At 42.9% G+C, this 144,179-nt stretch overlaps 1 protein-coding gene and 1 non-coding gene across 2 annotated transcripts; both read right to left on the bottom strand.

The window, feature by feature from the left end:
- Positions 1–53,067: 53,067 nt before the first annotated feature.
- Positions 53,068–124,804, bottom strand: LOC149276711 (progestin and adipoQ receptor family member 3-like). Its single transcript, XM_089503365.1, has 7 exons — positions 124,620–124,804; positions 106,441–106,603; positions 98,677–98,687; positions 87,636–87,786; positions 85,790–85,987; positions 70,982–71,072; positions 53,068–53,210 (listed from the first exon to the last, which is right to left on the bottom strand). Exons 1-7 carry the CDS (start codon positions 124,802–124,804, stop codon positions 53,068–53,070), a joined length of 942 nt encoding a protein of 313 aa, XP_089359491.1.
- On the bottom strand, positions 68,205–68,334 carry LOC149276712 (small nucleolar RNA SNORA35). Its single transcript, XR_016279327.1, has one exon. It is a non-coding gene; the product is annotated as a small nucleolar RNA SNORA35 (small nucleolar RNA).
- Positions 124,805–144,179: the final 19,375 nt, after the last annotated feature.

Raw genomic sequence — 144,179 nt, 5'->3', positions numbered from 1 at the left:
GTATACAGTAAGTTTATTTTTATGAGCAAGTCTAAAATTATGGCTATATCTTAACAAACATTCTTGCATGGAAAGAGTTAAAATACTGACATGTGAAATGCCCATGGAGTGTCTAGTTTAAAAAATATTAAGGATATATGACCATTGTGACAGAACCCTCCATAACTGGGGCCCCTGGAGAGGCCTGAGAGCCAGCCTCCTCCCTATTGACTATGGGCCAAGGCCTTGTAGAGACTTCTGTGTGTGGATACAGGGGTTCAGTTTCTGCTGTTGTTCCCCAGGTTTTAGCACTCAGTCTCAAAACTGTAACGTCAGCTGGACATCCTGTGGTAGGAAGAAGGCTGATTGTCTTTGCATTGTTGATTGTATAGGTGTGAAGTGTTTCCTCTGTTATTGTGTGAGTTAGCCCTTGTCTTAAGACAAGTAGGTATGACTAGGTGTCACTCCTGCATACCTTATTATCAATTACATAACAGGTAGCTGTTAATCCTGTGAGCTCCTGTTATCCCTGTGTCCTGGCCATTGTCTGTCTCAAGCCAATTATATGTCTATCATCATTCCCCGTCTACGTCCCCAATTAATGTAATTATTTATGTCTCATGTCATTCTGTCCTTCCCCCGGATATTGCGTTGCAGGATTTGATCTAATTACTTCCTTCCTGACATGGTAATTAGATCATGTGATATTTGTCTTGCCCCTTTTCGTCTGTATATATAGCTCTGTCTTTGGTTTTAATAAAGGAGCCCTGTTTTCACCTCAACATGAGTGTTGCCTGATGTTTGGGGTGGGCTGTAGCCATGCTGTGTAGCTAAGCTTCGGATAGACACAGAGCCAATGCAGCTTGGGTGCAGCAACGTCCCCCCTTCGATCTACAACGCTGGTTCTGCCTAGCGCTGAAGGGGTTAATTGTTGGTGTCCCGGCAGGAGGAAGCAACGTTTGACGGGAGTACCCAGTCAGGGTACAGGTCGGTCCCGTCACAGCCATCTTCAAAAATGTCCCAAAAATAGGACAAGAGCACAGACTGACCAGATGTCCAAATTCCAAAAAATAGTATAGTATACTATAGTAGGTTGAAAAAAATACTTCAGTCCATCAAGTTCAACCTTTCACACATACCTAGTTCTAAAGTTGATCCAAAAGAAGGCAAATAAAAGATAGTGAGAAGGGAGGGAGAGGGGGGTAGATAGTGAGAAGGGAGGGAGAGGGGGATAGATAGTGAGAAGGGAGGGAGAGGGGGATAGATAGTGAGAAGGGAGGGAGAGGGGGGTAGATAGTGAGAAGGGATGGAGAGGGGATAGATAGTGAGAAGGGATGGAGAGGGGGGTAGATAGTGAGAAGGGAGGGAGAGGGGGGTAGATAGTGAGAAGGGAGGGAGAGGGGGGTAGATAGTGAGAAGGGAGGGCAAGGGGGGTAGATAGTGAGAAGGGAGGGAGAGGGGGTAGATAGTGAGAAGGGAGGGCGGGGTACATAGTGAGAAGGGGGAGAGAGGCAGAATTGTCCGAATGAGGGAGATAATAAATTGTGTGAATTAATTATGAGAATGAAAGTGTGAATTAGTGAGTGACTGTAAAAGTGTTTGTGTGTATCATAGATGTTTAATTGATTTATGGAAAGTGTGAAGAACCATGTCTGATCTTCACTGTTATTATTATTATATTTATTTGATCTCTGGTTCTATAATCTGGTTGGGGCTCTTAAGCAGCCAGCACAGCCCTGTCTGCCCAGACGGCACCCGCACTACAGGGGGGATAACACCTCCCTTAATCCCATTGTATCCCTTAATCCCCTCACCTGATACATCCCCTTTATACTGATGGGATTTGTGAGGGGATGTGGCTGATGGGATTTGTGATGGGATGCGGCTGATGGGATTGGGGGTTGGGTTCTGTGCACAGTGAATGGAGATTGTATATAAATTCTGTGTGTTTGTAATAAAGAGAGTTCTGTTTTAACCTCAAAAGCATGAAGTCCTGTCTCATGATTGAGGGAAGTGCTGGTCTGTGACTGCTTTCTTCGGACAGCCACAGCGTGTCCGCTTACTGGGAGAGGGAAGGAGCTGACGGGCAGATGTGTCTGGGGAACGGGACGATCCGTCACAGAAAGGTAAAGATGGCACAAGCAGGATGTTTGAGCCTTGGGGACCAAGATGACACAGTCAGGGTGTTTATGGGACAAATATGGCACAGGCCGGGCTGTTTGGGGACAAAGTTGACTCATGCTGGGCTGTTTGGGGGACAAAGATGGTAAGTCCTATGTGTGTAATTTGGGTGCTGGTCAGGTTCTATGTGGGCAGTGTGTCCGCCAGGGCTGTCATCTATGCCTGTAAGTTAGGGGGTTTTATCTAGACTTGGGCACCAGGGGGCTCTTCGTGTTCGTCTTCGTGCTCGTCTTCGGGGGGGAAAAAACCTTCGTATTCCGCGAATATTCGCCCGTTCCTGTCTTCTCTTCGGGCGAATATTCGCGGACATTCTTCGTGCTCGTTTAATCTTCGTTTCCTTCCCGGTTGCCTTGCAGGGGTTAATACGGGGTTAACAACACATCGGAGCAGCAGCAGCTGCCGTGAAGGAACGTGTGTGCAACTCTATTGGTCGTTTCGGCAGGGGGCTGGTCTGGCATCAACTAGTGAATTGCATAACGCACTTCATTCGTTGATGGCAGGCCAGCACCCTGCCGAAACGACCAATAGAGTTGCACACACGTACTGAGGTGTACTGTACACAAAATGACCTAGAGACAAATGCTCCAAGGAACTTGGCCTCCGTTTATCATACACAATCACACATCCATAGATGTTTAATAAAAGAATAGGGATTATTTTACATTTTTAAATTGATTTTGGACCACTTGTAATACATGCCTAACATTTGCTACCTATTTACAATGGCATACTTTGCAACAACCCAACTTTTACTGGACAGGACTGGAAAAAAGCAGGACTGTCCACCAAAATCTTGGGTGTGTTGGCAGGTATGCGTATGGAAAAATGTTGGACAAGAACTAAAAAATAGCTTAGGGTTAATGTACGGTTATGTTTAAGATTAGTAGCAGTGCACTGCTTTGGTTAAAGATGTATTATGTCTAAATAATAATTTAATTTTAATGTGTTTTAAAAAAAAATTAGGGGTTTATTTAAATGTATTTTAAAGTTAGATTTATTATTTAGTACTTTATTATATTTATTTAATGTTTATACTAGTGCTACCTACCGAGCTATAACTACCAACGTGTATTTGCATACCTAGTTTAGCTAAATTAGATGGGACAGGACTGGAAAAAAGCAGGACTGTCCCTGAAAAAGTTGGGTCTGTTGGCAGGTATGTGGATGGAAAAATTTTATAGTATGAAGTGTGAGTTATAGCGTTAATGCTAGTGAGTGTAGAAATGAAGGCCAGGACAAATAACAAGAGGAAAGGTCCTTGTGATTTTTGCATTGTACGTGTATGTGTTATGTGTGTTATGTGTGTTGTCACTTGTCACTGTGTTATATGTGTTATGTGTGTTATGTGTTATGTCACTGTGTTATTTGTGTTATTGTGTGTGTTATGTTTGGTTGGTTGTGTATCAGAAGGAAAATAATGAAATAGAAATGGAAAAGGAAATGGGAAAGGCGAATGAGTGGGCAATTGGCGACCCACTCACCTGTTTCACCCCAGAGCAAAGCATCCAAACACTGTCAGTCCTAGACGTTTGGCAGCGGACTTCCAGAGCTCAGACACAAGGCCCTAGCGTAAGCTGGCCACTCCGGCGGAGGTAGCAGGCGTTGCCACACCGCAAACAGACGCAGCCAGGGGAGAGAAACTGCCCTTACCATTAGGGACATTTGAGGCATGACACTAGCCAGGAAGCGAACTGGCATCGAAGAGACGCTGGCACCACCACCAGCAGCAGCAGCAGAATTGGGAAAGGCGAATGAGTGGGCAATTGGCGACCCACTCACCTGTTTCACCCCAGGGCAAAGCACCCAAACACTGTCAGTCCTAGACGTTTGGCAGCGGACTTCCAGAGCTCAGACACAAGGCCCTAGCGTAAGCTGGCTACATTGGCGGAGGTAGCAGGCGTTGCCACACCGCAGCAAGTGCAACCAGGGGGGGAGAAACTACCCTCTCCATTAGGGACATTTAAGGCATGACACTAGCCAGGAAGCGAACTGGCAGAGAAGAGGCGCTGGCACCACCACCAGCAGCAGCAGCAGCATTGGAAAAGGCGAATGAGTGGGCAATTGACGACCCGCTCACCTGTTTCACCCCAGGGCAAAGCATGCAAAAACTGTCAGTCCTTGGCGTTTGGGAGCGGACTTCCAGAGCTCAGACACAACGCCCTAGCGTAAGCTGGCTACATTGGCGGAGGTAGCAGGCGTTGCCACACCGCAGCAAGTGCAACCAGGGGGGGAGAAACTACCCTTTCCATTAGGGACATTTAAGGCATGACACTAGCCAGAAAGCGAACTGGCAGAGAAGAGACGCTGGCACCACCAGCAGCAGCAGCAGCAGCATTGGAAAAGGCGAATGAGTGGGCAATTGACGACCCGCTCACCTGTTTCACCCCAGGGCAAAGCATCCAAAGACTGTCAGTCCTTGGCGTTTGGGAGCAGACTTCCAGAACTCAGACACTAGGCCCTAGCGTAAATTGGCTACACCGGCGGAGGTAGCAGGCATTGCCACACCGCAGCAAGTGCAACCAGGGGGAGAAACTACCCTCTCCATTAGGGACATTTGAGGCATGATTTCAGCCAGGAAGCGAACTGGCAAAAGATGCTGGCACCACCACCAGCAGCACCGTTGGAAAAGGAAAAAGGTGAATGAGTGGGCAATTGACGACCCGCTCACCTGTTTCACCCCAGGGCAAAGCATGAAAGTCTGTCAGTCCATGGCGCTTGGGAGCGGACTTCCAGAACTCAGACACTAGGCCCTAGCGTAAATTGGCTACACCGGCGGAGGTAGCAGACGTTGCCACACCGCAAACACGTGCAACCAGGGGGAGAAACTACCTTAAACATTACAGATAAAAAAAATTAACTTTCCAAGCTAAGAGCTGGGTAACCCAACTTGGGCAGATTGAATTTAAGGAAGGCAATCTGCTCCATCAGATGAGGTGCCATGCGTGAGCGCTGTGGACTCAGTATGTTTCCAGTCATAGAAAACACGCGCTCACTTTGAACAGTGGTTGGCGGACATGATAGTAGCTGCTGCGCAACCCATGAGAGTGCAGGCCACACACTCTTCTTTTCATCCCAGTAGCTAAGAGGATCAACATTAGGCGCAGAAGGAACTTCACAGAGGTAAAGTTTGACCATTTCAGCAGCACTACTCTCCTTTCTGCTGCTAGCTCTGTCAGATGGTCCAACTATACTCCCAAGTGCCTCTTCCCAAAACGCAGCTGCTCCACTCAGCTGTGTTGTGCTGCTTGTGGCACTGCTGCTGATGCTGCTGCTAGGAGTAGCAGACCACATCATCTCTTCCTCCTCCTGCACCTCTCCCTCCTCGGACAGCATTCCCATTTTACGCTGCCAGTCACGCACCTTGTTGACCAATTGCTCCCGGTAGCTACTGAAAACATTAAATTTCAAAGCTAGCTTTCCCTTAATTCTTGGATCGCAAAGGCACGCTAGCATCATTTCGGGACTCTCTTCCATTCGTTTGCGAAGGTGTACTTTTAGCAGATCCTTCAGCTTCCTGACTATGGCTGCTATGTCAGGATGTAGAGTGCCACCTTGAACAGCCTCACGGTTTCCAAGGAACACATCCATCTTGCTGCCTAGATGGGAGAACACTGGGATTACCTGGGCCAGACTGGCAGTGTTTGAGCTTAAATTTTCTGTGGCATCCCTGAATGGTTTAAGGACTGCCACTAGCTGGGTGATCACTGTCCAATCCTCCCTATTCAATGGAGAGGTAATCCCAATATTGTGCTCTGAGGCAAGATTATGGATTGCCCTCTGCTGCTCCAAAATCCTCTCGAGCATGTCTAACGTGGAGTTCCACCGTGTACTGACATCCTGACGTAGGCAGTGTACGGGAAGACCTGACCTCTCTTGCTCTTCCCTCAAAAGTTGGCTAGCCTTAACACTATGGTGAAAGTGCCCAGCGATCTTTCTGCAGCGGGACAGAACTACTGCTGCCACATTAGTTCCTTCTGACATTGCTGCCTTCACTACAAGATGGATGATGTGGGCTGCACAGCGCACACCAACAATATGACCATCTCGCAGCGCTTTCACCATATTGGCACCTCCGTCAGTTACCACAAAACCAACTTCAACATTGGTGCCCGCCTCTGCTCCCACCCAAAGGCTAAACATTTTCCTCATCGCATGCAGAATGTTTTGGGAAGTGTGCTTCCATCCATCACTTCTGCATGGAGAAGGAAAGATCGGTAGCCTGCTGCAGCAGCTTCCTTAGACACACCGGGCTGCCACCAGTGTGCTGTCAAAGAAAGAAAGGCATGCTGGCCGCTAGGTGCACTCCAAAAATCTGTAGTGAAATGAACAGACTGACCAGCAGCCTTGGAAAGCTCCTCTTTCACTGCTGCAACACAGGACCGATACAATGAGGGGACAATGTTCCTGCTGAAAGTGGAACGTGACGGAACTGTATATTGTGGAGCCACAGCCGCCATCAATTGTTTGAAAGGCTCCCCTTCGATCATAGAGAAGGATGCCCCTCCAACAGCAATGAACTGACCAATCAGTCGCGTTACTTTATTGGCCTGCTGTTTGGGCATTGACCTTTTGGATTGGAATGCCACAAATTGTTCCAGGGTGGGCTGGACATGCAGTGCTCCAACCTGCCTTGGTCTCTGGCTGCCAGCACTAGCTGCTGCTGCTGCTGCTGCTGCTATTGGCTCAGAAGAAGAAGCTGTTGGGGTTTTTCCACGGCCACCAGCTATGCTGCCTGCACTAAGTTTTCCCTCTGCATCTTTCCCCAATAGCACAGCGTTGTGTTGAGTGCTGAGGTGATGCTTCATGCTAGCACTGGTAAAATGGCCAGACACTTTCCCTCTGCTTATAAGCTTCCCACAATGTTTGCACTTTCCATAGCGCCCTTCTTCAACATTTTCAAAGTGCTCCCAAATTGGGGCGCGCATAGCCTTGGAGTGTGCCTTGGGTGCTGCTCCTACTGCTCGGGGTGGATGAACAGAGGCAGAACTAGTGGTGGTGGGACTGGTGGTAACAGTATTGGCCATAGTGGGACTGCTAATTGCTTTAGATTTGCTAGGTTTTGCTGCTGCTGCTGGTGGTGGTGGTGGTGGTGATGATCGTAGCGGAGAAGGTGGAGGCTCAGGGGAAAATTGTGCACTAGTCATTTGGACACTGCTCCCTGAGGAATCTGATTCCTGACCACTCATCTCCTCTACTTCCTCTGGCTCATAGTCTAGCTCTTCATGAGCCAGATCGAATGGAATTCCTGCTAGGCTGGAGCTAAGACTGATATCGTCGTGAGACTCGTGACTAGTAGTAGTGCGAGCAGGAAGAATAGACTCTGCACTTGGCCTCTCAGTCTCAGGCTCCTCTGCTACCTCGCTAGGTGGAGTTCCACTATGTGTAGCCCTCTCTCTAACTGTCTTTACAAAAATTTTGTAAGGACTTGGTGGCTTGCTAGAGGTACTAGGAGGACATGGCGTGGCGGTACCAGTGGGAACAGTAGGCGCAGCACTAGTGGTGGTAGAGGCGGTAGAGGTTGGGGGTGGTGGTGGTGGTGGTTTTCCCTACAAAGGAATGAGATCGCTTTGGTTTGGGACCCCTCTGAGTCTTGCTGCTAATTTGGCTCTGCTTGGTACCTTGCATGCTGCTGGTGGATGGGGAAGATGCTGCTTGGGGCAAAAGGCACTTCTTTTTAGTCACTGGGCTGGTACTACTTGTGCTACCCTTTAACTTTGAACGTGCTTCTGGTGCTTTAGGCTTTCCGTAAAAAACCATAGAGCTTGTGGGCCTAGCCGCACTACTACTGCCTGCTTTTGGTGCCTTTCCTTTACTTGATGATCCTTCAAGCAATGCTTCCCCAAATGATAAGCGAGAGCTTGGCCTACTTGGCCGACTAGACTGACGCAAAGGCTGCATCTTAGAACTGGTGGTGGTGCTGGTGGTGGTGCTGGTGGTGGCGGTGGTAGATGGAGCTTGTCCCTCCTTAGTCCCAAAAGGAGGATCCATTTCAAATTTTGTGTTGTGTGTGTAGTGTAGTGTAGTGTTTAAAAAACTATAAAAAAAAATAAAAAAAAAGGAAAAACGAATTAAAGACAAAAAATTAGAGGAAGTTCTCTTCAGTGCTACTGCTTAAAAAGTAAAACTATGCACTACTGCACTGTGCTGTGTGCAATCTGCCAAAGTGCTAAAGTTATTTAAATTATTAACTCAAGATTAACTATTTAATAACTAGCAGTATTTTATTTTTAATTTGAATTTACACGGGCCTAAGAGCTTAGCCTACTACTATGCTAGCCTAAAGCTATATTTCCTTACTATAAGTCTACCTCTAGGCAGACGCTCTCAAACCCACTAAGCTAAAGTGAGGTTAAATCAGATTCAGTATATGATTTATTAATTAATATTAAGTTATATAATATTAATAGATTAGAAATAATTTACTTATATATTATGTATTATAGATAGAAGAATATAGATTATGAATTAGAATTTAGAATTAGAATTACTTATATTATAGATTATGAATTAGAATTTATATTGTTATATATTATTTATAATATATTATAGATTAAGATTAAAGAAGATTAGAATTATTTTAGTACTACAGCTAGTAGCTTGAAGCTTTGCTTAGTACAGCTCGTCACAGTCAATTTTTCTTGAAAAGAATTAGAAATAAAATAAAATGTCACAGCAAAACAGTTAGCTTCACTGCTGGCTGCACTCACTAGCCCAACAAGTTCACTTCACTGATGGACTGAGGTGAGCAAAACACTAAGGGTACTAAAAATGAAATAAAATGTAAAATAAATGAGAAAATCTTTGCAAAAAACAGTTAACGTCACTGCTTGCTGATCAAAAAAAAACACAGCACTTATGCGGCTGCACTCACTAGCCCAACAAGTTCACTTCACTGATGGACTGAGGTGAGCAAAACAAATGAAATAAAATTAAAGATTAATTAAGAAAAATTGACTTGGTCTCTTGCTGTTGCTAAAACAAAGCACAAACTATAGAGCTGCAGCACCAGTACTAATAAGATTAGCTGAACTATACGCTAGTAGTAATTATTTAATATTATTACTTTTATTTATAGCTAATTTAATTAACTATTAAGACAATAAAGAATTATAGAATTATTGATATTACTGATTTTAGATTAGACACTAGTAGATGTCTTGAATGTCTACAGTACACTCTACACTAGTATACTATTACTAACTATAACTGACAAATATATATATAATTTTATAATGAATTCAATTAATTAAATTAATATTACTGATTTTAAATTAGACACTAGTAGATGAATGTCTACAGTACACTCTACACTAGTATACTATAGAATATATATATATATATGACTGACAAATATATATATATATAATAATGAACTATTAAATTATAGATTCTATTAAATTATTATTTATAAATTCTATTTAATTTATTTAAGCAGGACAGGCAATAGGCACTAGTGCCAGCCCAGGGCAAGGGCACCCCAGTGCCACTGAGGCACTGGGTGCACTGTCAACTCAACAGCACTTACACTACAGTTGATGACAAATTAAATAAAAAAAATTAAATTAATCAAATTATTATTATTAATTATATTAAGTAGCACTGAAGTGAGGATGAAGTACACTGTGAGAAATGGCAGGCTAAGGCTTACCAGTCTCACACAGAACAGAACAATCTCTCTCTGTAACGCTCGGATGCAGCACAGCAGTGTTGCCAAAGCAGTCACAGCGAAAAATGAATGGATCTCTCAGGCAAACTCTGGTCTTATAAAGGCGCCTTCAGAATTCAAAAAACAGCAGCACAGGCATTGGACGAGACCCTTAGCGTGACGTCACAAGAGTGAGCTGATTGGACAGATGAGATCAGCTCACTCCTGTTTGAAATTTTGGCGGCTGCGCGGCAAAAACGAAGACGATCACGAAGAATCTTCGATTCTTCGTGGTTGTGAGTCTTCGTCTTCTCCTACGTTTTGCCGGCACTGTATTCTCTTCGGCGTGTCTTCGGAACGAACAAAAAAACGGCCTCTTCGTGCTCGTTTTCATGTTCGCCCGAAGACGAATGCGCAAGTCTAGTTTTATCTATACCTTCATTGCTGAGTTTTTATGTGATTTCCAGTTGATCTATACCTGCAATGCTATGTTTCCATACATTATTATTGTATACCTGCAAATATGGGATTTGTATGTCTGAGTCTATGCATTCAGTGCTGATTTCACATGTGAATAATAATAATAATATATATATATTATTGCTAACAGCAATCACACTCCTATCATGGCCAGGCAACCAGTAAATGCCTACACCACATATTTGGCTTAGTATGTAGTGATAGGGATTATGCTGCACTATTGTCAATGTCTGACTCAATGTATAGTGATAGGGATTACGCTGTACCACCGTCAATGTCTGCCTCAGTGTATAGTGATAACAGTAATGCTGTACCACCTTCAATGTCTGCGCCAGTATATAACGATAGAAGCTATGCAGTTTTAGAGTGTGTGTGGGGATGCCACATACAGGATCCGCCCCAGGTGCCAAATACTCTAGGTACGCCCCTGTACTGACCTAGTATGTATTTGTACATTTGTACTCCAGCGCTATAATATCCTTCTTTAAAACTGGTGCCCAAAATTGCACCGTTTTTATAACTGCGATGGGCACACCTCGTACCCTGGCTGGGTATGCCCATCAGTTCTGCGATGCTTCCTGCCGGGATCAAAAGTGTTAAACTGCTGCCAGCGCTAGACAATACTAGTGAGGCAGCGTTCAGGAACTGGCCCGGTGTCCCTCCAATCGTAGCCCCACAGCTCGCCGAAGTGCAGCTACAGGCAGTGCAGAGATTATGGACAATAGGTGATATAGCGGGTCCCTGCACTGCGCGCCTCGGTGAGCTGCGGGGCTACGATCGGAGAGAAACCGGGCCAGTTCCTGAATGCTGCCTCGCTAGTATCGTCTAGTGCTAGCAGCAGTTTAACCCTTTCGGTCCCTGCAGGAAGCATTGCAGAACCGGCGGGCATACCCAGCGAGGGTAGAAGGCCCGTCACATCTGGTGGCAGTGGTGGGATGCTTCGTCAGTACTGGGACATCCAAACCACTACCGGGACTAACAGGTTTTCTGACCGCGGAGGGGCGACAACATCAGCAGCCGCTATGAAATGAGCCGGTGTCAGGAACGGGTAGCGAAGAAGTTCCACAACAGACTACAGAGGAGGATGGCAATCTACGGAGCCACTCGGAGTCGACGGATCCCATAGTCCCAGCGGAAGCCCTGTTGCTGGCCTCTGCCCAGCACCTGCAAGAGGGATCCAGGGAGATGCGGCAGCCGGCCCATCTCCCCAGCTGCAGATCCCAATTGAGGGAGCTGAGGGTATCGTCCCTTCTCCCCAGCGACTGACAGATGACCTAGGAAATGGCGCAGCCGGCCCATCTCCCCAGAGGCAGCAGGAGCACCAAGGAGGGTGTGCAGGCGACAACCCTCCCCAGCGGCTGCGTGAGTACCCGGGAGATGCGGTGGCCGGCCCGTCTCCCCAGCAGCAGAGGATTTTGTCCTCCTTCCCCAGCGGCAGACGAGAGCAGGGGAAGCCGTCCTCCCTCCACAGCAGCAGGCCAGACCCGAAGATCCCTTAGCCCCCGCTGAAGCACTGGCAACAGGGCAGAGCACTGCTGGCCTCTGCCCAGCACCTGTCAAGGCTGCAGAGATCTAGGGAACCACGGCAGATGGCCTTTTTCCCCAGCAGCTGAATACACTCCAGGGAAAAGTTGGCACTTCTCTCCACTGGATGGTATGCTCATCGGGAGAGGCAGAGTTTGGCCGGGTGAGCGCTACCCTTGTAGAGGCAATTGAGCTACGGGACTGTCACGGAAGCCTCCGTGCCATGGAGGGCCAGTCTCCTGCCTACATACTATGGGTGACAGACCCTGGTGCAGAGTGCCACGCTGCCCACATTATAAGAAACTCCAAAGACTGTGGAGCGGACACAACCTGATTCCCACCTAACTTTCCCAGACAGCACCCGGCTGACCTGTTGAGGATTTAGCAGGGTCTTCCGGACTATGGGTCAGGGGGGGTTTGATGGCCCTGGGTTAATCGGTGCCGTCTGTAGTAGTTATTATGACCATCTGGGGTTAATAAGTGCCGCTTATATCCCTTAATATTTGATTTGTGTATTTCCTTTATATTTGTGGTGTGTATTGTCTGTGCTTTGTTCTCCCTCCTGTCCTACCCTATCCATGTGCATCATGCCTTGCCCACCCACTTTAACCCCTCGTAGCCCGGACACCACCAACCCGACCACAGCGCTCAGATGAGAAGAAAGTCAAAGTAGTATAATATGTGGGTGGCACCGTGTGGTAAAAAGCTAATGGGTACTCACATTTTTCGGGGACTTTAACAGCAGTCCTGTGTCGTTCTTTCGTCAGTAAAAAAAGGTCAGTAAAAATATAAAATTGACCTTTTAATGGTTTTTAACCAGAAAGCTGAAAATAAATAAGTTTTTTTAACAGAGGAGGCCCCTGCCAGTGACCAATAGACTTACTTGCATGGCCCTTTAAAGGGTTGTGCAAGCGACTCTATTGGTCGCCTGCAGGGGCCTCCTCTGGCATCAACCAATTGGTTGATGCCAGAGGAGGCCTCTGCAGGTGACCAATAGACTCACTCGCACGGCCCTTTAACTCCTGAGGGCGCAACTTGGCCCGGGGATACCATGGGCTCCCCACTCCAAGAGTTAAAGGTGTGTACGAGCAACTCTATTGGTCGTTCGTATGGACCTTTAACTCTTGGTCCCAAGTTGCGGCACCATGATTTTAAAAGTCTGTATGAGCGGCTCTATTGGTCACCGGCAGGGGGCTTGTCTGCCATCAACCAATGGCAGAGGAGCTCCCTGCCGGCGACCAATAGAGTCGCTCGGACAGACCTTTAACTCTTGGAGCGGGGAGACCAATGGTCTCTCCAAGCCAAGTTCCGTGTCAGGAGTTAAAGGGCCATGCGACCAACCCTATTGGTCACCAATTTGTTGATGCCACAGGAGGCTCCTGCTGCAGGCGACCAACAGTGTCGCCCCGCTTCAAGAGTTAGAGGTCCGTAGAAGGGACTCTTTTATCATTTATTGTTTTATATAGAACCATCATACTCCATACCGCGGTATAATAGGTAGATCGATAATTTGACTCAGAATCGACAGGTGCGGAGGGCCCTGCTCAAACTAGTTTACAATCTAGAGAGTTATAGTGCAATAAGTACAAGAAGAGTCAGGGTCGGCCCAAGACATAGTGCCGTCTGGGGCAAAGTTTGAAATACCACCGCCGACGCCACTGCTCATTATCTACCCTTCCTCTCCCTACCATCTCATTATCTACCCTATCTCTCCTCCCTTTCTCCCTGCTCTGCCGCAGTGTGCTGCTTCACTGCTGAGCGCCGCAAATTACGTTATATTCCAATGCTCAGCATTAGAAGCCGGCACCGAGACCGAGCTAGGGGGCTCGCAGAGGAGAGAGAGGGGTGCCAAGCAGGTACTGAAAACTTGATAAGCGAAAACCACTCGGCGCCCCTCTCTCTCCTCCGCTTCAAAAAAAAAAATAAAAAAGGCGCTTCTTCAGCCCTGAGTAGAGTTTTACTATTTCAAAAAACATTTTTTACAAACCCTGTAATCCTACCCCATGCCCTATTTGGGACATACACTATATGAGCCCAGCCAGTCCAAGTTATCCTGTCAAACTATATATGTTTGAAAACTAGATACCCCACGGTATTACAAATGCTGATATTTTAATGCTTTCCATGCACTAATTCTACTACTTTTTTAGTCACTGCCAAACAACACCCCAATATGTGTTCAGCAACATCTCCTGAGTACAGTACCCATGCATAGGTTTGTCTGGTTGCTTTAGGCTAAAAGGCCACATTTGTGATGTGCACAATTTTTATTTGGTTGCATTTTGACATCTGGTGAGTCAGTCTTTGAACCCAACCAATTAAATTTACCCCCATCAAATCATACAGATTAAGCACTTGTTCATAAAAATAAAACATAATTCTTTTAAAAATATTTTTGGATTTTTTAACATTTGTGTTTGAACTGGATGCTGGCCTGATGGTGACATTACTGGAGAATTTTTTTTCATGTTACCACATTTTTATTTTATTTTTTTAACTATATTTTTCTTTTTTTCATGAATTTCAATAATCACATTGTGACTAGTAAGCTGGACTCAATTGACTTACATGTTTGAATGCAGACACTCTTGTTTATTTTTTAGTGGGTACCATCTTTGAGAGGCAACATCTCTTGCTATGTTGCTTGTGGTCACTCTCTGGAGCAATCACAGTGCCTCATGGGGCGGGTTTCTGCTGTCACTGAATGTTTCAGCAATAGCGTTTGAGCTTGCAAGAACAGATTTCCTTGCTTTATCCCAGCATTTGTCCTTCCTTTCTGCACCTCCGAGACTTGGTCACTTAATAATGTGTCCAAGTCCTGATCTACTGGGGAGCTTTCATGAGGGGACGCACAATGACACTCTCCAGAGTCCAGCTAGCTAGCAGTGCACTTAAAGGGCAGCATGTTACCCAGGACGATCAGCACTTGCCTCTCTGCAGTGTCAACACAGACTTACCACACAGACTGAGCTCAGAGCTCTGCAGCTAATGCAGAGATCTATGAGTCTGCAAATAAGCGGCAGGACTGGAGGTATCTAGTCTGGAGATCAAGGGTGGAACTAGAAACCACAGGGCCCACTGCAAAAGCTGACACGGGGTCCTCACTTCACCAAGCAACATGTCCCACAGTGTCAGCTTTGTCCCCAAACAGCTTATGAGTGCCACCCTTGCTCCGAAAATTTCATAAGTATCCATTCCTCCTTGCTGGGTGAAGACTAATCCAGCATGCAGAAAGTGTAAGTACACCCTTACTACTTCCACAGGAATTAAGATGCTAAGGAGCATAAATGTGCTGGTTATTAAATGCCCTTAAACAATTGATCATCAGCAAGTGTGACTACTTCTATAAAAGCCAAAGTTTTAGCAGTTTGCTGGTCTGGAGCATTCAAGTGTGTGTTAACACAATAAATAAAGAGTAACATAGTAACATAGTTCATAAGGTTGAAAAAAAGACCGAAGTCCATCAAGTTCAACCTATATACCTATTGTGTGCCTACTGTGTTGATCCAGAGGAAGGCAAAAAACCCTTATGAAGCAGATGCCAATTGCCCCATACCAGGGGGAAAATTTCTTCCCGACTCCAAATATGGCAATCAGAATAAATCCCTGGATCAACGTTCTGTCCCTATTAATCTAATATCCATAGCTTGTATCACTGAGCCAGTTACTTACCCACATACACACATTCTCCTCCAGCCCAAGCATTCTCATTTTATGTACCTGTGCCTGTGGCACCGTATCCCGTATCAAATGCTTTGGAAAAATCAAGATATACGACATCCAGCGATTCACCCCGATCCAGTCTTGAGCTCACCTCCTCATGAAAGCTGATCAGGTTAGTTTGACAGGACCGATCCCTTGGAAACCCATGCTGGTATGGAGTCATATATTCATTTTCATTGAGATACTCCAAAATAGCATCTCTTAGGAAACCCTCAAACAGTTTACACACAACAGAAGTTAAACTAACAGGCCTATAATTCCCCGGGAGGTCCTTGCCTTAAGCTTGCTACCTAAGTCCCTGAAATCATTTTTAAGGACACTCCGCCTATGCCAATGTGCACCATGACTGCTGGGTCTTCTCCAGCCCCTCCCAGTAATCTGTCAACCCGATCCGCGATGTGCCGAACTCGAGTGTCAGGCAGAAAACACACTGTTCTGCGATCCCGGTCTTTGTGACAGATCGCCCTGTCTGTCCCCCTAATAATTGAGTCCCCCACTACCAGCACCTGTCTAACCTGCCCTGCGCTCCTCCTTCCCTCCTTACTGGAGCAGACACCCCTCTGGCGGTCAGAGGCAGTGACTTGCTGCAGTACTGCTAACTCTGAAGTTAGATGTTAGATCCCCCTCATCTGCCAACCGGGCAAACTTGTTGGGGTGTGCTAGATCAGGACTAGCCTCCCTGGCGCTTTTCCCCCTACCCCGCCTTCTAACTGTAACCCAGCTAGCTGCCTGACTGTCCTGTACCTCCATCCCGCTATCCTCCCCCACCTCTACCCGCGAGAGAGCTTGCTCAGTGAGCAGCAGACTCCTCTCCAAGTTGTCAATAGATCTCAGTGTTGCCAGTTGCTTCTCTAGACTCAGGATTTGTGCTTCCAAATGAGCAACCCGCACACATCTCGCACAGCAATATGCACCCTCGAAGCGCTGATCAAGGATTGCATACATTGAGCAAGATGTACACCTGACCACGTTTTCAAACATGGAGGACATCTTGGCAATGGGGATAGCTCAAATATCTGGCAAAAACAGACAGTAAGACGCAATATATATATATATAAATATATTATATGGAATCACAAGGATTTATACTTTACCCTCCTTTTTGCTTATTAACTCCTTCTTTGCTTGTAACTCCTCACTTAGGAGATTCGCCCCAGCTCAGGATTCGCTTGTGTGTCCAAGCTAAATGCAACTGCAAAAGCCAAGCAGAACTCACAGAGAAGGTTACTTAATTAGCAGCACACCTGAAATAGCCCTTACTCCTTTTTTTTTTTTTTAAACAAAACTTTACACTGAACACCACACAAACAAACACAGTGCTCCCCCTTGCAATAGTAATAAATATGCACCCCTTCTTTGCTTGTAACGCCTCACTTAGAGATGTCACTTAGGAGATTCGCCCCAGCTCAGGATTCGCTTGTGTGTCCAAGCTAAGTAGGTGAGCTGTTAGTGGTATATCAATTACAAAAACGTGTAATAACACCCATTTTGATTTGAGTATTGAAAATGTATACTCGTATATGTATATCTGCAAATCTTGTTTCAAGTTGATATGGCCCTTCACATGAAAGAGAAACAAGATACACCGTACATAGCGTAACACATTTGAGTCCATACCCACTGAGGACTGCCAAGACTATGGGAGGGTCAAGGAACGGTTATTGTCCCACTTATGAGTCACCCCGAAGCAGTCGTTGGGAGAGTGGAGCCACCGCATGAGACGGGAAGCTGAAGGCTGTATTTCGAGGTATACTCGGTCGGGGCTGCTGCAGAAGATAACTGAGATCACCATCGACAGGAAGCCTGGGTCAACGGCCAATATGCCCAAGGACTCGGTGACATTGGAGCTACCCTTACGCTGGTAAAACCCAGCCTTGTCCCCTCATCGGCTTATCTACCTAAAGCCATAGCAGTCAGAGTGGCATGTCCTATGCAAGGTATCGGGAGAGAGCTGGGGCTGAGCCAGAGAGACAGGCTGGTGATCGAATCATATGGAGCCATGGGTTAATGTACCGTCTCACAGAGGGCTAGAAAGAGACTAAGGTGCCCAAACGGAAGACGGTTGTACCCCAGAAATATCGGGCTACGCTACTACGAGTAAGCCACGAAATACCCCTGGCTGGCCACCTTGGCAGAGACCACACACTCACCCGCCTGACCCGCAGCTTCTTGTGGCCAGGTCTTACCTTAGATGTGGAGCGCTACCTGCATACCTGTGATGCTTGTCAGCGAGCCGGGAAGTGCAGAGACACCCGCTGCCTATCATTGGGGAGCCCTTCAGTAGGGTAGCGGTAGACATCGTAGGTCCCCTACCCTGACCAAGTGCCTCCGGGAAAAGATACATACTGATGCTAGTAGACTTTGTCACCCGGTACCCTGAAGCCGTTCCCCCAGCTAATGTTACCGCTTGCACAGTGGCCTTCAGCCCTCAAACAGGGGTACCCAGCCTTCGGTAAGGTGACCCTGTTACAGCCACCATTCCCTCTTAGGAGCACCCCTATCCAATTACTTGGGACAGCTGAGCCTCGTTACCCGAGTTTAGCCCTGCCCTTTATATACCTGCTCTGCCCTTCAGTCTAGCCCTTTGCATTTGTTGTTTGGCTTGGGTCCCCGTTAGTCTGCTTGCAGCTAAAGATCCATTTACTTGTTCTAATTTCCTGTGTATGACCTCGGCTACGTTCTCTATCCTGATTTGTGTAACAGACCCCGGCGTGTCCCAGATTTACCTACCTTCCAAGTCGTGTGCCCTGCCTGAGGGCTTTTAAGTCATGTGCCCTGTCCTCACTACAGTTCCCCTGCCCTCGCTACAGTTCCCCTGCCCTCGCTACCTGAGGACTTCCTTCCGTGTGCCCTGGCAGTGGGCTTTCTTCCGTGTGCCCTGCCTGAAGGCTACCAAGCCATGTGCCTTGCCTGAGGACTACCAAGCCATGTGCCCTGCCTGAGGGCTACCAAGCCACGTGTCCTGTCTGAGGGCTACCAAGCCGTGTGCCCTGCCAGTGGGCTTCCTGCCGTGTGCCCTGTCAGTGGGTCTCCAGTTCCAGGATTGTCCGGCAAGACTTTCCAGTCCATGTGTTACGATTAACTGCATCCTGTTTATGCTTTATTCCACTGTATATTCCTGCTTTTCTGTCTGTTGTGTGCCTGTCTGTACCTACCTACCTACCTACCTACTAGTTATGATGCATCAAGGGCCCCTGGTATCGCCTGCAACTGGGCTCCTACCCAACCTGCTCGCCCAAGTCCTGACAACAATGATCCCAAGCACACCAGCAAATCTACAACAGAATGGCTGGAAAAAAAAGAGAAGAATCAAGGTGTTGCAATGCCCCAGTCAAAGTCCAGACCTCAACCCGACTGAAATGCTGTGGCAGGACCTTAAGAGAGCTGTGCATAAACAAATGCCCGCAAACCTCAATTAAATAAAGCAACATTATAAAGAACAGAGGTGAAACAATAGAGGGTGCAGCTGGTACAAGGCCCCGGGGGCCCACATCAAGGGACCAGGTAACGTAAATCGTAGGCTTTCCCTGCACTGGCCCTGCTGGTATAATATTTCAAGGACAAAAACATACTGCAATTCATACACAGTCCCCTGCCTTGCCTAATTTGTTATTAACCCCTTCAGTCCACTATAGACCTACCTGTATGTCCTAAAACGCATTCAATAAAGCTCTTTAGGACGTACAGGTGGCCTCCATATAAGTGGCTATTTAAGAGTTACACTGGACTATCCAGACATCCATCCCTGGTCTTCATGCTTTCATCCATCCTCTGGCAATCACTAATGTCTCCCATATCGCCTTCTCTTATTTCCCTTATTTCATTTGAACCCCTCATCTCCGGCTGTTACCCCTGTTTTCCACCTGGTATGAATATCTCATATTTCATTTGAACCCCTCATCTCCTGCTGTTACCCCTGTTTTCCACCTGGTAATAATATCCCATATTTCATTTGAACCCCTCATTTCCTGCTGTTACCCCTGTTTTCCACCTGGTATGTCTGTATCCTGCCTGTCTCCTTACCCAGCTGCTATCAAAGGCTTAAAGTTGGTGTCCTCTAGTCTAGCTTAATTGCATTTGTTAGCCAAGGTGTGAAACATCTGCCTGCTGTATGCCATCACCTTATCTGACCACTTGTGAGGAAGCCCTATATATTCCTAGACCTCACTTGAAATGTAGCTGCTGTGGCCTCTTCCCCAGTGGCCTCCTTATAAGTGGCTATTTAGGAGTTACACTGGAGTTAAACGGGAGGGAAATGACATACCACGTACCACTTGAGAAAGCGGCTACAACACCATCGGAACCAGATCAACACATCCCCATCCAAGCAATCTTCTGCTATTGTCTCACTTACCCCTCAACCACCGACTAGATTGTAAGCTTGCAATCCATGTTTCTCACTCTTCCCACAAGTGGAAAAAATAAACAAAAAGAAATGTGTTAGTCATTTGTTTAGTTTCCTATTGTCAAGAAGTATCTGCTGACGTGAACCACGGCTCATAAGAATTAAATCTCAGAAGGCCTGCAATCAAATATTCTTGATTTGCAAACTGGGAAGGGTTACAAAGCAATCTCAAATAGTTTACATATTCATCAATCCACAGTTAGACAAATTGTTTTGTAGATGGAGATGGTTTAGTACTGTCGCTACTTTCCTTAGAAGTAGATACCCAGCCCAGACTACAGAGGCACAATGCAGAATGCTCAATGAGGTAAAATAGAACTCCAGAGTAACAGTTAAAGGCATTGGAGCTGGTTAATATCTCTGTTCATATCATGCAAAACATTGGATAGGCATGGAGTCCACGGCAGGACACTACAGAGCAAGCTGCTGCTCTCCAAAAAACTTTGAACCAAAATTTTGCCAAAGAGCACCTGACATTCCTTGAAGCTACTGGGAAAATGTATTGTGGACTGTTGAATTGTTTGGGAAGAACACTCAGAACTTTGTATGGCATAAAGAGGGCACTGCATACTGCATGAAATCATCCCAAAAGTGAAGTATGGTGGAGGGATTTGGGACAGCTTTGCGACCTCGGGGCCTGGACAGCATGCCATCATCAAATTGGCAATGAATTTTCAAATACATCAGAGTATCACACAGTATGATGTCAAGATGGCTGTCCATCAGTTGAAGCTCAGTAGGACAATGACCCTAAACATCAACATAAATCTCCTACAGAATGGGTTAAAAAACAATAAAATCAACCTTTTGGATTGACCCAGTCAGAGCCCAGACCTTAACCCATTATTTAATGGATGTGTTTAATAAGTCTTAATTGAACACATCCATTAAACATTCACAGTGCTGGTGGAAAAAGTAAGTGAACCCTTGGATTTAACGGGTTGAACCTCCTTTAGCAGCAATAACCTCAAACAAGCGCTTTCGGTAGCTGTCAATCAGACTTGCACAACATTAGGAGGCATTTTAGACAATTTCTTCTTATAGAACTGCTTAAGCTCAGCCATATTCTTAGGATGTTTAGTGTGAATAGCTCTCTTGAGATCATAAAAGGTTTGTGTGCTTAGTACATTGTGTTTGTCTGTATTTGACTTAGATCACATCACATTTTATGAAGTAATGCAGAAAACTGTAGTTTATTTCAAAGGAGTAATATACATTTTGTTGCCACTGTAAAGTCTATTGTGCCAATAATCCAAAGTAATTCCAAGTTTATAAAATGAACACCTTGATACCATATGTTTTAACAAAGAGAGGCAGTGGAGGGCTGGCAGCCTATGGCAAGCCAGACCATGTGTATAAGGACTGTCCCAGCAAGCCCCGGCGGTCCTGGGCAGATATGGCTGCTGGACGGCCTGGGAAATTAGATTCAGGTCCAAGTAAGCCCTCCTCTACAGCTGACCCGAAGAAGCCTGTGATGGTGATGCCGCCACTGGATGATCCCGCTGTGCTGGTTGCAGTGGGATCAGTAATGCCAAGGAAGGAACGAAGGAACAGGCTGTTTCGGGTCCAATGGATCCCTCCTCAGTGGTGTATTTAAATCCCTGTATAGGTTCTTTTACCAGCCATGAGTCATATTCCCGTGGGAGACCTTGAGAGCAGTCATGATGACAGAGGTGGAAAGTCCAGCAGTGAGATCTCACCATCAAGTGTTAACTACAGCTGTTGTAGAGGAGACTATCCAATCACTAATCTCCATTAACCCTGCGCATACGATTGCTCTGTGTAAGAAATAATTGTTATACTTTTATTCTGTTCTACACACTTGAGTGCTAGGAACATATGTTCTTAATTATGTGACGTAGCTAGTAGAGGGTCTTCTGTGGAATGCCGGTGCATCCTATGCCTGCTCCAATAGGATTCCTTAAATTCACATATTGCCCATATATAGTAACTTATACCCTTACTGCCTTCAGATTAGTGATTGGATAGTCTCCTCTACAACAGCTGTAGTTAACACTTGATGGTGAGATCTCACTGCTGGACTTTCCACCTCTGTCATCATGACTGCTCTCAAGGTCTCCCACGGGAATATGACTCATGGCTGGTAGAAGAACCTATACAGGCAGGGCGAAGTTTAAAATTATCTACCCGCCCCCCACCGGTACTTACCCTTAAACAGTCCTGCGGCGAGTCTCCCTGTGCTGCCACGGTGCCGGCTTGTAATGCTGAGCGCCGGAAATTCACGTCACTTCCGGCGCTCTGCATTACAAGCCGGCACAGAGACCGAACAGGGAAACTCGCCGCAGAGGAGAGAGAGAGGGGCGCCGAGCGGGTAAGCGAAAACCACTCGGTGCCCCTCTCTCTCTCCTCCGCTTCAAAAAAAACCCCCAAAAAAACGGCTTGGGGCGGCAAAGTTTGCCCCAGTCGGCTCCATTGTAGGGCCGGCCCTGTATACAGGGATTTAAAAACACCACTGAGGAGGGATCCATTGGACCCGAAACAGCCTGTTCCTTCGTTTGCTAGGAGCTAGGAGACCTTCCGGAGTCATCTTTACCTTTAAAGGGGTTTAAATACTCATGTTTACAAGGGCAAGGTCTCTTTCTTTCTACTTCATCTCACCAAGAATACTGAGCCTACAGGACATACGACCACGATCTGTTCATCAATCAGTACTGTATGTATATCTTTTTGTTACTAAATAAACCTACTTAAGAAGACTTAGAAGCTGTGGTCTTGATTGCTGTTTGGTCACTGGAAAAGTTTAGATATTGAAAACAAAAGAATATCCAACACTCTGATGGAAGCGGATGTGGAGTATGCAGCTGGCCCCATGCCTAAGAGGGGGAGGTATGACAGTGAATTCTGTTTGGCACCCCTTCTGCAGGCTAAAGTGGAGGTCCTGGGAGACAACGCGGAGGAGAAATTCTAAGTAGAGTTTTCTGGGAGCCCTGAAGATGACATAGTAGAATCATCAAAGTGGAAGTCAGAGCTAGGAGACCTTCCGGAGTCATCTGTCCAGAAGGTGGATCGAAGCATAAAGAGCTGTGTAGGTGATGCTGAGAGGGGACTTTCTCTATCTGATGATTTTTACAACATGCAGCATATCAGAAGTTTCAGACTCTGAAGGTGAGAGGGAAGCTGATAAAACACCCTCAAGGCTCAAGACTGGATCGGGGTGAATCGCTGGATGTCGTATATCTTGATTTTTCCAAAGCATTTGATACGGTGCCACATTAAAGGCTGGTACATAAAATGAGAATGCTTGGGCTGGGGGAGAATGTATGTATGTGGGTAAGTAACTGGCTCAGTGATAGGAAACAGAGGGTGGTTATTAATGGTACATACTCTGAGTGGGTTACTGTTGCTAGTGGGGTACCACAGGGGTCAGTTTTGGGTCCTATTCTTTTTAATATATTTATTAATGACCTTGTAGAGGGATTGTATAGTAAAGTATCAATCTTTGCAGACGATACTAAGCTCTGTAACGTGGTTAACACAATAGAGGACAGTGCACGATTACAAATGGATCTGCATAGGTTGGAGGCTTGGGCTGGGCAGTGGCGTCTCCAGCTTTCATATTTAGGGGGGGCACATGGGGGGCCAGGAACCAAAGTATGGGGGCCAATTATAAAACGGTACATATACACTATATATATTTATATATATATATATATATATATATATATATATATATATATATACACACACACACACATATATACACACACACGTTAGGCAGTTATTTCTCATTCTTTAATATTAGCCCCTGCTGATGACTATATATAGAAATATTACACCCTGCTTCTGATATATATTAATATTAACCCCTGCTGCGGATATATATTGATATTAGCCCCTGCTGCGGATATATACTTATATTATACCCTGCTGCCGATATACATAAAAATTATACCCTGCTGCCGATATATATTAATATTTGACCCTGCTACCAGTATATATTAATATTAGCCCCTACTGCCAATATATATTATTAGTCCCTGCAGCCAATATATATATAAACTTAGCCCCTGCAGCCAATATATATTAATATTAGCCCCTGCTGCCGATATATATATAAATACTAGACCCTGCTGCCAATATGAATATAAATACTAGACCCTGCTGCCAATTAATATTAATATTAGCCCCTGCTGCCAATATATGTTAATATCTCCCTCTCCCTCCCAAACTATCCTAACTACCCCCTCTCCCTCCCAATCTATCCTAACTACCCCCTCTCCCTCCCAATCTATCCTAACTACCCCCCTCTCCCTCCCAATCTATCCTAACTACCCCCTTTCCCTCCCAATCTATCCTATCTACCCCCTCTCTCCCTCCCAATGTATCCCTATCTACCTCTTCTCACTTCCTATCTACCTCTTTTCACTCTCTAACCCCCTCCTAACTTTCTACCCTCCTCCCCCCCCTTTGAAGTTCACTTACCTTGGGCTTGTAGAAGTCCAGCGGCGGGATCGCGAGGTCTCTGTCTTCCTGGTTCTGCCGCAGTGTGCGCGGCTTCATTGCTGAGCGCCGGATATGACATCATATACCGGCGCTCGGCTTGAAATGCCGGCACTGCGACCAAGGCAGAGGCCTCGCGGTCGCGGAAAAGAGTGAGAGGCGCCGAACGGTCGCTGAGAACTTATTCCTCAGCGACCGCTCGGCGCCTCTCTCTCTCTCCTCCGGATCTATTAAAAAAAAAAAAAAAAAAGACGGCGTTTCAATTGGGGGGGCACACCGGGGGGCACAGCATGATTTAGGGGGGGCCATGGCCCCCTCTGGCCCCCCCTGCCGACGCCACTGGGGCTGGGATGTGGCAGATGAAGTTCAACACCGATAAATGTAAGGTTATGCACATGGGGAAGAAAAATCCAGGCTGGGAATATGTATTAAATGGGAAAACACTGGGGATGACTGACATGGAAAAGGACTTAGGAGTTTTAGTTAACAGTAAATTTACCTGTAGCGACCAGTGTCAGGCAGCTGCTGCTAAGGCAAATAAAATCATGGGGTGCATCAAAAGGGGCATAGATGCCCACGACAAGGAAATAATTCTACCACTGTACAAGTCACTAGTCAGACCACACATGGAATACTGTGTACAGTACTGGGCACCAGTGTACAAGAAACACCAGTGTACAAGAAAGATATAGTGGAGCTGGAGAGGGTTCAAAGACGGGCAACCAGAGTAATAAGGGGAATGGGAGGACTACAGTACCCAGAAAGATTATCAGAATTAGGGTTATTTAGTTTGGAAAAAAGACGGCTTAGGGGGGATTTAATAACTATGTATAAATATATAAGGGGACAGTACAGAGATCACTCCCAGGACCTATTTATACCCAGGACTGTATCTATAACAAGGGGACATCCTCTACGGTTGGAGGAAAGAAGGTTTCTACACCAGCACAGACGGGGGTTCTTTACAGTAAGAGCGGTGAGATTATGGAACTCTCTGCCAGAGGAAGTGGTAATGGTAAACTCAATAAAAGAGTTCAAAAGGAGCCTGGACGTGTTTCTTGAAAGCAATAATATTACAAGTTATGGATATTAGATTAATAGGGACAGAACGTTGATCCAGGGATTTATTCTGATTGCCATATTTGGAGTCGGGAAGGAATTTTCCCCCTGGTATGGGGCAATTGGCATCTGCTTCATAAGGGTTTTTTTTGCCTTCCTCTGGATCAACACAGTAGGGACACAATATGTATATAGGTTGAACTTGATGGACTTTGGTCTTTTTTCAACCTTATGAACTATGTTACTATGTTACCCTAGACCTCTCACACTGGATCTCATTGTTGCCTCGTTTAATGTGAGGAGTCTGAGGAGCACTGTCAGAAGGGGTGCTTTATTTTCCATCTCGGCCACTTAGCTATACACATCCACAGCCTGGCTCTCTGACCCTTGGCTCTGTGGGCCCTATTTTCAAGTGGTCCTCTTTTTAAGTGGCAAGCAGGAGTTAACACCTGGAGTTAGAAACTGGAGGGAGGCACTGCAAACAATAACAGGTAACCCTCACTAATCACATAGATACAATATGTTTACACTGTCTATCTTGCTCCTTCTTTTCTCCTCTCTGCTAAAAGTATTCACCATATCCTATTGCGCCGAGCCCCATAATGATCCCCACACCATCCTTATCTCACCCTCCCTCCTCCCATCACCTATGCTTGCTTCACATGATCTGCTATGTTTCCTTATAAACCTTTTTCCTTTTACTTCTGCTGTTACCAAAACCATCCACTCCTTTAAGTCCTACTCCCACATTCTCTCACTCCTACTACTGCTTGCTGCCGGTGACATCAACCCGAACCCTGGTACCCTAACAGTCCCCACCCTTTCTTGCTCACCTTCCCACAGAAAACACCACAGGTCCCACACTACCAAGTATCTCACTACCATTAAACCACAGCTCTCATCCCCATTCTTTTCCTTTGCCCTCTGGAATGCTCGCTCGGTCTGTAACAAACACATTTTTAAAGATCTTAATGTGTGTTTGCAAACTCTTTTTAAGTTGAATGAGGCTGGTGTAAGCAATACCGACAAACTGATTTTTTAGTTAAAGAAGGAGATTAAAAAGGTTTTAGATTTTAAAGGTAAACAAATTATTTTTAATGCCCGGGTACAGCACCCGCTTCTTTTATAAACAAATAGCCTAGTCCTCCATTGCGGGCATTTTAAAAGTGTCACAAGAGTTTTACCAAAACCTTTCTAATGAGAAAGTTATAGATTGTTCCTTTTTAAAAAATACTATGGGGGCCATAACAAATGTTTTAGGGTCTGATGATCAAGCATGTTTAAACAGAAAGCTATCTTTAACTGAATTGCATGATGCATTGCATTAATTTCCTGATGCTCCCCAGGAGCAGATGGAATCCCTATTGAATTTTATACATGTTTTTGGGAACTTTTATGGGACAATCTTTTTAATATTTTTATAGAAGCTTTTAATGCCCAGGAGTTACCCTCTTCCTGGAGAAGAGACATTATTACGAATGAATGAATATCTGAATGAGTGAATGATTATCTGTGAATTAGTGAATAAATATTTGTGAACGACTGAATGAATATGTGTGTGTGATAGCATGGATGGGTAAGGGGGGGGGAGACGCCACAGGCAGGCTGTTTTGGTGGCAAAGATGCCACAGGCATGCTGTTTTGGTAGCAAAGATGCCACAGGCATGCTGTTTTGGTGGCAAAGTTGCCACAGGCAGGCTGAGTGAAACCCGTCCGTGGAAACCCTCCGGATGCGGGTGTCAGTGTGCCAAACCTGTCCTGGTGTTTGTGATTGGGTGTCAGTGTGACAGAGCCTGTCCTGGTGTGTTTGGGTGTCGGTGTGGCAGAGCCTGTTCTGGTGTGTGTGGGTGTCAGTGTAGCAGAGCCTGTCCTGGTGTGTGTTTGTGTATGGGTGTTTGTGTGCCTGTCCAGAGCCTGTCCTGGTGTGTGTGTCTGGGTGTTGGTGTGGCATAGCCTGTCCTGGTGTGTGTACGAACACTGAAAAGAACCCCAGCACTCCAGCTTCCAATCCTTAGGTTACTTTATACAAAGAAAGCAAAACAAAAAAGCAACGTTTCGGCCAAACAGGGCCTTTGTCAAGCTCAAAAGGCCCTGTTTGGCCGAAACGTTGCTATTTTTGTTATGCTTTCTGTTTTTGTTTTGCCCTTTTTTCCTGCTAGCACCCAGCTTCCTGGGAGTTAAGTGCTGAACCATTTCTTCTTTTTTAACTGTCCTGGTGTGTGTGTTTGGATGTCGGTGTGGCAGAGCCTGTACTGGTGTGTGTTTGGGTGTCGGTGTGGAAAAGCCTGTCCTGGTGTGTGTGTTTGGTTATCTGTTTCCTTAATTTACAGTAGGAACTACCGTATTTGCTCGATTATAAGACGACCCTGATTATAAGACGACCCCCCAAATCTTAATATTAATTTAGGAAAAAAAGAAAAAGCCTGAATATAAGACGACCCTATAGGAAAAAAGTTTTACCAGTAAATGTTAATTCATGTAAATTATTTTTTAAATAAAAGCTATGATTGATAAAAATATTTTGGTTTTATTTCCTTCTATTTTCCAACCTGCCCCCCCAGTTATGCACATCTGCCCCAGAAATGCCTTATACCCCCTATATGCCTTTTAACCCTCTAAATGCCACTGTGCCCCATGATATGCCTTTTAACCCTATATGCCACTGTGCCCCATGATATGCCTTTTAACCCTATATGCCACTCTGGCACTTAGAGGGTTAAAAGGCATATTATGGGGAAGAGTGGCATATAGGGAGGTTTAAGGCATTTCAGGAGGCAGAGTGGTGTATAGAGGGTTAAAAAGGCATTTCTGGAGGCAGAGTGGCATTAAGGGGGTTAAAAGGCATTTCACAGAGCACCCTGCCTCCAGAAATGCCTTATGCCCCCCATTTAACACTCCCCCCCGCCCCACTTACCGGTACTTCTGAGTCCCCTGTCATGTAGCTGGGCCAGCGTGTAGACTCACGCTGCAGCCGGAAGGAGGCGTGGCTAGCAGCGTGGGTTGTCTGCGTGCATCGCGCAGACATTCCCCGGCTGTCAGAGATCAGAGTTCCCGGCGCCACACCGGTGCGGGGAACTCTGATCTTTGACAGCGCGATGCACGCAGACAACCCACGCTGCTAGCCACACCTCCTTCCGGCTGCAGCGGAAGTTGTCTACACGCTGCCCCAGCTGAACACCGGGGACTCTGAAGTACCGGTAAGTGGGGCGGGGGGGTTGAGACAGGAGGATCCAGATCCCCTGCAGCTGCGGGGGATCTGGATCTTAGTCGTCTCATAGTCAGACTTTGAGGTCTGATTATAAGACGACCCCGATTATAAGACGAGGATTTGCTTTGAAAAAAACCTCGTCTTATAATCGAGCAAATACGGTATTTCATTTTTACTTATCCAGAGATAAAACGCCCTCCTGAATTTGTAGTGACTTCAGGGGACAAAACATTCAAGGCCCTGAAATCATTTAGTGGAAAAGATAAGGTATTGTGTTATTTACTCTATAATATTTATTTCAAGGCTTAGTCGCACTAAATTGTGGCTTCAGGCTTCCCATGTTGAATGACCAAGTATTATGTATATGTATGTACATATATGTTTTTTCATAAAAATGGGCTGCTAAGTCTGAAATGCCCGGGCCTATTTTTTGTCCCAGTCCGGGCCTGATCCGGGGTGTCCCAATCCCGGGCAGGGCAGGGGTACAGGTGAAGGCTCTGGGCTACATGGATGATGTTAGTTTATATTGCACAACCCCAGAGTCATTCAAAAGAGCTATTAGAACAACTGAGTATTTTACACGTGCCTCTGGTTTTAAGCTGAATCTTAACAAATGTGACTGTTTTACTATTGGGATGGCAGTCAGACACCTGCTGTCCAGACCCAAGGTGACAGTATTAAAATTCTGGGAGTGGTTTTTGATTAGGCAAATAATGGCGAGAGATCATGGGATATCGTTTTAGAAAAATTAAGCCGTAAAATAGAATTATGGCAAACCCGAAAGCTGACAATGAAAGGAAGAATTTTAATCATCAAGGCAATACTCTTACCAATAATGATATATTTAGGGGTGGTATTTCCCTCTTCTGACTTGTACGCAAAGAAATTTATACGTGTTTGTTTCATGTTTTTCTGGAACTCCAGAAGTGAGAAACTTAAAAGAGAAAGTGTGCAAACAAAACGTGAGTGGTAAGGGGATGCCCGATGTGAAGCATATTTCATATATAATGAAGCCCACGGGGGCCAGAATGGACTAGAGTGGGCCCTGACAGAGTGCTGAGCAGGGCTAGGCTAAGGCAGGAATTGTGGATTTTAGGGGAGGAGTTTTGGTAGGAGGATATTTAAGTTTGGTGATCACAGGGGTAAGGATCCATTTTGTTTAACCTTACCTGGTGGTGTTTGTCCCACCCTCCCTCCCATTATGTGGTTGAGTTTGTGGAGTAGTGTTGCTGCATTAGTCACAGTTGTGGGCGGTAGCTTGCCAGGTATCCATGGGGTTAATGTGGTGGTATGATCCTTGGTGGTCATAACTGGTGGGAGGTTCCTTGCAAGGAGTGGTGCTCGGAACCTCGGGTCCGGGTTGGGGCATCCTGGTATGTCCCTTCCCAAATTGGTGTATGGTATGGTGTTGCTGCATTAGTCACAGTCGTGGGCGGTAGCTTGCCAGGTATCCATGGGGTTAATGTGGTGGTATGATCCTTGGTGGTCATAACCGGTGGGAGGTTCCTTGCAAAGAATGGTGCTTGGAACCTTGGGTCCGGGTTGGGGCATCCTGGTATGTCCCCTCCCAAATTGGTGTGTGGTATGGTGTTGCTGCATTAGTCACAGTCGTGGGCGGTAGCTTGCCAGGTATCCAAGGGGTTAATGTGGTGGTATGATCATTGGTGGTCATAACCGGTGGGAGGTTCCTTGCAAGGAGTGGTGCTCGGAACCTCAGGTCCGGGTTGGGGCATCCTGGTATGTCCCCTCCCAAAATTGGTGTGTGGTATGGTACCTAGATAACTTGGCAAGCTAGGTTGGTTTTGGTTACGTCATTGTCTCTGTTAACGCATCTATGTTTATTATTTCAGGTTTTACAGGACAATGACTGTTAAATAAAACGGCTGTGGCCTTTTCAAACCCATCTTGTGTGTTGGTGTTTTATTTAATTGAGCAAATGAGCCAAGCCTGGCCCGTGAGTCGAAGCTACATCTGTCAAGTTTTTTACTATGTGTTTTAAAAACTTTTACAAAGAATGTACTTTTGCTTACTTTTTACGCTACGTGGCTGGTCATATTTTTAGGAAATAGAACTTTTACTCGCTGTCTCTTTTAAATCCACCAAAGCAGTATGTCGTTTTAGAAAAAACAATGCAATTTTATAACCTCCAAGATTTTAGCATGAATATTTTATCAAATCCTAAGAAGTTGACTGCTGCTATATTGTCAAAGGAACAAACTGAACAAGTGGCACAATATTCTCTAAGAGTCCAGAAGAGTTTGGCAGAATGTATGTTGCCACTTTCTAGCCAATTCTGAGAGATCTTGCATGGCAGGTAGCGCATGAATGTTTGCCAACTAGACAATTTCAGCACAGGAGAGGTCTTGGTGCCACCGCTAAGTGCTTTTATGCACAGTACATATGGAAAAAGGCAGGCACACTTTTAAAATGTATTTGTGGCCTCTGGTTTTTAAGCTATACAGTTGTTTTATATGGCCTTTTTTCCTGTCCCACAGTTGACCAGTCGCGTGTTTTATGGATTATATCATTGTATAAAAATTAATTCATTTTATCATTTTAAGTGTCATCCTTTAACCTGGTTTAAATTATTTATTTATTGTACGGTTGCATATAGTTAATAAAAATGTGAATCTGGCTCCTGAAATCCTTAGATCTAACTTGCACCTACCTGACTAAAAAAACCTGTGTGTCTTTATATGAAATCTTATTGGAACTCCAACTCTGCTTCTTTGATTCTGCTCATCATTATTACACCTGCTACAGATTCCAATACTCCTTATAGCTCCAAAATCTCACTTGGACTTAAGCTATTAACTCTGGGGTAAGAAAACTGTACTAACCTCTGCCTACCTGCTTTCATAAGCTGTTGTTTCTACAACATCTCCAATTGGACTTACTCCTATACTTCACGTTCATGATATTTTGCTTTGCTTTATGAATTATCTGAAACAAGAGATATAACTTCCCTGCCTTGGATTTACTCATCTGTTTCTGGAGTATTGTGTGCCTTCTTTTTTTTTTGTACTCGGTTCTCTTTATGAATAAAGACCTTCAACCTGAATTAACCGTTAACCCTGAGTTGAGCCTCTTTCCTGACCTGGTAAGGTTCATGACAATCACAACTAGAGAATTACAAAGGGTAGTTGCATCTTTAAGAGTCTCCTAAACTACAATACAATGTCACCTACAGTAGTGGCCAAAAAGGTTTGAGAATGACACAAGTATTCGTCTTCACAAAGTTTGCTGCTTCAGTGTTTTTAGATATTTTTGTCAGATGTTACTATGGTCTTTTTTTTTTTTTTTTTTATAACCAACTAAAACTTTTCATTCCCCTTATTAGTTATGTGGCCCTCCTCAACTTTCTCTAGTTCCATAATGTTTGTTTTTTTAAGAAAAGACGCCCGGATTTCAACTACATATTCAAGGTGGGGTCTCACCATAGACCTGAAAATATCTTATTTGCCTTTGCAGCCGCTAGCTGGCACTGTGCACTTCTGCTAGGTCTATTGTCTACAATTACTCCCATTTATCAGCCCAGTTACACAATTTATCCAAATCCTCTTGCAGTAGAGACACATCTAGTCCCTATGACGCAGACAACCCCCGCTTCTAACCGCACCTCCTTCCAGCTGCTGCGGAAGTTGCATATGCGAATCAAGTAGACGTCTACCTGCTGCCCGGACAACACACCGGGGAGTCAGAAGCACTGGTAAGTTGGGGGGGGGGGTGTTAAGTGGGGGGCATAAGGCATTTCTGTAGGCAGAGTGCTCTATCATATGCCTTTTAACCCCCTTAATGCCACTCTGCCTCCAGATATGCGTTTTAACCCCCTTTATGCAACTCGGCCTCCAGAAATGCCCTTTAACCCTCTATACGCCACTCTGCCTCCTGAAATGCCTTATACCTCCCTATATGCCACTCTGCCCCATTATATGCCTTTTAAGCCCCTAAAGGCCAGAGTGGCATATAGGGGTATAAGGCATTTTTGGAGGCAGGGCGGCACATAGGGGGTCAAAAGGCATATCATGGGGCACAGTGGCATGTAGGGGGTATAAGGCATTTCTGGGGCAGAGTGGCAAGCCTGGGGGCAGATGTGCATAACTGGGGGGGCAGGTTTGAAAATAAAAGGAAATAAAAACAAAAAAATATATTTTTCTCAATCATAGCTTTTATTTAAAAAATAGTTTACATACATAGTTTACATGAATTAACATTTACTAGTAAAACTTTTTCCTATAGGGTCATCTTATATTCAGGCTTTTTCTTTTTTTGTCCATCGGCTCTTCCATGGTAAAAACAGAAAAACAAAAAAACCCACAACCTTCTTCAGTTGTCAGACAATACTGGAACTTAAAATCAGATCATGTTCTATAGTCTGGTTAAACCAAAATAGTGCTTTTTGGCAATAAACACTAGAGGTGGGTTTGGTGCAAACAAAGAGGTAGCCATATGGAAATATATATATATCAATACAAAACGATGTGGGTGGGGAAATAAGAGTGTACATGATTATTAAATTATTTAAAAAAATATTTAATCTTAATATAAATTGTATAAGTAGCAAACTACAAGAAAAAAATTAAAAAACATCAAATCCTACTATAAATGTGATATGTGTGAAAGAAAACTGTAAATAAATCAATCGCGATTGGCGTACATGTGATTATAAAAAAATTTAAAATATTGAAAGAGTAAAAAAAAGGATATTATTAAATATTTAACTTATCATTTAGTGCTAATATAGATTAATATAAATTTGTAAATGTTCATGATTCTGAGTGCACTATTTCACTTATCAAAATGTCTGATAATATAACATTATATAAGTATATTAAATTATAAAACCGTGCTTTCTGTCACGCACAGCGTAGAATAGAACCTGTAATCAGGTAGAACAGCATGTGCAAGTCCAATAGACAGATCACAAAAAGTCCAGCACAGAATAGCCAATGAGCAAGCCGAGGTCAGGAAGCCAGAAGTCAGGATCGTTGCAGGATAAGCCGAGGTCAGGAAGCCAGGGTAGTCGTGAGGGTAGCCAGAGTCAAACGCCAGGAATCGGTAACAGGAACAAGCCGGGTCGGTAACGGGGAATCAACAGAAACGCGTACTGAGCAGACACTATACAAGATAGGTACAACCATCAGAAGGCAAGGTTGGGATGTTTCTGAGGCTCTTATATAGGCCGAGGAAGTCCAGGCATCAATTACTGAATTCCCGCCAAAAATTCAAAAGTGCCGTTATGTCACTTCCGGTTAGCGGCCATCTTGGGATTGGCGGATCGTAAAATCCTAAAAGGAGTCGTAGTACCGGCTGGCGCCACTAGGTGGCGTGCAGAGGACCGCGTGCACGCAGCAGGACCGGACCTGGCTCCAGCAGTGGATGGCAGACGTGAGGAGTTGCGAGGTCTTCCCCTTCCTCGCGGCGGCGGAGGCTGTGTCGCAGAGGCGGGAGGTCTCCCTCTCCGTTGCGGCGGCTGCGGTAAGGCGGGGGGTCTCCCTCTTCTCCTCGGCGGCTGAGGCTGCTGTGCCGAGGCGGGAGGTCTCCCTCTTTTCCGCGGCGGTTGCAGCTGCTGCAGTAAGGCGGGGGGTCTCCCTCTTCTCCTCGGCGGCTGCCGGTCCGAGGACCCAGAGGCACCGGCAGCCAGGTATGTGACAGTACCCCCCCTCGAAGGGGCGGCCACCGGACGGCCCTTGGCAAGACCAACACGTCTCCTGGCGAGGAAGACCCGTACCAGACGAGGAGCGTTGAGACGAGCAGCGGGTACCCAGGAACGACTCTCCGGACCAAGTCCTCTCCAGTGGATCAGATACTGCACGCTCCCTTGTTGTCTGCGAGTGGCCAGAATCATCTGAGGACAACGCCGAAGTGGATCTGCACCAGAAGTCCCCGCAGCAGGAGGTCTTGTGGAAGTAAAACGATTGCACACCAAAGGCTTCAGAAGCGAGACGTGAAAGACTCGAGGAATCCGAAGGGTACGAGGTAAGAGAAGTTCGTAGGCTACTGGATTGATCCGGCGAATGATAGGAAAAGGACCAATAAAACGTGGAGCCAATTTCATGGAAGGAACCCTAAGTTTGAGATACCGGGTCGACAACCAGACCCTCCCTCCAGGCAAATACGCAGGAGCACTGGAGCGTCTTTTGTTAGCCTGATGCTCCTGTCGCCTGCCCGCCTGTTGCAATGCCTCTAGTACTGAAGACCACGTGGACCGTATGGTAGCCAATCTTTCCTGTAATTCAGGAACCGCAGAGGCAGGGAACGTTCCGGGAAAGGACTGTGGATGCAGACCATACAGAAGAAAGATGACACTCCAGTTGTTACGAGCAAACTCAGCGAAAGGTAGCAGATTAACCCAATTGTCCTGGTGGTTATTGACAAACAGGCGTAAATACTGCTCCAAGTGTTGATTAGCCCTCTCCGCTGCTCCGTTGGACTGTGGATGATACGCGGACGAGAATGCCAGAGTAATACCCAAGGCCTTAGTGAATTCACGCCAGAAGCGTGCTACGAATTGTGAACCTCGGTCGGAGACAATCTCGGTGGGTAATCCATGGAGACGGACGATCTCACGTATAAAGACTTCGGCCAACATGGCAGCAGAGGGCAATTTTTTCAACGGGATCATATGAGCCATCTTGGAAAAGCGATCAACAACCATAAGGATAACAGTATGACCTCTGGAGTTAGGTAAGTCCACAATAAAGTCCATGGCTATGTGCGTCCACGGAATCGAAGGAAGAGGCAGAGGATGCAACAGGCCAGCAGGTAGTCTCTTGGAAGACTTGTTAGCTGCACACTTGGTACAGGACTGGACGAACAGGACGACGTCCTTGGCCCAATTCGGCCACTAAAAAGTTCTGGGCACGAGCTCCTTAGTGCGTGTAATTCCCGGATGTCCCGCCGTCCTGGAACCATGAGAAAGACGGAGGACTCGAGACCGGAAACGAACAGGAACAAATAACTTGCCAACTGGTAGAGAAACCGGAGCTTGAGTCTGCATACTGGCAATACGATCCAACAGGGGAGTACGACAGGTAAGTCGGATAGCAGCCATGACCTTGGTCGCAGGAACGATCGCCTCGGGTTCGTGACACTCCTCTTCAGGAAACGTGTGCATGCGTGAGAGAGCGTCAGCTTTGATATTCTTGGATCCTGGACGGTAGGTCAAAACAAAGGGGAATCGTGACAGGAACAAGGACCATCTTGCTTGCCGAGGATTGAGACATTTTGTGGTCTCGATGTACTGTAGGTTCTTATGATCTGTTAAGATCAAGGTAGGAACTTGTACCCCCTCCAGCAGATGTCGCCACTCCTCCAGGGAAAGAAAAACTGCCAACAGTTCCTTGTTGCCGATGTCATAATTCTTCTCCGCAGAAGAAAATCTCCTGGAGAAGAAACCACACGGGTGTAGTGGCCCACTATACGAGGCCCTCTGGGATAGGACAGCCCCCACGCCCGTCTCTGATGCATCTACCTCCAGGACAAACGGTAAAAGGGGATCCGGATGTCGCAATACCGGAGCAGTAGTAAACCTCTCCCTCAACTTGTCAAAAGCGGAGATGGCAGCGGGTGGCCATTCGATGGTATTGGCCCCTTTCTTGGTCAGGGCCGTCAGAGGAGCAGCAATCTTAGAATAGTCTCTGATAAAACGTCTGTAGTAGTTGGCAAACCCTAGAAAGCGTTGTAACGGTTTCAGACCCACAGGCTGCGGCCAGTCCTTGATAGCCTGTACCTTGGAAGGGTCCATCTCAAATCCCTCCGGGGAAATGACATACCCCAAAAACAAGACCTTGCGAACCTCGAAATCGCATTTCTCCAGCTTGGCGTAGAGCCCATGTTGCCGTAGTCGGTGTAGTACTTTAGTTACCTGCATGCGATGAGTCGAGAGATCCGAAGAATAAATCAAAATGTCATCCAAATACACCACGACAAACTGTTGCAGGAAGTCTCTGAGACAGTCGTTGATGAACTCCTGAAAAACAGCTGGCGCATTGCATAACCCGAAAGGCATCACTGTATACTCGTAATGTCCCGACCGTGTATTAAAAGCCGTCTTCCACTCATCGTCGGCACGAATTCTAACAAGATTGTAGGCCCCCCGAAGATCCAGCTTGGTATAGATGGTAGCTCCGCGCAAACGGTCAAACAGTTCGGAGATCAATGGAATGGGGTACGTGTTACGTCTTGTAATTCTGTTAAGGCCCCTGTAGTCGATGCATGGGCGCAGCTCTCCATTCTTCTTCTTTACAAAAAAAAATCCTGCTCCTGCGGGCGACGTAGATCGGCGAATAAATCCCTGACGAAGATTCTCCTCAATATACGACTCCATGGCTTTAGTTTCAGGAACAGAGAGCGGATAAACCCGACCTCTGGGTGGCATGGTACCAGGAAGCAGATCGATGGGACAGTCGTATGGTCGGTGCGGAGGTAGTTTCTCCGCCTCCTTCTTGTCGAAAACGTCCGCGAAACACCGATACGGCTCAGGCAGAAGCGAAGTCCCGATGGAATTCAGTGTCACTGACGTAGTCCTCAGGGGTGAAAGGCAATGATCCTTGCAGGAACTGCTCCAAGCCGTAATTTGGTTGGTACACCAGTGACTACGCAGCCAAGGATACCCCAATATAATCGGAACAGACGGGGAATGGATGAGCAACAGCTGCAACGGTTCGCTGTGAACCACTCCCACAGAGAGGGTAAGTGGAGTCGTGTGAAGAGTTATGTGCTCCTGAAGAAGAGGCCTCCCGTCGATAGCCTCCACGGATAACGGATTGGGAAGGGGGAGGGTGGGGACCAGAAACCGGCTACAAAACTCAGAGTTAATAAAGTTGCCGGCCGCGCCGGAATCCAGAAAGGCCATGGTGTTCACGGAACCCCTAGACCAGACTAGTCGAACCGGAACAGTCATGCGGGTGATCTTGGTTTCAGGGGATGGTCTGATCACACCTATAGTAGGTCCCCTCAGCCTACCTAGGTGCGGGCGTTTCCCGGCCTCTTAGAACAGTTCTTGAGAAAATGCCCCGACAGACCACAATACAGGCATAATCCCTCTCTTCTCCTCCTGCTCCTCTCACGCTCAGAGAGTCTAGCTGCCCCCAGCTGCATAGGTTCCTCCGTAGTGTCTGACAAGGTGGATGAGGACGGAATTTGGGAAAAATGACGTACAGTGTCCCTCACTCCCCTCTCCTGTCGTCTCAAGCTCTCACGTTGAGTTTGTCTTTCACGAAGACGCAAGTCCACCTGGGAGACGTACTGTATTACCGCATCCAGGTCCGTAGGAAGGTCTCTAGCCGCGATCTCATCCTTGAGGGATTCAGATAGTTCATTCAGAAATGCGGCGACTAGAGCCTCATTGGTCCAGTTGACCTCTGCCATCAGGGTGCGGCATTCGATGGAATACTCCTGAAGAGAACGGGAACCTTGGCGGATAGAAAACAGGGATGCGGATGCCGTACTCCTCCTTCCAGGAACGTCAAACACCGAACGCAGACTTGAGACAAATTCCGAGTAGGACCGAACTGGAGGAGCATTTCTCTCCCATAGTGGAGAGGCCCAAGCCAGTGCTTTGCCCGTGAGTAACGAAATTACATAGCCCACCTTAGCCCGTTCAGTAGGAAAGGCATAGGGCGAAAGTTCAAAATGTATCTCGCACTGGTTCAGGAACCCTCTGCATGCTGCTGGCTCGCCATCATAACGCTGGGGGGGAGGTAGATGAGCGGGCACAGACTGAATAGGTGCAGGTGGAGGTGGAAGAACCGCAATTGCCGGAGGACCTTGTAGCGCTGGGTCGGTGCGTTGCAACAACGTCTGGAGAGCTTGGGCAAACTGATCCAAACGGTGATCCATTCCATCCAAAAGATCCTCTGTGGAGCTCTGCTGTCCTACCGATGCAGGTCTCATATTGGCCTTCTGATTCTGTCACGCACAGCGTAGAATAGAACCTGTAATCAGGTAGAACAGCGTGTGCAAGTCCAATAGACAGATCACAAAAAGTCCAGCACAGAATAGCCAATGAGCAAGCCGAGGTCAGGAAGCCAGAAGTCAGGATCGTTGCAGGATAAGCCGAGGTCAGGAAGCCAGAAGTCAGGGTAGTCGTGAGGGTAGCCAGAGTCAAACGCCAGGAATCGGTAACAGGAACAAGCCAGGTCGGTAACGGGGAATCAACAGAAACGCGTACTGAGCAGACACTATACAAGATAGGTACAACCATCAGAAGGCAAGGTTGGGATGTTTCTGAGGCTCTTATATAGGCCGAGGAAGTCCAGGCATCAATTACTGAATTCCCGCCAAAAATTCAAAAGTGCCGTTATGTCACTTCCGGTTAGCGGCCATCTTGGGATTGGCGGATCGTAAAATCCTAAAAGGAGTCGTAGTACCGGCTGGCGCCACTAGGTGGCGTGCAGAGGACCGCGTGCACGCAGCAGGACCGGACCTGGCTCCAGCAGTGGATGGCAGACGTGAGGAGTTGCGAGGTCTTCCCCTTCCTCGCGGCGGCGGAGGCTGTGTCGCAGAGGCGGGAGGTCTCCCTCTTTTCCGCGGCGGTTGCAGCTGCTGCAGTAAGGCGGGGGGTCTCCCTCTTCTCCTCGGCGGCTGCCGGTCCAAGGACCCAGAGGCACCGGCAGCCAGGTATGTGACACTTTCTCAAAATAATAAGAAAAAAAAAAGAAAAAAAACACAGCCACAATGCAGACATAATACATTTGTTTATGCTTTTGTAGTTTTCCACCAGTCGTGAGCCTTCTTAATCGAGTCTAACACAGCCATTTGGACTTCAAATGTCACAAAAAAACCGTATATATTATTCTCCTTTAAAGCAGTAGTGATTTCCTTTTAGTGACCTCTCTGTTGGCGAGTACTTTGTGATAAGTCCAGAAAGAAAATTCATTTTTAAAATCTTTCTTCTTCTGTATTGTACGTTCTTGAAGCCACATACATTTTGTGGCGGATCTGGAATGTCAGAAATTGCACGATCACATCTCTATGGGTCTCCCAAGAAATTATTTTTGGTTTAGGGATTCTATATGCTTTTTCTATATTTTTTTCACTTTGTGCTTCCTTGATGCCCATATCTTGAAGCAGACTTAGTAAGGTCTTTCATATTGATTTGTTCTGTTAGACCTCCAATTTTAAGATTTTTTGCGTCGGGCCTTATCCTCCATATCCGCCAGTTTATCTTTCATTAATATTATTTTATTTTCTAATATTTTCTAATTATAGTTTATCTTTAGCATTATTTTGTTCAAACTCCGTCTGCTCAATTTTTTGTTCTACAGTTTTTAGTCATACACATATATATATGTCTGTTTTAATATCAGCAAAATAGTTTTTTAGCTCTTCTATTAATTGCTGATCAGTGCAGGATTAAATACACTGCTGCATTTTTTTCTTGAATAAACGGCTCATCTAGCTTTTTATTTTTTTTTATATTTCTTCTTTTAGGTGAGCAGAGTGAGACCATTTTTTTTCCTTTTTGCTATCCTGGTCAATCTTTCTATCCTTCCTTTTTCCTTCTAAACCTCTTCTTTGTGACATTTTGAACTTTGTTTTACCCTTTAATCACTCTGCTTCCTTCCCTTCCTTCCTCATCTCTCCTTTATATCGTCCTTGTACCAGTATATAATATTGTAATCGATAGTATATTTATGCAGATGAATATTAGCAAAGCTTTTCATTACATGTTATATTGTCTTTGTTTCTTTCCCATCTCTTCGCCTCCCCCTCGTCTCCTCACTTCTCTCTTATGTTAATACATTGCAAGCCGTTATACATTTAGAAAAATCATATAGATAGGGAAGAGAAAAATCACAGCACAGACAGGTAAATTGGGGGAGGACTCACTGCGCAAGGAATTAGCGGCCTTATCTTTCAAGAGGGTTGCAGCTCTTATTTTCATAGACCTGGGTTGGGTCACTCAAGCTGATCTTTCTTTCTCAGCCTCGCTTCCACCTATTTCTTGTTTTCTTCTTACAGTGTGTCAAGTTCCATACGGGTATGAGAGTGCCAAAATCTCTCCAGGATCACTCGTTCAGCTCTCTGAGCAGTACAGACCACGGCGAACAATTGTAACGCCTTGAATTCTTGGCGGCTGCAACTGTGAGTACGATGACCTTCGAAGCACGCCTAACCGCTCTGTGAGTTAACAGATTTCCTTGCTGTATCCCAGCATTTCTCCTGCCTTTCTGCACCTCCAGAACTTGGTCACCTAACCATGTATCCAAGTCCTGATCTACTGGGGTGCATTCATGAGGGGACACACAATGACACTCTCTAGAGTCCGGCTAGCTAGCAGTGTACTTAAAGGGCAGCATGTTACCCAGGACACTCGGCACTTGCCTCTCTGCAGTGTCAACACAGACTTACCACACATCTAATGGGCATTTCTAAACTCAGGACAATTAGTAGAATCTATATAGCAGGGGGGGGGGGGGTTTATTACTTTTTACGGATGGGTAAAAGTAATTTTTTCTCAGTTTTTCACTATAGTTTATACTTGTTATAGTAAATGATATCATACAATCAAAATAAGTGTATCTAAAGAAAGCCCTTCTTGTCCGGAAAAAAACAATATACCGTATTTGCTCGATTATAAGACGACCCCCCAAAATCTGAACATTAATTTACAAAAAAAAAAGAAAAAGCCTGAATATAAGACGACCCTATAGGAAAAAAGTTTTACCAGTAAATGTTAATTCATGTAAACTATCCCTTATGAAAAATTACTGCAGTTTTTCTGAAGTAATACTGCAGTTTTTTCATGTCCAAAAAACTGCAGTATTACTGCACATTTACTGCATTTGTACTTCACTGTACTGCAGTTTTACTGCAGTTATTTTTGTACGGAAGTACAAATGCAATAAAGCTGCAGTACATTGAAGTACAACTGTAGGTTTGCAATATAAAAAAAAAATGCAGTAAATGTTCAGTAAAAGTGCAGTACAGTGAAGTACAAATGCAGTAAATGTGCAGTAATACTGCAGTAAAAGTGCAGTATTGCAGTTTTTTCATGTCCAAAAAACTGCAGTATTACTTCAGAAAAACTGCAGTAATTTTTTCGCAAGGGATGTGAACAATTGTTTGTTAATAAAAGCTATGATTGAGAAAAATATTTTGTTTTTATTTCCTTTTTTTCAACCTGCTCCCCCCCAGTTATGCACATCTGCCCCCAGGCTTGTCACTCTACCCCAGAAATGCCTTATACCCTCTAAATGCCACTGTGCCCCATGATATGCCTTTTGACCCCTTATGTGCCACTCTGACTCCAGAATTGCCTTATACCCCTATATGCCACTCTGGCATTTAGGGGGTTAAAAGGCATATTATGGGGCAGAGTGGCATATAGGGAGGTATAAGGCATTTCAGGAGGCCGAGTGGCGTATAGAGGGTTAAAAGGCATTTCTGGAGGCAGAGTGGCATTAAGGGGGTTAAAAGGCATTTCACAGAGCATTCTGCCTCCTGAAATGCCTTATGCCCCCCCATTTAAACACTCCCTCCTCCAAACTTACCGGTGCTTCTGAGTCCCTGGTTCTTAGTCCGGGCAGCGTGTAGAGCTCTATGCGATTCGCGTAGACAACTTCCGCTTGAACGGAAGTTGTCTACGCGAATCGCGTAGAGCTCTACACGCTGCCCGGACTAAGCACCGGGGACTCAGAAGCACCGGTAAGTTGGGGGGGCATAACACAGGGGGATCCAGGTCCCCTGCTTCTGAGTCCCCGGTGCTTAGTCCGGGAAGCGTGTAGAGCTCTACGTGAATCGCGTAGAGCTCTACACGCTGCCCGGACTAAGCACCGGGACTCAGAAGCACCGGTAAGTTGGGGGGGGATAACACAGGAGGATCCAGGTCTCCTGCATCGCATTTGAGGTCTGATTATAAGACGACCCCGATTATAAGACGAGGGGTATTTTTCAGAGCATTTGCTCTGGAAAAACCTTGTCTTATAATCGGTTAAATACGGTAATAATAATAATTTGTGTAAAACATTTAATCAGCTAAAGACTGAACACTCTCTCCCAGATAAATTAACTGGCCTCCTAATTAAAGGTTATCTAGCAAACTAGAATGTATCTCTAACCAGATAAGATATTTCTCATATTCAAAGAATATATAGCCTGAAAGAAAAACTTTCCAGTATTACCAAATAAAGTTGGAAAAGGTATTCTACAAAAAGATAACTAGGCGGTACTTTGTACCAAATAGAATGTTTGCAAAAGAGAATAGAGGTGGTGTAACCCACCCCAGTGAGTGGAGCGAATAAGCAAATAAGGAGATAAAGCTTACCCCTTTGGGGTTAAAAATGATCCGGGATATACATAAAAGATAAAAGAAACAAATAATAGTGCAAATAATAGTGCAACCATCTAGTAATGGGCTAGAACATTCACATGAGTGGAGCCAATGTGACCGACTCAAATCAAAATCGCTATGTGTGATTTGGGATCACACACCCATCTGTTGGTGAAGATCTGATCCAGGGCCCCCACCCGGGCTCTGGTGTGGATTACGCTGTGCTGACTGAGGACAGCACTTCCTCTTTAACACCAGCATAAATATAGATAGCAGCAGGAAAAAATAATGGGTCCAGTAAGGGATGAGTCTTAAAATGGTACTGTGCAAAACTGAGCAATATGTGGAGAGGATGCAGTATGTGCCAAATGTGCAAAATATGCAAACTGCAGTAATTATTTTAAACACAATATAACAAATAAAAACACATAATCCAAATGCAATACTCAAGTGAAAAATAGTCCCCCCCTGTGATCCTCCAATAACGCATTTCGCCTTGGGGCATTCTCAAATTGGTCCTGCTGTCTTCCTGCTCCAGTCTTTTCAACTGCGCAACCAATTTCCTTCCACTTCCTGGTTCCGTATACGTATGGTAACCTGAGTGGACCAAAAGTCCACTCATCTGAAAGGTTGCGGTTTTCGCGCATACTTGCATACACCCCGTCGGGGCAACATGTTTAACCCCTTGGCTGCTAAGCCATTTCCCACCTGGATGCTAAGCTGGTTTTCGGCATTTTGGTGCATCTCTCGTTTAAACGCGTTTAGAAGTACATTTCTTGAGAATAAACTATACAAACCATATATTGTTTTTTTCAGCACACCCAGCAGATTCCAAATATACAATTTTTATATGTGTATTTTTTCACTTCCGACTCAATAAAAACTAGTTTGTAATTTTATTTTTCTAAACTCTAATATCAAAACCTGTGTTGCTAAATATTTATAGTAGGTAACCGGTCTAAAATAAACAGAAATTGAGAACAGTAGACTGTTTTTCTAATATTTTAGTGCTAAAAGTTAAATTTACTAGACATCTTTAAATTTAATGCATGGCTGCCGTCAATTAAACAGCTCTAGCTGCCCGGGATGTTAAAATATGCCAACAAAACTATATAATTTTAGAAACTACACCCACAGCTGCAGCAAATTAGATCTTATTTGTATTTGTATCACAAATCTGATGTGCACAATAAATAAGTGAATATCACACTTATAAAAATAAAAAAATAAATTAAATTAAAAGCAACAAGTTCATTTATGTCTTGCGCACTCCAGTCTTGAGCTACTAATACATGCAGCCCCTCATTTGATGCGCCAAAGGGGTGTAGTTTCTGAAAATATATACTTTATGTACCATAATTTAACCTTCAAATGAGGGGTTACATGTATTTCTAGGAAAAAAGTTGAGTGCACAAATAATGATGGAATATGTCGCTTTGGCTAGAAAATATGTTTTTCTCTAACCATAGCGACATGTTCATTTGTCTCTTGCGCACTCCAGGTTTGTACTAGAAACACATGCAACCCCTCATTTGATGTCCCAAGGGGTGTAGTTTCTGCAAATGTGCACTTTTTGTGCCATAATTTAACTTCTTACGTGAGCAGTAATGCCACGTCAAGGCTTCAACCCTATTTACTGACCATTCACACGCCTTTCATATCTCCATTCACTCGCAGAAGCACACACCATACTTTCCATACATTCACTCACAGAAGCAAACACCATTCTTTCCCCTTACAATCCCAAAGATATGATGGTAAAGGGATAAAAAAAAAATCACTTTTACAGCAAAAATAAGTTTTGCAGTAAAAATGCAAGGAGCTCCAGGGATAAGATGGTTACTCAAGAACAGCCCCGGAGGGAAAAAAAATTGGACGGAGGGGCCACATGAATTTAGTGCGGACAAGGTACCCATGGTCAGGCCTGTTGAAGGGGTTAAGGCATGACTAAGGAAAATTTTGGTACTGAAAGTGTTAAGTTAGTGGCACGTGCAGGGGCCAGAAGGGAGGGGGTAATTACCCTCCCTTAGGGGTATATAAGGAAGGGTCGTGGCCTATAGGGGCAACCATTTTAAAGAAAATTTTCCCGCCCGTCCCTCCCCTGATTTTGGCAATTTTGCCGGGTACTCTGGTTTTAAGCTGGTACGGTGCAGGAGTTAACCATCTAGGTATGGTTACTTGTGGTGCACAGAGGTGTAAGTGCAGGACACTCCAGGGGCATGCGCCTCTGTGAATCGTAAGGTCATGTGACTGCCGCGCTAGGGGACGCCGGCAGTTTCAGCAGGGATACAGGTGGACACGCCCATACCAGCAGGTTACTTATTTGGTTATTAAGTTGGTTATTAAGTGGTTATTAAAATGATTACAATTGGTTATGTTATTTATATATATTGTGTCAAATTGGTTGTGGTAATAATATTTGACACTTTGTAACATGTTAATAAAGGTTGAGTGTCGCGGTGCTGAAGTTATTTCAAGTCCGCACCGCGGACAAATAATTCCATATCTGACATTTAATAAAGCTTGTAAAATAAAGAAGTGTCTCTTGTTTTATTTTGTAAAGAGGTACCGAAACTGGACGCTACTACATTCATGTACCACACAGGCTAAATGGCTGATTTTTATAATATTTACAGTTAAAGTTAAACTAGTTAATGTTTAGATAATTTAATTTGGGGGTCTCTAGGCAATTTTGATCTTTATTTATGTTCCTTTAGAGACCCCCAAATCATTTTTTTTACTTTTTTTGTACATTTTTATTTTTTTAACTTAATATTTTTTATTATTTTTTAACAAGCATTATACCATTGGAAAGGTGAGGCGATTACCTTTCCAATGTAGCTGCTTAGATGCCTGCGATACAGGCATCTAAGCAGCATGCCCCCATACCGCTTTAACTGACAATTGTCAGTTATTAATAAAGTTGCGCGGTGACGTCATCGCGTCATTGCGCGTGCCGTCACCGGCCGGATCGGGTGGCCCTGGTGATGCCTTTCAGTGTGAGGGGCAGATCGCCGGGGTAGGTGGTGATGGGGGTCCACAGACCTCCATCAAGGTAGGGTAGTGCTAGCGACGGCATGGTGCCGTCGTTAGCACCTGACTGGGACTGCTAGCGACGGCACCATGCCGTCGTTAGCAGTCAAGAGGTTAATACCTAGGTGTCAGGATTCCACCCTACTAGCCCAGACCATGCACAAATTACCGTATTTTTCGCTCTATAAGACGCACCTGCTGATAAGACGCACCTAGATTTTAGAGGAGAAAAAAAAGGAAAAAATATTTTGAGCTAAAAAATGGGCTAAAATATTTATTACAATAACTGAATAAGCTATGAACACAGTAAGACACACACAGTAAGACACACACAGACACAGTAAGACACACACAGACACAGTGAGACACACACACACACACACACAGTAAGACACACACACACACAGTAAGACACACACACACACACACACACAGTAAGACACACACACACAAACACAGTAAGACACACACAGTAAGACCTCCCTCCCTAACCCCCCTTCTCAGTATCTCCCCTCTAACTCCCTAACCCCCCCTTCTCAGGATCTCCCCTCTAACTCCCTAACCCCCCTTCTTAGGATCTCCCCCCCCCGCCCCGGTCACTTACCTTAAACTCCTGTGTTGGAAGCGTGAGGCGTTTGTCTCGGGTGCCGGCGCTTCACTGCTGAGCGCCGGCGTCTGACGTCATATGCCGGCGCCCAGCGTAAAGCGCCGACACCCGAGACAAACGCTTCCAACACAGGAGTTGAAGCGCTGAGGCAGGCGGCGGCGGCGGTGGCGGCCGCCGCCAGCAAAGGATTCCTGTATATCTGTCAGGCAGGGGGGCCCGAGAGTTGCCGAGCGGTTGTCTTCAGCAACCGCTCGGCACCCCTTGGGCCCCCCTGACTGGCAGAAATCCAGGACTCCTCTGCTGGCGGCCGCCGCCGCCTGCCTCAGTTGCGACCCCGGATTTATCGGCGTATAACACGCAGGTAGGGTTTAAGCTCCGGATTTTAGTTAAAAAAGTGCGTGTTATACGCCGATAAATACGGTATATCGTTGCCCCCCTCCCCTCCCTCCCTCCCTCCCTGCCTGCATCTTCGCTCCATAAGACGCGGCTGATTTTTCATCCTACTTTGGGAGGAAAAAAACTGCGTCTTATGGAGCGAAAAATACGGTATTTTGCTGTCATGTGTGTCTGCACTCACTAGTGGCCACTCTTCCTTCTCTGGAGCACCAGTTATTGATTGCTTGGGACAGCTGAGCCTGATTACCTGAGTGGAACCCTGCCTATGTAAACCTGCCTTGCCCTTCCGTCAGGGCCTTTACATTAACATGTTTGGCCTGCTCTGCTTTGGCCCTGTACCTGACCCTGTGTTGTTCCCGCCCTGCCAGTGGGCACCCTGCCTAGAGACTTACCACCTGTACTTGTTGTTCCTGTCACCTTTGTTAATACAGTAACTTACAAAGTATTCTGCCTGTGCTGTGTTTCATTGTGCCTGTCTGTACCATCCCTCTGGCCGTGGGGTACAGACAGAACCCCTTGTATCCCCTGCGACTGGGCTCCTACCCGACCTGCTTACCAGGTTCATGACAGAATAATGCAAAGGCCATTCCAAGGAGTCCGCGGGGATAACCGCAGTTCTGGCATAGTGTCTTCTCCAGATATCTGTACGGACTGTGTTAAAACCTGACCATGTTGATAAAAAGACCAAGACGGAGACCAAAAGCAAAACGGCTGCTAAGAAGAACTTCAAGCGAGAACCACTTACCAAGTAGGAAAAACAGAGAAGGCAAGAGGATAACCTGTGCTATTATTGTGGGGAGACTGGCCATAGGATTACATATTGTCCTTTGAAACCAGCCAAACAGTCTGCAACCTGCTCTGACAAACCCCGTGCCCAGGAACCTGCATGTAACGATAATGTATCAAAGCTGGAGCACACCCTGTCGCTTCCCCAGAATGGTGATCCAGGGGTTAACCAAATCCCAGCACCTGGATATCCTACGCCATCTGAAGTCATGTCAGATGAACTCCAGACCATGTCTGAGGACCCTGACTGGTCTGACATGAACGATGCTTCTTCTGAGGCTGATAAAGCGGACACACCCGAGATCGAGAACACCATGGCTGTTTGTGCGGTTGGGACCTCTACTCCCATCGCTCACAGGAGTGAGAATAGGAGACTCCAAATGCAAGACACTCCCTTGGGGCTCCTGGTTACATCCTAGCATCCAATGGGACAATCGTGCACAGAAATGAGCTTAAGCATTATGAGCAACATTTACGTGATCAGAGGTCTGGTAGGCTTTCCTCCGTTCCAGCCTCAACCCAGTCCAGTCCTGGTGATAACCAACTCCAATCAGAGGGACTCTGTGTACAGGGGGTGTTCCTCACCCATGATGACTTTAGATGTAGGACAATGTATCTATGTATCCAGTAGCTAAGGTCCATAACACCTAGGCCAGCACAACTGAGGCGCTGCCACCAAACTGTGTAGTGGCTTCCAACGGAACTATCATACGCCGTGAGGATCAGCATGTGTTTGAAGAGGCGCTACGTGCCAGAACTAAGATGTCTCGCCGCAGACAGTGACACTGCTTCTGTACGGTTCTATGAGCACCCGGAAGCTGCTCCTTGTGGTGGGGATATGTCAGGATTCCACCCTACTAGCCCGGACCATGCACAAATTATTTTGCTGTCATGTGTGTCTGCACTCACTAGTGGCCGCTCTTCCTTCTCTGGAGCATCAGTTATTGATTGCTTGGGACAGTTGAGCCTGATTATCTGAGTGGAACCCTGCATTAACATGTTTGGTCCGCTCTGCTTTGGCCCTGTACCTGACCCTATGTTGTTCCTGCCCTGCCAATGGGCATCCTGCTGTCAGCCCTGCCAGTGGGCATCCTGCCGTCGGCCCTGCCAGTGGGCATCCTGCCGTCGGCCCTGCCAGTGGGCATCCTGCCTAGAGACTTACCACCTGTACTTGTTGTTCCTGTCACCTTCGTTAATACAGTACCTTACAAAGTATTCTGCCTGTGCTGTGTTTCATTGAGCCTGTCTGTACCATCCCTCTAGCCGTCATGCATCGTGGGGTACAGACAGAACCCCTTTTATCCCCCTGCGACTGGGCTCCTACCCGACCTGCTTTCCAGGTTCATGACACTAGGTAATGAAAATGGTACAAAATGGGTGGTAAAACTTCCTAGTATAAATGCAGTGCTTGGGTTAATACAATGATACTATAAATAAAATAAAAAATATACATTAAAAATCATAACACTTTTAATTTACATACATCAATTATAATAAGACATTATAAAGTGCAATAAATAGGCTCTAAAAACAGTTAAGTAGTCGAAAACAACCTAGAGTTAGGTTATAAAAAATGGCACAACTCAGAATCAACATTGTGTCCTAGAGGCGTTAAAGTGCGTAATTTATAAATCCACCCCATTTCCGTAGCTCCTAGTTTCTTAATCAAATCCTCTCCCCTCCAATCTCTATACCCCAAAATTGTAAACCCTGTGGGTTACTGGAGTGTATCTTTTTGTAGTGAAGGGAGAGACTATGCTTGTCATACCCGTTTCCGATGTTCTTAATGTGTTCCTCTATACGTGTATTCAATGGATGAGTGGTTCTACCTATATAGCACTTATTACATGGTCATTTTATAAGGTATATAACATTTCTTGAATAACATGTAATTAAGTTGTGTATTTTAAAGGTGGTATTGGTGTTTTCCGTCTTATACGTTGAAATGTGATGTTTCCCGCTTCCCGTGGATCTGTAAGCCAAACAGACACCGCAGCCAAAGAAGCCTACTGATTCATTAAGAAAGTGCTTCTTGGGATCCTTTTTAATGTAACTGCTAGTAAGGTGCTTCTTTAAATTAGGTGCACTCCTATAGACAATTTTGGGTTCACTAGACAGGATCCTATTTAAATCTGGATCCTTCTGTAAAATAGACCAGTGTCTTTTAAAAATATTTTTGACACTGGGACTATTAAATCTAAAATTACAAATAAAAAATCCTGTATGGGGGTTTTTAGCATTACTGTGTATTAAACTGTGTCTATCTCTTTAGGCTGCTTCTTCCCAAGCTTTAGTTAAAAGATCTCCATCATAGCCCTTTTCTAAAAAAGTTTTGAATTTTTTTAGACTGGGTTTCAAATTGATTAAAGTCGGTGCAGTTCCTTCTTACTCTTAAAAATTGAGATTTGGGAACATTCGAAAGCCACAGGGAGAAATGGCAGCTTTTTTGCTCTATGTAGCTGTTGACATCCACCTTTTTAAAAAAAAGTTCTAGTTTTTAATTGATCATTTTCAACATAAATATCCAAGTCTAAAAAATTTACTTGGTTGCGGCTATATGTTGAGGTAACTATTATTCCCAAGTGTTTGAATTGAGATACTTTATAAAAGTTAAAAGATTTTTCTCTTTACCTTTCCAAATAAAAAATATATCATCGATATATCTGCGATATGACACTAGGTTTGTCCCCAGGCATGCCCACTGTAAATAAAAGATTCCTCCCAATATGACATGAATAAATTAGCGTAGCTGGGGGCAAACCTAGTGCCCATCGCAGTGCCGCATAATTGTAAATAAAAACCGTCACCAAACCAAAAGTAGTTATTATTTAAAATCAATTTGATAGCCTCTAAAATAAAATCTTTTTGCGTATCTCTAAACTTCCCAGAATTGGTTAAAAAATGATCAACGGCCTCACATCCTTCATCATGATTAATTATTGTATAAAGTGATGTGACATCTGCTGTGACTAAGAAAGATGTGGGTTGTTCTTGCCAGTTTACTGGATCACATCTTCACCAGCAGATGGGTGTGTGATCCCAAATCACACATAGCGATTTCGATTTGAGTCAGTCACATTGGCTCCACTCATGTGAGTGTTCTAGCCCATTACTTTTATTGCATTAATTTGTGTTGCACACAGGTTGCACTATTATTTGTTTCTTTTATCTTTTATGTATATCCCGGATTCTGATCGTTTTTGACCACAAAGGGGTAAGCTATATCTACTTATTTGCTTATTTGCTCCACTCACTGGGGTGGGTTACACCACCTCTATTCTCTTTTGCATTATTGTTTTTGTGTGGGACAGCGGGATTCCCACAGAGTGTCTGTAGTGATTTGTACACATTTTAGACCCTGCATTTTTATTCTGTACTTGAAAGAATGTTCCCCCCGAAGTTTCCACCAGCTTCGTAGGGCTCCTGTAAGGAAAGATGGTGACTTACTCAATATTACATTTGGCCCCTAGTAAGCACACTAGACCAATTTCTGAACTTTAGATTTATATCTTTTCAGTTCCTCTCAAGTTTCCAAGCCAGAGTGGCATATAGGGTTAAAAGGCATATCATGGGGCACAGTGGCATATAGGGGGTATAAGGCATTTCTGGGGCAGATGTGCATAACTGGGGGGCAGGTTGGAAAATAGAAGGAAATAAAACCAAAATATTTTTCTCAATCATAGCTTTTATTAAAAAAATAGTTTAAATGAATTAACATTTACTGGTAAAACTTTTTTCCTATAGGTTCGTCTTATATTCATGTTTTTTCTTTTTTCCTAAATTAATATTAAGATTTGGGGGGTCGTTTTATAATCAAGCAAATACGGTAATTATGCATGATATAGAACTGATTTGTACAAGTACAAGTTTCACCAGGTAAAGGCCTATGTAGTTGGTTAGGATCGCTTGGAGCAAAAAGATGAATGCTTTGTTGTGTGTTGATGTTTGTGTCACTTGTTTGCAAAGCCTTGTGGAAGCATGTCTCCCAGCTTCTAACTCCATGCCCTAACAAGAAAATCTGACCTCCCCCTCTATTGCGCTGTATGATAACAGAGCCTTGGATTACCAAATACAGAAGGAACTGAATGAATGCACTTTGAATTTGAATTTGTTGCATGTGGCTGAAGGAATCACATTGGCTATTGGCTGGAGTATTTATAAAATAATCATGTCCAGTCCTTTAGAGGTTTAGCGCATGGGATCAGACAAAATTTACCTGATAAAGGCTGGATTAAAACTCTAATCAGTATTGCCCTGTGTTGCTGCATTTATGTATCACCAATCTCTTACAACTATTCACTAAGTAAGGTCAAAAGTGGTGAACATGGATTCATTCATGTTCAAAAGAGAAAGGGAGGAATAGTGGGAGACATAAGGTTAACCTCTAACAGGTGGGCATCTTCAGCAAATAACAGAATGTTCCAGATCTTCTGAAAACTGCTTATGATGCGGAAGCTACAGGCTGATGTGGCCTTGCCTAACGCTCTACCTCTATGAAAACACACATGTTGCTTATTGCAAAAATAAGACTTTTGGAGTTAACAAAACTGTCCCTACATGCTTGAAACTGCTTGCTTGAACAAATAAGGGCAAACCCTTTTAAGATATAGCGCAAAAGAGAATTTCTTTTATTATTATTATTTTTTTAGAGATTGCTATGTAACCTGCATGTTATCTTAAATATATTTCTTTCTGTTTTACCGCAGTTCACTCATCGTCTGTTGCATTTTATGATGGAAAGAGTCAGATTTTTATGGTGATGAACATAAATTAGTATGTAAACAGTCCTGGGCAAAGTTGACATATAATCATGAAATTAAAGGCCCCAAGAAACCCTTGTTGGAGGCACTGTTTAAACTTAAAAATGCCTTGGAACTGCAAGCTATCCATCTTCTTTCGGGTTTTCAGTCATCTGAGAAGTAGTTACGGCTCTGTTTCTTTAAAGAAGTCCAATAGTCAGAGATAACTACCAAACCAAACCTCTATGTCCATGGCTATATAAGGTATCACTTTCCTCAAGAAAGAAAGTGAAACTGAAAGGGAAAAAGAAAACAAAACAGAAAACATTAGCTATAGAAGACTTTTTCAGGCTCTCCTAATGATGTGCCATAATGTTCATTAGATATGGATGATTTTTATATTTTCCCCACAGATAATACATTTAAATATCCCTATTTGTGTATTTACCTACCATATTTTACAGTGCAGCATCTCATCTAGAACTCAAAAACCTACACGTTTGCTTAAACTAATGAAAGCCGTTTCCAGTTCCCAGTATTCCATTACTTTCATTTACCTCTGTTTAAAGATGACCCGCATACACTGGACAAGGCTGGCTATGTCTGTACTGCATGATAACCACTGTAGACTGATGCCACCAGTACAGCATGGCCACTGCAAGAATGTGCCACAGTTGGTGACTTGAACCCAGGTAGTTTAGTTGCCCTGTTAAGAGAACCAAACAAAGTTTACTTACATATTTAAATAAACTCCAAAAAAAATGTTTAAGAAGTTCCAGAACAGCCCCGGAGGGAAAGAAATTGGACAGAGGGGCCACATGAATTTAGTGCGGACAAGGTACCCATGGTCAGGCCTGTTGAAGGGGTTAAGGCATGACTAAGGAAAATTTTGGCACTGAAAGTGTTAAGTTAGTGGCACGTGCAGGGGCAGAAGGGAGGGGGTAATTACCCTCCCTTAGGGGTATATAAGGAAGGGTCGTGGCCTATAGGGGCAACCATTTTAAAGAAAATTTTCCCGCCCGTCCCTCCCCTGATTTTGGCAATTTTGCCGGGTACTCTGGTTTTAAGCTGGTACGGTGCAGGAGTTAACCATCTAGGTATGGTTACTTGTGGTGCACAGAGGTGTAAGTGCAGGACACTCCAGGGGCATGCGCCTCTGTGAATCGTAAGGTCATGTGACTGCCGCGCTAGGGGACGCCGGCAGTTTCAGCAGGGATACAGGTGGACCCGCCCATACCAGCAGGTTACTTATTTGGCTATTAAGTTGGTTATTAAAATGTTTACAATTGGTTATGTTATTTATATATATTGTGTCAAATTGGTTATGGTAATAATATTTGACACTTTGTAACATGTTAATAAAGGTTGAGTGTCGCGGTGCTGAAGTTATTTCAAGTCCGCACCGCGGACAAATAATTCCATATCTGACATTTAATAAAGCTTGTAAAATAAAGAAGTGTCTCTTGTTTTATTTTGTAAAGAGGTACCGAAACTGGACGCTACTACATTCATGAGTCTGGCAGAATATACAAGCTTCTTAGATCATGGCAAATTAATATATTTATCAATTATTGCAATATAACATATTGCAATATATTTATCAATTATTGCAATATGTTATATTTAAAGTTCTAAAAAGCTTTCAGATGAAATTAGATTTCATCAATTGTGAGCAAACTAACAAAATGAAAGAAGTAACTAAAACGGGACAAAAAAAAAACATATAACGTATTGGCTCGATTATAAAAGTTAGGTGCTTTTTTAAAGAAAAATTTAAATTTTTAGAAAAATACACATTCGTGGAATAGTAAAACAGTATTCTAACCAACACACTGTATTTTAACATTTTTGGTATCTATTATGAAGTTAGTCAACATATGTCACATACAAACAGAAAACCAATAGCCATTTTAATGCACCTTACTTATAGATTTGCCCCTCTGCCCCAGATATGCCCCTCTGCCCCCAGATATGTCACTCTGCTCCCCCAGATATGCTGCCAGTTGCCCCCCCGAGATATGCTGTCACTCTGCCCCCCCCCCGAGATATGCCCCCCAAGACTTACCAATGCAGTCTCCCTGGTGTCTAGCGGGGCCGGTGGGGGACATCTGCGTGATACGCGTGGACAACTTCCGGTCTTTAACAATCTTCCCTGTCGGCACCCCCCCCCCGTGGGAAGTCCCGGCAAGGGATATTGTTAAAGCACATCGAGCAGACGTGCCGGCAGCGGAGGTTGTTTATGCTCGCATTGCCGCAGCCGGTGAACGTCTGTGCGATGCGCTTAGACAATCTCCCGTGCCGGCACTCCTCCCGTGGGAAGTGCTGGCAGGGGAGGCTGTATCAGCGTATTGTCAGATATTTTATGCTAGAAAACATGTATTCTATATATTCTGTATTTTACATGAGCACAAAATGGAGTCAGAGCCATTTTATTTTATTTAATCATATAACGGTTATTTCTGTGTGTCTTTGTTCCCTCAATAATTGAGAACAAAGAAGTATTCAGTATATATGATCCAATTAATGTTATCTTCCATGAGAAAGTTAAGGAGTAGACACTGCATATCCTTAGGAATGTAAATTGGAATGGGGGATACGTCGTAAGACCACCAAAACCTAATTTACTACCTAGGAGGCAACGTCTGGAGATATGAGTGACTACAAAGACCTGATTTACTATATAGGAGGTAACATCTAAAGATAAGGTGACCAAGGATAAATTCCTAACACATATGTAATGGTCTTAAGTTATTTCTTAGACCAGAGCGTCTCTCGGAGGTAAATTAAGAAATTACAACGATGTAAATACGAGTAAAAGTCCTAATTATAATGGGTAAAACCCACCATTATGATTGGAGAATTCCAATCAAGAGGTGGAGGCTATGATAATAAGCCCTGTCTTTAAAAGCTTATGTTTTGAATAATTAAGGGTCGGACCTTAAAAAAAGAAACGGACCTGAAACAGACAGACCCTGACGGACTCATTTAAATTTACCCCAGAGAATTGGAATCTTAAGATCCTGGCACCATAATTTTACTCTTAGAATTACTTTGAGTCCCAATCTATATAACTTTTAGTAAGTTATATTTCTTTCCACTTAATTTCTTGCCACTGAACCTGGATTAACTTCTACAAGGACCAGTTGGACAACAGCAACAAGTGGTGGTAAATATAATTGTTTTATTATTCTCACTAGAGGTGGAGTTTGTCTTCTTCGTATAGAATTCCCTGTTTCTGGGAAATAGTATATTGCATTATTGTATATGACGGCTTGTGAGACTGCAGCTTATAACCCGTGATAATAACAATAATGAAAAGGTACTTTTACCTGTAGATGAAGTTTGACATTATTTGCATCTATTAGGAATGTCACTGAATACTCTTGGACATTATTAAATTATTTTAAATTGTCATATTAGTTAAACTAATATAATAGAGTTAGTGATCTTTTTATTACCGCCCTGATTATCATTTTTGGTTGCTGAGTGGGATGGAAATTAATGCTGTGTTAGACTCATAAAGTACTAATTCATATTGATAACTTTCGATAATATACCGTATTTGGATATACTGCAATTTGACATGTTTTAAGAACTTTGTGTTTATATTATGCACTGTTTGACTCATATATAGATTTTATGAATTGTATTCACAATAAATAAATATTTTTGATTGATTATTATTGTGATATATATCTGATTTGAATTATAATTTTCGGCGATCTGAAAGGATTTAGGATCGGAGATAAAATATAGGGTATCTCCTTAAATTAACATTGTGGATGTGGTTCTACAATCTTTGGTAGCGTCGTTATTTTGCGTGTGTGATAAAATATTGGTTTTGCCTATTTTGTCTCATTAATATCCCTAACATACTTGGAGGCACTGCTGAGATATTTCACGTAAAGAATAATTCAAATTATTGGTATACGGTAGTTGTTGTGAGTTTCGGTTGTTTCACATAGTATATTTCTGGTACTGTGTATTGCATACTGATCAGTGCATAAAACATGTCTGTATCTAGCAAATCGAGTGCTGCTTCTGATGAAGATGTTTCGATGTATAAAGCACAAATGCTGGTACATGTTAATAACATTAAACAGGATATTATGAGAGGTTATCATAAAAATATGAAAATCAAAGGGACTTATGGAGAGTGGCTCCAATCCCTTAAGGATAATGTACAATTGACCCTAACAAATGAATGGTCTGAAGGATCACCTTTGGTTGGACATCTGAATGCTATTATTCAAACATCAGATTTGAAGGAGCGAGAAGGGTTAATCTTATCATCCTGGCCCTATTTTTTTGTATTGGCTTCTCGGTTGTTGCGAGATCGTGAAACTAGAGATAAAGAAGTGTCTAGTCTCCAAAAAGAATTGTAAGATTCTAAAACAGCCCTGGATCAGTTAAATGATACTCAGGCAGAGTACAAACAGTTGAGACTAAAGTTTGATGATTTAAATGATAAGCATTTGGCACTTCATGGCCAATACCTTGATGCTAAGAGCAGGGTAACTGATTGTCAGTATGATCTTGTTAATTGTCATGGGGAGATACGAGAACTCCAAGCCAAATTGTCTAACCAGGATAGTGTGCAAATGCCTAAGCTATCTTTGTATGGTGAAGGTGATGAAGGGGTTAAAACCCACACCACCGTAACAGAGTCTGCTGTTCTGAGTATAAGTAAGCAATTACAAACTCTACAAGAACAGGTTAATCAGATGGCTTCTGTCCAATCACAGTGGAATCATAAGGTTAAATGTTCTGATACACGTGATTCCTCTGACTCTGATAAAAATCAGAGTAGTGATGAAAGTGATAGTGAATCTTCCGTTTATTCAGAAGGTCATGTTTCAGGTGAACCCTCTGTGATGTTACAAGGTGCCAATACGGCCAGAACACACAGATCAGACGGGCGCTCCCGTAACTTTAAAGGAGTGAAAAAGGGTACTAAGAAATTACCCGTACCTGTCTATGATGCCCCTAAGGTAATTAAATTCCTTAAGGAGACTGTTGCTGAATTTTCTAAAAAGGGCACAGCTAATATTGCTGACCATTTAGAATCATTTGAAAGGGCAATGCAGTTTTTGGGAATGGATGATGATATCCATAAGAAGCACTATGTGTCGTGGACTTTTTCAAGTCATCACAGACATTACTTTGAAGGTTTACAAAGCATGCGAACTCTATCTTGGTCTAAAATGAAATATGAGATTAAGATTGAGTTTGGACAGTATAAAACTGTCTCCGCCGCTAAAAAGGCTGTGTATAATCTGAAATGTAGACCTCACCAAAGTCCTAGAGAGTTTTTAACTGTTCTAAAGAACGCTTATTCTCTTACAGAACGTAAGCCCAGATATGATTCTCGAGAATTCCGAGATCTTTTCTTCTATGCAATGCCTTCTCCAATTCGGACAAATCTTGCTAGAGATTATGATAGCGATTGTTCATTAGACTGGCTTGTTAATGAATGCATGACGCTGTATACAGTATTGCATGCCAATGATGACTTGCCTGATAAAAAGAGTCAGAAATTTCATGGACAAGAGGTGGCAGAAACCCAAGCCCATATGGGATTAGAATCACAGAAAAAGAGAAGCTATGCTGAGGTGGTTAAATTCCCAAAACCTCAGAAACAGGAATCGGCTACAGCCTCACCTGTTGTCAGGCCTAAAACTCTTAATGTGGAATCCCAGGATAACAAAGGAAAAAGTCCTACTGCCAAAAAGAATCCACAGTGGAGGAAGGGTAATTCCCAGTGGAATAAAAACCCTCAGGCAAGGAGGAAATTTTACAGGACTAATCGGGACAGATCCAGCCAATCTGAGTCTGATAACTCCCAACAGCCTCAGCCAAATAACTCCAAACCTAATAGGCAGTACAGGAATGGGAAAAACAATTTTCGTCATCATGTCAATCAAATGAGTGACCAAATGAAATTGTTAACGGAGCAGATGACTAAATTAAGTCAAACTATGGCTACAGCGACCACCAATCCTTTTTTAGGGGTAGGTCCTGCTACAATGCCAGCTCCCCCGCAATAGATCATAATGAAGTTAAAGCCGATGTGGCAATGCAGGGATGGTTATCAGATGATATAATTCCTAACCCTGTTTTACTTCCAGATCCTCATCATCTATCGGATGATTGTGTTATTGATGGTAAAACCTATGTGGTCCCTCCATTTTTGGCTAGGGGGGACGTGTCTGTAACTTTGTCTTCTATATTGCAGCAAGACCAAATGAATCCGCAAGCTAACTTGTCTTTAAAAGCACCTAGTTCGCAGGAACCAGCTCCGAAGGAGTTAACCGATGAGATGCCAACTGCTAGGAAGAGCTTGAATGCTCAAGACATTCCTGAGAAGGAAGAACTAGTGGGTAAGAGTGTGCATACATCAGTACAGGTTGGAACTACTGCCGTGACAGGTAACGTATGGAAGACAAGTGATATGCTGACACATTCTAAGTTTTTATGTGAACTAGAAGAATATGAAGGAAGATATTATGTTTCGGTAAATGTACAGGATTCATTGCCACAACCCTTCATGGGGTTAATTGACACTGGGTCACAAGCGACTATATTGTCAAATGTGTACTTTCAGAAGGTAATGGACTTAGCAGCAGAAAAGCCGAAGCTAAGAGATTTTCCAAATACTCTACTGAGTGTTGGAGGTAATTCCCTTCATGTCGTAGGTTCTACCTGGTTAAAGTTTACCATAGGTAATAAGACCTTGAGACACCCGGTAATAGTGGTAAATCTCCCCTATGACCGATTGATTTTGGGTATAGATCTACTCAGAAGACTTAATGTAATCATAGATTGTGTGAATGGGATTGTATGGTCACAAACCAAAGTACCCATTCCATATGATAAGTCTCATCAGCAATCCAGGCGTAATTGCCATGTGATTGAGGAAAGGCCGGACTCTATTGAAATTCATTTTAGGAATAGTCAGTCATCTGATGTTACTGTTTTGCAGGTTAATGATTTTATTTCCCCTGCAGATAATCATTCCATAAAAGTTCAACCGGAGAGGATCCGAAATGTATCTCTGGAAGGCGATGTTTTAACCATTTCTCTTCACAGGAATTATGTGGAATCTGTGGAATCAGCAGGTCATGTTCAATTCCTTGACAAAATTGAAAGGGTTAATAACAATTTATTTTTTCCTGTTCAAGTGAATGATCTAGGGAGAAGTAAGAATGCCAAGCTAAACTTGGAGATCGAAAACAGCTATATCAGCAAAAGTCTGTTAAAACAGATCGCTAATCCTAAAATGATCCGGTATCTTTCTCCCCAAGACAGGTGGATCCATAATCTGGACGGCGAATCGGATAGCCATAATATTAGTGCAAAATGTTTGTTATCCATTTCTATCGGAGTTAGAAGACAACATCGGTGTGAAATCAGAAGATCCAAATCAACAATGTGGTATCGTATACAACTTGAAATGTGTGTTATGTTATGCGATCATGCATATTCATATCATTAATTTCCATACCATCCAGCAACTATATTAATATTGATAGGTAGCTTGGATAGCTATGTCTTAATGTCAAGTGATATTACAAGTGCGTATACTCATACTATTCTTCTTTTTGAATATTCAGACAAGGAATCAAGTTCTGAAAGATGTCCAAGAAGGATGTGGCGATCGTCTGGATCGTATTACTCCTGTGTCACGAGATGCGGATGGAACCGATCGCAGAGCCTGGACCATCCTCCGGCATCATGATCCAAGAAGCTCCTGGATTCATCCTTACAGAAAAGAGGATCCTAACACAACGTGTGTTTGTCAGCTTAGACCCGAAGATCTCCATCGAAAAACAGTACAACGTTTCATCGATGCAGCTCCCTGAATTAAAAGCCTGGTACCAGATGCATCTTGAAAGAGCACAAAGACGCGTTCAAGAAATTTTGGAACAAGCCAGGAAACCGTTTGTATCGAGCTCCATTACAATGAATCATCGAGCTAAAAGATTCCTTGTTGCCTTAATTGTCGCCTTGGTATGTACAGCCATAGGTGCAGTCGTTGCAACCGGTATGTCTGCCGCAAACTCTGTTTCTGTTCAAACTTTGGAGAACGAAATTCGAGGTTTAAAAGGAGAAATCAATGCTATTCATCGGGAAATGGAACGACAACGAGAGTACTTAGTCGATTTAATGGTTATGGTGAATGACACCATTGTAACCACAAATATGCATTCTAAGTTAATCTCTCACTCCATTAATCTGCACCAAAATCATGAACAATTCAAACGTGAACTTTTGTTTATGCACGACCCGATAATATTCCACACAAATTCATTTTTGGATGAAGTGCAATCTGGAATGACTGAGTTAACCAGAGGACATATTCCTTTATATTTTGTTTCAGATGATATTGTTCGTAAAATGATTACGAAAGTCGATGGCAATACAGTGGAACCCATGCAACTAAATCTGGCCTATGAAATGGGAAGTGCTCTTCCTCTTTACATTGATCCAGAGAAAATGGAAATATGTTTCTTATTATCAATCCCGTATGTTACCCCACGAAATATTTTTCAGTTGAAAACCATACATAATGTTGGAACATGGAAGGATGAGATCCATGTCAGAATCCAAACCCCTGCTGTGTTGGCTTTTCAACCATGGGTACCAGATTGGTATTCAATACCTATTTTGACAGAATGTGTCAAATTTAAGGACAATAATTTTCAGTGTGACGGGAATCCTTTTATATACGATTCTACCAATGCCTTATGTGGAATTGAATATATTAAGCATGGTTCTGAAAAATGTCAAGTAACTATGACAAAAACTGGTGATAATGCTCCAGTACATGCTATCTTGGTAAAGGATAGATGGTTGGTCAGTACTCTGTACAAAAATATGAGTATATTTCGGAGAGATCAGGTGACTAATAAGGTGATAGCTTTGCCATCTCCCGTGTCATTGATCAAGGTACCCCAGGACTCGCGGATTACCATAGGCGAGGTTACTTTGTACCCTGTTGGTACCGATGTTTGGGAAGGGGAAGTTCAAATGGTTGATGCGTTTCAAAATCTTGATATTCCCATTAATCCTGATCTCCAATATCTACTTGACCATAAGCCTAACCATACGATACAGATGTCTATCAGGAAGAATAATATTTCTGTTGATGCATATAAGTACACAGAACAAGATACCAATATCATACACAATGTGGATTGGTCATATCATAGCGATATAATTTTTGGTTTGATGATGATAACAGTTCTTATATGGCTAATTATTCTTACTATAAAGTTTTCATTAATGACTTCTCTTACAGGAGCAAAAGTGTTCCAATCTGTGCATTATTCCCCTGCACGTCCCATGTCGGACGATATGGTTTGAAGTCGTTAATACATATCTGACGCTTGTTTAGATCATTCTAGAGCAAACTGGATTTTGCTTTGTCATAATCTAAAGGGGGGATTATGTCAGATATTTTATGCTAGAAAACATGTATTCTATATATTCTGTATTTTACATGAGCACAAAATGGAGTCAGAGCCATTTTATTTTATTTAATCATATAACGGTTATTTCTGTGTGTCTTTGTTCCCTCAATAATTGAGAACAAAGAAGTATTCAGTATATATGATCCAATTAATGTTATCTTCCATGAGAAAGTTAAGGAGTAGACACTGCATATCCTTAGGAATGTAAATTGGAATGGGGGATACGTCGTAAGACCACCAAAACCTAATTTACTACCTAGGAGGCAACGTCTGGAGATATGAGTGACTACAAAGACCTGATTTACTATATAGGAGGTAACATCTAAAGATAAGGTGACCAAGGATAAATTCCTAACACATATGTAACGGTCTTAAGTTATTTCTTAGACCAGAGCGTCTCTCGGAGGTAAATTAAGAAATTACAACGATGTAAATACGAGTAAAAGTCCTAATTATAATGGGTAAAACCCACCATTATGATTGGAGAATTCCAATCAAGAGGTGGAGGCTATGATAATAAGCCCTGTCTTTAAAAGCTTATGTTTTGAATAATTAAGGGTCGGACCTTAAAAAAAGAAACGGACCTGAAACAGACAGACCCTGACGGACTCATTTAAATTTACCCCAGAGAATTGGAATCTTAAGATCCTGGCACCATAATTTTACTCTTAGAATTACTTTGAGTCCCAATCTATATAACTTTTAGTAAGTTATATTTCTTTCCACTTAATTTCTTGCCACTGAACCTGGATTAACTTCTACAAGGACCAGTTGGACAACAGCAACAAGTGGTGGTAAATATAATTGTTTTATTATTCTCACTAGAGGTGAATTTTGTCTTCTTCGTATAGAATTCCCTGTTTCTGGGAAATAGTATATTGCATTATTGTATATGACGGCTTGTGAGACTGCAGCTTATAACCCGTGATAATAACAATAATGAAAAGGTACTTTTACCTGTAGATGAAGTTTGACATTATTTGCATCTATTAGGAATGTCACTGAATACTCTTGGACATTATTAAATTATTTTAAATTGTCATATTAGTTAAACTAATATAATAGAGTTAGTGATCTTTTTATTACCGCCCTGATTATCATTTTTGGTTGCTGAGTGGGATGGAAATTAATGCTGTGTTAGACTCATAAAGTACTAATTCATATTGATAACTTTCGATAATATACCGTATTTGGATATACTGCAATTTGACATGTTTTAAGAACTTTGTGTTTATATTATGCACTGTTTGACTCATATATAGATTTTATGAATTGTATTCACAATAAATAAATATTTTTGATTGATTATTATTGTGATATATATCTGATTTGAATTATAATTTTCGGCGATCTGAAAGGATTTAGGATCGGAGATAAAATATAGGGTATCTCCTTAAATTAACATTGTGGATGTGGTTCTACAATCTTTGGTAGCGTCGTTATTTTGCGTGTGTGATAAAATATTGGTTTTGCCTATTTTGTCTCATTAATATCCCTAACAGTATCGGAGAGTAGGATGCAGATCCCCTGCAGCGCTGCGGGGGATCTGTATCCTAACCCTGCTTCCTTGGCGGCGGCCAGAACTGCATGTCCCGGGCGTCGGGCGATAGGAATTGCGCATTCCTGCGCCAAACCCCTAATATAGTCCGCACCCCCACTTTAAAGACTTAAAGTGGGTGGAAAAAAGTGCGGCCTATATTCGGGCAAATACGGTACATCTAGTGAACAGGCAATTGTAGCAGTATTTTCCCTTTAAATTTTTGTATGGCCCATTTTGCAAATGCATGGGAGATTCTGCAGAATACTCCATTATGTATTCTTCTGACCCCAGCTACATGATCTGCAGATGTGTTCAGCCGAATGTATCTTGCATAGGATATACTCGCCTCCAGTCAGTTCCAGTGTTGGCTCAGAGAAAGAAAAATGCAGAAAATGTTGCTATTGATTTCAAAGGGATCACTATCGTGCTACTGACTGGCAGCTTCAAGCAGCCAATCAGTGGCAATAGTTTTTTGGGCCATGGAGGAGGACTGCAGACACATCTGCATCAGGCAATTGTTTTATTTTTTGTTTTGGAAAAATGCATATTAACCCCTTCGAGACCAGGACGTACCTGGTACACCAGGGTTACATGGTATCTGCAGACCGTCACGGTACATCACCCCAGAAAAATGCCACCACGTCGCCACAATCGTGGTGATTGTGGGGGCACGGCTGCTGTCTGCCCAGGTGTCTGGGCAGACCAGCACAGCCACCCCCTTGGGAAATATATAGTTTTAGGGGGTTAAAATGAAATACGGGACCTCAACAAACTGATCTGTCAAAATTCCATGTTTGAAAACTGAAATTTGCATGTTCCGATTTTGAACCCGCAGTGCCAAAGAGACATAGCCTACCCATGTAAATGGGGTATTCCTGTACTCGGGGGTGTTTCTAAATACAAATCACAAGTTTATGTACCCAGGAAAAAAAACACTGAAATACTGTGTTTGGATAGACTTGCATTAAAAGTGTTAAAATGCCCCTAGTAAATACTTTGGGATGTCATCTTTCAAAAAAGATATACTTTTGTTTAGCAGTGTTTCTTTTTCTGGTGCGCTATTGGGGCACAACTCTCAGCATACCATACCACATTTAAAAAAAATCTTGTTTAGAAACAGCGATGCGCGTCATTCATATTTAACCCTGTAAGTGCCAAAATAAATGAAAATACCAGGACAAATACCTAAATACACTATTGGAGGTTTTTTCCCATTTTGCACTGGTTATACATAGTAAATGATGGTTTATATATAAAAAATTTATTTTCGGTGCCGGATTAAGAGCATAATGGGCCTGGTGCTGAGGATTTTGTTGGGCCTTTTTATGGAAATAAATAAAATAGGCAGGACTCCTCGGCTCCTCCAGGGCAGCTGTCCCTTTTGCCCTGCGTTAAAGACGGCAATGGCGGCAAGGCCGGACTGGGAATAAAAAGCAGCCCTGGACACCAGCCCCATGTATTGTATCGCGTGGTTGAGCTCATGTGCCCACACGCCGCACTACCTAAGCCACAGTATTTACCATCTGTCACGGAGCTGGCTAGTCCGACCGACTGCCTCCGCTGTCTTGTGCTCCCTTAGCCTGGGACAACACACTTTCCCCGGTTCCCCAGTCACTAGCCGAGACTCAGTGTAGGGTAAAACCAAACGAAGACTGATTTATTTTGGACACACAGGACTGGATATATCCAGCAAAACACACATTAACATAAAACAAGATATTGGGACACAAACCGCCCCCTTAATCTGCCTCTCAGAGACAACAGGTGCAGTAACGGGATTAACAATACAATAGGTGTGTGGGGGGGGGAGACTGATTTATACAACATTAAACATCAAAGAATGGTGGTCACTCCCTGGTGGCAGATCCTGGCTGTCTGCTGGAGATAATCCCCTCAGCCAGTGATGAGATGATACTGCTGGGGGTAGCCACAGAAGTCTCTACAAACCCAGGGCCCATAGTCAATAGGGAGGAGGCTGGCAGTCAGGCTTCTCCAGTGGCCCCAGTAAAGGAGGCTTCCGTCACACCATCCAAATAGCTATAAATCATTCTTTTTAAAAGTATGTTAAATTGTTCCTTTACGATAACAGAATACCACATTATTATTAAAATCCCAGTGTTAAAAGCTCAAATAAGTACCTGGAAATGGACAGAATCTTAACTCCTTCAGCATCCATGTGTGCTGGATAAAGATGACATCAGAGTTCGGCAGATGTACGAGATAGAATTTAATGTGATGGGATTGGGAGTACATCCACACACTAAAAAAGGTCATAATACACCTGAAGCCACAATTTAGTGCCAGTAATCCTTTTAAATAAAATATGCAGATTGAAACAGGGTAAATAACAAAGAACCTTTACTTTTCCTCTAACTGATTTCTGGGCCTAGAAAGTTTTGTCCTCTGAAGTGACTACAAATTCAGGAGCCAGGAAACAGATTACCAAACACACCAGGACAGGCTCTGCCACACCGACACCCAAACACACACCAGGACAGGCTCTACCACACCGACACCCAAACACACACATCAGGACAGGCTCTACCACACCAACACACACACACCAGGACAGGCTCTGCCACACCGACAGCCAAACACACACACCAGGACAGGCTCTGCCACATAGATGCCCAAACACACACACCAGGACAGGCTATGCCACACAGATGCCCAAATACACACACCAGGACAGGCTCTGTCACACCGACATCCAGACACACACACACACCAGGACAGGCTCTACCACACTGACACCCAAACACAAACCGGGACAGGCTCTGCCACACTGAAGCATAAAAATATATATTTTCTACGCTGATTTGTCATTAACTGCTCCTTTTGTATTTTTGCCCCTTGTGTATTGATGCCCCAGACAGGCCCCCTTTACTATTGATTAATGTGTCCCCCCCCACAACCTTGTGTTTTGCCCCCTTTGTGCATTGATTTATGTGATGCCCCAGCCACCCCCCTCCCTTGTGTATTGATGCCCCAACCCCTTTTGTATTGGTTAAGGTGATGCCCCCACTGCCATGTGTATTACCCCCAGCCAGGGGCGTACCCACAGTATGTGACACCTGGGGCAGATCCTGTATGTGGCTCCCCCACACACACTTTAAAACTGCATAGCTTCTATCATTATGCAAACATTGACAGGGGTACAGCATAACTGTTATCATTATATACTGCGCAAGACATTGACGGGGGTACAACATAACCGCTATCGTTATATACTGAGGCAAACAGTGAGGGTGGTACTGCATAACTGTTATCATTATATACTGAGGCAAACATTGACGGTGGTACAGCATAACTGTTATCATTATATACTGAGGCACACACTGATGGTGGTAGAGCATAACACCTATCGCTATATACTGAGGCCAACATTGACGGTGGTACAGCATAACACCTATCACTATATACTGAGGCAAACATTGACGGGGGTACAGCATAACACTTATCACTATACATTGAGCCAGACATTGACAGTAATGCAGCATAACCCCTATCACTATATACTAAGCCAAACATTGATGTGGTGTAGGCCTATTACTTCAGTGTCTGACCGAAATGAAAATTCTGAACCGAAACCAAAAATTCAGCATTCTCTTGGCCCGAAACGGGAAAAAAAACCCCCAACCTTTAAAAACAAAAACAGAAAAAAAACACTTATTAAAAGTAACACACCAAAATTAGATAAAAAAATTGTTAACAGCAATCACAATATTTATTAATATTGTTATTGATTTTTTGTGTCCAATTTTGGAGTGTTACTTATGTTTAATAAAAGGGTGGTTACACACCAAAATTGGACAAAAAATCAATAAACACCCCCCACACTTTTAACCCCTTCGTGACAAAGGCTGATTCTATTTTTTGTACCCTTCGTGACAATGGCTGTTTTATCGTTTCTGCGGTGTTTGTTTAGCTGTAATTTTCTCTTAACCTATTTACTGAACCCACACAAGTTATATATTGTTTTTTTCAGGACAAGAAGGGCTTTCTTCAGACACCATAATTTTTTCCATATGATGTAATTTCCTATAATAAAAATAATAAAATATGACGAAAAATAAAAAAAAAAATTTTCTCACTTTTATTTGAAAAATCTTTTATTCATCATAAAAAACTGCTGAAAAACCCGCTAAATAGATTCTACTATTTGTCCCGACTTTAAAAATACCCAATGTTTTTATGTTTTTTTGCTTTCTTCTACACGTTATGGGGCAATAAGTACAAGTAGCGTTTTGCTAATTCAAAACCATTTTTCTCTGAATCTGGTAATTTTGTCTCCATGTGGTATTTGGGGCATCTTTGAAGCCAGCAAATTAAATTTACCCCACCAAACCATATATTTTTGAAAACTAGACACCCCAGGGTATTTTAGATGCTGATAGTTTAACCCTTTCCATGCACTAATCCTACCACCAACCCTTGTCAAAGTTTGTGATAGTAATTGTTTTTGGTGTTTTTTTCACACACTTTGTACTTCAGGTGTGAAATTACAGCTCCTGGTATATGTCACTGTCCCACAACACCCCGATATGTGTTCAGCAACATCTCCTGAGTACATTGATACCCCACATGCATGGGTTTGTCAGATTGTTTGGGGGCAAAATGGCCACATTTGGAACATGAGCAATTCAGTTTTTCAACTAGGAAGTTTTACATCTGGGTAAAGAAAAATGCTTGTACCCAACTATCAGTAGGGACAGGTTACAAGAAAGCCTGGCCTATCTCCAAGAAGGGATTTGATCTAGCACCTTAAGCGGTCCCTCATGCCACGGAATGGACACAGGGTTCACTTGACAGTGCAAATAAAAACCCTTAAAAAATGGTGGAGCAAATAAAAGCTAAAAAACAGTAAATGTAACAAAAAATGTAAAAAAAAAAAATACAAAAATGGAGCAGGAACAAAAAAAAAAATTAAAAATGGGAAACTGTGTGATACAACTTGAAGCAGTCACCGACACAGAGTGCAGGTTTTCCAGGGCAATCTGGACAGTAAAATGTGGTGTCCTTTCTTTGCCCCCTGCTGTAGCATACCCTGCATCTCTTTTGGGGATTCTGCTTCTTTGCTGTAGGGGGGATTTTAAAAATAAAATGGGTAGCCCCAATTCTGCTGGTTCCCATCACCACTTGGGGACCAGGTGCATCACGGTACAAGATACTTGAAATTACTTGGAGCTGAAACTGCAAAAAAGACAGTTTCAGCCCAGTGTCTGCTTTTTTGTGCAACAAAAAAGCGTTATAGGTTGCAATTTGCATTAGGTAAATTGCAACCTTCTTGTACCAGGCCTTTGTCTTCCTCATAATGAGGTAGGGCTGTAGGAGTTGATCTGACAGATCAACTCCACCCATGTTCTTATTATAGGCCCTGATGCACACTGGCTTTCTAGTAACCCCAGCCACGGACAGAAACCTCCACGGTTCTCTCATCGTGGATGGTGGTCAGCATGCACACCTCTTTTCTGTCCCTGAACTTCAATGCCAAAAGCTCCTCTTGACGTAGAGCTGAGGTCTCCCCCTTTCCTAGCCGGGTTCGTGCCAGGTGTTGTGGGAAACCCAAGCGGTTCTTTTTTATAGTACCGCAAGCTACTGTATTGAAACAATACAGCAGCTTGAACAAAGGGACGATGATTATCAAATCATGATCACTCTTATGAGTGATCTGACCACTAGGGGTGTTATTCACTGGATGTCCGTGACATCCAGCAACACCCCCCCCGATGATGACAGCAGGCTCCGCCCCCGGCTTGATGGGCGCCGCCATCTTGAAACACGCGTGTGTTTCGAAGACGCCGGTACCGGGAAGGTAAGTAATCATTTAGGAAGCGATCGCGAGTCGCTTCCTTTGCTAAACAGGTGTTGCAAAGATGCCTCGCTACTGAGGCATCTTAGCAACACTAGCTAAGCAAAGGAAGCGACTCGCGATCGCTTCCTAAACCCGTTTTTCGGCGGCGGGCGCCGCCATGTTTGAAAGACGTGCAGTCTTTCAAACATGCTTTTTTATTCGTCCCTAGGAGCGATCGTGGGGGGGGGGCAGAATGTTTTTTTTGGTGTTGCTCAATGCCTCGATGTCGAGGCATTAGAGCAACACCGTTTGAGTGAAAAAATCGATCACGGATCGATTTTTTCACCCGTTTTAACAAATGACGGTCCTGGCACGTCATTTGTCGTTAACAACATGTTTTTCCGTGACGTGCCCGGACCGGCAATTGTCATCAAGGGGTTAATATTGATTTTGTATTGCCAAAACCTAGCCAGCTCCCTCCCTTGAATATGGGTCCCCTATTTTTTTTTGTAATACTTACATTTTGGGTTTTTTTCTTTTTTCCTGCTCTCCTCTCCTTGTCACGGGGAACTCTTCTGTAAGCCCGCCTCCTCTAACATCACGTCTTCAAAGTGGCAGCAAGGTCACGAAGTTCAAAGCAGTCGTTGTGCGGCTGTAAGACTGCATCCGCCGGCCACCTAATGAATTTAAAGCGGCCGGTGGAGGCGGTGGAGCTGTATGATGGCTGCTTTGGACTTCGGGACCAGGAGGCAGCTTTGAATGTTGGTCTGCTGGCCCATATCGGCCACGCATAGGGCCAGTCAGTCCGGCCCTGACTGGGCCTATTTTCAGGTAGGGGCCTGGAGCTGCAGCTCCATCAGCCCCTACATTAATCCGGCCCTGATTATTTCAAAAGAAAGCCCTACTTGTGCGGAAAAAAACAATATATAATGTGTGGGGGTGCATTAAATAAGTTAGTGGGCAATCAGAGTTGAATACAGTCATAGCAAAAGCACAAAAAGGCTCTGCTCATTTAGTGCAAACATGGTAAAAAAAAAAAAAAAAAAAGTTCCTGAAGGGGTTAACCCCTTCCGTACCGATGACGTACCTGGTGCTTCCTGGTTAGGTGTCACCCACAGACCGGAACGTACCAGATACGTCATCGATGATGCGAGATCCAGCGTCGCTATGGACGTTGAGATCGCGAGGGGTGGCTGCTACTGACCGCTGGGTGTCCCCAGCGATCCGTAGCAGCCACTCCCCCTCATTTCCGTGCACGTGATCGCTTTGAAGCGAATCACAAGCAAGGAATTAAAATATTTAAATAAAACTGCGGTCTTCTAGGGAAGACGCAGTAAGAGAACGCCGGTTAAAGCACCCAAAGAATACTTTAGTATATATTGTTCTACAGTTTTAGTGTCAGGGACAGTATACTGTCTCTATAAGATGGCTGCTCTTATCATATACAAATAAGATGGGTTTGGAATGCACATACACTGCATATTTTTATTCAGGTAAACATCATTATATAGATTTATTTAGTTAATAAAAGATTTGGGAAATAGATGCAGTGGAATATACGCCTTTTTTCAAGTAATACCATTTGACCTGTAAAAATATATTGGTTGCTTATGAAGCATACAACTTTTCTGTAACTGAAAATCAGGACTAGTTAGCAGCAAATACATTACCAGGAAAATATCTTTCGGGAACCTTAGAAATGTAGAAGATAAAAGCGGCAGCTGCAATCAAGTACATAATAATTACACGTGGCGCAAACTCCTGCAATTATAAATAAAAACAAATACACATTAAGTGCCTGAAGCTTTGTGAGAAGTTCATGTTGTACAGTATAATATGAATATGATCTATTTTGCTGAGACTGGTATGTGTGTGGTACTGTGTTCTTGCGTGGATGAACATAAATTAATTTACACACTCAGTACACATGCAATGTAGAAGGTACACAAACACTCATACCTACAAGTACCTGGCTAACGGGGAAATCTGGCTCTTTCACAGTGCGCATTTGCTTTTCCATGGGTGCTCTTAGTTGGGGCAGGAGAACTGTCCATACGAGGGCTAATAACAGATCTAAAGTAAGGAATGTTATACAAAAATCTGGACAGATGGAAAACCTACACGTTATATCTGTATTACACACAAACCGTGCAGTTTGTTTCATTAACTTCTTTCAGCATAGACCATCCCTCAGATGGTTCCAAAAGACCCAAGAATAAATGTACTGTTTCATACAATGCAACATGTAAAGAGTAACTGAGTAGTACTGCTAAAAGCATTTTATTCAAACGCCACAGAATTAAGTAAGCTATTCTATCCTAAGGTGGAGTGAGAAAAACCAGAATATAAAAAAGGAAATCCCTTCTCATCTGTAAATTTGTTTGAGCAGGGTCATCCTCACTCTGTAAGTCAAATTTTTATGTTAGATACCAGTGGTATGCCATGTCTATCCATTGAAGAATACTACTGAATATGATGATGTTATACAAAACAATAAATAATAATAATAGTATTGTTATAAAGGAACCAAAGCAGAATGCATGTAAGCACCATGTATGCTACCAAAGGACATACTTGAAAAGGAATTTTACAATAAAAGTCATCCTAGGTTATACAAAAGAGATATATAATAGAAAGAGTGGGAGTCCACTGATTGAGTGCTTTTAACACATAAGGTAAACACACTCTCATGGTCAGCTCTCATGTATTCATGAGGTTTCTTCTCAGTGGACAGGATATGGATCTGATGCATTAGATACTCATCAGGTAAAACTAACTGATGCCTTTATTTACGCAAAATAAGGTAATTTAAGAAGGTCCTGACGCATCTTCCAAGAACTAGAAGTGATAGCTGGAATGACAAATGGAATGACAAATGCTCCTGTGGAAAATCTTGCATTTGTGCAGGGCAGTGCCTGCTGAAACATTTTGTACCGTTGCTTAGAAAGTGGGTAAGCTCTGACTGGATGCGCCCTTTTAAAGATTCCTTATCAAGAACTTTTACTTTAGATTATCTGCACCCATGTAGCTTCATTCTTTGAGGATAAAGTTACTTACTCCTTAATCAATTTTGATGTGGTTATTGGAGGCGATTCCCTTTGCAAAACAGGTACTGTTTACTTACTAAGCTAAATGGAGAGCCAGGACTATTCAGTATACTGTGAAGCAGCAATGCTCACCTGGCTTTGGAAAGAGAAAAGACAGACAACCACCAAGGTTTAGTAACATTCACACAGGGTACAGTAACAGGTACCTCCTGTTACAAATATGACATCCAAGAAGAACCGTTTTTATAATGTATGACCTTGGCAGGTCAATATCTGGTTACTGGTACCTTTTAGAATTATGTGTTACAAACACATAAGACAACAATCTAGAATGATTTGTATAGGACTTCACTGAATAATCTCAACTGACCCCCCACCAAACTTACTTTGGATGTGGAAGGTGTGTTTTGTGAACATGTGGGCCCCCAAAAAGATTATTTTTTTTTGTTTGAAGGTGTTGATGTTCTAGAGTAGGGAGTCCAGAAGGAATCAGAGGAGGATTCTAATTCTTGGCTAAAGATTTTTCTACCAGTAAAATGCACTGTTTTGGAGGGCAATGGAAATCAAGACTCAACCAGAGGGGAAGGACTCTAATTTGTACAGCATGGTAATGTATGCCCAACATTTGGACGAAGGTTCTTTCAGTCACCAAGGTTCCCACAGAAAATGGTAAGAAAATAGAATTCTTACCTAGGAATTCCCTTTCCTTGTCCATTTCCAGTTGGCACGAAGGTGAGAGATGTCTCCCCATATCCCCAGTTAGTTAAAAAGACTTACTCAGAACAAACATGTAAAAAACAACAAATGTGGGTAGGGAAAAGAATATGTGCCACCTGGATTTGGACAAGGAAAGGGAATTCCCATGTAAGAATTATATTTCCCTTGCCATTCCAGGTGGCACAAAGGAAAATAAGCAAGAAAGGGATGGGAGAACTGCTTGTTGAAGGACTTGGCATCGAGACGGTGTCCAGGTGGTCACTTTACAAATCATTTTTTTTTTTTTTTTGAACTTAAAATTTTTATTGTTTTAGATTTTTCTTTTCGTACGAAAATGCATGGAAAGCGACATGGTTACATCATAGTACTCGCGTCACAGGACAGATGTTACAGGCCGATAAAATCAAGCAGTTGGTACGAATACAAAAGTGCAAACGTTACATTAGTAACGAGCGAGGAGGCGGCGCGATTCCACACATTCGAAGGCAGTATAACCATGTAGAGAACATAAGACAGTAATCAGAAACAGAAAAAGAAAATGTCCCAATGGCGAGGTGCTGTGGTTGAGTGATATGCGGATAAGGCGCTCATAATAAATGAGCATGACAGACTCGGAGCGCAAGAGGCACAAGCGGCAAGCATATGTTAGCCACTGAATCATGAAACAGTTGCATCAATAACACTCAATAAAGAAATTATACAAAATAATGTGGACTGGACGCGACTCTCCATATCATACCCCAATATATTGCACGTTAAGAGCGCCAGCAAGGCTCCGACCTGTGTTGGAGCCATGGGGACCATATTTTATCATATAAAGGAAGCTGTAGCTCGTTAATAAAAGAAAAATTTTCTAAAACATGTACTTTCTCCAGTATTGTATGAATGTCTGACATGTGAGGTGTAGTAGGAGATTTCCAATGACGAGCTATGAGGGATTTCATGGCCAAAAAAATATGAATAATAAGTTTACGAGTTGGAGAATCCACATAGTCTGGAAACATATGTAAAATAGCTATCTCAGGTTCAAGGGGAAGGTACACACCCAAAGAGGAGGAGATGACCGTAAATACTTTTTGCCAGGTGGACAAAATAGAAGGACACAACCACCAGACATGTAACATAGAGCCGATATCCTGGCATCCCCTCCAACATATAGGTGAACTGGAAGGAAATAAATGGGAAAGGCGAAGTGGAGTGAGGTACCATCTGCAAACAATTTTTTTCTGCAATTCGAGGTGGTTAGTGCAATGTGTGACTCCCCTCATAGCCTCCTCAGAGACCAGCCACCTTTCCAGCGAAAAGGAAGAGCCGAGTTCCTTCTCCCAGGCAAACATATGGGGAAGCTTGTGGTCCCACATACGGGAGATGAGTGCAGAATAACAAATGGAGAGCATACCTCTTTTAGGAGAGGAACTGCAGCATAAGCGAACTATAGGATGAGATGAAACGATATCGACCGGAGGAGATTTAGAGCGGGAGTTTAGCAGACGCCTGATTTGAAGATATTTATAAAGATCGCGTGACGGGATGGACAATCGAGTTTGTATGTCAGTGAATGTACACGTCTTGTTTGTGAAATAAATCTCCTATACGTCGGGGATGTGAAAAATTCCAATAGTGTATGTCTAGGTCTGGGATGAGGCACATGAGTGAAGTTAGCGGGGTGGCCTTCGTGATGGAGGATAAGGCAGGTAGGAACCGTGACACTGCAGACCAGACATGGAACGTGCATACTGTGGTGGGGGGAAGAGGAGGGAGTGTGGGGCGAAGGCGAGAGGGTAGCCATAGTAGTTGACTCACTGAAAGTGGGGCTAACATGGGGTTTTCGAGAGGCACCCAACTAGGAATATCCTCTCTGGAATGAAAGATAACCGCCTGGGATAAGATAGCGGCCCTATAGTACGCTTCAATATTGGGAGCCCCCAAACCGCCTTTAAAGCGCGGTGCAAAAAAAGCTTGTCTCGAGATCCTCGATCTCCCCCCTTTGTTAATGAATTTGTTCAGAATGTGTTGTACTTGCGTAAAAAAACTATGTGGAATGACGATCGGGACTGCTCTGAAGACATATAACAACCTGGGGAGGACCATCATTTTAACTGAGGCTATCCTGCCCAAACAGGAAAGATCGAACGAACGCCAGGCCTGGAGCTCAACTTGGATAGATTTCCATGTCTGAAATGCATTAAAAGTATTAAGTTTAGCCAGATTTTTAGGGAGTTTAATCCCTAGGTAAGAGATAAAATCCTTCCGCCAGTCGAATTCATAAGAAGAGCGAAGGGAACGGGAGAGCGAAAGAGGTAAATTTAAAGGCATTGCCTGCGTTTTACTAATATTGAGCTTGTGATAAGAAACTCGGGCGTAACTATCGAATTGTTCCAACAATGCTGGTAGAGAGGAGGAAGGATTTGTAATTGCCGCTAATATATCATCTGCAAACAAACCAAGAACAGAGGAGTCACCACTGCGTCCTGAAAAACCAGTTATAAGGGGATCGGACCGTATCTTTTGGGCCAAAGGCTCCAAAGCTAGGGTATATAGCAGTGGGGAAAGGGGACAGCCCTGTCTCGTCCCATTGGAAATGGAGAAAGGAGCAGAAAGAAAACCAGAAAAATTAACCGAGGCCGAAGGCGTAGAGTACAAGGCCATGGTAGTGCGAATCACGGAAGGAGGAAAAGCAAATTTACTAAGGACCGACGAAAGAAAAACCCAATGTAAACGGTCAAAGGCCTTTTCCGCATCAAAAGAAATGAAAAGGCCAGGGGTAGAGGTTCTTGCTGCGTCCCAAGATAATGCCAAAAATTTACGGGTATTGTCCACTGCTTGTCGGTGTCTAACAAAGCCTACTTGGTCATTATGGAGGAGAGAAGGCAAGAGTAAGGAGAGTCGATTAGCGATAATTTTGGCATAAAGCTTAACATCCATGTTAAGGAGAGAGATCGGGCGAAAATGTGCACATTTGTCAGGGGATTTACCCGGTTTAGGTAACGTAACTATGTGGGCATGTAAGTTTTCTGTCGTAATGGTGCCAGTGGACATAAAAGAGCGAAAAAGTTTTAGAATGTGCGGCCCCAGAATCGAAAAAAAAGTCTTATAATAATGACTAGAAAAACCATCTGGACCAGGGGCAGACTTAGCTTTGATCTGAGAGATTGTAGCTTGAATCTCATCAATTTCTAATGGGGATTCTAATGTATGGATCATGTCGGTAGTAAGTTTGGGGAGAGTCAGCGAATCCAAATACCGACTAATGGCGTCATGATTGGGTTGGGGAGTGTGTGTGTCGTCAGAGAGATTGTAAAGGGAGGCATAGTAAGAAGCAAATTCCTCAGCTATGTGGGAAGGATTTTTTAAAGTAGAGCCTGAGGCCGAGAAAATAAATTGGGGACGAGACAGGGCCGTCACATGCCGGAGCTTATTTGCTTTGTTGCCCTTAGAATAAAAGCGTTGTCGAAGGGAAAGGAGCATTTTGGCTGTCGATTGGGCCTGTATCGCTGCCAACCTAGATTTAACCTGTTGGATGTCTGAGATTAGTTGAGGAGAGGAGGCTTGTTTGTTAAGCCTTTCTAATTCATATAACTGGAGGAGAAGGGAAGGTTTATCACCCTCCCTCTCTCTCTCCCGCTTGAGATGGGACGCTATAGATATAAACTTGCCCCTGACAATGGCTTTGTGTGCGTTCCACAATAATTCAATCGATGTAACCGAGTCCTGGTTTTCCTGAAAATATAATTCTAGCTGTGAATGAATTTGCGCAACTATAGCTGGGTCGGAGAGCAGAGTTGTTGAGGCACCAGGAACCTTTGCCCCTGAAAGGGTGAGGATCACTAAAAGATAAACATAAAGGGGCATGATCCGACCAACTAATAACGTCTAAAGAGCAGTCCCGAATCGATTGTAAAAGAAACTTGTCAACCAAAATAACATCTATCCTCGTGTATGACTTGTGTAATGCAGAGAAAAAGGAGTAATCCCTTTCTGAAGGGTGGAGCAAACGCCACACATCGTATAACTGATAGGAATGCAGGGTGGAGGTGAGAGCCGCGGCCAGGGAGCGTATACGTTTACCAAAAGTGCCCGACGGGGGAGTCGAGGCATCCAACATAGGGTCAAACATAGCATTTAGGTCGCCACATAAGATAAGGGAACCTTTCTTAAAAGAAGTGGCTTTGCGGAGCAACCTCTGAAAAAAAAGTAATTGAGAGGTATTAGGTGTATAGAAAGCAACTAATGTGTATGTGACTGTGTTGATGATGCAGTTGAGGAATAAAAACCGTCCCTGGGGGTCCACCATCTGGTCTAGTAGTTGAAAAGATACATGTCGGGAGAGAAAAATAGAGACCCCAGCCCTACAAGATGAGGCCATGGAATGAAATTGCCATGGAAAATCTTTAGAGTAAATGTGAGCAGGTTTTGAGCGTTTTAGATGGGTCTCTTGTACACACAAAATTTGGGCGTTGGCCTTTTTTGCGTCTGAGAATAACATCCTCCTCTTATGTGGGGTGTTAAGGCCATTAGCATTTATAGATAATAACTTTAGAGGACATTAATGTGAAAATAAGTAAATGCGTAAAAAAAAATTGAATGTTAAAGTGGGTTCGTGTGGTGTATGATGGAAGACGGTGGAGACCCCCAGAGAAGGCAGCACAACACAGGAGAGCCGCGTCCAATGCCCAAAACAAAATAAATAAGAATTGAGTACCACGTAACGGGAGCGCAATTGTGAGAAAGAAAATGGTGTGTGTGTACCGAAACATGTGCAGACTGTAGAGACGATGCGCCAGAGCATGACTACCGAATTATAAGTTTGTGGCGCAGAGTGAGTTTAAGACAAAAAGTTACCGCCATCAGGACATGAACAATGAAAGCTGAAAACATAACGTGTGAACATAAAAAATAAAAAAAGCGCTGTGTAGCCAAAAAGCAGTTGGCAGCCCAGAACGTGTATGGGCGCCACAAGGGGGAGGGAACCCCGTCCAGGTGTACCGTAACATGGTACCCATCGAAAGGGGAAGGGAAGCACCTTAAACAGCGGAGGAGAACCCCCAACTCCAAAGAGCTGAGACGTGTTTGAACTGGTAATGTGAAAAAATAAAAATCAAAAATGTCAATGTACGTCGTGGTGTAAAAAAAGTAAACCGTCAAAGAGTTCAAAAGGAGCCTGGACGTGTTTCTTGAAAGCAATAATATTACAAGTTATGGATATTAGATTAATAGGGACAGAACGTTGATCCAGGGATTTATTCTGATTGCCATATTTGGAGTCGGGAAGGAATTTTCCCCCTGGTATGGGGCAATTGGCATCTGCTTCATAAGGGTTTTTTTGCCTTCCTCTGGATCAACACAGTAGGGACACAATATGTATATAGGTTGAACTTGATGGACTTTGGTCTTTTTTCAACCTTATGAACTATGTTACTATGTTACTATGTGTATGAATGGCGTGTGAGTCGAACAGCTAGGCAGTTACCAGAAAAAGGATACCGACGGTGGTGAGATCAGGTAAGTGAGGCAGGTGCCTTGGTGGGGACTGTATCCCACTCCAGCTGGAGGCGTTTCGGAGAGGATGCAGGAACAGGTGAGCGGGTCCTGGCGGTGCGCGGTGACGATGAATCCTGCGATGAGATGGCAAGTCCCCAGTCCGAAAGGAGCTGCAGGCCTTCCAGCGGTGAAGCAATGGAGATAGCAACTCCATCCTTGGAAAGGTTGATGCGCATGGGGAAGCCCCAGCGGTAGGGAATCTTGTGTGCTCGGAGAGTAGAGGTGACAGAAGAGAAGGCCCTTCTTTGAAGTAGTGTGTGTTGCGACAGGTCTTGGAAAAATTGCAGGTGTGAGTATTGAGCCGGTAGATCTTGCTTATGACGCACCTTCAGCATGAGTTGTTCCTTCAAATCATAGAAATTAATGCGTAGTATCACATCTCTAGGAGGAGACCCCTTCACCATTTTCGGGCGAGGTAGCCTGTGTATCCTGTCAATTCGGATGTCTGCAGAAGGCGGGAGGGTTCAGGATGGCCTGGATTAGAGTGGTGGTGTAAGTGCGCAGTTTTCCGTGGTGATATCCTCAGTGATGCCTCTAATGCGGAGATTATTGCGTCTGGAACGGTCTTCCAGGTCGCCCAATTTGTGTTTAAGCGTGTCAATCTCATCTCGTACGGAGGTGCACGCATCAGCCACTGTGTTATGTGCCGAAGAAAATTCTTCCATTTTGTCCTCTAAGTGGGACGTGCGAGTTCCAAGCTCTTGGAGGTCCACGTGGAGTTTGGACAAGGCATCCGCCATGTCCGATTTAAAATTACAGCGCATCTCGTCCAGGAGCCTTTTCATGGTGGTGACGGTTAAGACGCCTTCGCCTGGAGCACTCGTAGGAGGAGAAGGTGAGTGTGGCAAGGGGCCAGCGTCCGGGCCTTGTGAAGCGTCGGAGTCCTCCGCATCGTCGCGGATGGTAGGTAAAGCGCGGGAAGAGGCCCGACGTCTGGATTTTGGCTCGAAAAAAGCCGGTACAGAGCTCGACGACGGCTTGATCTTGCTCGACGACATGATGCCCACAGTGGGTAGAAGAAGATCCGTAGATAATGTCTCGGTAACTGCCGAAATAGGTTGAAAATAGCTTAGGAGTTGGAGGAGCTCCCGCACCGCACGTCTTACTCAGCCGCCATCCAAGCCACGCCCCCTACTTTACAAATCATTAAAGGTTCTAAACATGCAAGTTTGGCAAGAATGTCGAAACTGATCTTGAAGAGTGAGCTCTCAATTTGTGAGGAGGTTCCAAACCCGCAGAGACATAACATTCAGAAATTGCTTCTCTGATCCAGCGGCCGATTGAGGCTCTAGATACCTTATTCCCTTTACGAGTTCCAGAAAAGGAAGTAAACAGGGAACTGCATTTTCTCCATGAACTCCTTCTAGCAAGGAATCTGGATACCTCTCCGAAGGTCTAACGTATGCAGCTCACGTTCTTTAGAATTTTTAGGCTCAGGGCAAAAGGAGGGCAACACAATATTTTGGTTCATATGGAAATGAGAAAAAAAAACACTTTAGGAATAAATTCAGGTGAAAGTTTCAACACCACTGCAACAGGTAGGAATGGTTCTTTCATGTACATTGCTTGACGTTCCCCAACTCTACGGGCAGAAGTGACAGCCACTAGGAAGACCTTAAGAATGAGTAGCCTGAGAGAAACATCTTCCAGTGGTTCGAAGCGAGAGGAGGACTACTCTTACCAAATTAAGGTCGTAATCTAGAGATTCCTTTGGAAAATCTCTTTATCCAGGGATGTTGGACCAGAGGGAAATCTAGAAGGTTGCTGAGAGCAGCTATCTGTACTTGGCTGGTTGGAGGCCATCGTCAAACCCAGTTTGCAGGAAATTAAGAACAGAGTGGATGTCAGCAGGAGAGGATAGGTGGACATTACACAGAGAGAAAAAAGTCCACTAGGGGGCGCTCGTATGTTCCATTCAATGAAAAATAAAAATAAAACAGAGAAAAAAAAATAAAAAATATATAGTGTAGGAGTAAAACAGTGTGTTATGCCCTGCGTATCGCAGATTTCCCACTCACAGTGTGTTGATGGGGTTCAGTGCGTCATAGAGATGGCCTTGGGGTCCATATATAGGAATATATACCGAGGAAACAAACCAGAAAAGAATCCAATAGTCCACGGTGACGGCTCTTCCCGTTTCACCCCTTGTTCTGATAAATCTGTCCCGTCTTCTGGTGACCTTCTAACCTAAAAGAACGAGAAAAAAATCTATTAGTATGATTGAGACAAACACTATCTTTACTTACCTTAATTTTATGGTGAAACGAAATCTCCGACCGGGACATCTGTTATGCTGAAGACAGTGACCTCTACAGGCAGACAAACGAATGGAATCCGGAAGCAATTACTGGACTGACGTCAGACGCCACAACAGATGGTGCTGCACATTTAAAAAGACCTCCACATACGAGAAGAAAATACTCCTGATGAAGCCGCACACGGCGAAACGCGTAGAGTGACTTTTTTAAGGACTTTTATGATATATTTTTTATTTGTATCAGCATTTTTATTTGTATTAGTACTTTTTATGTTATTTTTAAAAAAACTTTTTATAGCTGCAGCTGATATGGATCCAGCTGGCTGCTAATTAAGAATAAATACTTCTTTTTACATACTTTCTATGTGGATAGTGGCTGTTTCTATACACCACACACACATTGGTATCCTACCATTGGACCCTTCAAACCAGAAGAATATACGGATGTGACCAGATTATCGCCAGAAATTACGGGCATCTTGACACTTATTTAAGTGTAAGTATATTTCCACTTGTTGCGTATCTAGCGCCATATACATAATACACTATTGGATTCTTTTCTGGTTTGTTTCCTCGGTATATATTCCTATATATGGACCCCAAGGCCATCTCTATGACGCACTGAACCCCATCAACACACTGTGAGTGGGAAATCTGCGATACGCAGGGCATAACACACTGTTTTACTCCTACACTATATATATATTTTTTTTTCTCTGTTTTATTTTTATTTTTCATTGAATGGAACATACGAGCGCCCCCTAGTGGACTTTTTGCTGTATTACTTCAACACCCGGAGAGTGTTGCTTAAGGGTTGCAGCTGTGGTTCCAGATACACAAGGAAAGTCATTAAGGTTGATTATTCCTACCATTCACTATCCTATTCCCTATACTGGTTTTTCTCACCTTTTTTTACACATATCTCATTACACAGAGAGGAAGGTTCTTCAAACTTTCTGGTATTTAGCAGAAGTAGAGTATTTTCTACTGGCAATCAGGGTTTTTATGACTGCCAAGGACAGGCCTTTGGATTGTAGGATCTTCCTTTCATAATCCATGCAGACAGTTTTAGATGATCCGGATTTGGGTGACAGACAGGTCCTTGTTGAAGTAAGTCCTGCTGAAAGGGAAGATGGAAAGGGCAGTTGGATTATTATTATTATTATTATTATTATCTTTTATTTATATAGCGCCAACAGTTTACGCAGCGCTTAATACAATACATAAATTCAAGGGATATGACAAGACAAGAATTGACAGACTAAGACAAACCGATACATTTGGTGGAGAGAGCCCTGCTCGCAAGCTTACAATCTAGGATTAGGTCGCTAAACCAAGCTCTCTTCGGCCAGTATGGGGAAATTAGTATAACTGGAAGAGCTTCTTCAGAACCCTTGCAAAAAATGGAATAGGAGGAAATATGTAAGCTATCTTGAAATTCCACCTCTGGGAAAGGGCCTCCAGTCCTCTTGGATGTCCCCTGGGTGAAAGGGAGAAGAAATTCTCAACCTGCTTGTTGGTGCTTGATGCTATGAGGTCTATTTCGGGAGACCCCCATCTGCCTGTAATCATCTGAAACATGGCCCTGCACAAGCTCCATTCGCCTGGAAGTACGGATTGTCTGCTCAGGAAGTCTGCTTGTATCTTTGTAGAACCTTTGATATGGACTGCTGACAAGTGAGAAATGTTTATGGGCAGAATGAAACCTATCTAGAGAGCAAGGGACTGAAGATTCCAGCTTCTCGTTCCTCCCTGTTTGTTTATATAAGCCACTACCGTGACGTTGTCTAAAAGAATACGAACTGCTTTGCCCCCCTACAATCAACATTATCGAATATAAGATAAGGGTTTTTTCAGAGCAAATGCTCAGACAACCTCCACTACTGCCGGCTCCTCTGCCGTGGCTTCTATGATTAAACGCCGGTGTCACATGAAAATTCCGGTGCTCAGTCATAGAAGCTCCAGCAAAAGTGCCGGCCAGCAGCAGATAAGTTGAGTTGGAGATAATCAGGATTTTTTCCCAGTTGATGAGCCAGCCTAGGCATTGTAGTTTAGTGGAAGCTGCAACCAGCCAGTAATCCAGGTACGGGGTAACTCTGATCCCTTGCCACCTGAGGAAGGCCGACACTACCGACATAATCGTTGTAAGAATTTGTGGCGCGGATGCCAAAATGAAAAGGTAGAGCCTGGAACTGAAGATGCTGGATGCCTTGGCTTGATGTAAACACCAGACGAAGTAATTGCTGATGTTGCATGTATATTGGAATATGGAGATAAGCATCTTGAAGGTCTATCAAAGCCATGTAGTCTCCTTGTGAAAGGATTCCTGTGGCTGGCTCGAAGGTTTCCATCTGGAACATGTAATACGTGATATATTTGTTGACTAGATGTAGACTTATTAACGCTGGTTGAATTCTATCAAGTAACCCTGACGGATAATACGTAAAGTCCATGGGTCTGAAGTAATCTGAGACCATTGCTGGGAGAACTTGGAGAGATGTCCTCCCACTTGGTTCCACATGTAGTCAGAATTTCTTTGGCTTGTCATCTCTTCCCCTTCCTTTGGCTCTTTGATATCTTCCTCTGTATGACCTGTCCCGAAAGGACTGAGGGTCTTCCTTTCTTGATCCATATGATGCTGTTTTCCTGTAAGGCCGAAAGGGGTTAGATCTAAAATGCGGTGGTGCTCTCCTCTGAAGTAGCCAATTCTTGTCTCCTGTAGTAGATTCTAGGATCTCATCTGGGTTACTGTCAAATAGGAATTTGCCTTGGAACGAAATACTGCATAACTTATTCTTAGAAGCATTGTCCGCTAACCATGGTTTGAGCCAGAGGGCTCTCCTGGTGACTGCTGAAAAGGCTGTGGCTTTAGCTGAGGCATAAACTGACTCAATAGCCGCATCTGATAAGAAATCAACAGCAAGGCAGGTGTCAGAGATATTCCTGGCCACTTGTTCTTCCCCTGGAATGGAGGAAAGGTCTTCTCTATGGCCTGCTGCAACCACATCCTAACTGCTCTAGATGTAGATGCCATTGCAATGGCTGGTCTGATATTTGCTGCCGCCGCTTCAAAGGCCCTTCTTGCCTCAGATTCTACCCTCTTATCCATGGGGTCTTTGAAATTGGATGACTCATCCAGGGGAATAGCTGTTTTCTTAGTGGCTTTAGCCACTGCAGCACCTACTTTAGGAGTTTCCCCACAGTTCTGAATCCTTTTCCTCAAATGGAAACAGGTGTTTCACTCTATTAGAAGAGGCAAATCTCCTACCCGGATGATTCCACTGTTCTGATATAAAAGCCAATAGGGAGTCATGCACCGTCCTGTTTCTTCCACTGGAAAAAAATAATTTTCTTCCTTGATCTCCCTCTCTTTATCTGAGGATTGAGGCAGAAAATGTTCTGGATCTGAGTCCTCATCATCTTCTTGAATAAATCCTGTGAGGGAAGGATCATGTTTAGGGAGACCCAGAGTCTGAGTTTGGGCTTGCTGGGAGCTGGCCATAGATTTAAAATAATCAAATGTGGATTGCAACTCACTCTACTGCATTTTAGCCCTGCCCCAAAAGGACCAGCTGATATCATGTCAGTGATTCTCTCCTTAACACAGGTGAGTGCGTTGACATGGACAAGGCTGTAGATCACTCTGTTATACTGATTGAGTTAGAATAACAGACTGGAAGCTTTAAAATAAGCGCGGTGCTTGACAACATTGTCCTTCCTCCATTAACCATGGTTACCTGCAAGGAAACATGTGCTCCCATGATTTCCTTTGCACAAAAAAGGCTTTACAGGCAAGCATATTGCTGCTAGTAGGACTGCACCTAAATCAACCATTTATCGGATCATCAAGAAACTTCAAGGAGAGAGGTTCAATTCTTGTGGAGAATGCGTCAGGGCTCCCAAGAAAGTCCAGCCAGTGCACCACCAGTGCAGAGCTTAATAAGGAATGGCAGCAGGCATGTGTGAGTGCATTTGCACGCACAGTGAGGTGAAGACTTTTGGAGGATGGCCTGGTGTCAAGAAGGGCAGCAAAAGGTACAGGGACTGGACTGCTGAGGACTGGGGTAAAGTAATTTTCCCTGATGAGCGCTACCATCAGTCCTGTGTCATGGCAACATTAAAGCATCCTGAGACCATTCATGTGAGGGGTTGCTTCTCAGCCAAGGGAGTGGGCTCACAATTTTGCCTAACAACACAGTCATGAATAAAGAACAGTACCAACACATCATTTAAGAGCAACTTCTCCCTACCATCCAAGAACAGTTTGGTGACGAACAAAGCATTTTCCAGTATGATGGAGCAGCTTGACATAAGGTAAATATGATAACTAAGTGGCTTGGGGAACAAAACATCGAAATTTTGGGTCCATGGCCAGGAAACTTCCCAGACCTTAATCACATTGAGAACTTGTGGACAAGAAGATAATTGACAGCATGCCAGGGCAGATTGCAGAGGTCTTGAAAAAGAGGGGTCAACACTGCAAATATTGACTCTTTGCATAAACTTAATGCAATTGTCAAAAAAAATCCTTTGACACTTGTGAAATGCTTGTAATTAGAGAACACTGAAGCAGCAAACTTTGTGAAGATCAATACTTGTGTCATTCTCAAAACTTTTGTTCACGACTGTAAATCTACCTATGCATTTTTATATGCTGCATGTATGTGTGTGTACATACGTACAGCATATGCACCAGCATATTTTTGATCTATTTCAAATAGTCTACAGAGATTCTTGGCTCTACCCCATTCCATGACCTGGCATACCAATAGAAGTTTGTCAATAGAAGCATGCCAAAGAACTTTGTTATCCCTTCATAGTACATACTGATGCTGGTGAACTGAAACTGCAAATCTCCTGGGAATGCCTGTCTTATGGAATAAATAACTCTTGTTTTGCAAATCTACTTTATTTACCTGGACAATAGGAGATCCGACGCCTTCATTTAACCAAATCCAATGAACTGTTGGAATGATTCCATAGCCAGAGACAGAGCAGAAGATGATAGAACGCAATCTTTGCCACGATTGGGTAAGGTAGCTAGGATGAATTTGTGCGAAGAACACTGCAAGGATCATGGCCAGCACAGTGATTAAATATACCTGTCGCCAGTACTGTAAAAAGACATAACAAATTTAGCAAAGGGAAATTTAATTATAATCTTGATTACTGACTGATTACTTATCATAGAATTATAATCTGTTTCAAACTAAACTGGAATTATGTATAAAATGTGATTTGTGTGCAAAGTTAAAATTATTACCATTATAGTAACCAATAAAATATTCCTGTTTGTTTACATGGCAAAAAGACCACAGAACACTGCACTAAATCCTTTTTAGCAAATATGAGTGATAGACATTTACACACTTAAGGGCTAAGAAGGTTATAACAGAACAGAACATAGTTAGTTTTAGGCTAGCTACAGACTAGCCAATATATCAAGATGCTAAAATAAAATAATGTTACAATGCTTGTGAAGTAGGTCATTAATGACCACAATTACGCAAATTTTATGTTTTCAGCAGTTTCATCACTAGCATGGGTGTAACTAGAAGCTTCAGGGCCCCAGTGCAGGAATCTGTTAAGCCCCCCCCCCCAAAAAACATGATTTTTTTTTCACACTATCTACCCCTCTTCCACTATCTAAACCTCTCCCCCCCTTCTCACACTATCTACCCCTCCCCTCCTTCTCACACTATCTACCCTCTCCCCCCCTTCTCACACTATCTACCCTCTCCCCCCCATCTACCCCTCTCCCTACCCCCCCTCCCTTCTCAGGCTATCTACCCTCTCCCTACCTCCCTCTGTAGGCCACTTACCGTGCAGTCCTGTGGTGGGAGCGCAAGGCCTCTGTCTTGCTGCTCTGCCGCGGTGCATGCGGCTTCACTGCTGAGCGCCGGCACATGACGTCATATGCTGGTGCTCAGCGTGAAGTGCCGGCACCGAGACAGACGCCTCACATTCCCACCACTGGAGGTGGGGTGGTGGCAGGGAGCAGTAGGACGCCGAGCGATTGCTGAAAACGACCGCTCGGCACCCCTTGGGCCCCCTGACTGGCGGAACTCCAGAGCCCCGTCGCAGTTGCGACCCTGGATGTTCCGCCACTGATCACTAGTAGGCAGCACTGTTTTTTTTTTTGCCTTGTTGGCCTCCTGAATCCCTGCCACATACATTTCAAATAGTAAAGGGTAACATAAAATGGAATCATTATCAGACATTATCAAATGTTTCAGCTGCCAGTTCAGCAGAAGGTTACAGTTCTTTTCAATCACTTTGTTTGCGAAAGACCCATCGTGCAATGGAATGGGTTTAAACAAACATCAATGTCCTATATATAATACGTTCAGATATCCTGTGACAGTCCACTGAGCCATTCAATTCTCTAATTAACCCCAAATGGCTCACTTGGTCTGTCCCATAAAAGACTCTTTTTGAAGTACTGCTGCGTAAATGCTCATGCTGTGGCTGCAGTTGGCAAAGCATGTTCAAACAGGATATGCAGAAGCCAAGAGTTCAAATGTCCCTTCGCTCATTATTTTTAATATGGAAATTCACTCATGTAAATTATGTGGACTTCAGCTCATAGCAGTGCTCATTAGGAAGATAAATAACACTCAAGGGCTGGAGAACAGAAAGTAAAACCTTGCTTAGGGCAACTGTAAACCAGTGTGATATCATTATCGGTTTGAGCCAGGAAACAAATGGTTTTTTTTTCAGTGAATGAATATGTTAAATGAGAGCTTGAAAAATGTTACCTACATTGTTACAGTAAAAAGCATAAAACACTCCGGAGACATAGCAACCCAAGATACCAATAGAAATGCCAGCATAATCTAATGCCATCCATCGTCGGCTGGTTTTCTCTGAGCGATGACAGCAGAAGAGGTGGTATCCAACTGAGAATACACACCTATAATGCACGACATAAAACAAGTAAATAAAACACACTCAGTTAAAGCTACCATTTACATTACCAGAGACAGATGTCAATTGTTTTGTATAAGGATAACATGAATAATGCATGCATATACATATCTTACTCTACCTAGGTGAGTGTGCACACGTACGCCGTGGCAGTGTTCTTATGCTTCCCATGATTATTAACCCCTCCGTTACAATGGCTGATTTTATTTTTTGTACCCTTTATGAAAACATTTCTGCACGGCCCGTGTTTAGCTGTCAGTATATTCTTTCCCGTTTACTAAACCCATACAAGTTATATATTGTTTTTTTCACCACAAGAAGTGCTTTCTTTAGCTGTCATTGTTTTGATTGTATCATATTATTTACTATAAAAAAAAGTATAAAATATGGTGAAAAATTTAGAAAAAATGACTTTTTGTAACTTTTACGTGAAAAATATTTTACCCATCTATAAAAGCTAATGAAAAAAACTGCTAAATAGATTCTACTATTTGTCCTGAGTTTTGGCTATTTCAAAACCATTTCTTCCAAATCTGGTAATTCTTCCCCCCATGTGTTATGTTGGGTATCTTTGAAGCCAGCCAATGCAATTTACCCCATCAAACCATATATTTGAAAACTAGACACCCTAGGGCAGGGGCGTCCAACGTGCGGCCCTCCAGCTGCTGCAGGACTACATCTCCCATAATGCTCTTTCAGCTAAGGGGCTGGCTGAGGAGTATGGGAGATGTAGTCCTGCAGCAGCTGGAGGGCCGCACGTTGGACGTCCCTGCCCTAGGGTATTTCAAATGCTAGTATTTTTTCACACACATTTTACTTCAGGTATGAATTAACGGGTCCTGGTATATGTCACTGTCACACAACCCCCTTAATATGTGTTCAGCAACATCTGCTGAGTACAGTGATACCCCACACGAATGGGTTTGTCTGGCTGTTTATGGGCAAAAGGGCCACATTTGGGGCATGCACATTTTTCAATGTTAAACTTTGGCATTTAGTGATCCACTGCCCATGCCCTATTTGGTACATCTTTGAGCTTGGCCATTTCAGTGTGCCCTATACAACCATATATTTTTGAAAACTAGACACCCCAGGGTATTTCAAATGCTGGTGTTTTAACTCTTTGCATGCACACATTTTACCACCAGCATTTTTTCAAAGTTTGCAGTAGTATTTTTTTGTGTGTATTTTTCCCCACACACATACTTTAGGTATGAATTTATAGCTCCTGGCATATGTCACTGTCAGCAACATCTCCTGAGTACAGTGATACCCCACATGCATGGGTTTGTCGGGTTTCTGGGGGCTAAAAGGCTACATTTCGGACGTGTGCATTTTTCAAATTGGAAACATTGGTGACATCACCAATTGCGGTCAGGAGCCAAGCCAGAGTCAGGAACAATAAACAAGGGTCAGGCAAAAGAGTTGTCGGGGTCACATAGCACGGTTCAGGGCCAGTGGCAAACAGCGGTGTAATGGGTTGCTTAGTTAGGGCTATAGATACTCTATGAACCCTTTGTCTGACCCTCAGGATAGTCTCCAGCCTCAGGAGGCTAATAGATGGATCTTTGTCTTAGATCACCAAAGTAGTCACGACCACCATGATTGTGAAGAACAAATTGGACATTTTATTGATGTAAAAACAATAATTTCTTACCGTAAATTTTCTTTTTCCTAGTATAGTGGCAGTACGTATGGGTTGTTCTTTCCCCTTAGGACAAGCTTCTGAAAGACCAATCAAAAAGTAAACTCCTCCCCTCTTACCCATAAAAGCCGGCAAACTGGAAGAGTCCTCAGTAATAACAAGAAATACTACTCACTCCAACGTATAAGGGAGGGAACTACGTACTGCCACTATACTAGGAAAAAGAAAATTTACGGTAAGAAATTGTTTTTTCCTGCGTATAGTGGCAGTACATATGGGATATAAAAAGATCCCTTACATGGGTGGGATAGATGCATTGACTGCTTGAAGAACATGAAGGCCAAAGGCAGCTTCCAAAGCTGCAGAAAGGTCTAGCCTATAATGGCTAAGTATTCCATGAAGACCAGGTTGCCGCTTTGCAAATTTCTTCTGGGGAAGCTAAGGCGTTAGCTGCCCAGGAATCGGACATAGCTCTAGTAGAGTGCGCATTAATATGAGTCGATACACACACTTTACAGGATACAGATTGTGTTATACACTGTAAAAAAATACACAAATCATATACATTACTACACAATGATCATTTGGGTGTCGCTGAGCATTGGGATACGCGATTTACTACGATACACAATAAATTGATGCTGTTGGAAATGCTTGTGTTGCTCATGTCTGACACACATTGCAAAATGTTTTGACCCTTCACAGGCTCAGTGTACTTAAAGCGACAAACAATGCTATCCACTTTACAGGATACATAGGCTCAACGAATAGTATCATCAAGCCATCTAGCCAGAGTAGATTTGGACACCTCTTGGCCCGCAGATTTCCCATGAAACTGAAGAAACAGGTGGTCTGATGCACGAACTGTTGCAGTACGTTGAAAATAGACATGAAGAGCTCTTTCAACATTAAAAGAATGCCACATGATCTCTTCTGGAGAAGAAGGATTAGGAAAAAAGGTGGGTAACACTAAAGACTGGTTAATGTTAGTCCGCGACAAGACTTTAGTGAGGAAAAATGGTCGGAGATGCAGAACTACTTTATCCTGATGAAAGACAATGAACTCACTGGATGACAAGAGAGCCAGAATAATAGCCTTGCAAAAAAAAAAAAAAAGCCTAATAAAAGGGATCTGAGGCCAAGACCAAAGCAAGAAGTGACCGAGGGCTGACACTTGTCCCTTCCTGGAGACCTGCATTGAACCCCCTCTTAAGAAACTGCAAGATGACTGGAATAGAAGGAGGATAGCTATGGAAATCTTGATCCTGGCACCATTCTTTTCGAATTTAACCACCGACCGGCCATAGCACCGTGAATACCTTCTCCTGTAGAATTAGCCTTGCAGCATCCGTGCCGTTAAGCGAAACATCTGGATGGTGTGTATGGACATTGCGGTTTCCCAGTAGATCTGGAGATACTGGAAGTTCCCAAGAACAAATCGTCATCTGGAGCAGGTCCGAGAACTCGCCCCAGATTGGCCAGAAAGGAAGCATTGCAAGCACCCTGGCTTTGTCCTCCTTAAACTTCTGGATACGCGGGATGCGGAAACACATAGGCTAGGTTGATTTGCCATATCGCTGTTAGTCCGTCTAGAAAATGAGAATAGTCTATTTGTAGAGAAACGCAAAAAGAGGGGTTTTCTGTTTTGTCTTGTAGCCATAAGATCTACTTCTGTACGCCCAAACTTGACAACCAACCTGTCGAAAAATAATTGGGCTCAGAGACCACTCTGTCTGAGAATATCTTCCCCTGCTCAGGTCGTCTGCCAGTGTATTGAAGGCCCCCTGATATGACATGCCGATAGATCTCAGATGATTATGGGCCCATATTAAAAAAAAAAAAAAAAATAATCTCCGAACAAAGACATTGAAGCTTTCAAGCCCTTGTGCCTCCTTGTCTGTTGAGGTAAGCTACTACAGTCGCATTGTCTGACTGAGCTTATGTGGGGGAACATAATCCACGATTTGAACACCTTTAGGGCTAGAAAAACTGGATTCAGTTCCCTTTAGTTGTATGACTGGCTTGCCTCTTCTGGAGACAATCTTCTTTGGGCTCTGTGGAACCAAAGGTGAGCACCCCAACCTGTCTCTGGCGCGTCTGTTGCGACAATGGACCAGTCTGCTGGTTGAAACAAAGCCATCAATTGAGCTGTAGGAGAACCACTCTTGACACCTGGATCTTAGAATCTAACTCCTCTTGAGACCTGGACCAGCTGGAAAGGATCTGCCACTGAAGTGGCCTCATTCTTGACCGGGCCCATTTTACTGCTGGGATGTTAGCGGTTAAAAACCCAGGAGACTCATTGCTTTCCTGATTATACAAATCGGTTTTAAACCGCAACCAAACACTCACCCCCCCCCCCCCGGCAACAACCCGTGTGCCGCACCATCAGAAGAATCCACAAAGCTGTTCACCCTACGAGGGACAAGAAAGAACTGAGGACTCTTCCAGTTTGCCAGCTTTTATGGGTAAGAGGGGAGGAGTTTACTTTTTGATTGGTCTTTCAGAAGCTTGTCCTAAGGGGAAAGAACAACCCTCATATATCCACATAATTGCATTAACATTGATAAACAGGTATATGTAGACAACCCAACCTTGAATAACATTTAGCTACTGAATCTCCCACTGGCAGCAATTCTGTTAATGGAGTTTACACAATGGAGTTCCTGCCTGTGCTATCAAGGGCTAGAGCCATCTCTGACTACCTTGAAGCCCTGTATGACAGGTCATTCTGTCACAAGCAGTAGTCAGGAACAAGCAAAAAACAAAGCCAAAAGGTTCAGAGATAATCAAAACACTAGTGAAGTACAGAGGCACTATCACAGGCAATGTGGACTACAAACGTCTAAACCCTCCTACCAATCTAATTAGGGGGAGGGGGAAATAGATAAAGGTCCCTTTAACACCTGACATGAATATTCATAAGATAGCCGTCCACGCATGCGCAGACGGCGCTCATGGCGTCATGAGGCGCGCCCCACTTTGACCTATCGATCCGCGCGGGGGCGTGCGTCTAGGAACTGAGAGGACAGGCCGGCGGCACCCGCTATCTAGACGAGCAGGGGGCTGAATGTGAGGACTGCGTCTCGGCTCCCCTGCCTGAGGGAACACCGGAGGTAACAAAGCATGTACAAAAACGTAGTAGTCAGACGACCACCGATATACCAGTCCAAGCAGGCGCCTTCTTGCTTGGAGTCAGAAGTTAAACTTCCCCGACCAAGAGCCACATGTAGCCGCAGCAATACCGACTAACATCCTCAATCTACTACAAGCGGTAGAATCTTGTCCACTCTACCTACCAAAGTAATGCACGGTTTTAGTTACGGAATAAAACCACCACTACCAGTGCACCCACAACCGCCCTTGGGGCTACCACTACCACCCCTGCCGCTACCGCTACCGTAAGCACCAGAAGCACTCTCCAGAGCAAAATGCGGCAGCAAGCAGTGGTACTGTCAGATGATAGCCGATCTACTTTTGCCCCAAAAGGTAGTGAGGAAGAAGAGGTAAGGTGGAAAAGGATATGGTCATCTTTAATTACTACAATGATTATGTGATAGTGAATATGAGCCACACTTGGAGGAGTCAAGTGACATATCTTCCACTTTCTCTGCTAAATGTGTTCCTTCTTCCTTGGTGTAGAAGCAGCAGCATACCTATGCCATGGGTTCCTCTTCGCGCACTGGCGACACTACCACCACCTTCACAACTATCACAAATGCAATTATGAAAAAAAGAACAAAAAACACTAGTACCACGCTATCCTGTCTGGTGGGCAATTTTGAGGCTGTGGGAGATGGGCACAGTGCAACTTGCATCTTAAAGTAGTGAGCAGGTGTAAGGTGAAAGGACATTTCAGTTCTGTGATGAATCAATACCACAGTGCAGCTGTGGGGAAACTGAAGGCATTGGCAACAACAGCAAACCCACAACAGACACCGCCACCAGCAGCAGCTGCCAGAGCAAAGGGAGATGAGGCCACAGCCTACTTGAGGAGTGTGAATGATTCACAGAGACAGGTAGGGCACAGACATCCACTGCACCAGCCTACCCTAGAAAACTTTGGGCCTTTTCATTCAAGGTGTATATCAAAGCAGCAGTCAAATACATTTGCATGGTCAGCTTATCACACTGTTGGAGGTGCTTCCTTCTCCATGATTGAGGGGGAGCCCTTCAGGTAGCAGCTAGAGGCTCTTGCTCCTTCCGCCTCTCAGCAGGACTGTACGCCCTCTGTCTTGTGTGTCATTGTTGAAGGGTGAGCTGTCCAAGGCAACTGGACAAACCATCCACTTCACCTCCAACTTATGGAGCGGCACTAGTGCACAGCATGCCATTCTTTCACCAATGGCTGCCCAAATACTTGGGGGACAAGGAAAGGACCACTGTATTCGGTGTAGGCAAAGACAAACAAACGGGTTGAAGGGGGGGGGGGTGGAACTGAATAAAAAGGGCAGAGATTGTTATACATCCTTTCTACTCCATGCTGAGGTTATGGATGAGCAGCACACATCAGATTGCATTTTGGCAGCTCTTAGGAAGATGCTGGTGGAGTGGATTGGACCACAGGCAGGCACAGCAGTAGAAAGTGAAAATGGTGGCTACTGATGGGGCAGCAAACATGGTAAAAGTGGTTAGAGATGGGGGTTTGTGTTACACAGCACATACAGTATACAACACCTGGTGGTAAGGGCAGCTATTCTAACTGATGGCCAGTGTATGCTTTTGAAACTGATTTAAAAGTGCCATAAGATTGCCGGGCACTTAACCACTGCATTAAGGCAAGTAAGCAGCTGAGGGAGGAGGAGGAGAATGCAGGTCTGCCCCACCACCATCTACACCAGGATGTAGTCACTCTCTGCAACTCCACACTGGACATGATGGAGCAGATCCCAGAGCAGCAGCAGGCTCTTCACTCCATGGGCTGAAGGGAATAAGCATTAACCCCTTAATGACAAGACTGTTTCTTTTTCCTAGTACACTTTGGGGCAAAGGCTCTTTTAACATCTTTCAATGTTGCTGTTTAGCTGTAATTTTCTTCTTTCTCATTTTGTCCACCCACACACATTATATACTGGGGTTTTTTTTCAGGACAAGCAGGGCTTTCTTTAGATACCATTATTGTTATCATATCATCTAATTTACTATAAAAAATGATAAAATATTGTGATTTTTTGTAAAAAAAAATAAATACTTTTTCAGAAGTGCCTGCAACCTTTCACACCACTGGAGACACTTGAGTTACTAGTCCCAGACCTAAACATCCGCCGTTGGCTTCGCCTAACTCTGAGGGTTCTGGGCGGCTTATACCAAGTACTCTAACACCCTCCATTCACCTTGCACACACTCACGACATTACCCACAAGGACTTCTTTAAATACTTGCAAATTTGTCATGTCCTGACTACGGTAGTAGCCCCACTGCCCCGTCCTCATGTGAGCTTCACCCAATTCTCTCATTGTTTCACGTGGCTCCAGCCATCAAAGGAGCAATTTCTCGATGGTACTCTCTATTGATCTCCAGGTTCTCCACCTGGAGAGTTACAACAAACATTCCCGTCAGATTCATGGCTCGAATGAGAGGCCATGATGAGAGGGGTGTCCCATTTGAATCATTTGGAACTACAGAAAAAAGTTAGTTGCCCATGGTACTTAACTCCGGTTAAACTCTTTTATTATCAATGGGTACTCTAGATCCTGTTGGAAGGGTTGTGGACGGGAGGGCTCAATGCTTCATATGTGGTGGTCTTGCACAGTATTGGCTCCGCTATGGCTGAAGGTGTTTTCCACCATACGCACTATTCTTCACATCAAACTAGACCCACTCCCTGAAACTGCTCTCTTGCATATTTTTCCAGATACCCCTCCCAGTACCATCCGTAAATTGATAATCCATTTCTTTGTGTATAGCAAGACATTGGAAAGACATTGGCTTTCGAGCCGGAAGCTGTTACATCAGATCGGGCAGCAGAAAGCCGGCAATGCTGGCTTCTGCTGTCAGGGGGGAGTCCAGGCTGTCAAACGATGCAGGAGAGGACGTACCGGTACGTCCATAGGGGATTCTTGGGATGCGTTTTTTGGACGGTCCGGTACGTCCATAGGGGACTGAAGGGGTTAAACCTGGCTCCTCAGTTGGTTTCAAACTCTTGCTTAGTAGAGTATTTATATTGTTTTTCATACAAGTGTTGCTCAGTCTCTACTAGAGATTACTATTCCTAATTCCGACTATGGTGTGATAATAAAATGTGCTCCGTGGAGATTATTTTTATGTATACTATGAACAAATAAATTTTTAAATAACAACATACTAAACCTATAAAGGAATATTAAATGTATGTATCACCAAAAATAAACTCAATACTGATTAAAACTCAAAAAAAAGGACTTTTTCTCACTTTTATTTGAAAAATCTTTTACCCATCTGCAAAAACTAATGAAAAAAACTGCTAAATAGATTCTACTATTTGTCTTAAGTTTACAAATACCCAATGTTTTTTTGCTTTTTTCTGCAAGTTGCACTGCAGGTGTGAATTTACCTCTCCTGGTATATGTCACTGTCAAACAACACCCCAATATGTGTTCAGTAACATCTCCTGAGTACAGCGATGTCTCCCATGCATGGGTTTGTTGGGTTATTTGGGAGGTAACGGGCCACCTTTGGGAGATGTGCATTTTTTGGCATTTGGACATCTGGTCAGTCTGTGCCCATGTCCCATATTTGGGGCATCTTTGAAGCCGGCCAATTCGATTTACCCCATCAAATCATAAATTTTTTTTAAAACTAGGCACCCCATGGACATTTAAAATGCCAATATTTGAACTCTTTCCATGTGACAAGGTTTGTGAAGATACAGCGCTAATTGTAGGACTTGCTCATAAAAACTTTTTTGTATATATATATATATATATATATACACATTTATTTATTAATTTGTTTTATTATATTTTACTAATCACATTGTGATTAGTGAGCTGGGCTCCATCGATCTGCATGGCTGAATGCAGTATCAAGAGTTCTCAGGAGGGTCTGTATGGTGTGAATGGCGCTTGTGGTTGCTCTTCACAAGGCGATAGGGGTCGGGGGCTGTGTTACTGATATGCCTTGATCATATCAAGGCATGCTAGTAACACCGATTATGCTTAAGAAGCGATTGCTGAAGCGCTGTTTTAGCGGGGGAGGGCTTTCCTCCCATGATCCACGGCCAGACTCACTTCCGTGGATCCTGCAAAGCTATTAAACGGCAGCCCATACATGTACGGACTTTGTCACCAATGCGGTGCATCGTGATCCCGTACATGTACGGGCTTTGTCGCAAAGGGGTTAATGGGGCAGGTGGTGGCAGTCCTGAAGACGTTTAGGCATGTGACCAAGAACTTATGCCGGAGCACTGCCACTTTGGGCCAGGTCATCCCCTTACTTACCTACCCTGAACAACACATGCATGAATTGCTAGAACAAAATGAGGACTTTCCTGGAGAAAGATTACAAGTGGAGGCTGCAAAGTTAATCAGTAGGCTGATAAAGCAGCTGAAAGGTCGCATGCAAGTCATCATGGACAACCCAGAGTACATGCTAGTCACTCTCTGCGACCCAAGGGTTAAGGGCAAGTTGGCTCTTAAAATTAATTTTCAAAGATGGACAGACATGCTTGTTCATAGGGGACATGAAATGCAGCACAAAAGGGGCATGCTAAGTGAAGGAGATATGCAGATGTTGGAAATGGATATTCCTAGCAGCAGTGACAGTACTGCCAGTAAGATGTCCCATTCCCACTCCCTTGCACCCATGAAGAATAGCTGTACTAGACCCACCAGGGTATCATCCATTTGGGCAGCGGCACTTGATACTTTGCTGAGTAATAGTAACACCCAAGCACCCCAAAGTCAGAGTGGCGTCTCTAAAATAGTGAAAGCCTATCTTGAGGAACTGCCACTATCTCCTGGTAGTGACCCTTATTGGGACCAGAAAGCTATTGTCTGGCCAGGCCACTCTTTAGTGGCCCAGCAGTTGCGTTCCTCCTCACCTACCAGTGTTCAAAGTGAGAGGGTTTTCAAATCTCAGAGTATACCCTACACCCGGTTGAGGCTACCCAGTAGTCAATAACCAAACTAGTGAGTAAGGTCTATTGCTGCTGCGCTGTCTCCTTCCTGAGTGATCATTTTTTGGTAATTTTGTTAAATCCAGTCCTGCTCCATGGAGCTGCATGTGCCTATCATCTGCCAGTGCCTGCCCAAAATCTATAATATTGTGGTAGAAATTCAGTCCTGCTCGATTGGGCTGCATGTGTCTATCATTACTATTATTTATTTTTTATATAACACTATCATATTCCACAGCGCTGTACAATGGGTAGACAGGACACAAGTAGTACATAACATAACAATTTGACTTATGGAACAACAGGTGAGAAGAGCTTGCAATCTATTAGCTGCCAATGCCTGCCTGCCTTTCATCGATGCCTGCCTGCACAAGTCTATTTAAAGGTGATTCATGTTTTGACTCTTGAAACTGTAATGCCAGACTAAATAATCAAGACTGGAAACTTTACAGATACATACCAAATGTATTATAGGAATTTTAAATGGGAAGAGCTAATTTCATCATATGTATAATGTTACAGAATAGAGTTTTTTGTATTACAAAACCATTATGTCATGTTAGTCCAATATGGTCACTATGAAATTTACATAAAAAGCAATGCAACGTATTAAAACTGTTCTTTTCATCATAGCAACCAAAAGAATGGTCCAAAGAGTATGTTTATATAGATTTTGATAGAAGATAGGGCTGCAACAACTAATCGATAATAATCAATAAGGGGCAGTTGTGGTTAATGGTGTGTTTAGGGTTAATTTAGGGGCAGTTGTGGTTGATGGGGTGTTTAGGGTTAATTTAGGGGCAGTAGTGGTTGATGGGGTGTTTAGGGTTAATTTAGGGGCCGTTGTGGTTGATGAGGTCTTTAGGGTTAATTTAGGGGCAGTTGTGGTTCATGCGGTCTTTAGGGTTAATTCCCTAAATTATAACTCTCATTCGTCAGAGTAGTTCCGTACCCAGTCTATTCCTATTACATTATTTATTTATTTTCCACCCGGTGCATATAAAATTATTTAGTTAGTTTTTTACTTGATATATACATAACTCTTACTTTTTTTACCTCCCCTATACCTCACTCACGAGTAAAAGCTCAGGATCGTTCCTGAAGCTTTAAAGAACTGCAAAACCTGACACCTCTACAAGAGGCATGACTATATTCACTAGGGAGGAGGAGCCGAAAGAAACAGAAGCGTCTACGTTGCCTGGATACGCTGCAACTCACAGACGCCATACACACAGACGGAATGAGGAGGAGCTGAAAGAGCCGAATAAGACAGAAGCGTGTACGTTGCCTGGAGACGACGCAACTCACAGACGCCATACGCACGGACGTAATGACGTTCTCTCCTACACACGCCCGCGGCAAGACTGAAACGGACGGCTTTTTAAAGCGAACTCACATAAACAATACACGCTACGATTGCAAATCACTATTGCGGACCACTTCAACTTTATTCTCCTGAGGAAGCCCAGTTTTAGGGCGAAACGCGTTGAGATATAGAAGAAAAAATCTGCATTTTTTCCTGATCGGAGATCACTTATTCCGGACCTCGGACTTTAAGTTTGAATATTTTTATTTGAACTCAACCTTCTTGTAAGTGCATTTCTACTTGCTTATATACAGCATAGATAGTTACTGCACCATATGGTTGTTTTCTGTTTTATATTTATAGAATTTTAAAGAATAAAGAACAGAACTTACTTCTGAAGAGCCTCTTGTACTGACATTGTTTGTGAGTGCATCTAAATATTTTTCACATATTTGAATATATAGCAACAATATCACACTATCATATATATTTTTCTCTTTCTCCTATATACACATGCGCCCCGATTGCTGTTTTGTACGTTTTTGAACACTGAGAGGAGTGTTTTGTTGGGCAGCGGCAGTATTATTACAGGGAAGTATTTTTTTTTTTTGTTTTTGTTTTTTTTTGTTTTTTTTTTAAATTGAAATATTTAATATAAAATTAATACTGTTACTCCAACACCTAAGCGATAAAATGCATATATATATTTTAAGTTTAATCAATACGGTCCCAAAAGTTGAGGTTCAGATGTAAACAGCTCTAGCTATACAAATCTATAACCCTTTAATTGTTTTCATTTTATATCAGAACAAACATTAATTGCAAAATGTTTTATCCATTGAGAAGAAATATCATTTATAAACCGTACTGTATGTTTATTGTGACATCAGATGGCCAACAGTAAACTTCAATTGGCATATACTAAATATTCTGAATGCATAATAATAAAGTTTTAATCCAATCTATAACAAGTCACAATCATTCGGAATAATTTCGTGAAAAGACAATATTGAACCTAAAAAAAGTTCATATAAAATGGATTTCTCATTTCACACTACAAAGAAATAGCGTTGCCTTTAGTTTTAACAAATAAAATGGTGTTTGAGCAGCATTGTAGTTTAAATTTAACTGTAGTGCAGTTTATTCTTCATAAAAATACCATACAAATGGTCGGTCTATAGTCATCAGCAGAACAAAAAAAAAAAGAAATAAAAAAAAAAAGAGGTAATGCTGATGACGAAACAATTATAATACTGTTGGTACATAGAAAAGTAATCATATTTTATACATTTATACAGAGTATAAAAGGTAACGGAATAGTAGAGATTAAGCCACAGTCTCTCTGATCACATTTTCTATTTTCTTTGGAAGAAGTTCTTTTCTTTCTTCGATGCTGATCAAAGAGTTCCGACAATTGTGGCCATCTACAAATAGTTTTGCATACACGGGATTTGAGTAGTTCGTGGGCTTATCCAACTCAATGATGAAGTTTGGGTCTAAGAGTGTTCCATCATTGTGGTCGTGGTCCACCTCATACATGTTATAAGATGGGTTTCCGATTTCTACATTCATGCCTCCATTTATTATGGGTTGCCTTCGTATTGTTTTTGTCCGTCTTCTCCTTTTACATAGCAGGAGCCCAATTACTAATGTAGTGATCAGGGTCACCAATAAAACTAATGGAACAATAATTGCAATACTCCTCGTGCTAGCGTTGTCAGACTTGCTGCTCTTGGGAGCTGGCCTCTCACATTGCTTTCCTGACCAGTTGGCTGAACATTTGCATTTCGGTTCATTTAACGCAGTTATTGTGCAAATTCCCTCATTCTGACAGTAGTAATCGCAAGGGTTCACTTTCTGGTCGCAGCGCTGACTTTTAAAGCCCACAGAGCATACGCAGGCAGGTATATTGGTCTCGGGTTCCAGCTGACACGTGCCCCCATTATAACAGTAGCCGTCACACAACTGACAGCTAGAGGCGATTTTTCCGTTAGTACAGTTGCACGCAATATCATAACTGTTCTTGTTGATGATACATTGGCCTCCTCGACATCTTAGGCATTTGTCAACTTCACATTTTGACCCTTCATATCTCATAGGACAGACGCACTCAACATTTCCATCGTTGGATATGGAGCAGGACTCTGAGTGTACGCAGTAGTGGTGACACACATGGTATTGACATCTGTCCCCTGTATAGTCAGGAAGGCATCGGCAGGAAGGTTGATTGCCAGCAGATACGCTGCACGTGCCGCCGTTCTCACAAATCATGTCGCAAACTTTACGTCCGCAGTTGGGTCCGGAATATCCCACCGTACAGCTACATGTCGGTTTACCAAGTACAGATGCTGTACAGGTTCCCCCATGAAGGCAGTAATTATGGCAATGGTTAATTTCACATCTTTCTCCGGAATTACAGGGAAGTATTTACTTTTATTTCACTTTGACACGTGATTGGGTGTTATAGGTTTTTTATTTTGATGAAATTAATACATCAGATTTTCCGGTGCATTATGCAAGTTTTGAGGATGCCTTGAAATGGGTAAGGTTATTCGGTAAAAATGCTTTACTTGCTAAAGTGGATATTGAGGGCGCTTTCCGATTACTTCCTATTATCCCCGATTGTTTTCCTTCCTTGGGTTTTCAGTTAAATGGTGAATTTTATTTTGACAAGTGTTTGCCGATGGGATGCTCCCTTTCTTGTTTCTACTTTGAAGCGTTTGCATGTTTTGTTGAATGGGCAGTTAAATCAGTTTCGGGTTTGAATTCAGTTATACATTACAGATTTTTTGTTTATAGGTAAGCCTGTTAGTTAGGATTGTTTGTCATTGCTAAATGCATTCTTTGTTAAAGCAGAATATTTCGGTATCCTTCTAGCTCATGAGCAAACCGTTTTTCCTACCACTTCATTGTTATTTTTGGGTATAGAAATAGATACAGTGAACATGTTGTTTAGATTACCTAAGGATGAGATTATTAAACTAAAGTTTATGATTAATGCAGTTTTGGTTTAAAAAAAGGTAACGGTTAAGTGCTTTCAATCGCATATGGCGAAGGCTATCTCTGGAAAGAAAGTTGGTTGTCATAGAGTTAGAGTTTCCAAGCAGGTTAAGGAAGACTTGCTAGTTTGGAAATTGTTTCTTAAAAAATTTAATGGTGCTGCCATATGGCAGAATGAATTTATTGAAAATGATGATTTAGAATTTTTTACTGATGCAGCCGGGGGCATTTGGCTTTGGTATCTTTTGGCAGGGTAAATGGGTGGCTGCGGGTTGGCCTCAGGTTTAGCATGACGCAGGCTGGACAAAAAATGTAGTATTATTAGAGCTATTCCCAGTCGTGGTAGCTTTGGAATATTGGGGTGTATTATGGCGTAATAAGAGAATCTTGTTACATTGTGATAACATGGGTGTAGTCTGGGTTATCAATACTTTGCGAGCTAAGTCATTGCCTGTGATTAATTTATTAAGGCGTTTAGTGTACTTGTGTCTTATTAATAATATTTGGCTCAAAGCTAAACATATTGCTGGTAAAAGGAATACCATAGCTGATGCTCTCTCGCGCTTCGACTTTAAGCTTTTCAGGGAAATGGCACCCCAGGCGAAGAAAGAGGGGCTGGAAATTTCGCCAAGCATATGGGAATTGATGACGCCGAGATAAGTGACTTCATTGAACGATCTTTATCGAAAAGCACCTGGTCAAGCTATAGGAGGTCCTGGGGTCTTTGGACAGTTTTTGTTGAAAATAAAGGCATAGATGTTTTGGATAGCAGAGTTGAAACAGCGTTAGGCTTTGTAATGGATTTAATTAAGAAAGGTTTCTCTCGTTCCTTTATTGATAGGTGTTTATTAGGTATAGGTTTCTTCTTTAGGTTATCGGCTAAGCAACACTCGTTTAAAGATTTTTTGTTGAAACAGGTTTTAAAAGGTTATAGTTGTGGGACGGTTACAAAGGATTCAAGAAGGCCTATTTCGTATGAATTATTACATAATATAGTGGAGGTAGTTAATAATATATGCTGGAACAAATCTGAGGCTTGCCTTTTTAAGACGGCCTTTATTATTGCCTTTTTTGGTGCATTTCGAATTAGTGAACTAGTGGCTGGCAACAGTAAAGGCGGCTCTGGTTTGCTTATGGAGGATGTTTTATGTGGGGAAAATTTAAAAATTTTCCTTAGGACATCGAAAACGGATAAAAAAGGTAAAGGTTGCTGGACAAGACTTCAGAGAATTGCAGGAAGTTCTATTTGCCCGGTTAGGGTGGCTGAGGCTTCTATGGCTCAGCGTCCTATGCTGCCAGGAAACTGGCTTATGCATGGTTCCGGTCAGCCATTAACGAAATTTCAGTTTCATAGTGTATTAAAGAAATGTTTATCAGCACTGGGTCTGGGCACGGAAAATTATTCTACACACTCTTTTAGAATTGGTGCGGCAACAGAGGCTGCTAGACTAGGTTTGGATACATCAATCATCAAACGGATTGGGAGATGGGAGACGGACCGGTATAAAATATATGTTAGGCCTGATCTTTTATAAGTATATTAATGCGTTTTCTTACAGGTAACTTCCCGAAAGTAGTTTGGATTATTGGACATTCTTTTGTTTTTTGGGCTCAAAGAAGAGCTGAAGTACGGAAAGGAGGAGTCAATCTCGGTTTTGATGAAAATTTTATTAATATTTTTGGATAGGCATTCGCGGCCTGGGTATTTGTCAAGTTGAAAGCATTTTATTAGAATATGTACATATTTTTCCATACCCGGATATTGTTATTGTTCACTGTGGTGGTAACGATTTAGGTAAAGTTAAATCCATTGAATTGTTATTATCTTTTAAAGAATTAATGGTTAATGTTGAAAATTATTTTCTTCATACCTGCTTTGTATGGTCCGAGATCATACCGAGATTGGTGTGGTCAAGCAGACCGGAATTCAAAGCGTTCGAGAGAGTTAGACGGAAACTTAACAGACCAATGCATAAGTTCATGCAGTTGGAAGGTGGTTTTAGTTTCAGGGACATTGACTTGGAGGGTGTCTGTATGTGTTTTTACCGAAATGATGGAATTCACCTGTCAGATATTGGAAACGATATATTTAAACTTGGATTTACAGCTCATGGTGCAACAGGCCGTGGTTTTTATGGGGTGGGCCACGAATGTTTGATACTCCATTCGTGGCGGGTGGTGTATTGTGCTGTCCTGGCTTTAGGGTGGATCAGGGGCCCCCCAGGCCGCCCTAAATCCGGGCCAGTGGGCCGGACGGACGACCGGCAGACGAGCATTCAATGCAGCCGCAAAGTTAAAAACTAAGCGGCCGCGAGCAAGATTGAATGCGGCCGTCATGCCAGTAGCGTACCTGGCGGGGGAGGGGGGCGGTCCGCCCCGGCTGCCGCTCATCTGAGGGGTGCCACCATGCCGGCACGCCTTTAGAAACGATGTGCGCGGCAACTGTGGCTGTGCGCCGGGACTTGATGTCAAATCCCGGCGCACAACACTGAAGCCACGCCCACCGTCTTCCGCGCTCAGTACACCGGAAGGACAGAAAGAAGAAGAAGAGGAGGAGGAGGAAAAGTGAGAGTGAAAGAAGAAAAGGTAGGACAAGATTCAGGGAGAGTGGATTAGTAAGTGTGTGAGAGTGATGGGTGTTATGCTGAATGTAAGTGTGTGAGAGTGATGGGTGTTATGCTGAATGTTTGTGAATGAGGGTTTCAGATAGCATGGATGTGTAAGTGTTGGGGGATAGCTTGGCATAGGGAGTCCACAATCACATTCCTATCATGCCCAGATTCCAGCATGTAGTGGCTGCCTAGGCATGATAGGAGTGTGATTGCTGTTATAAATTATTTTTTGGTTCAACTTTGGTGTGTTAACACTTTTATTGGACAGAATAATTCAATGACAGTATTAATATATATATATATATATATATATATATATATATAATTGCAAACAGCAATCACACTCCTATCATGCTAAGTCAGCCAGCACATGCTAGAACCTGGGCATGATAGGATCGTGATTGTTGTTATATATGTGTATATATATATATATATATATATATATATATATATATATATATATATGTTAATATTGTTATTGATTTTTTTTGTCTAATTTTGGTGTTACTTTTAATAAAGTATTTTAAAGTTTTTTTTGTTTTTTTTTTCAATTTTGGCCAAGTGAATGCTGAATTTTCAGTTTCAGTCCAGAGTTTTCATTTCGGTGCATCCCTACTATATACTATGCCAGTCACTAAAGTGGTAAGCCTACACCACATCAATGTTTGGCTTAGTATATAGTGATAGGGGTTGTCAGTGTCTGGCTCAATGTATAGGCACACATTGACAGTGGTACCGCATAATCCCTAAGTATATAATGATAACAATTTTGCTGTACCCCTGTCAATGTTTGCCTAACCATAGAAACTATGCAGTTTTAAAGTGTGTGTGTGTGTGGGGGGGGGTGCCACATACAGGATCTGCCACGGGTGCCAAATACTCTAGGTACGCCCCTGCATCATGCGGCTGTCAGACCCAACGGCCATGCCTCAGCTCCTCTTCCCACGTCTTAAAAGGGGTGGGATGAAGAGCTGAGGCATGCGGTGTGTGCACACCAGCCACTTTAATTTCATTAGGCGCTGGTGGAGTGACTGCCGCACGACGGCCGCTTTCAATGTCGCTCGCAGCCGCTTTGATGGTGCAATGGGCCAGTTGACTAGACTTGCACCCCAGGCCTTAGGCTGCCAGCCCTCCCCTGGGGTGGATGGCATTGAAAGGGTTAAATTCTGGTTGCACTCTGGGGCTTGGGCTAGGAGTGATGTGTGTAAGTTGTTGATTAAATTGTAAGCTAAATAAAAGACCACGGCCTGTTTATCCAATCTGAAGTTGTCTGGTGTCTTTATTTGTTACAATTTTATTTGTGGTGTTTGTTAATATTTGTCAATGTCTGGTTTATATCCCTTACAATCACATGTAATCATGTGCTGTTTTGGATCATGCAAACCACTTACTTAACAATCCTATCCTTTAGCATGATTCCTATTATTTTGCCAACTACTGACATAAAACTTACTGGTCTGTAGTTGGCAGTCTTCCCTTCTACTTTTTTGTGCAGTGGTACTACGGTTGCTAACTTCCAGTCTTCTGAAACTACTATGCCAATAGTGACCCAGTTGTCACACTATTTCTCATTGTTAACAAGGGTCCCTCAACTTCATCTTCCTCTGTAAAAACAGAACATAATAATATATTTGTTTGTCGCATAAAGAAGAAATAGGAATAATTGGAAAATAGTTACTGGCCCTAGTAGCATACACAGTATGAAACATCCAAGAATTGGTTTAGTCAAAACCAATTAATCCAAACACACTCAACCAACAAACCAACCAACCAAGGTCGACAGAGAGAAGGTCAAATCTTGGCCTGCTTTACTTGGATTTGTATTTTACAACAGTTTTTTCTTCTTTTCAATTGTTACACAGTTTTTTGTATCCCTATAAATTTGATTACACAATTCTGTAACATATGTCCTAAGGTAATTTAGCTTTATATTCACAAAATACAGAAATGAATAAAATATTTTGTTAATAATTAAAACTTACTTGAAAGCAGAACAAGTAGATGTAACATATAACATAATCTTCCCGACTTGCTTTTGCTGATGGTAATACTGACGTCATGTCGTAAACGGTCAAGCTGAAGAAAAGTAGAAAACCTAACAAATGGCTCCAGATATTAACGGTCTCATTGGACAGAATGAAGAGGCTGTAAAAAGAAATAAAGAAAAATGTACAGAACATGAAGTAGGAAAATAAATAAAATTATAAATCAGCATAAAATCTCAGATATAATATGCGCCTGTGTAATACGTAGGAATAACACACACCCATAACTCCAACCTCACAGGTTGTTTCTACAATCTCAAACATGTGCATTTACATATACTCTCACTCGCACATATATATAAACTCATTCCATGCCTCAAACACACATCTACTTCTACCTACCACTTGTGGTCCAGGGGTCCTCACACACTCCCAGCATCTACAGTACAGTACAGGGAAATGACATGATATACCAGCGCTCAGACTGTTAGCCTGTTAGGACTAAGGGAACATCATTAGATCAGGGTGGCTGTAAGTGATGTGCAGACCCCATACACAAGGAGGGCAGCTAGCAAGGTTTCAGCATGTACTGGCTGACTTAGCGTGATAGGAGTGATATATATATTTGAATTTTTGGTCCAATTTTGGTGTGTTACTTTTATTAAAAGTAAGTAGAACACCAAAACTGGACTAGGGCTGTAACTAACGATTATTTTCATAATCGATTAGTTGGCCAATAATTTTTTCGATTAATCGGATAAAAAAATTTAAAATTTTAATTTAGTTAAAATAATTTAATAAAGTAACGTAGGATGTTAAAAACAAATGGCAGAATAAAAAACTTTAATAAAAATGCATTTCTTGTTTTTATTTCCCAACCTGCCCCCCCCAGTTATGCACATTTGAGCCCAGGCTTGCCACACTGCCCTCCCCACATATCCCTTATATCCCCTGATATGTCACGCCGTCCTCCCCAGGTATGCCGTATACCCCCCAGATATGCCGTAATGCACTCATAGATTTGCAGACTCGTTCACAGACACAATCATTTTATAACTGGTGCGGGGAACTCTGATCTCTGACAGTCGGGGAAGGTCTGCGCGATGGACGCAGACAACCCCTGCTGCTAGCCACGCCTCCTTCCGGCTGCAGCGTAAGTGCGTGGGATCTACACGGTGCCCCGGCTACATGACAGGGAAGTCAGAAGCACCGGTAAGTTTGGGGGGGGGAGTGTTAAATGGGGGGCATAAGGCATTTGTGGAGGCAGAGTGCTCTGTGAAATGCCTTTTAACCCTCTTAATGCCACTCTGCCTCCAGAAATGCCTTTTTAACCCTCTATATGCCACTCTGCCTCCTGAATGCCTTAAACCTCCCTATATGCCACTCTGCCCCATAATATGCCTTTTAACCCTCTAAATGCCAGAGTGGCATATAGGGGTATAAGGCATTTCTGGAGGCAGAGTGGCACATAGGGGGTCAAAAGGCATATCATGGGGCACAGTGGCATATAGGGTTAAAAGGCACATCATGGGGCACCGTGGCATATAGGGGGTATAAGGCATTTCTGGGGCAGATGTGCATAACTGGGGGGCAGGTTGGAAAATAGAAGGAAATAAAACCAAAATATTTTTCTCATTCATAGCTTTTATTAAAAAAAAATAGTTTAGATGGATTAACATTTACTGGTAAAACTTTTTTTCCCATAGGGTAGTCTTATATTCAGGCTTTTTGTTTTTTTTCCTAAATTAATATTTAGATTTTGGGGGGTCGTCTTATAATAAGGGTCGTCTTATAATCGAGCAAATACGGTATGCCTTATATACCCCAGTATGCCTTATACCCCCTGATATGTCACGCCGTTCTCCCCAGGTATGCCGTATACCCCCCTGATATGCCATAGTGCACTCATAGATTTCCAGACTAGTTCACAGACACAATACTTTTATAAATAAATACATAATAATTTTCACTGCCCCCAGGATTTAGATTCCCCTCAGTTTGCCCCCCTTACCTCTACCTGCACCTTAAGTTAACCTTATTAAATTAATTAAATTAACCCTCAGTCCTCAGCATTAAATTAATCCTGAAGAGAAGACCCCATTAACCATAACTGCCCCTAAATTAATCATGAAGACCCCATCAACCACAACTGCCCCTAAATTAACCCCTAAACACCCCATTAACTATAACTGCCCCTAAATTAACCCTAAATACTCCATTAACTATAACTGCCCCTAAATACCCCATCAACCCCAACTGCCCCTAAATTAACCCTGAAGACCCCATCAACCACAACTGCCCCTAAATTAACCCTAAACACCCCATCAACCACAACTGCCCCTAAATTAACCCTAAACACCCCATCAACCACAACTGCCCTTAAATTAACCCTAAACACCCAATCAACCAAAACTGCCCCTAAATTAACCCTGAACACCCCATCAACCATAACTGCCCCTAAATTAACCCCCACCTCCCAGCAGCCCAAATATTAATTTTATACTTACAGTTAGATGAGTTCCTGAGCCATGTGGACGATATAGGAAATGGGCGGGACCAATCGACAGGTTGGCCCCGCCCTTTCTTTCTCCTTGTCCCCCCCTGCGGTCACTGCTGATTGGCCCCGCCCCTTTCTTTCTCCCTGTCCCTCCTTGCAGTCAATCGGCAGTGACTGCAGGGAGGGACTGTAAGTAGTAACTGCTGTGAGTCACAAGCGGATTATAAAACGAGTGGTATTTTTCAGAGCGTTGGCAACAATTTTCATTATCGATTTTATCGATTAGTTGTTGCAGCCCTACATATATATATTAACATTGCTTTGGTTTCAGCTAAGTGAACCCTGAATTTTCAGTTTTGGTCCAGAGTTTTCATTTCGGTGCATCCCTAAAATAAATAGAACTATTTAATTTTTATATTTAATCCAGAATCATGAATTTGTAGTCACTTCAGAGGACAAAACTTTCTTGGCTCAGACATCAGTGAGAGGAAAAGAAAAAGGTTTTGTGTCATTTTCTTTATTTTAATCTGCATATCTTATTAAAGGCCATATTTTCTCTCAGTGAAAAATGAGTGCGGCCCACGCACATATACATTTCTGATCACACTGTGATCTCTATGCAAGTCTGTGGGGATCTGTAAAAGATTCTAACACATTTAACATCTCTTCTAACCCTAGTAATCTGAAAGGACCATATATAATTATTGGTATAGGCAGTAGTCAAAGATATGTAATCATTGTTCATAAATAAATGATTATTAAGATATATTAATAGGTTTCAATGATAGGCTTCAGGGTTTCCTTGACCTTAAATATGGAATGAAGGATTTGCAGAACAGGCATTCTATAGATAGGATAGTAACTTGCTAATGCATGGTATAGTTGTAACTGTAAAAGGGCATTACAATATGCATACAGTGACCACCTAAAATAGGGTTTCGACGTGTAAAGACCTTAGTGAGCATGTTTACCCAATTAGGTGAAGACCAATATACTAACATCATTATCCAAACCACATATAAGCTAGGCATTTGTAAGACATGAGAGAAGCATGGGAAGAGAGGTTGAGAGAAGATGTACTTGCCATCCACGGACTCTTCACGTCCCAACCCTCCCTCCCTCCATCCTCAGGAATGCATAGGACAGATGTCATGAACTAAATTCCTTTCCAAGGTTTTGAAAGACTTGTTTTGTATTGTTTTTGTTATCTTCTTTTTATATTCTTCTTCTATTTTTGTTCGTATTAAATGTTTCACCTTTGTTTGCATCTAAGTGACTCTTAAGTGCCTATTTTTGACGCACATACATATTTATGTGTTGTTCCCTATACGAAGTTTGTATTGGCCCTATATTTTTATAACAGGATCACTGTGTCTTTGCCTCATCGGAGCGATCAGATATCCCTGCAGATATCCTCCGATGACCTTCTGGGTGACGTCAGCAGAGATGCAACCCGGAAAGGAATGTCCGATCGTGCATTTCAGAATGCTGGATGGCGCGATCGGCGTTTAAAAATGTAAAAGTTTTCCGGCATTCATGCCAGAAGCTGTTACAGGAGATCGGACAGCAGAAAGCCAGTGATGCAGGTGTCCCTGCTGCTGAAAGAAGTACCGGTACATCCATAGGGGACAGAAGGTTAAATTATAATTTCATTTACTGAAGTTAAATAGTTAATCAAAACATATATTAATCATGCAAGAGGAATATTGACCCACTCTTCTTGGCAGAATTGTTTTAATTCAGCCAAATTGTAGGATTTTGGAGCATGAACTGCCTTCTTAAGTTTATATCAGCATCTGAATCTGATTAAAGTCAGGACTTTGACTAGGCAACTTCAAAACCTTTATTTTGTTTCTTTTGAGCCATTCTGATATGGAATTTCGTGCTTAACCAACTGTGGTTAAGCTTTGGGTTACAAACTGATGCCCGAATATTCTCATTCAGGAGTTTCTGTTACAAAGCAGAATTCATGACTCCACCAATTATGGCAAGTCCTGAAACCTTGTAGCCTACTTCACTTTGCAATCGAGGTTTAGATACAACATGTCTAACAGCTATCACGTCTGGGTGTGTCTAGTGAAATTTAAACGAATTATGATTGATTTACTAACTAAGGGGGAAATTACTAAAACATTTAAGTGTGACAAATATTAAAAAAAAACCTAAGCAATCAGAAAAGGGGCAAATACGTTTTTAACCCCTTCGCGACAAAGCCCGTACATGTACGGACTCGCGATGCAATGCATTCTGACAAAGCCCATTCATGGGCTGATGTTAAATAGCTGCATCACTGCGTTTTCACCACTACTGGCGGCTTTGCAGCATCCACGGAAGCCTCACAGACTGGCCGTGGATCATGGGAGGGAAGCCCCCCCCAAAAAAAATTGGCAGCCGGCTAATACAGAGCTAAGAAAGCGATCAGCAATCGCTTCCTAAGCATAATCGGTGTTGCTAACATGTCTCAATTATTAAAAAAAAAAAAATATATATATATACCGTATTTGCTTGATTATAAGAAGACCCTGATTATAAGACGACCCCCCCAAAATCTGAATATTAATTTATATAAAAAAGAAAAAGCCTGAATCTAAGACGACCCTATAGGAAAAAAAGTTTTACCAGTAAATCTTAATTCATGTAAACTATGTGAACATTTTTTTTTATTAGAAAAGCTATGATTGACAAAAATATTTTGTTTTTATTTCCTTTTTTTTCAACCTGCCCCCCCCAGTTATGCACATCTGCCCCTTGGCCTGCCACTCTGCCCCAGAAATGCCTTATACCCCCTATATGCCACTGTGCCCCATGATATGCCTTTTAACCCTCTAAATGCCACTGTGCCCCATGATATGGCTTTTGACCCCCTATGTGCCACTCTGCCTCCAGAATTGCCTTATACCCCTATATGCCACTCACAGCGTATAGAGGGTTAAAAGGCATTTCTGGAGACCGAGTGGCATTAAGGGGGTTAAAAGGCATTTCATAGAGCACTCTGCCTCCAGAAATGCCTTATGCCCCTCATTTAACACTCCCTCCCTCCTCCAAACTTACCGGAGCTTCTGACTCCCCGGTGCGTAGTCCGGGCAGCGTGTAGAGCTCTACGCCATTTGCGTAGACAACCCCAGCTGCTAACCGCACCTCCTCCCGGCTGCAGCGGAAGTTGTGTACACGAATCGCGCAGAGCTCTACAAGCTGCCCGGACCAAGCACCTGGGACTCAGAAGTAACGGTAAGTGGTGGTGGGGGAGACAAGAGGATCCAGATCCCCTGCATCGCTGCGGGGGATCTGGATCTTAGTCTCATAGTCAGACCTAGTTGAAGTCTGATTATAAGACGACCCTGATTATTTGCTCTGGAAAAAACCTTGTCTTCTAATCGAGCAAATACGGTATATATTGTGGTAAAGTGTATGGGAAAGTGGTGGATGGGGTATATATCTAACCTGGTTTTCTCAGCCAGGCACGGTAGCAGAAATCCAGGAGGATACATGCTGCTTTAGCAGAGAGTAGTCTGCTAGGGCTCTTTTGTTTAAAGTTACATGGGCTGGATTTCTTGGACTGGAGGACAGGTTGGAAGTGGGAGAGACCCCTAGTCCACTACGGGTTTTCCTTACTCCCAGGGGGTCCTCAGGTGAGGCTTCCTATGCTTATTACTGGGGAGGAAGCCTTAAAAGAGAGGGCTGTTAGGTTTGCAGTGTGTAGGAGAGACTGAGTCAAGGAGCAGCTACAGCCAGCGCTGCAGCCCACCAGGTAGGAACCTTTCCGTATGGACAACTTGTTATTTTTCTTGGTGCCAGAACTTAGGCCTGTTGTGGGATAGTGAGGTATCCTGATGTTTAGTTAGAGCCTGACAGGCTTAGAGTTTGTTTTGTTTGCAAGGTGCTCTATGCCTAAATCATTTAAATAAACACCCTCTTGAACTTTTGAAACCTGCTGCCTGTGTGAATACTGTCATTGCCGCCTCATGTGTGAGCTGTTCCCTACAATATATATAAAGTTTTTTTATGAGCAAGTCCTACAATTAGTACTATATCTTCACAAAATTTGTAATGTCCGCCTCTAGAGGATCAGGCTCGGTTGGGGAGATCAAGGGTCTCCCTCTAACCGGCTTAAAGCAAATCAAGGGAGTGGAAAGTCTGTTAATGCAGACCTTTGATCCTGCTCCCTTGAGATGAACTGCTGCTGTGCGTCAGGATTTGCTGTCACACAACACAGATGCCTCGCCCACCGCCTTCCGCGCTCACTGCACCGGAAGGACACAGAAGAAGCAGAGCCAAGAGGAGGAAGAAAAGGAGCTGTAGCGGGAAAAGCGACAGTGTCAGAGGAAAGGTAGGAAAACATTCATTGAGAGTGAATGTTTGTGAATGAGTGTGTGTGTGATAGGATGGATGTGTATGTGAGTGGAGGGATAGCATGGCATAGGGAGGCTGTAATCTCACTTCTAACATGCCTAAGTTCCAGCATGTACTGGCTGCCTGGGCATGATAGGAGTGTGATTGCTGTTATTAAAAGTAATACTCCAAAATTGGACAGAAAAATTCAATATATATTGTAGGGGACAGCTCACGCATGGGGCGGCAATGACAGTTTCACACAGGTTTCCAACGTAAATGCGTGTTTATTTAGATGTTGTAATCACAGAGCACCTTGTAAACAAAACAAACTATAAGCCTGTCCGGCTCTAACTAAACAGCAGGATACCTCTCTAGCAGCCTAAGGTCTGACGCAAAGCAAAGTAACCAGTTTTGCATGGGGTAAAGCTTCATACCTGGTGGGCTGCAGCGCTGGCTGTAGCTGCTCCTTCATTCAGTGTCTCCCTCCCTCTGAAAACCTAACAGCCCTTTCTTTTAAGGCCTCCTCCCCAGTAACGAGCTTAGGAAGCCTCACCTGAGAGCACCTGGGATTGCTACCAGGCCTGGCTGAGGTAACCAGGTGAGACATATATCCCATAAACCACTCTCCCATACACTTTACCACAATATATATATATGTTAACAGCAATCACACTCCTATCATGCTAAGTCAGCTAGTACATTGTGATCAGGGCTGGCCTTAGGGGTGTGTGAGCTGTGTGGCCGCACAGGGCACCATGGCAGCAGGGGCGCCATTTGGCCTTCCCATCATCAAGGCCAGGGCCAAGCTGAGGCGGCAGGGAGAGGAGGAGAGAAAGGGGCGCCGAGTGGTCGCACATTAAAAAGTTTTTAGCAACCGCTTGGAACCCTTTGTCTCCTCTGCTCCCTACCGTTGCCCTGACTGCGGTGGTGGGAGCTCGAGGCCTTGGTCGTGGTGCTTCGTGATGAGTGCCGGAATATGACATCATATCCTGACTCTCAGCTATGAAGCTGCACGTGCCAGGGCAAGACAGCGAGACTGAGGCCTCGTGCTCCCACCATAGAGCTTCACCAGGGTAAGTGAACTGCAAAGGGGGGGGTAGATATTGAGAAGGGTAGTAGAGGGGGTGAAGTGGGCAGATAGTAGAAGGGGGAGGAGATTGAGAGAAAGGGAGGAGACAGGGTAGATAGTGAGAAGGGGGAAGAGATTATGAGAAAAGGGGTATTAAGAATCTTGAAAGAAAGAGTGATAATGAGTAAGATAATGAATGAAGTAATGTGTGGAAAAATTGTGTGAATGAGTGAGAGAATTAATGAATTGGTGTATGGATGAATTGTGTGAATGTGTGAGAGAATAAATTAATGTCTGTATGAATTGTGTGAATGTGGGAGACAATGAATTGTGTGGATGAATTGTGTGAATGAATTAGAGAATGAATGAATTAATGTGTGGATGAATGGTGAGAATGAATTGTGAGAATGATTTGTGTAAATGAGTGAGAGAATGAATAATTGTGTGAAGGAATTGTGTAAATGAGTGACTGTATAAGTGTTGTGGGTGTATCATAGATGTATAAGTGATTTGGGGAAAGGCAAAAATGGCACAAGAAGGGTGTTTGAGCTTTGGGGACCAAGATGTCACGGGCAGGGTGTTTATGGGACAAAGTTGGCACATGCTGGGCTGTTGGGGACAAAAATGGCTCAGGCTGGGCTGTAATCTGGGTGATGGTTTTGGGGTGTGCAACCTGTGATCTATGCCTGTAATTTAGGTTTTTATCTATACCTTTAATGCTGAGTTTATATGTGATTTCCAGTTGTCCTATACCTGCAAAGCCGGATTTGTGTGTTATACACGCAAGTGTTGTTTACATGTGTTGTTTATTTGATCTGAGTGGGAGCGGAGGGAGTAATTACCATATTTGCTTGAATACAAGACAAGGTTTTTTCAAAGCAAATGCTCTGAAAAATACCCCTCGTCTTATAACCGAGGCCTTCTTATAATCAGACCTCAAATAGATCCAGATCCCCCGCAAGCAGGGCCGGACTGGCCCAAGGGATACCGGGGAATTTCCCGGTGGGCCGGCAGGTCCGTGGGCTGGGCGGCCGGCAGACTAACCCTGAAGACAGCTGCTGAGCGGCTGCAAATGGCATTGAAGGCCTCCCTCGGCCCCCAGGCTGCCCGAAATCTAATCAAAGCGGCCGCTGGGTGCTGATGCGGCCGGCCAGCATCAGCACCCAGCAGCCGTGTGCGATGGCCGTCTAGTGATGCGAGCAGCGTGAGGGGTGAAAGCTCCGCCCCCTCGCACTGACCTTTCACCCCTCACGCTGCTCCCATCACTATGCGGCCATCAGACTGCTGGGAATGTAATCTAAACGGCCGATGCGTGCTGATGCCGCCGGCCGGCTCTGCTTTAATACTTTTTTTTTTTACTTTATATGGCAAGCCGATCCAGCTTACCATATAAATAAAAAAAAAGTGTTAAAGTAGCTCCGGCCGGCGGCATCAGCACGCATCGGCCGTTTAGATTACATTCCCAGCAGTCTGATGGCTGCATAGTGATGGGAGCAGCGTGAGGGGTGAAAGCTCCGCCCCCTCGCACTCAGACTGCTGCAGCACCGGATGTCAGGTCAGTGACATCCTGTCAGCATAGAGGAGAACAGTGTGCAGCTACCAGAGGACGGAAGTCAAGAGAAGTGGAAGGTCAGTAAACCAATGTATTTTTTGTACTGTATAATATTTTTTTGTATTTGTTAAAAACAAAAAAAAAATCGGCATGTGTGTGTATGTAAGTGTGTCCCCCTATATGCCACTCTGCCTCCAGAAATGCCTTATACCCCCCTATATGCCACTCTGTCCCATGATATGCCTTTTAACCCCCTATATGGCAGAATGGCGTATAGGGGGTTAGAAGGCATATCATGGGACAGAGTGGCATATAGGGGTATAAGGCATTTCTGGATGCAGAGTGACATATAGGGGGTCAAAAGGCATATCTGGAGGTAGAGTGGCAAAAAGGGGGTTAAAAGGCATATCACGGGGCAGAGGGGCATATAGGAGGGTTGAGGCATATTATGGGGCAGAGTGGCATATAGGAAGGTATAAGGCATATCGGGGAGGCAGAGTGGCATATAGGGGGGCATAAGGCTTTTCTGGAGGCAGAGTGCCCCATGCCTTTTAACCCCCTTTATGCCACTCTGCCTCCAGAATGCCTTATACCCACTATATGCCACTCTGTCCCTTGATATGCCTTTTAACCCCCTATATGGCAGAGTGGCATATAGGGGGTTAGAAGGCATATCAGGGGGGCAGAGTGGCAAGCCTGGGGGCAGAGGTGCATAACTCGGGGGTAGGTTGTCAAATGAAAGGAAATAAAAACCAAACATGTCTCAATCATAGCTTTTATTAAATATGGAAAAAAATAGTCTACATGAATTAATAAAGAAATAAAAAAGTTTCTTACCAGAATATCGTGAAGAATAATGTGATCAGTGTTTTGTTCCACTGAATAAAATGGAACTTTTTCATCTAAAAATGTTCGCAGTAGCAAATGTTTTGATCCCATTATGTGTAATGTATTTAATTTATTAGGGCCTTTTAACACTTTTGCTTTCTGGCATTTTAATACAAATAATGAGATAAAAAGAATGGCGAATAGTGTGACGCGGGTATGTATAAGGGGTGCGTGTGGGTATAAGAGCTTGACCGTGAGATAAACTATATGGGGCTGTGTTGGTTGAAATAATGGTCGAATTCTCCTCAGAAAGAGTTTCCTTTAATTAGATCATGCGCATAATCGAGACAAGGCACACAACACACAAAAGTCGAAGCGTTGTCTAATTACACATTAAGATTACTTGGTTTATATAGCATCTTATCTACTTCTAATAGCATGCTTCTTTCTGATTGGTTACTTTTCAAGCAGGTTACACCTCTTTTAGCTGCATAATTAAGAATGGCCTAGACTTGACCCTTTGCACATATATATATATATATATAGAAGAACATAGAGTAGACATGTCGGCGTGAACTCGTCCATATATCATAGACTAGACATTCCCTGCTTTCTTTTGTCTTTGACAGCAATAATATTTACGATAACATAAACATTTTTCTAACATTTCCCTCCTGTTTATCAAAATATTATTCAATATCAGACTCTTCATCTTCAGTATCCGTCATTAGCACTGATAATTCATCTTTCATGTCAATAACGTCATTAATATGTAGAGTCTCAGATACTTTTAATAATTGATCACAATCTTCTTTGTTGATCTGGGAGTACATAGTCTGATTTACAGCTTTATCAATTGTCTTATTCAAAAATCCTCTGCAACATGGAATAAAACAGCATCCTCCGAATATCAATACTGCGGATACTATAGTGATAGTAATTATTCCGGACATTATCATTCCCGACCATCGCCCGAACCATCCTTCTAACCAAGAGGTGAACACATTATGTATTCCTGCATTCTCGGCAAATTCATTTGATAAGGATGTTAGTCTCCGCACAACCACCAAATATCTGCTCTCATCTGGGTTGGCTGTCTCAGTCCTGTGGAAAAAGTCTCGACACACAGTGAATTAAACAAATCTTTATAATAAAAATAGCTGCTATTACCCTGAAGTTTCATACAGGTGTAATTTCCCCCATATATTTGCACTGTTAGAGGTAATTCAGGTCTCTTAACCTTGGGAAACAAGTCCAATATATGACAAGCTCCGTTTCCAGGTGGGGTATAAGTCTTATCTAACAGCTTTATTATCAGAAACCTACGCGCCTATGGTATATAGTCTTTCATCCGTCTTCATAGGTTCTTTTAAAGTAAATAGTAATTTATTACAATTATCATAGGTGGTACATTCAGATTGTAATCTTTTTACAGATAATCTCGTTTTGATTTTACTCGCTCTTGCCCCGGGTATCATATCCCCAATCTCGACTAGCTGTTGTCCACATAGCATAATCCCAACCAAGACATGATGTTATACTTCGTTTTCCAGGGGGCTTTTCGGGCATCCAGCATACATATACATCGGCCTTAGCGTATTTTCTTGCTTGCCCAATATTTTCACAATGAATCAGTTTACACAGATCAATTTCAATGGAACTATCTCCTGCTAATGAAAGTCAGATTTTGTGCTTTGGTATCTTCCCATTTGATCCCACTTAGCATTAGCATTAGAATAAGGAATTATTGTAAAAGCATCAGTCACTACCCAATAAACTATAAGCAGGCACCACCCCTTCATCCTACCTGGCCGTCAACTCAGGGTTCGGGGAATGGATTTCTTCACTGGCTTGAGACGAGTCCAACCTATCGTCTGGACCCCCCTTTGTACCCAGACTTAATGAGTGACTACCAGCAAGTGGTGTTACCTTCTTACAGTGCGACTGATGTATCCAACAACTCCTCTCAGCTATCTTACATGCCGTGGGGGTGGTTAGTAGTACTTGGTACGATCCTTCCCACCTCGGTGATGACCAATTCTTTCATTTGATTATCCTTATTAGTACCCAATCTCCAACACTCAATTTCTCAGGAATTGGCTCTTGTGCTTCTGGAAGAGAATTAACAGTTTGTATTGATCTGGTATTCAACATTTTTGCCATATATTCTGCTAGGGTTAATTATTTTTCATTACTTGCCTCTTTTACCTATATCTGCGGCAAACTATAGGGTCTCCCGTACATTACTTCAAATGGGGTGAGACCTTGCTTGTTGGGTGTAATACGCATACTCAATTTTACCATAGGTAGGCAAGAAACCCAAGTCTTCCCGGTTTCTGCCATGGTCTTTTTTAATTTATTATTTATTGTTCCATTGTTTCTTTCTACCAACCCTTTTTTTTTTTTTAGAGTAATTTTGGAACACCTTATCTATCTATTACCATCCCTCCTGTTGAGACATGGCTCAGCCCATGACTCAATAAGGCTGCATAGCGAACCAATGATTTTGGCGATATTGGTTTGTTGGTAATGTGAAACATTTTCTTACATAGAGTCGCTTTTTTAGACCACCAATATCGTTTTTCAGATATAGGGGCAGCCTGCTGCATATCATACAGAACCTGGTGATTAATTTGTATCTCGTTAGTGATTATGGCAAACATCTCTTGAGCAATTCTTTTTGCTTCAATATCTGCACAGTTATTGCCTAATGCTATAGGATCCTTGCTGTTGGTATGGGCTGCACACTTTATTACAGCTACTTCCTTTGGTAGATTTATAACTGTTAATAGTTCTTCAATCAGGGCTTTATGATTTATTGGTTTCCCTGTGGAGGTAATCATACCTCTTTTTTTCCATTGTTGTGGAAACACATGTATAGTAGAAAATACATATTGACTGTCGGTATAGATATTTACCCGTTTGTCTACTGCCCATTTGCAGGCCTCTATGAGAGCCGTTAACTCAGCCGCCTGGGCTAATAAATGATTAGATAATTTACCTCTCTTACTTCAGTATTGCATTGAATATCTCCTTTATCTCTTTTCCACGAGTGATTAATCTCACATCGCAACACCATATCTCCCACAGACTTCTACTGATCAGTTTGCTGTTTACACAGAGACAAATGTAGTGTTTACACAGAGACAAAAAGTGTGGTTATTCGGGGTGTTAATATACCAGATAATGCCCCCTGTCCTTTGTCCAGTAAAAGTATTCTGTCTGTATTACAGTACTTTGTTCATCTTTTAGATTCATAATACTCGTCTCCTCCTGCTGTTTTCTTAACATACATTGTACAATGAAAATCATTTGAATGCTGAACTTGTAAATGATCACAGATCTCGAATGTTTTATGTACAAGTTCTAAAGCCTGTATTATATTTCCCTTATTTTCAGTAAAATCTATGTTTAAAGCATAGTAGTAATGATCATGCCGTCCTTGATAGTTATTTCTTCTTCCCCCCACTGTAACATCAAACTTGTCTCCCACGGGTGCAATGTGCACTCCCAACTCTCTAATCAGATCTCTTCCTAGAAGATTTACGGGACATACCTCAGATAATATTACACTGGCGGTAATTATTTTTCCAGACTCTGGATATTGTATTTGGAGGGGAACAGATAAGCTTTCGGTATGTGTCCTCCCATTTACTCCCTTTATGTGAATTTTACCAGTCCCTTTCTGTATGCCCGTGCAGGTGGGATGATTCAATAGGGTTCGCGAAGCCCCTGAATCAACCAAAAATTTTACACGTTTGTTATTTACAATTAAATCAATTTCAGGCAAGTTTGACAATAACAACACATCATGAACATTACTGAGATCCAATGTCTCTTTTTCCTGTATTAGTCATTGGTCTGGGGAATTCTGCTTTCTCTTGTCTGGCTCGGGACACTCTTTTGCCCAATGACCTTCCTTTCCACAATTATAACATCCTTGTGACCATCTATCACCTCTACCTCTTCTACCTCGGTACGACCGTCTGCTCCTCTTATCTATTTATCTCCCTCCAATTTGTTCTACAAGCCCACCTGTTTGTGCAAGCAGTTATAAAGACATTTAATCGATTATTTAAATCAGCACTGTCCCCTGGGAGTGGGTGTCTTGGATTTAGATTATCGGACCCATTCCAGTTCAGTTCTACTAAACTCTAATCTGATTTCAAAATTCGTCGACACACTCTCTCTATTTCTTCACCATTACCATTTAATTGATAACTGTTACAGAGCCCTCGGATATCAGTCTCAAACTGTTGGGGATCCTCTTTTGGCTTTTTAACATGCTCAGTAGCTTTTTTAATATCCTCCTCTGTTCATGTTCTATGTACCCACATGGTTAACGGATATATCTGACCTTGATTACTCCATAAGGAGGTGCGTTACTTATAATGTTACTTTAAGCATATTAATTTGAACAAAAAATAAAACAAGAATATATATCATAAAAACCACAGACAGGTATACAGGATATCTTATTACCTTAAAAACAAAATATGTGCTAATTATAAATTTTAGCTTTTAAATTATTAACCCTTATTTAAATTAATTCTGGAAAAAGCATAAAAGCATTAGAATAAAAAGATAAAAAGGCTTTTCTAATGTCGACTCTACATATAATTTATGATCGATCACAGATAACAGACAAGACATACATTTAACAGATTCTGGAACCAGCTGGAAACATGGTATAGAATTTGGAATGTTATAATTTAGTCACTACGTAGTTTCTTCTAAATCCACACATTCACCGAGTGGTCCAACCACTCCGAGTCTAGATTCTACCAGGATGGTCCAACCATCCGAAACCTGAGGGATTCACCCTCTATTTTTAAGTGCACTATACCTGAACAATGTGAATTTATGCCTAAACATTTTCTTGATTAAGTTTATACATAAACTGTTTGTCTTCTTTCAGTGGTTTCTTCTTTATCCACAAGAAAACACTTTCATCCTTTTGTTTCTTTCCCTTACTGTGGGATTTCCCCATGATACAATCTCACCGCAAAGCAGAAAACAAGGAAAATCTTTTGGTATTTATAAGATACCACGTCTGGACAGGGTTAAACAGAGAGTTCTTGGTATTTATAAGATACCACGTCTGGACAGGGTTAAACAAAGGACCTCGGTATTTATAAGATACCACATCTGGACAGGGTTAAACAAAGAGCTCTTGGTATTTATAAGATACCGTTCCTAGACAGTAAAGGCAGATAAATCACTCTCGCAGCGAAGTTGCTCACTTGCAATCCCAGCACTTGATCACAGAGAGCTTCTCACAAATGCCGGGGGGCGTATTAACAACAACCTTATTAACTGTTCGTTCGCCGTAAAGGACTCCTGAACAGTCATTCACACAGATTCATTCAGACAAGATTTGTGACATGGGTTGGTATAGCTGTCCCTGGACCATAAGAGCTCTTCTCTTTAAGGTCTTGTGATACTCTTTCACAATAATACAAGCCGCAACCAACATCAACAGTATTGTCACAATTACAAACAACAATTCGCTATCACAAAAATAATGACTAACTACCTGTGCACATTTCTCCTGATCAGCCTCAGTACTCCAAGTACTATTCCTTATTATCGAATGCATACGCAGTTATTTATTTCAGTAGTCCCTGACAGACTTTGACCTCTTATAATATTTCCCAGAAATATTTTTCTTACTCACATTTCTGAAGAGAAGACCGTAAAAAATCTTCGGGAGGATGCTGCCGGTTTCAGGGACGATGTCGCAAAGTGCCTCTGTTTAACAGCAATCTTAGCTGGAGGACTTATATTACCCCAGATGCAGATTCTCGAGGTGCAGTTCCTCAGGACTGTCGTCCCCGTCTCCGGTCAGAACCTCCTCACAGGGGGCACCAAAATGTTGGTTGAAATAATGGTCGAATTCTCCTCAGAAAGAGTTTCCTTTAATTAGATCATGCGCATAATCGAGACAAGGCACACAACACACAAGTCGAAGCGTTGTCTAATTACACATTAAGATTACTTGGTTTATATAGCATCTTATCTACTTCTAATAGCATGCTTCTTTCTGATTGGTTACTTTTCAAGCAGGTTACACTTCTTTAAGCTGCATAATTAAGAATGGCCTAGACTTGACCCTTTGCACATATATATATATATATATATATATATATAAGAACATAGAGTAGACATGTCGGCGTGAACTCGTCCATATATCATAGACTAGACATTCCCTGCTTTCTTTTGTCTTTGACAGCAATAATATTTACGATAACATAAACATTTTTCTAACAGGCTGGTCTCCAAATTTTTCCAGGGCTGCTTTTCAGTCTCAGTCCGGCCCTGCCCGCAAGCGCTGCAGGGGACCCGGATCCTCCTGTCTGGTAACCTCCGCTGCTGCCGGCACTTCCACCGGGCGTCTATCACCGAGCCCCGGCAGAAGCATCGCTAGCAGCAGAGGTTGTCTACGCGCATACCTTCCCCGGCGGCCAGAGGAGAATTCCCTGCAATGCTGCTGGGAATTCTCCTCTCTGGCAGCCGGGGAAGGTCTGTGCAATGCATGTAGACAACCCCTGCTGCTACCAGCACTTTTGCCGGTGCTTCTAGGATAGAGGACCGGCGTCACATGACCTTCCGGGTCATAGAAGCTGCAGCGGAAGTTGCCTATGCGAATTGCACAGACGTCCACCCGCTGCTCCCACTAGACACCAGGGAGTCAGAAGCACTGGTAAGTCGGGGGTGAGTGTTAAATGGGGGGCATAAGGCATTTCTGTAGGCAGAGTGCCCCATGATATGCCTTTTAACACCCTTAATGCCACTCTGCCTCCAGAAAAGCCTTTTAACACCCTTAATGCCACTCTATCTCTAGAAATGCCTTATACCCCCTTTATGCCACTCTGCCCCATGATATGCATTTTAACTCCCTATATGCCAGAGTGGCATATAGGAGTATAAGGCTTTTCTGGAGGCAGAGTGGCATATAGAGGGTTAAAAGGCATATCATGGGGCACAGTGGCATATAGAGGGTTAAAATGCATATCATGGGGCACAGTGGCATATAGGAGGGTATAAGGCATTTCTGGAGGCAGAGTGGCATATAGGAGGGTATAAGGCATATCAGGGAGGCAGAGTGGAATATAGGGGGTATAAAAAATATCTGGGGGGCAGGTTGGCAAATAAAAATAAAAAATAAAAAATTATTTTTCTCAATCATAGCTATAGGGTCATCTTATATTCAGGCTTTTTTTCTAAACTAATATTCAGATTTTGGGTGGTCCTCTTGTAATCAGGGTCGTCATATAATATAATTGAGCAAATACAGTACATGCTAGGGTGCGTGGAGGGAGTGCAAAGGAAATAATTGCCTAGGGTCCCATTTTTTTCAATATTTAAAGGAAAAAAAAATTTGTTACAAAGATTTTTCACCCCCCTATATTTAATGTATTTAAGGTACATTATTGTTACCAGTGTTTCCAGCTATATATAATTGTACTTGTTTTCACTTGCACATAAATAATCAATAATTAAAACTAGTTGTTTGTTACAAGATTTTTTTTCCCTTTCTTGTCGAGGGGGCCCCAGAGAAGTAGTTCGCCCAGGGCACCTGAACACCTAAGGCTGGCTCTGATTGCGATTGCTGTTATGAGAATTAATGTTGCTGTATATTAATATTAATCATTGTCAATGTGAAGTTCAATGTATAGTGATAGGTGTTATGCTGTACTTTATTACTGTATGTGCCAGTATATTATGATAGTGTGTGTGTGTGTGGGGGGGCACATACAGGATCTGCCCCAGGTGCCAAATACTCTATGTATGCCACTGTCTCCAGTAAACCAAATCCTGCATAAAAGAAAGAGAATTAGGACAAATCTTGCCTCTCATTCCTAGAGACACATGGTTGGTCCATTATAGAGACTCACCTTTTCAAACACAGCCTGGATGGAAGGTAAGCTCTGTATCCATCTGTAATGTACGGATTGTCTTTGAGGAATACAGGAATCTGCTCAAAGTTGTATAGTCTGATACCCCTAGGGAGCAGGACTGGCCAGTAGTGATAGCTGCCCAGCTCAATGTATTGAGAAGTCTTCAGTAACTTCTGAGGCATGATGAAATGGATTCATAGCCTAATTCTAATTAAGCAAAAAAGAGAGAGAGTATTTTGTGTAAGGTTTTTTAATTACTGTTATAGCGTTACTAATTCTAAGAGTGATCATACTAGAAAATACAAATGACTACGAAACTATTGCATCCATACTTGTTAAATGAATTAGCATTCAGTGTGACATTAACAATAAATAAAGAAAAAAACAGCAGAAAAAGTACAGCTATAGTTGCTGTGGACCTACAACTTAGCCAGCATCCTACAGCTGCATGAACATTGTAGTTCAGGTAAATAAACACCGTGGATGATGGCATGAACTGCATGTTGCTTTCATATTTTTTTTTTTATAGTCTTCGTTTCTTCAATACAACGGATGTTGTACTTGGGCAAAAGGTTGATAATTCATCTTATAACTATAGCAATCAAAGGGATACTCCAATTAGTATGGTCAGTCAACTGATTGTTATGGGGATGCCACCATTTTTAAAACGTTTCCATATGCATAATTTTATTTTATTAATAAGTCACTGGTATTACACAGACTGTGTCAAATACACACTCTAAACATGTATATATGTCGAGGACTTTTCTTTGATAGAGTTCATTTGTATATCTAGGTCTGCCGTATGAATGTCTATTGCAATGGACTCTCAAATGTAAATAAAAGTGCAATATCTATATAGCTGCCTTTGCCTATACAGTTAAATATACCAAAATCCGATTGTGTGTCCAGCTAAAGAGACACTTTAGCATTCACCCTATTCATTCCACTAAAACATTGTATTGTGGCCATTTATATGCAATTCGACCAGAACTCTTTTCTTACATGATTGCGACTTATATTAGCAATACTTTCACACCTAATGATAGAAAAGGAAAAAAGCAAATCTACATAATCATGCAACATTATGCGTTATTCCAAGCTCCAGCCAAAAATATATGTACACCTGCATCGATATGAACGTAAACAAACCCAGGAAGCAAAGCGGCTAACCTGGCACATGCTTAAACCGGGACCCTCCTTCCAGCTGCCGGTTAACGATATTTTCATAAGTTACTGTCTTCTGCGTACTCTGTAAAAATACTGGCATTGCAAACACTAACCATCCAGCTGTGCAAACGTCACAGGCTTCCGACCTTGTGACGTCATTTGCGTGAGCCAGACGCAAACTGTAAAAGACTGGGAGGTGTGGTTAAACAAGATTTACGATTCCAAATGTATCCACTGGCGGATGGGAAAAGACATAAGTAAGAGTGTACCGGATTTTCTTTCCCAAAGCAGCAATAGTATTCGCTTTGCAGTTGCAATTGTCAATTCGATCTGTATTATGCTAGAGACAGCGCTAACATTTAAAATGTGGCTGAAATCATGCGTTTTCTGCTGCTTCCTTGCTGTTGTATGCTACACACAGCTCTCTCTTTCCTAGGTACTCAAAAAGCTTGCTGGGTATTTTTGGACCACATTCTTAAAATAAAATACATGTGTTTTGCTACTCCTGCTTTAAGTTTTCTTATGACAGAGGCAATTGGGGTGTGAGTTCCACACGGAACATAATCTGGTAATAAAGTTAATTTAAGGTGCAGTTAGAGGTAAAGGTGGGCAAACTAAAGGGAATCTTAATCCTGGGGACAGCAATCCTGTATTTATTTATAAAAGTATGGTGTCAGTGAGATTCTCTGAATCATTCTCTAAATGATTAAAATCTCTGAAAGAATCGACTCTGAAGGCTTCTCTGAACGACTCTCTGCCTTCAGTGACATCACTAGAGTAGGCAGGCAGGAGGGTTCAATGTGACTCGAAATGATCCCATTCACTTTACTTATCCGAACTTCCCATCACTACTGTTAAGTTACGTTATGTGATGCAGTGGAGTGAGCAAAGTGTGAGCTCAGAGCAGGGCTCCAGGAGATGTAAAATGATGATAACTGTGTTGAGCTGATATGTGAGGGAGAAAGAGCTTTTGTGTATGTACATGTGTTTAGTGTTAGACTGAGTTTACACATTAGCAACATTCAAAGCTGCCACCCAGTCGCGAAGTTCAAAGCAGCCGTCATGCGGCTGTAAGACCGCCTCCACCCGCCGCTTTAACTTCTTTAGACGGCCGCACAACGACTGCGTTGAACGTTCGAGGGGTGGGGCTTACAGAAGAGTTCCTCGTGACAAGGAGAGGATCTTCACGTCGGAGGAGAGCAGGAAAAAAGAAAAAAATCAAAATGTAAGTATTACCAAAAAAATAGGGGACCAGTATTCAAGGGAGGGGGGTGGCTGGGTTTTGTTAATACAAAATCAATATTAACATTGTGGGGGGGGGGGTTGATTGATTTTTTGGTCCAATTTTGATGTGTAACCACCCTTTTATTAAAAGTAGGTAACACTCCAAAATTGGACAGAAAAAATCAATGACAATATTAATAAATATTATCACACTCCTATAATGCGAAGTCAACCAGTACATGCTGGAATCTGGGTATGCCTGGGTGTAATAGGCTTGTGATTGCTGTTAAAAAAATTAGTTTTGTCTAATTTTGGTGTGTTACTTTTAATAAGTGTTTTTTTTTGTTGTTGTTTTTAAAGATTGGGGGGATTATTTTCAGTTTCGGCCAAGTGAGGCTGAATTTTCGGTTTCGGTCCAGAATTTTCATTTTGGTGCATCCCTGAGTCAGACACTGAAGTAATAGGCACTGTTTGGCTTAGTATATAGTAATAGGTGTTATGCTGCATTATTGTCAATGTTTGGCTCAATGTATATTGATAGGGATTATGCTGTGCCACCATCAATGTGTGCCTCAGTATATAGTAATAGGTGTTATGCTGTACCCCCATCAATGTGTGCCTCAGTATATAGTGATAGGTGTTATGCTGTACCCCTGTCAGTTTTTGGCTCAGTATATAGTGATAGGTGTTATGCTGCACCACCATCAGTGCGTGCCTCAGTATATAATGATAACAGTTATGCTGTACCACTGTCAATGTTTGCATAATTATAGAAGCTATGCAGTTTTAAAGTGTGTGTGGGGCCTACAGGATCTGCCCCAGGTGCCACATACTTTAGGTACACCCCTGGCTGGGGGTAATACACACAGCAGTGGGAGCATCACATTAACCAATACAAAAGGTGTGGGGGCATCAATACACAAGGGAGGGGGTTGGCTGGGGCATCACATAAATCAATACACAAGGGTGTTGGGGCATAAATGCACAAAGGGGTGGGGCAAAACACAAGGGACACAATCAATAGTAAAAGGGGCCTGTCTGGGGCAACAATACACAAGGGGCAAAAATACAAAAAGGGCAGTTAATGATGAAGCAGTATATATTTTTTAATGCTTCAGTGTGGCAGAGCCTGTTCTGATGTGTATGTGTGTTTGGGTGTCAATGTGGCAGAGCCTGTCCTGGTGTGTGTGGGTGTGACAGAGCCTGTCCTGGTGTATGGGTTTGGGTGTTGGTGTGGCAGAGCCTGTCCTGGTGTGTGTGTTTGGCTTGACCTTAGTATCGTCAACTTCGGCCCCATTCCCAATAAGACAAATAAACACAGTGTGTGAAATAAAATGCTTTATTTAATCATTCGATTTTGGATAAAATTTGGCCACGGTCAACATAAAATATTCTCCCCAACCGTGACACTCCTTATATCATATTTCTTCAACGTGTTTATTAAAATCCATAATTAACCACAAACTTGGCTAAAAACGCCAACCGTATAACACATTAGATCCATAAGGCTGGTAAGGGCGTAAATCCTCCACGTCACTTGTAGAGGCTGCCGGCGTCCAAAGCCCAGCAACCACACGCCAACCAACGTATCACCTGAGCACGCGCCCAGGGAGTGTTCTGTACTTCCGCCCTTAGGCATGTGCACCACGAGTACAACCATACCTTAGATAGTTGTCTCAAGCACCGAACCAGCCAACCACATTTGAACAATGCCCATAACATAATACCAAACGCCACACACACAATAGACAGTAAATAAAAAGAGGGAAGGGAGGGTGGGAATTTCGCCTACTTATTAAAACCTACGACCTTAACTGAGCATAGGTTCCCAAATTTATTTGCTTTTGCACCTCAGTGCCCTCCCCTTCATCCTGTCGCTGAATATTCAGACTAGAGGGCAAAAGTTCACTCAGGGGGCAAACAGTTATACAGGATGCTTAAATGTAACAAGCACTTAACCCTTTGTTAGGTCATGGTGTGCTCCTTGTTCCTTACCCGGTCATGGTGCCCCTACACCTATTTCATGCTCCGGGGCTGTTCTGTTGGTGTGGCAGAGTCTGTCCTGTTGTGTGTGTGTGTGTTTGGTCATCTGTTTCCAGGTAGTCACTTCAGAGGACAAAACTTTCTAGGCCCAGAAATCTGTTAGAGGAAAAGTAAAGGTTTTGTGTTATTTACTCTATTTCAATCTGCATATTTTATTTAAAAGGATTAGTGGGCATTATATTGTGGCTTCAGGTGTATCATGACCTTTTTTAGTGTATGGATGTACTCCCAATCCCATCACATAAAAGTCTATCTCATACATCAGATGAGCTCTGATGTAATCTTTATCCAGTACACATGGATGCAGAGGAGTTAAGATTCTGTCCATTTCCAGGTACTTATTTGGGCTTTTAACACTGGGATTTTAATAATAATGTGGTATTCTGTTATCGTAATGTAACAATTTAATATACTTTTAAAAAGAATAATGTATAGCGATTTGGATGGTAAATAGTGTGGCTTAGATAGTGTGGCGTGTGGGCACAAGAGCTTGACCACACGATACAATACATGGGGCTGTTGTCCAAATATTTCCAGGGCTGCTTTCCATTCCCAGTTTGGCCTTGCCGCCATTGCTGAAGAGTTATGATTCTGTCTGTCCTGCCTATTTTATTTATTTCAATAAAAAGGCCCAACAAAATCCTCAGCACCAGGCCCATTATGCTCTTAATCCGGCCCTAGGTATGGCCAGTTTCAGCATGAGGGCTGTTAATTTGATTGTATAGGAATGTAATGTCACAATGTTTTACAATTTACAACATTCCTCTTTTAAAGCTGGGTCTCCAACCATTGTCCTCTGCAAGGTGTGCAATACCGTATTTGCTCGATTATAAGACGAGGTTTTTTCCAGAGCAAATTAACCAATACAAAAGGTGTGGGGGCATCAATACACAAGGGACGGGGTTGGCTGGGGCATCACATAGATCAATACACAAGGGTGTGGGGGCATAAATGCACAAAGGGGGGGCAAAACACAAGGGACACAATCAATAGTAAAGGGGGCCTGTCTGGGGCATCAATACACAAGGGGCAAAAATACAAAAGGGGCGGTTAATGACGAAGCAGTATATATTTTTAATGCTTCAGTGTGGCAGAGCCTGTCCTGATGTATGTTTGTTTGGTGTTGGTGTGGTAGAGCTTGTCCCGGTGTGTGTGTGTGTTTGGGTGTCAATGTGGCATAGCCTGTCCTGGTGTGTGTGACAGAGCTTGTCCTGGTGTTTGGGTGTCGGTGTGGCAGAGCCTGTCCTAGTGAGTGTGTTTGGCTGTCGGTGTGGAAGAGCTCTGAAAAATACCCCTTGTCTTATAATCGGGGTCGTCTTATAATCAGACCTCAGCTAGGTCTGACTATGAGTCAAAAGGCATATCATGGGGCACAGTGGCATATAGGGGGTATAAGGCATTTCTGGGGCACAGTGGCAAGCCTGATCAGGTTCTATGTGGGCAATGTGGACACCAGGGCTGGCTTTGGGGTGTGCAACCTGTGATCTATGCTGTCATTTAGGGGGTTATCTATACCTTTTAATGCTGAGTTTATATGTGAATTCCAATTGATTTATACCTGCAAAGCTGGGTGTGTGTTATTCTGTTGATCTGTATCTGGTACCCTCTGTTTTCATACATTATTATTGTATACCTACAAATAGAGGGTTTGTATGTCTGATTCTGTTTATTTGATCTATACCTTCAACGCTGAGTTAACATGTGATTTTCAATTGATTTATACCTGCAAAGCTTGGTTTTTGTGTTGATTCTGTTGATCTATAACTGATAAGCTATGTTTCCATACATCATTTATGCATACCTTCAAATATAGGGTTTGTATGTAATCTATACATGCAAGTGCTGTTTATATGTGTTTGATCTATAGTTCACAGGGAGGAAGGAAAGGAGAACTATGGCTTAGTGAATGAGGGACAAAGGGACTGGAAATGATTTCAGGGGAATTCACAGTCTTCCCCTAATCTGCAGTCAGTGTGGCAAAAATTTTTTTGGTGTGGTAGCCAATGGAGTGATTGCATGCTAGGGAGCATAGAGCGGGGCCCAAGAAAATGCTTTCTGGGGTCCAAGTTTTTCAATATTTAAAAAAAAATTTTTGTTACAGCAGATTAGCTGTTTTTTTCTTGTATTTAACCCCTTAAGGACCGGGCTACTTTTTCGTTTTGTACCCTGTGGGACCGAGGCTGTTTTAATACTTTTGTGGTGCTTGTGTTCAGCTGTAATTTTCTCCTCACCCATTTAGTGTACCCACATAAGTTATATATTGTTTTTTTCAGGACAAGATGGGGCTTTCTTCAGATACCATTATTTTGATCGTATCATCTTACTTACTATAAAAAAGCAAGTAAAAAAACTAGCTAAATAGATTCTACTACTTGTCCTGAGTTTAGAAATACCCAATGTTTTTATGTTTTTTTGCTGTTTTTTGTAAGTTATAGGGCAATAAGTACAAGCAGCGTTTTATGATTTCCAAATCTTTTTTAACAAATCTGGTCATTCTGCCTCCATCTCCTCTTTGGAACATCTTTGAAGCCGGTTAACTCAATTTAACCCTGTCAAACCATATATTTTTGAAAACTAATATTCCAAATGCTGTTATTTTAACCCTTTCCATGCACCAATTATACAACTACACTTTGTCAAACTTTGTAATAGTAATTTTTTTTTATTTTTTTTCACACAAATTGTACTTTAGTTATAGATATACAGGTCCTGGTATATGCCACTGTCAAACAACACCCCAATGTGTGTTCAGGAACATCTCCTGAGTGCAGTGATACCCGACATGCATGGATTTGTCATGTTGTTTGAGATTTAAAATGCCACATTTGGGAAGTGCGCTTTTTTTGTCCATTATGGAAAGTCTGTACCTATGCCCTATCTTTGAGCTCAGCCACTCCAATTTACCCCATCAGCCATTTTTTTTTTATATTAGACACCCCTTGGGTATTTGAAGTGCTTTTATTTTAACTCTTTGTTGAGATTTTTGAGAAATTTTAGCACTTGCTCAAAATAATAAACTTTATTTTTTTATTTAATTTTTTTAATACTTTTTTTATTTTTTATATTTTTTTACACATTTTGCTGGATGGTTCATCTAGTGACATCACTGCATAATTATTTTTAAATGTTAGCACTTTTAATTTTTTCCATATTTTTTTTTTTTTTTTGAATATTTTACTAATCACATTGTGATTAGAAAGCTGGGCTCCATTGACTTGCATGGTTGAATGCAGTACCTGTATTCAACCTGCAAGTGGAGCCAGAGTTCTCTAGACCATCTAGCAAACTTTAAAAACTTGTTTGTTTCTTTTACAGAGCGGCCGCCATCTTGCTGATGGCGAAGAACACCGGCAGCTGCGGCTGTGACCGCTCTCCGGAGCGGTCACAGCCCACCCAGAGGTAAGTGTTTGGTGTCGCTGGATGCCTCCTGATCGAGGCATTCCAGCGACACCATTTAAGTTTAGGAGGCGATCAACGATCGCCTCCTAAACGCTTTTAAAACGGGCGTTGACGCCTCGGGGAGGGGCCAGACATGGCCCCCGATGCCGATCTCGGCGTTACTGAATGCCTCGACATCGAGGCATTACAGTAACGCCGTTTAAGCGAAGAAAGTGATCGTTGATCACTTTCTAAGCTTATTTTACTTTTTGACGGTTCAGGACCGTCAAAGGTCATTTAGTGACCTTCGTGTCATGACGGTCCTGAACCGGCAAAGGTCGCGAAGGGGTTAATGTATATTATTGTTTCCATTGTTTCCAGTTGTTATGAAAATGATTTTCCCATTTTATGATTTACGTCATAGACAGCAGAATGACAGCAGAATTAATTTAATATAAAGGCTGAACTATTGACCTACTGGTCAATAGTTGTCCTAGGATCCCAACAACAACAACAACAACAAAGTTGCTATACAAGCTATCCTAGCCTGAGGCGATAACAGCCAGTTCTTGTGTTATTGGTGTTGCTTAGTTACATATAGGCAGAGACACATTTTGTTTTTTATTCACATGTGTGTAGGTATAGGATGTGTTAGTGATTCCGGTGTGCATGGTTACAACCGAAATATTGTGCACCTTTCAACCGAAAAAACTGTTACTAGTTTACCATTGATACGGTTGCTATTTACATAGCAACCTATCAATAGTATAGTAAAAAACACCTTAAAAAGAACCATACACCATATGCTAGTGGAACTTCAATCCAGGGCTTGATGGTGCCTGGATCCAGAGGGCTTCACCTGTTTGTAAGTGCCCTGGGTTATAGACCGGAATCCTTCCAACGTTTCATCAAGTAGTCGTTATGACCAACGGAGTTCCACTTGATATTGTTTTGCTGGGTTTCTTCATCATCTCTGTAAGCTGACCATCTACTGAAGCTAAGTATTATTGTTATGTTATTGCAATCTGTTAAGACTGGTGTGTGATTTTAATTCTGCTGATCATTAAAGTATAATTACCATTCACCACAGTATTTAAGTATTTCTCACCATATGATCGACTGGAATACCTCATATTATATACCATTTGTATATCAAGATACAGAGTGTATATAGATTAAATACATTTTATTGTTGTTATTAAGGTTCCCTGATTACCTTAATTAAATAATTTAAAGTTAGAATCAGGCCACAACCACAACAATTAGCGTAGTCGGCAGGATCCACTTGATTGTTGGGAGAGTTTTTGTTTTGCAGTAATAATTGCTCGTTGTTACGGTGTGTTAGTTTAAGATGTTTGCTTTGTTTAAAAAGAGATCACCAGCTGTGGGAAGGCAAGAACGGTCTAAGTATGGAACTATTCCTGAGTGGGCTAGTTTCGGTTGTTGGCAGTCTGTAGCTCAAGAGTTGATTAAATATGCCGGCCCAATATACCCTGAGACTGGGACAGAGTTGGGGAACCATGCTTTAAGGTTGAATCTGAGTGTGTATGGTAAAAATGAGCGAAAGGCTGCGAGTGAGACAGGATGGATTATTATGCAGGCATTGCAGAGAGAAGTGCAAAAGAGGTTAGAGTTAGAAAGTAAGTTTCAATCTGTGCAAGATGAATTGATAATGACTAAAGAATGTATGCATAGCAATGCTGCACGAGCTACACAGCTGGAAGATAAGTGTGCAACTTTAGTTGTAAACAAAATTAATAAAAAGAGATACCAGAAAGGTAAAAAACCTATGCCAGTCACTAAAGTTAAGGCAATGGTTATGAATTGTGGATGGGATGAGGAATCATTTATGTCTTCCTCAGATGAGGAGAATGAGTATGTTATTGTTTCTGATAGTGAGAATGAAAAGCAAAAGGCCCGCCCAATAATAACTCAACAACGGAAACTTAAGATTCACAGAGACCCTGATGGGAATCTAGGAATGCGTGAAACTGCACGTGATGAAGTGAATGAGGTTGTGCGTGGTTATACTCAAACTGAATTAACCGAACTGGCAAAGAATTTTAAGCAGAGTGTGGATGAGAGCATTGGAGAATGGCTGCTTAGACTCTGGGACTCTGGGGCAGATAGCGTAATGTTGAATGCCACAGAAGCAGTTTCTATGGGTCAGATTTCTCTCCATCCACAGGTTCGACAGGTTTTGAGGAAAGTTAGAGAGATTAAAGGGAATTTTCCTATGCTAGATATGGTTCGCCATGCTATGTTACAAGTGTTCCCTTCCCATGTAGATATTGAACCTACTACTCCTTGGTTTACAATAAAAGAAGCTATCAATAGAGTAAGGATTATGGGTTGTGTTGCTGGTATGGATACTGATAACTGGGAGGGACCAGATATGGAAGATTTTACAACTAGTATGCGATCACGTTTCTTAAAAACTGCACCACTGGCTATGAGACCTTCTCTGTTGTCATTGCTTAGTGGGTTGGGGAGTGCTGGAAAAGTACATCAAATAACTGCATTATTAGCTGAAGTGGGAGAATTAGAACAAGAAATGAGGCCTAAGAAGGGTGTGTTTAAAGCAAACAAATCAGGAGAGGTAACAGGGAGAGTGACACCTAGTGGAAGGATTAAGATTTCTAGAAAACAAATGTGGATTGATTTGTTAAAAGCTGGGGTGCCCCGAGAGGAAATAAATGGTATTACAACCACTGAAATGTTGAAAAAATGGAAAGAGGTTGTAAAAGGCAATGTGCAGAAAAATATGCAGGTGCAGAAAATGGGTGACATTGACACATTTGAGGAAATATATTTACTAGATATTTTATCCTCTGAGACCTCACAAGACAACACACAATCTCAAACACAGAAAAATAAAACACATCACCCACATAACATAATCGCAACCGCTAAGACCAAAGATACAAATAGCGTACAGACAAAACCCCTTTACCCTACAGATGACTTGCTGATTCACGAACAGACTAATTGGGCAGATGTAACACAATATTGACAAGAAGGCAGATCTCCGGTAGTACATGTATCATCAGTATCTGCTGGAGATCGTCGCCCACATGTACCATTAACTGTTTGGTGGGGAAGGGGGGGGGAAGCAACCCAGGTACTAGCATTGGTAGATACTGGGGCAGAAGTAAGTGTACTTCATGGTAATCCTTCAAAACTGTCAGGACCCATAGTGAGGGTGGAAGGTTTGGGTGGGAGGATTACAAAAGCAGTACAGGTTAATGTATCACTATCCATAAACAAAGGCCCCAAATTTAAAGCAAATGTCTTGGTTACAGAATTGCCAGACAACATTTTGGGAATTGATGTTCTTATGGGACAAAGTATTCAGACACAATGGGGGGTATTTACTTTCGGGTTTCCGCACAAGCCATATTACCTTAGACCAGTCAAGGATATTGTGCGGGGACATGCAAAGTGGACACCAGTGGTGATTCCTCCCCCAGATATGCCGGTTTGCTTGAAGCAATACCGACTTCCTGGGGGACAAAAAGAGATTAGTGAAACTATTGCTAAACTTTTCGAATCCGGTGTAGTGCGACCCGCTGTTAGCCCTTTTAATGCGCCCGTGTTTCCTGTTAAAAAGTCTGAGGGCTCTTGGCGTTTGACAATAGATTATCGGGGATTAAACAGGGTAGCGCCTCCTTTGAGCGCAGCTGTCCCGGATATTGTCACTGTGATTGAAAAAATAGCCAAACAGGTAATCGATTTAGCGAATGCCTTCTTTTCGATCCCCATTGCACCAGAGTCACAGGACCAGTTTGCTTTTACTTGGGAGGGAAGACAGTATACCTTTCAAGTACTGCCACAAGGATATCTACATTCTCCTACCATCTGTCATGGATTAATAGCAAGAGACTTAAGCACATTAACCCTAAAGACTCCTATATTCCATTACATAGATGATATCATGCTTACAGGAACTAAGGAGGAGGTTGAAGAAGCACTCCCATTGCTGGTAAATCATTTGACTGGAAGAGGTTGGGCTATCAACAAGGACAAAGTACAAGGACCTGCTACAGAGGTAAAATTCTTGGGTATGCTATGGACACGTCCTGTGCGTAAAATACCACAGCCCGTGTTGGACACCATCCAGAATACACCTGAGCCTACTACAATCAAAGAAGCCCAAAAGTTTTTGGGGGCTGTGGGATATTGGAGAGCCTTCATTCCACATCTTGGACTTTTGTTGCGTCCTATTTACAATGTTACTAGGAAAAAGTCTACTTTTGCATGGGGACATGAACAACATACAGCATTCGTTGCAGCAAAGGAAGCGATTATACAGCATCAAGGCCTGGGACCTATTCGTTCAGGAGCTCCATTTCAATTGGACGTTATGGTAACTGACAATGTGGCATCTTGGGGATTGTGGCAGCCGCACCAAGAAAAAGGTCAAAGAGCTGTTCCCATTGGTTTCTGGTCAAAGCAACTGACAGGTGCTCAGCAGAGATATACTCCATTAGAAAAAAATCTACTGACTGCCTACCTGGCCCTACAACATGTGGAACCTATGACCGGAACAAGCCCAGTAAGTGTAAGGACTGATTTGCCTATTGTAGGCTGGGTGCGTGATGATGGACTACCATTAAAGACAGCTGTGGCACAAAACCAGACGTTGATGAAGTGGAAGTGGTACTTACAAGAAAGAGGTGGAATCAAAGCAGGCGAAATTAAAGAATTAACAAAACTTCTCTCTGGTTTAGTGACTTATGAAACCTTATCGCACCCCACTTTCAGAGAGGTACCAATACTACAGCCTTCTCCAATCAAATCAGCTCCACCTTATGAGCAACTGAATGAGGACCAGCGAATTACCGCATGGTTTACAGATGGGTCAGCTGTCCTGACGTACAAAGGAAGGAAGTGGACTGCTGTAGCATACAACCCAAAACAACAACTTATTCTTCAAGAAAAAGGAAACGGAGGTTCAAGTCAATATGCTGAACTGGTTGCCGTATCAATGTTGCTTGAAGAAACAGAAGATCATCAGATCTTCATCTACACTGACAGCTGGGCAGTATACAAAGCGTGTACAACCTGGATGCCCGCTTGGAAAGCTAATAAGTGGCTTATTCATGGTAAACCAGTGTGGGGTGGAGAAGAGCTGTGGGGGAAGATCTGGAATACATCAAACACCCGTATAATCCATATGGGTCATGTAAGTGCTCATATGAAAGAGACTTTAGGAAATGAAAATCCTAACAACACGGCTGACAAATTAACAAGAGTACATCAAGCAAAAAATGCAGACCCAGTGGATCCAGTACTATTAAGGTTGGCAGCTTGGGCCCACGACATGGCAGGCCATAGAGGAAATGCAGCCACACTTGAGTGGGCACGAACAAGAGGATATCCAATTACTTTTGAGATGATTACACAAGCACAAGCAGCATGCCCTACCTGCAGTGAAATAAAAAAATGGCCTCTAACTAAGCAAGCTCATGGACATTTAAATAGAGGTAAAAAAGCTGGACAAATTTGGCAGTTAGATTATATCGGTCCATTGCCAAAAGGAAGAGGAGGACTGATATACTGCTGCACTGCAGTGGACACATTTTCAGGACTGTTAAAGGTTTTCCCTTGTAAACATGCCAATCAAGCATCAACACTCCAAATGTTACAAAGTATAGTCACTGCTTATGGACTACCATCAGAAATACAGACTGACAATGGAACTCACTTCACTGGACAGCTCATCCAGCAGTGGGCTCAAGACTCTGGGACACAATGGATATATCACATCCCCTATCATCCCCAAGCCTCAGGGTTGATAGAACGGTGCAATGGGCTTCTAAAAGAGCAAATTCGCAAGCTGACCCCAACCAAAACACTGAGAGGGTGGGATCGGGTACTTCCACAAGCAGTAATGATATTAAATAACAGACCGATAGGAAGGTTTTCACCCTATGAAAGACTGACTGGTAAAGCAGATATGCTGACAGTAGCACTAAGACTGAAATTTATAGGGACACTTCCTGTACATGTGGGAAAAAACAAATTCAGGGTTAACACTCAAAATGTGATCAAGGTAGAAGAGGGAGGAGAATGGCTAACATGTAAATTATCTATAGGTGGTCAGGTACCTGAAGGGACAGAAGTGATTCTCCAACTGACTGATGAGTTATGTAAGAATGAGTGGATGACTTTAGGGAATGTTAACACAAAATCTGAATTTTGGGAAGCGTCACTTACTCGGGAATCATCAGGGGTTTTAACATTAGGAACAGAGTTGGGCATTCTATCAATCTGGATACCCAAGCCACTCCTGATCACATGGGATAAAAGTAGCCCAATGCAAACAGGTTCCAAAGTTTGGGTCCTCCCTACAGCTGGTAATCAACAAAATAGACAGGCAGGTGAAGTAATAGCTGATGGGCCTGGTGATACTAAAGCTGTTTTGTTAAGAGGAGATGCTCACCCTGTCTTCTTTCCTTCCAACAGGCTTGTGGCGATTTAAATCCAATGGATCCATGGTCATCAAATTCATATATGAATTTACTGGCGAGATACTCAGGAATATCAAATAGCACTGAATGTTGGATATGTGGAGCCATTTCCTTCAGTGAGGAAGGTGGATACCCATTTATCGGTGTTCCGTGGACATTGGAAGACTTGAAACGAATCAATACAACTGGATTCGGCTGGTACAGAGAAGAGGGGATGCCACATTCTACTGAGAGACTGCGTATTCTGAATATCCCAAAAGAAGGAACTGTTTGTGTCACTTCAAGTACAAATGGGAATAATGCTACCCAATTGGGCCATTCAAATTGCAGCTCTGCTTGGATAAAGGGTCATGGTAATGCTGATCATTGGAACATAATAGTCAATGAATCCACTCCCATTATAAAGATTATAAAAACTCCAACCGGTGGCATAATAAAAAGACTGAACTTTCCTTTTATAGCCCATATGATGGACACATGCTTTAGTGGACCTCCTGATGACAGTTACAATGTTCTCCCTAGAGATGTATATTTTCTGTGTGGAAACTGGGCATACAGATGGTTACCACAGTATTGGGAAGGGGAATGTTATATTGGCTCAATTATTCCAGCAATACGCAGAGTAAATGAGTTTTCTGCTGGTAGAATTAGGAATCGTAGATGGACTAATTTTATTGGGGATATAGAAGCGAATTCAGGAATAGTATTCCCTTCATATGGTGTTTATTGGGCTTTTAATAGATTGGAAACACTGTATAAATTATTTGATGAAGCTTTAAACTCTACAATGGACTCAATCAATAAATTATCTCAGGAGCAAATACAAATTAGGGCAGTTGCATTGCAGAATAGGTTAGCCCTAGATTATCTTTTAGCAGCTAAGGGAGGTGTATGTGGTTTAGTTGGTAACGAATGCTGTACTTACATCATAAATAATGCTGGAGCAATATCACATGATTTATCTAAAATAGTAGATATACAAAAGAAGCTCCATGAGCCTCCAGATCAGAGACTATTCAGCTGGTTTGGAAAATTAGGCAGAATTGTGGTACACTGGATGCTAATGTTTATTGTAATTTGTGTTCTTGCTTACCTATGCCTCTCATGTATTCAATGTGTCATGAAGCGTGTCATATGTAAAAGGTCTTTGCCCATAGGAAAAGTTTCAATGCATGATATGAATGGTGCTCTATGACGAAAACCAACAGGTGGTTTGTTATGAAAATGATTTTCCCATTTTATGATTTACGTCATAGACAGCAGAATGACAGCAGAATTAATTTAATATAAAGGCTGAACTATTGACCTACTGGTCAATAGTTGTCCTAGGATCCCAGCAACAACAACAACAACAAAGTTGCTATACAAGCTATCCTAGCCTGAGGCGATAACAGCCAGTTCTTGTGTTATTGGTGTTGCTTAGTTACATATAGGCAGAGGCACATTTTGTTTTTTATTCACATGTGTGTAGGTATAGGATGTGTTAGTGATTCCGGTGTGCATGGTTACAACCGAAATATTGTGCACCTTTCAACCGAAAAAACTGTTACTAGTTTACCATTGATACGGTTGCTATTTACATAGCAACCTATCAATAGTATAGTAAAAAACACCTTAAAAAGAACCATACACCATATGCTAGTGGAACTTCAATCCAGGGCTTGATGGTGCCTGGATCCAGAGGGCTTCACCTGTTTGTAAGCGCCCTGGGTTATAGACCGGAATCCTTCCAACGTTTCATCAAGTAGTCGTTATGACCAACGGAGTTCCACTTGATATTGTTTTGCTGGGTTTCTTCATCATCTCTGTAAGCTGACCATCTACTGAAGCTAAGTATTATTGTTATGTTATTGCAATCTGTTAAGACTGGTGTGTGATTTTAATTCTGCTGATCATTAAAGTATAATTACCATTCACCACAGTATTTAAGTATTTCTCACCATATGATCAACTGGAATACCTCATATTATATACCATTTGTATATCAAGATACAGAGTGTATATAGATTAAATAAATTTTATTGTTGTTATTAAGGTTCCCTGATTACCTTAATTAAATAATTTAAAGTTAGAATCAGGCCACAACCACAACACCAGTTATATATTACTGTACTTGTTTGCACTTGCACATAAACTATCTTTAATAGTAGAAGATTTTTTGGGGGATGGGGGGAGCCAGAGGAGTAGTCCGCACAGGGCGCCAGAACACTTAAGGCTGGCTCTGTGTGGAGACATTTGTTGCTCCAAGGATACATTAGTGAAGCGGGAGCAGCGGCGAACCCAATCCAGCGTAAAACGATTATTGGACACTAAATTATAATCTAACAAATTCGGGAGATTCACACCTCCATTATGAACTGGCTGCTGAAGTTTAGCCATCAAAATTCTGGCCTTTTTGTTGCACCATAAAATTTTACGGAGTAATTTATTATGCTATTGGATATCCACCTTTCTCAAGGCAATAGGCAACATTTGAATAGGGTACAGTAGTTTAGGGAACAAAACCATTTTGTAAAGGTGACACCTACCCAAAAAGGAAAGGTTAAATTTGGACTAGGTTTGAAAGGAGTTCTCCATTTGACGTAACAGTGGAGTAAAATTCAATTTATAGAGATGTGCCAAATTTGTAGGAACAACAAGGCCCAGGTACTTCAGATATGGGAATTGAGTCCATTTAAAGGGGAACATCCCGTTCCAACCTTGTTTAGCATGAGGGAAGATGGGGAGCGCCTCAGCTTTAAGAGTAAATTCAAAAGGGGTAGGATAAAAGCGCTAAAACCAATTTAAAAAATAAATAAATTAAAAAATAAAAAAAGTCCTTTTTAAAACAAAATTATTGTAGATGTAGCAGCAGAACCACTTGCCAAGGCTTCCTCTATTTTATCCTGCTTCTGGACTTTTTTAATTTACAAAACAGAATACCTTGTCAGGCACCACTATATCCTTGGTGGGGATTATACCACCTATGCGCTAAGGAGTGAGCAATTCTATCACTGCTCACCAAAAAGGAACTGAGGACACTCCAGACTGCTCCAAAGGCTGCTGCTAAAGAAATTCCAAGGCAAGGATTATACCACCTATGCGCTAAGGAGTGAGCAATTCTATCACTGCTCACCAAAAAGGAACTGAGGACACTCCAGACTGCTCCAAAGGCTGCTGCTAAAGAAATTCCAAGGCAAGGATTATACCACCTAAATGCACATCTTGGGGCTAACTGAAGAAACCCATACTACATAGTGCTGCCAAAGAAATCTTTAAGGCGAGGATTATATCACCCAAGCGCATACTTTGGGGCTAGCTGAAAAAGCCCCTACCAAATGTAAGTAGCCCCTTGCGGCCTTCATTTTATAAAAAATAAGCTTTAAGAGACATATTACACATATCGTGTTTCTCTTTCTTTCATATATTCACATCCGTGAGAGCGCAGCCACTAACCCCCTTGTGAACGCCTCAGTTTTAAGCTGATTAATTAGAAATCCAGATGCCTTATGGAATTGATCAAGTAAATTTTGCAGCCTTGCCGCTTTCGGGTTGGAAAGGTGGCCGTAAATTCCTTAGCGAGAATCTTCCCGCCCAAAAAACCATTAAATACATCAGCATCGGGGTGTCAAAAAAATAAGAACGACGCTCATGGGAGATTCTCCGCTTTGCCAGGAATTTCACCCGTTTGGTGTGGTGCTCAATACAGACTTCAGAAAACTGGCACCGCTTGGCCAACACCGCTGCAGAAAAATCCTGAAATAATAACAGTTTATGATTGTTATAGGAAAGAGATGAAGTCTTCCTGTATGCTTCCAGGATCTGAACTTTATCAGAATAGTTGAAGATCTTGAAGATTACAGCTCTAGGACGAGAGGTGTTGGAGGTGGGAGGTTGACCGATACGATGTACTCTTTCAATTACTAGTTCCACCTGGAAATACCAGTCCCAAGGATTTAGGAAGCCAGGTTGATACTAGATCATGCAATGCTGTAGCTTTAACCTCTTCAGGCAGACCGATCAAATGCAAATTACGTCGACTGCAGTTTTCAAGATCATTTATCTGTTCTTGTAGGTTAGCGACCAGAAGGTCATGTAAACGAATGGACGCTGCCATGGTCTAGTTCCCATCCTCTACGTCAGATACTCTGGCTTCTAGAGCAGTAATTCTATTCCCTTGGGAAGTTAGCTTGGCTAGCACGGTATTAATGGATTCGGATAGTTTCTCAAGCTTAGAGTTCAAAGGAGGAGAGATGACGCTAACAATATCCTGAGCCGTCAGTGTGTCTTTCGAGGAGACTTCAGGCAGTAAGTGAACCTCTGCTGCAGTAGAACCCAGACCAGGTAGAGGGGTGGGCCTATGGGCCACTGCAGATTTATCTCGTGACTTGCTCTGCCTGGTTGACGATTTGGTCGGAAGATCCATGAACTTTTCCATGTGGAAGCAAAGAACTTGGAGTCTCACACCCCCAAAGGTTAGAGAAAACAGAATAGTACAGAAGGGAAAAGAGCAGGAAGTCAGGCAAGGTAGGTAGGACACAGCCTAAAATGTACTCACAATAAAGTTAAATAAATAAATAAATAAATAAAAACACCCACTAGCCCCCTCCCCACCTAACTAGAGCCCTACCCACCCCCCACACTAACTAAGTTGTGGCAAAGACGTAGTAACAGCAGACGTAGGAGCAAGTCTGTTTTGAAGATATGTCTCACCGACACTTGAACACCTTGAATAACTAATTACCGGCAGAAAAAAAAAAAGTGTAGATGTGGACAACGTAAAGTCACACCAAGCCCAACCTAACTAACACCCACCCTCACCCTAGATAACTAGTGACCAATTTGAGAAAAACAGTGAAATAAAATAAAAATAAATAAACATTTATAACGTAGAGCCAGATAGGTCGGCCGTGTCACCAGGTACCGAGAAAGAAAGTAGCCTGCACCGAGGCTAGTCCGACCGCAGAGAGGAGACACAGAGCAGAGCCACACTCACGATAACTTCCCAACAGGGCACGTGGCACCCTCGGTGTTATGAAGCCTATGATGGTCCGGCAGGTAGTAAGGCCTACAGGGCACTGCAGGCACCCGTCAGGCAAACGTTAAGACCGGGAGAGAACCCCAATCCCTCAGCTCGCCCCAGGGAAGCGCACCAGGATCACCGCACCTCACCTTCAGGTCAGTGTACGGGTTGGGAAGTATGGTAGTTGTCAAATGCGAGTCGGCTCATAGGCTGGTTACCGCACAGCGTACCACGCATCACATGGCCTAGCACCTCGCAGCAGGGGCT

Source organism: Sceloporus occidentalis, unplaced genomic scaffold, assembly GCF_023333645.1.
Source record: "Sceloporus occidentalis isolate IW3139 unplaced genomic scaffold, rSceOcc1.0.p SCAF_228, whole genome shotgun sequence".
Taxonomy (NCBI): Eukaryota; Metazoa; Chordata; class Lepidosauria; order Squamata; family Phrynosomatidae; genus Sceloporus; species Sceloporus occidentalis.
This window is presented reverse-complemented; position numbering and strand designations above follow the sequence as displayed.

Coding starts and splice junctions, on each gene's coding strand:
- LOC149276711 (XM_089503365.1), bottom strand. CDS start 124,804: ATGCCTCAGAAGTTACTGAAGACTTCTCAATACATTGAGCTGGGCAGC. Junction 106,604..124,619: donor TCCAGGCTGTGTTTGAAAAG/GTGAGTCTCTAT, acceptor TTCTTTTTACAG/CCTCTTCATTCTGTCCAATG. Junction 53,211..70,981: donor TCCCGAAAGATATTTTCCTG/GTAATGTATTTG, acceptor TTCTCTTAACAG/GGCAACTAAACTACCTGGGT.